Source organism: Crinia signifera, chromosome 3 (assembly GCF_055691185.1).
Source record: "Crinia signifera chromosome 3, ASM5569118v1, whole genome shotgun sequence".
In the NCBI taxonomy this organism is placed as follows: Eukaryota; Metazoa; Chordata; class Amphibia; order Anura; family Myobatrachidae; genus Crinia; species Crinia signifera.
The window spans coordinates 49902323-50027820 of NC_139219.1; the positions used below are offsets into that span (position 1 = coordinate 49902323).

The following is a 125498-nucleotide window of genomic DNA, read 5'->3' on the forward strand; positions in this document are numbered from 1 at the left end:
GACATTTAGACTCTGCTGCCCCCTAGCGTCCAAAAAAAATAAAGGCGGTTTAAATAATGATTTAAAAATAAAGAATAGATATGGTCTTTGTTAGTTATTAACTATTTTGAGTGATATGATTATTTGTCTCACAAGCAGAAAATGGAACATTTTGCAAATAGCAAAATGTTCCATTTTTTCACGACACTTTGGTATTTTCCCCCCCCCAAAAAAAACTGTATCGACCAAATTTCACCACTAATTTGAAGTACAATGTGTCACAGGAAAACAATCTCAAAATCACTGGGATAAGTACAAGCAAAAAAAAGTTATACCCACTTAAGTGATACATGTCAGAAAAAAATGGCTCTGTCAGGAAGGCAAAAACTGGCTGCATCAGGAAGGGGTTAAAATACCTGGGCATGCCTTCCTTTTCCCTGACACTCCCAGAGAACGTCCTACTACCACCCACAAATGCCGACTTCCTGTCAGTCACAATGCCAGCGGATTGCGATTAGATCCTTTTGCTATTTTCCTTCACTATTTTGGCTGGCACATGTGTGCTATGATCTGTACACATGTGCAGTCATTCGATTCGAATCAAACAGATTGCAAATTTGCACAACAGCCATCAACTCTTAATTTGACAAGCATGGCAGACATAGATGTAGATATATTATTATTATTATTATTTATATATTTTATTTTATACATTTTTTTATAAACACAACATTATGGGGGTCATTCTGGTCAAGCTCCGAAATTTGAGGGTCATCTAAACGCCGCCCACATGAAGGTCCACCTGCCGCCCACATGCAGATTGCACCCACAGGCATGCGAATGGTTCTTTGGATAAACATCCATTCCCAGCTTGGGAACGCCCAACTTTTTCATAGGAACGCTCAGGAAACACTAGGGGCGGTATTCAATGTCCTGAATCGCTGGTTACAGTGATTCAGATTTAACATTCGCCTGCCAATCGCCGGTTTTTAGCAGTGAATCGCCATGCATGGGGATTCGTGGGGAGTCGCCAAGTCACCCTATTCAACGTGGCTGAGAATCGCCGGCCCTAACGGCGATTCTCAGCCATACCGGCGTTTCCCTACACAGCCTCATTAATGTAGTCAGTTGTTTAAAAAATCGCAGATAAATGCTAGAAACAAGCAAATTACCCTGGACAAACGCTTCCCATACAGCAGACGGCAAACGCTGGGAAATCTGGTCAAAGGGCAAACGAAGGAGTGAGGTGGGGAGGAGAATCATGGGTAAGTGAGGTGCACCATGGGTAAGAACAGTGCTTTGTGGGAGAAAAAAAAAATACCTGAAAAAATTAAATATATATTTGTATAGCACTTCTACGACCATGACATCACACAAGGGCAGCAAATAATAATACATTAGACTTGCATAGTTAAATAGAGCACTTAAAACCAATTATTTGACATGTTCCTATAAAAGTTCACCATAAAAAGATGACGAGGGACACTCGGAGAGGAACGGCGATATGAAAGTAGAAAAAGGAATCGCCAACTTCACATTGAATACACTTTTGGCGATTCCCCTCAACTACCGTCGATTCCCCATGAAAAATCCTATACACAAAAAACGGCGATTTGTACAGGAAAACATTTGGCGATTGCAGCTTCATTCACCGGTCGTCAACGGCGATTCTAGCTCATTGAATACGGTGATTCGCATTTGGAGCTCCAAAAATCACCGTCAGCCACGAAAAAACCCCGGAATCGCCATAAAACTTGGCGATTCCGGCTCATTGAATACCGCCCTAGGTGTTCCCATGGGAGTGACGCCACCCGCCGCCCCCACCCGCATTGCTGTGTGTGAACGGCCAACGAATAATCAGGGATCCAAACCGAAGCTCTCCGATGTTGATACATCGGGCAGCTTCGCATCCCCCATAGTAACCGGTATCAGTGCAGCAGGGATCGGAGAATCCTGCTGCGGGTGATACTTCGTATTTGCGGCTAACCCCCAGTGTGTTTTCGAAGTATTCGAACACTCTCAATATATAAGAAACTGTAATGTCAGCTTTGAGGCATGGGATTGGTTGGATGTTGCATCATTCCTTCCATGATTATTGCATCATTAGTAGAGCTTTCCATGAGGTTCTTTCATGTGACATCAGGACTAGTAACGCTACATATTCCTTCCTTCATTTTCAGCTCCAAGGTCAGCAGGTGTCTATTCCCACTAGGCCTGACAAAATTTATGTTAATTCTTTATAAATTTAAAACTTCATGAGACTAACGGCCAGATGTCTCAAGCTTCAAAAGTAATAAAACGGAGAGTGTTAAACAACCAGCCAATCAACTGCCATGTAACAGGCTGGGTTTGAAAAATGGCCTGAGTACCACCACGTCTAATAGTAGGGGGAACGCCATAGTCCTGCACAGTAATTTCAACTGAAAACCCTGTTCCAGCTGCTTCCTTTTCCGTAGATTAACATGAATAAAGGGCACTTATGAGTGATGTGAATAAGGGGCACTACGGTATGTCTGATAACGTAGCTTAGGCTGCCGCCGTGAAACTACACAAGTAAGGCAGCCGTTGGGCTACGCTAATAGCATAGTATCAAACATAGCGTAAGCTGCCGCCGTGAAACTACATAAGTACCGATCTTTGTTGCACACTGTTCCCGCATCCAACTAATGTTGTACATTGTGGTGCATTACAAATCACCAGTAAGCAAATTCCTTCAGGTTGCACAGAGCAGCTGAAACAGTCACTGTTCCACGGAGCATCAGAAAATAAGGAACTATTTATCATCTGACCATTGGACCAACTTGGCTATAAAGTCACTGAAGAATAAACTGGATTTGTGATATATCATCTCAGTTTCTGACATGTGGTCTTTAAAATACTATTTAGCCTTCCTACATAGTAATAATACCATGCCCACACCGACGGTGCCTGTGTTCAGAAAATGTACATTAGGGAGCAATCATATAAATACATCATACCACAAATAGGTACTTGTGTAGTAGCACGGCGCCCACGATAATTAGTCGCCCGATTTTTTATCACATCGCATCGCATGCCATACACCCAATGGCATGCGATGCGATGCAATGCGATTTTGACCTATATACGTTATTAAATTGTATAAGCACCCTAATGGGTGCTTACAATGCTTAAATGCACCCCCACGCCACCCCCCCCCCCCTGTATAAACGTGAACCCGAAGCGTGGCGAGCGCAGCGAGCCCCGGGAGGGGCGGCGGTACGTGTCCTCCGACCTTTTCATACCCCCACTATCCACGCCGGCGTGGAGTTGATTTTATAAAGTGTGGAGAGCGCAGCGAGCCACCGAGCCCGAAGCGTGGCAAGCGCAGCGAGCCCCGCGAGGGGACGCAGATACCTGTGAAGCCCGCGAGGGGACGCGGATACCTGTGAAGCCCGCGAGGGGACGCGGATACCTGTGAAGGTATCCGCGTCCCCTCACGGGGCTCGCTGCGCTCGCCACACTTCCAGCTCGGCACTTTAGTAAATCAACTCCACGCCGTCGTGGATAGTGGGGGTATGAAAAGATCTTAGGACGCGTACCGCCGCCCTTCGCGGGCTCGCTGCGCGCGCCACGCTTCGGGTTCACGTTTATACTTGCGGGGTGGCGTGGGGGTGCATTTAAGCATTGTAAGCACCCATTAGGGTGCTTATACAATTTATAATCGCATCCCATCGCATTGTATGGCATTGTATGCCATATACAATACCATACAATTTCAAAATTGTATGACATTGTAGAACATCGGCCGATATTGCATCGCATGCGATATGGTCTGCGATGCGATGGGCGCCGTGCTAGTACACAAGTACCCACAAATATTCTAGTTTGATGCCACAGCACCAGATGGTTAGAATTACATTGCAGAAAGCACTCATCAAATGAAAACGGTTAAATGAAAACAGTTATAAAGCGTTACTGTGTCCTTCATCACTGTGAATTAACACTGTAATACGATCAGAGAACTTGCATCAGTTCTCTTTGTGTCCTAAATGCATTAACCAGAGATTGTTCCATGCCAACAGGCCTTGACATGACAATCTGTGACTATGATAGAATGTAGGGAACAAGCAGGTAGCTGGGATTGGAACCAGAGTATACAGACCTGCCTATATCAGCCAGGGTAACAGATGCAACGGTTCACATAGAGTCTTTCTTAAGGAGCATTTTCACCTACTTTCCATTCCTATAAAGGTAACGCATATGAGATTTCAGGGACTAGCCCAGATCTGACCAGCTGTTACCATATACTGTATACTAATATAAGAAATATAAGAAATCGGGTGCAAATATTTATATAAAAGTTACTTCGTAGCAACATAATAATCACTGAAATATTTACAGGAGCAGCTCCCATATGGTTTCCTGGCCACCGCTATACAGCAAAAATTGTGTAGAGAGCAGTAGCAGCTGGTTACTGCTCCAGCTCCACACACCTGGTATGTAGTTTTATATACTCGTTGGCAGATTGCTCTGCCTCCTGAACTCTGATCCCCTAGTCCCCAATACCATTTTGTAGGTGGGATTCTCTAGTTTTTAATTCCATTAAAATCTAATAAATCTATTTCCGGGAACTGGAGATATCTGCAGTCAAGCAAGCTGTCCTCCCACCAGAAAATTATGAATAATAAGCCCACTCCACTATACAGCCCTCCTCTGCATATTAAACATCCTCTACCACCCTGGAAGTTATGTATCAGGGCCCCTTCATTCAGCCCAATGCCCCCTTCTCCCACCTCATCTCCCACCATCTGTGCAGTAAAGGGGTAATTAGTGGAAATTACTGATCCAGGCCCTACATGCTGAGTGGTTGATATAATACCCCCTACCACCCGAGGGACATCAAAGCTTCCCCCACCCCTATCGCTGGAGGATCGGTAGGGGCCCCAATACATTGCTATGCCCAGGGGTCTACACTGCTGTTGACGCCCCTGTATGTATGTATATATATATATATATATGTATGTATATGTATGTATATATATTATTATTATTTATATACATTTGGTCTATCTATAATAATACTTTAACTTAAACGGCATATACTGGGTCACCTAAGTGTCCATCTCTGTGCTTTGCTCCGCCCCTCTGGAAACCCCCTTCTGAAAATCCTGCGTTTGCCCCTGGAGAGTGCTTAAAATAAGGAAAATGAATTTTAATTTATTCATAAATTTTAAGGCATAAGTGGCAAATAAAGCACATATAATATAAAAAGTAAAAAAAACTTTTCTAAAAAATAACTTTTAAAAAAATAAAACCACATATTGGTCAATGATACAACTCCGGTGTAAATATGAATATAAAGTCTGTACTTAGGTCCTTATTCTGGTTCACTTGCAAAATTCCTTCTCAAATGGACAAAACCATGTGCACTGCAGGTGGGGCAGATGTAACTTGTGCAGAGAGAAATGAGAGATGTTTTATAAATGCGCATTCGCATTTCTGCATATGTGTATGCACTTTGTGCGTTCATCCATGGCGAACAGAAACCCAACATTGCGGTGGGGGGGGCATGTGGCAGCGGGCCTGGGGACCCGCCCTTGGAAATGCCCAGTGTTTCATGGGTGTTTCCATGAAAATTGCCCGGTGACGTGAGCATCAGGGGCGGGTAGCTGACATCACCAGAGAAACCTTAGATGTGCGTATTTCCCTCCACATTATTCGATGGTCGGCTGCTGTGTCTCAGGCTGAGAGATATGGATGTCAGCGGGCTCCTGCTGCAGTGAGTATCAGGTTCCCAGCCGCCAACTGACTGCTCACTTGGGCAGTACCGATGGTATAATGGTTAGCATTACTGCCTCACAGCACTGAGGTCATGGGTTCCATTCCCACCATGGCCCTAACTGCGGAGTTTGTATATTCTCCCCGTGTTTGTGTGGGTTTCCTCCGTGTACTCCGGTTTCCTCCCACAATCCAAAATATACTGGTAGGTTAAATGGCTCCCAATAAATTAACCCTAGAATGTCTGTGTGCGTGAACATGTGGTAGGGAATATAGATTGTAAGCTCCAAATTCCCTCTCTTATGGACAAACCCATATGCACTGCAGGTGGGGCTGATGTAACATGTGCAGAGAGTTAGATTTGGGTGGGGTTTGCACTCCAAACTGATATTTATATTGCAGTGTAAAAATAAAGCAGCCAATATTTACCCTGCACAGAAACAAAATAACACCCAAATGTAACTCTCTCTGTTCCTTACATCTGCCCCACCCACAGTGCACATGGTTTTGTCCATTAAAGAGTGAATTTGCATGTGAAACAGAATAACTTTAAGTATCCGGACTCATGATACATGATAGATTGACATGGAAAAGGTCGACATGCATTTTGAGCCGACGTGCCGACAGACAGTATTTCATACCCTACCATCCACTATGGCATGGAGGGAGAATATAATAATGTGCCGGGCACACCGAGGCACCGAACCCAAAGCATGGCGAGAGTAGCGAGCCATGCGAAGGGACACGGTACACTTAGACAGTGTCCATGTCCACCTATGTCGACATAGACACAAAAAATCATGCTGACCTTTTGAATGTCGACCTTTCACTGTCGACCTTTGGACCCTGTCGACCTTTTGACTGTCAAACTTTTCACCGTCGACCTTTTTGATTGTCAAAGTAAGACTCGGCAGTGTAATGTTATACACCAAAGTTTCACCCCAATTCAACTTTGCTCAGGTGGTTCCATTGCAGCTACTTGCAGGGAGTTGGATATCAATTGCAAATGCAAGTATCAATTGCATATGCAGGTTCAATAGAAGTCTATGGGGTTCAATAAAAGTCTATGGGGACTGTAAAAATACTGAGTTTGTGTTAGCCAGTATAGCGAGGAGTGAGGGCCTGCGGGAGAAGGCAGCGGTGGAGGAAGGCAGTGGAGAAAGACAGCGAAGGAGTGCGGGGGAAGGCGGCGGCAACAGGCAGACGAGCGGAGAGCAGTGGTCGAGCCACCCGGATTTCTCAGACACAAGCTGTCGTTAGACACTGAATTATAGCATACATGTGCAAAGCGAAACTGTCAAAAAGTGCATGGATCGTCATTGCAATCCCCTCACAATTTGACTTATAGGAAGCCAGTGTTTGGGGTTGGAAGCTGGACATTTTCAGGGAAGGACCGACAAAAACGCAGGTGTGCTCCATTGTTTTCAGGGAGGTCTGTGACTTAAATGCCGGCCTGTCTCAATTGCAGATGACTGGTAGGGTCAGACTTAGGGGTAGATGTATGAAGCAGTGATAAGGGAGGATAAGTGATAAAGTGCCTGGTACTTTATCACCAGCCAATCAGCTACTAACTGTCCCTTCTTAAACCCAGCTTGTAACTTAACATTCAGGAGCTGATTGGCCGGTGATAAAGTACCAGGCAGTTTATCACTTCTCCTCCCTTATCACTGCTCCATACATCTGCCCCTCACTCCCTTATGCACAGACTGGAAAAAAAAAAAAAAACATTTGATGGTTCGTGAATTGAGCATTGATGTGCGGGTGGGTTGCGAATATCGATATTTTCACAATTGACTTGCAGATTTACACAGGGAGGGTTTTCTTTCTGTCTGGGAGGTGGCTATCTACTCACAGTCATCTGCAACTATGCCATACTTGCCTACTTTTGAAAACTAGTTTCAGGGACATTATAGCTGGTAGTAGAATTTTACACAGTGCCCCATTGAGGGCTTGTGTCATGCTCCACCCAAAGGGTGTGTCTAGTTCCATTTATGGAGAGATAGTGAAAAGAGATTGTGAACGTGGCACCTAGAAGCGTGGGGTGTGTACTGCTACATCTGAGAGGAATCTTTTAAAATTACTTATATCCAAATGTAGACAAGCCCCAAAGCCGTTAGTAAAAGCTACTATACTTGGTAAAGTGCTGGGAAGTGGTGCTGATGATTCAATGTAAAGGTATATATATCTTATTCCTTTTCTCCCAAAAACTGTAACAGTGTAATGTGGGATAGGGGAAATGAGGGAGATTTCTAGACTAATGAGGGAGAGAGGGAGATTGCTGCTATTTCAGGGAGTCTCCTGCAGAATGCAGGAGGGTAGGCAACTATGAACTATGCCTATGAGTAATCAGATGTGAATCAGGCCCATGATATGGCAAAATATAGCAACGGCAAGAGCAGAACACCCGCACCTGAATTAACAACTCACGCATGCAAGTCAAGGATCTTTTACCACTGGGTGGTAGAAGGGGTTGTGCAACTGAGGGATCTAATGCCAATAGGCAGATAGGAAGCTAAAGATAATATGATTATTAGCTCAGCAAAATGCCCAATCTCTGTAATTAGCGTTGAGTAATTTGAAGTCAATATGACAATAATATCTGTCTTTATTAATGTTTCCATATTTCAGAAAGACCTCATATAATGCCTTTGTATGATAAGATCAGGACATACTGTAGACCCCAGTGATTGTAGTTTATATTCTCACAATGGGAATAGAAGTTTGCATTCAGTGACCATATGTTTGCAAAAGAAAACGCACTTTGCTCCAAAACAAGTGTCAGTGAGGAGGCTGAGAGCCAGACAGTGACCGGAGGTATGGATGGGCTGACGGGGAGCCTGGGCGCAGGGGGGCAGGAGGGAGGGAGGAATATTTCGGCACTGTCGTGGTGGGCGGGGGAGAAGGAGGCTCTGTTGCATCAGCTGCAGCACATAGTGGCTGTGCAGAGCGTGAGAGCACAACAAAGCGCCGAGACAGAGCAGCTCTCAGCCACCCGTGCACCCAGCTGGACCTGCTGCAGCCACTCCTCATCCCAGCCACGCACAGATCATGGAGAAACCCTGCGAAACCAACGGCCACATTGACAAATACCCGGAGTACACCGCCTGCCAGCTGGAGGAGGATGGCAAGGCTGCCAAGCAGCGTGCAGGGCAGAGATGTGCCCAGTTCCTGAGGAAGAATGCCATAGTAATCCTGACAGTGTCCGGGGTGATTGTAGGGGTTGGCATGGGCACAGTAGTCAGGCGCATGAACCTGACCAAGGCTCAGATGACCTATTTCGCCTTCCCTGGAGAGATGCTCCTGAGGATGCTGAAGATGATCATCCTCCCCCTGGTGGTGTGCAGCTTGGTCTCGGGCGCTGCCAGCCTAGACACCAGGTCACTGGGCAAGCTGGGTGCTATAGCTGTTGCCTACTTTTTGGTGACCACCCTGATGGCCTCAGGTTTAGCCATTGCCCTGGGCTTCATCATTAAACCAGGGGCTGGGGCAGGTGCCCTGAACTCCAACGCTTTGGGCATAGAAGACACCATCACATCCAACAAGGAGACAGTGGACTCTTTCCTGGACCTGGCCAGGTAATGTCCTTCTCTTTGGTCCTGCCAGGGCACACTCATGTACTAAACTCACTTGCTGCCTTTATCAACTTTAAGTTTCCCCATGTAGTCAGCATCCTTTGTGGTGCAAGAAGGGCTATATAAAGACATATAGGGCGTGTGTAATAGGGTGTGAGAATCAAGAGATTTTGGGAGAGTTTTCCCTTTTTTTTTTTTTTTTTTTTTTAAAGCAGCAATCATTTACACCGGAAAACCAGGTGGATTTTGCCATGTAAATGATTGCTGCTTTAAAAAAAAAGGGAAAAACTCCCAAAATCTCTCACTTTTTGATTCTCACACCCTATTACATTTGGCTCATAAAGTGTTATATTCAGTCTAATATAGATATATTAGCAATATTCTTATATTGCCACCAGTTTGGCTGATAATCCCTTACTGGCACATGGCATTTAATTGTGTCAGGTAAAATAATGAGTCATTGTTTCTATATGCTTCACAACTTATATATATATAGATATATTGCCTTATACAGCAAAATTTCATTGGATGCTAAGCTGCAGGCTGCTTCTTTTAGTGCTGCTATATAAAGAGCATTATCTTAGCTGGCATATGATGCAATCCCACCCTAGATTTGCATGCCACTTGTGTGGGCACAGTCTGTGTTGCTATTAGTGTCATATATAGAGAGTTGTATCTCCACCAGCCGTATGTTATAAAGCTATTTAGCGTTCTTCTCCTATGGGCTACGCTTATATTCCAAATATATATTACATCACCAAGACAGCTATAATTGCAAAGAATGAGTATTTCCTCTAGACAATGTCTATACTGGTCCAAATCTCTTCAGGAAAAAACTATTTCATATTTATTTTACGATTAAAAAAAGACATTTAAAATAGTTTTAGAATTTTTAAACATTTTAACCCTCTGAGTGCCAATGAGTGTTGCTGCGAGCGATCCTGAAAATATCCACTAAAAATGCCAGCGTCGCTCCCAGCAACTGTTCTTTTAGTATAAATAAGTACAAATGCAGCCGTCGATTGATTGAAGTTTAGTTAAATATTGCACCCCCCCAAAAAAAAAAACAGTCGCTGTGAGCGGCGATGGCATTTTTAGCGGAAATTTTGGGGATCGCAGCAATGTTGGCACTCATAGGTATAATAATTTTTTTTTTTAAAAAGTTTTCTTGCCAATTTAATAGCTATTTTGACAAATTCCCTTGACACTCGAAGGTTAGAGGCAAAATGGTAAAATTTGTATTTATTTTTAACATTTGGAATTGTTGTTATTAGTATTTGCTCCAAAATGACATTTGAAATATATCATTTGTTCAGCATTTCTGTATGTTGTTATTTTTGTTGGGATCAGCGATTCCCCTATATCGTGTGTGGCAAAACGCCTACTAAACCTACAGGAGTGGGTCTGATTACTTCAGAACTTAAGTTCAGATACCTAATAATCGCAAAAGACTTCAAAGCTGGAAAGGCCTGGGCAGAGCTGCCATATGGTAGAGTATGAGCTTCAAACCACTGTATCCATCTCCAAGTTGCAAGCGGATAACTTAGATGAGAGTTCAGATTGATTGTCAGATTGGGCTGGTTGGAACAAAACCCTGGTATTGGATAAAAGCAAATGACAGTTGACCATTTGCTTTGAAATGCTGGAAATCTGGTAAAAACTGTCACTCAGATATTACCAGGTTTTCGTTCCAACCAGCCCAATCTGACAATCGGGTGACATTTAATGGAATGCAATTTTTTCACACTTTTTAAAATCGCACCGTATTGCCGAACATCGCACTTTTTCAATTCACATTTTGTCCTTCAAAACCGCATATATAATGAGATGTGAATTCGCGGCAATAAGCGAGTGAAAAAAAAGTGGGAAAAAAAACGGCGTGGGGTCCACCCTCCTGAGCATAACCAGCCCTGGGCTCAAAGAGCTGGTCCTGGTTTCATAAAATCACAGGGCAAAACAAATAGGGGGTCCCAGGATTTCATAAAACCAGCACCAGGCTCAAGGGCCGGTCCTGGTTCCCAAAATACGGCGGACAAAATGAGTTGGGGTCCCCCGTATTTCAAGAAGCAGCACTGGGCCCAAAGCATTTATCCCTCTGACCTGTCAGCATGGGCAGGGGTCTTGGGGAAGTGGGGACCCCCCAAAGAAGGGGTCCCCCCCTCCAGAAGTTACCTGCCCATGCTGAAGCCCGGGCTGTCCTCAATGCCTCTGGGCGGGGGCATCGATAATTGTGTAAAAAAATTAAAATAAAACGATTGTGTATTGCTGTGGAACTATGAGTCCCAGCAAGCCTGCACCGCATGCAGTAACTTGAAGAACCGGATGTCTTCAGGGCTTCTCCGGGACCCCTGCATTGCTGAAACCAAGCTCCGGTCTTCTGTTTAATTCTGGGACTCCGCCCCCCGACCGGGACTTAGGCCCACCCTCCAGCTAATCATGGTCCGGCATCGGGAAATCCTGGACCATGATTGGCTGGTGGGCGGGCCTTATGTGGGGTACGCACCAGGACGACCCGCTCACGATGCACATCGTGAGTGGGTCGTCAGTGTCTCGTCCGACCCGCTCACGATGACGCGGGGGGGCACGACCCGCTCACGATGTGCACCGTGAGCGGGTCCGATCCGATGCCGACCCGCACCCGGCTGTATGGTCGTCATTGAGATCCTACCTGCAGCAGGTAGGATCTCAATAACGACCGACCGACCCGCGGGACCTCGCATCGGATCGGTATCGGTCCACACCAGGTCAGAAAAGGGCCCGATCAGCACACAATCTACATCCAATTGGTCGGAATTGGATCTAGATTGATGGGATCGGGCCCTAGTCGTCCTGGTGTGTACCCAGCATAAGTCCCGGTCGGGGGGTGGAGCCCCAGAAGTAAACAGAAGACTGGAGCTTGGTTTCAGCAGTGCAGGGGTCCCGGAGAAGCCCTGAAGATGTCCGGTGGTACTTGCCATAAGGCATGCGATGGTATGCGATGCGATGTTCCGCGATGTCCCCCGATGTCATACAATGTTAAAACCCCCACTATGAACGTGAACCCGAAGCGTCCTTACATTAAAACTTTATTGGACACAGAGCCCATTCATGCAATACTCACCTATGTTGCCATGAAGCGTCAGTCGCCTTGTCCAGTAGTATCGATGTGGGTACCTGTGGAGAGAAAACATACTCACCGGACGGGTACTTGTGTATTATCACGGCGCCCCCGATATTAAGTCGCACGAGTTTTAATCGCATCGCATGCCATACACCGGATGCACAGCGATGCGATTAAAAATTGTATAAGCCCCCTATACGATTTTAAATTGTATAAGCACCCTAATGGGTGCTTAGAATGTTAAATGCTCCCCCACGCCACCCCCAGTATGAACGCCAACCCGAAGCGTGGCGAGCGGCGGTGGTACGCGTCCTCCGACCTTTTCATACCCCCACTATCCACGTCGGCGTGGAGTTGATTTTATATAGTGCGGCGAGCGCACTATTGTTTTCAAAAGTAGGCAAGTATGCATAGCCCTGCTGTGCTTCCTAAACCAGTAACCTCCTCCTTCCTGCACCTCTTCCGGGTGCAGGGAGGAGGAGGCGGAGCCTGGCAGCCACTGCAGATGTCTGAGCATGGGGCTCCCGAGCACAGCAGGAGGTGGGAGAGCCACAGAGACCTGCTCACCACCCGCAAGACCTGCCCTTTGCGATACTAATCGCATATGTTAATACATATACGATTAGTATGATTGCAGTGTGTGTCGGAATGTACTGTACCACAACTGCTTGGTAAATCCCTCCCTATGCCATGCTTGCCTACTTTTGGAAACTAGTTTCAGGGAGATTAATGTTGGCAGTAGAATTTTAAGGTTGTGTGTCATGCTCCACTAAGGGGCATGGTTAGCTCCATACATGGGCGTATATGTTCTTAAAGGCTTGTTGCGAGATATTTCTAGATAACATTAGTAACTATATACTTTGGGAAATGTAGCAAGTAGTGATAATAACAGGGCTGCCTGCAATATATTTGATTTGGATTATTTGTTTGATATTTGCTGTGATATCTAGTTTGTTCTCTCTCAGCACAACATACGTGATAATAAATGTGATGAAATAAATTCCAAGTGCAAATCCCATTTGATTGTATATATCTCTGATTTATTTTTCCCCCCAAAAAGTAACTATTGCATAAGGTGGGTTAGCTGAAATGAGGGAGATTTCTAGACTCTGCAGGGAGAGAGGGAGATTGCTGCTATTTCAGGGAGTCTCCTGCAGAATGCAGGAGGGTAAGCAACTATGCCCTATACATGCCTCTGTATCAATGACGCAACAGTGTCACCAGCACTAGAGGCCACATAAATAAGTTTATTTACATACTGGCAAGAAATTGTGGGGCTGGTACTAAAAAAAAAAAAAGCAGGGTCCTCTTGCCCCTTCTAGAACCCCTGGCTTGCCTGGTCAGACCTCTGATGTACGCAGCACTGGTCACACTACTCAACCTGTACATTGCTTCAAGGGAAATGTGACCCTTCTTTACTCTTGTTTATGACAAAGTATACTTGATAGACTCCAGCCCAGGGTCCCCTTTCTGTCTGGGCCCGGGAATGGAACCCCCTATGACTTCCCTGCATACTGGCTGTACGATCATCAGATATTATGCATGACATGTCTCAGACCTTGTAGATTCTAGTATATAAAATATAGAATGCTAAGCTCCACAAACACATAGGAGGAGATGTATTAATCCAAAACGAGTGAGCGATAAAGTAGAGAGAGATAAAGTACCAACTAATCAGCTCCTCGTCATTTTTTCAATACAGCCACTGAGAAGCTGATTGGCTGTTGCCAAAGTAGACACACACACACACGGGGTTGTATACCAATAAGAGTGTAATCGCACAGGAATAAGTGGCAAATACTGGAATTTACAACTGTTCACGGTTGTTATATATTTTTCAGATTAAATTGTTATGAGATTGAAAGATACCAATTATTTTATTATTAAAATCTGTTACAGTTTGAGGCGCTTTCACATAAGAACTAGCTGGGCTGGTCACTGTAATGGAATGGAATTGTATTCAGTGACAGAACTCAGCGTACAGCACTGTGCAGTAATTGATGTGCTCTGTGATGCAGAACGAGGCTATTGGACTGGAGGCAGGAATCCCAGCAAGAGAGTCACATTCAATAGTATTACATTATTCATCTGCTTCCTGCAGTCCTGGCCATCTATCCCATGAAGCAGTGCTCACATCAGTATTGCACTTTCTTATTTCTCAGCTGAGTGCAGGGGTATCCTTTCTGGTTTGGCACATTATACTAAGGCACTGGTGCCTCTTGCCTAGTTTCCAGGTATGATATCCTCGGGCACAGGATCTCAAACTCGGTCCTCAGGACCCCACACAGTGCATGTCTTGCAGGTCTCCTCACAGAATCAAGTGAAATAATTAGCTCCACCTGTGGATCTTTTACAATGTGTCAGTGAGCAATGAGTGTCCAGGAAAACGTGAATTGTGTGGGGTCCTGAGGAACAAATTTATGAACCACTGTCCTAGTGTAACCGCTTCTTCTATCCTGTCCTGGGTACTTGTGCAGCAATCTGGGTATGTATATGAATCGCTGGTCTATTGCACCATAGTGAAGTGATAAGGGTGCATTATTTATTTTCCACTTCACTGGTAATTAGAACAGTGGTTCTCAACCTCGGTGCTCGGGACCCCCACACAGTTCACATTTTCCAGGTCTCCACGCAGAATCACAGGTGACATAATTAGCTCCACCTGTGATCTTTTAAAATGCCAGTGAATAAGGAGTGCACCTGTGCACCTGCCGGGTGACCTGGAAAACGTGAACTGTGTGGGGGTCCTGAGGACCGATGTTGAGAACCACTGTAATAGAGGAATGGCATAGCTGGCCCAGTATAATTACCATAGCATAATCACCATAGCCACTGCTGGAGTAGGACGGAAAGGGCCCAAATTCAAGGTGCACTATTTTGTTCAGATGATTGTCGAAAAAATGAGTGAGGCCGTCTGCTTTGCATTTGATTTAGAAATGAATTAGACAGCATGAATCATGAAAATGATTAACAACATGGGTCTATTTCAGTGGTTCCCAATCTTTTTCTAATCACGGCACCCTAGAGTATCAGAATTTTGTTCACGGCACCCTAGGCCCCAAAAAATATATATCAAATTAAGTAGATTGTGTTTAGTTCTGTGGTAAAGGGCAGGATTTGGTTCTGATTGTACACATATTATGATTGGCAGCCACCAGCACTGGTTTTGTCCTGAAATAATTGATCATAAATCATTTGAATTGGTCCTGGACGACTAACCCAAGGCACCCCTGCAAGTGTCCCAAGGCACCCCAGGGAGCCTAGGCGCACAGTTTGGGAACCACTGGTCTATTTAATGAAGTACTTCTATTGTCTTTACACACTGGTAACTTGTGGTATGGGATTTCATTTTTCATCATTGTAAAAGATCTACATGAATTTGCATAGTTAGCTTGCTGCCACACAGCACTGAGGTCTTGGGTTCGATTCCCACCAAGAATGAGTGAGTGATTGAAAGTAGGAAAGCAAAGGCTCAGACGAGGATAAAGGGACAGGGGGATTAAAACGAAAAATTCTCTGTGATGTGACTATTTCATTTATTATTGTGTAAATGTATTTTATGTAAAATGCTTGCAATATATAAATATATATATATATATAAATATAATATATATATTAATTTATCTCCTATATATTTGGCTACATCTGTCACTCAAAGTGGGTGTCTGTGTCTATAACGCTCTGTTCCTGGACTTTCCTCTTAATGTGTGATTGCCTTCATCTGTGCTGAACACCTTTCTGAGAAATTAACCTGTTTAAAACAGGTGATGGCAATCATTCATTAAGGGGAAGTCTAGAAACAGAGCATTGTGTCCCTCCTGGAGAGGGTCATGTTGGGAGGTATGTGACAGAGAACCAGCCCAGTGAGCCCACAGACAGTGCCAGACACCCACTGCCTTCCCATGTTGCCCAGCACTGCTACTCCACAGCCACCAGGTGAGCGCCCCCCTCCCGCGATTTGCGGCAAAACCTCCCCCCCGCGCGCCCCCCCTCCCGCGATTCGCGGCAAAAACACCTGCTCCCCGCGACCCCCCTACCGCGATTCGCAGCAAAAACACCCCCGCGACCCCCCCTCCCGCGATTCACTGCAAAAAGAACCCCCCCACGACCCCTCCCGCAATTCGCGGCATAACCACCACCCCGCGACCCCCCCTCCCGCGAATCGCGGCAAACCCTCCCCCGTGACCCCCCCCCCCCCGATTCGTGGAAAAAACACCCCCCCCCCCGCGACCTCCCTCCCGCGATTCGCGGCAAAAAGAACCCCCCCGCGACCCCTCCTTGCACGATTGGCGGCACACCCCCCCCCGCAATTCGCAGCAGCCCCAGGATTAAATGGCACATGCAAAACACTGACATGGCTATGGTCGACAATGAAAAAGGTTGACATGAGTTTTTGAAGATTTATTTTTAATTTTTTCATATTCATTGTCATGTGTCGACATGGACACCAATGAAGTGGCACACTTATGTCAACATTTACATGTGTTGACCTTTCTGTGTTGATTTTTTCTTGTGGCGATTCGCGTCACACCCCCCCGCAACCCCCCCTCCGCGATTCGCGGCACCCCCCGTGACCCCCCACCTCCCGCAATTCGCGGCAACCCCCACCGGAACCCCTGTGAACCCCGCCCTCACGCGATTCGCGGCACCCACCCCCGCGACCCCCCCTCCCGCAATTCGCGGCACCCCCCCGTGATTCGCGGCAGCTCCAGAATTAAATTGCACATGGAAAACACTGACATGGCTATGGTCGACAATGAAAAAGGTTGACATGAGTTTTTGAAGTTTTTTTGTAATTTTTTGAATATTTTCATATTCATTCTCATGTGTCGACATGGACACCAATGAAGTGCCACACTTATGTCAACATTTACATGTGTTGACCTTTCTGTGTTGATTTTTTTCTTGTGGCGATTCGCGTCACATCCCCCGCAACCCCCCCTCCGGCGATTCGCGGCACCCCCCCCTCCCGCAATTCGCGGCAACCTCCCACCGGAACCCCCATGAACCGCGCTCTCCCGCGATTCGCGGCACCCACCCCCCGCAACCCCCCCTCCCGCAAATCGCGGCACCCCCCGCGATTCGCGGCAGCCCCAGGATTAAATGGCACATGCAAAACACTGGCACGGCTATGGTCGACAATGAAAAAGGTTGACATGAGTTTTTGAAGATTTATTTCATTTTTTGAATGTTTTCATATTCATTGTCATGTGTCAACATGGACACCAATGAAGTGGCACACTTATGTCAACATTTACATGTGTTGACCTTTCTGTGTTGATTTTTTGTTGTGGCGATTCGCGTCACACCCCCCCGCAACCCCCCCTCCCGCGATTTGCGGCACCCCCCTTGACCCCCCACCTCCCGCAATTCGCGGCAACCCCCCCACCGGAACCCCTGTGAACCCCGCCCTCCCGCGATTCGCGGCACCCAACCCCGCGACCCCCCCCTCCCGCAATTCGCGGCACCCCCCGTGATTCGCGGCAGCTCCAGAATTAAATTGCACATGGAAAACACTGACATGGCTATGGTCGACAATGAAAAAGGTTGACATGAGTTTTTGAAGTTTTTTTTTCATTTTTTGAATATTTTCATATTCATTCTCATGTGTCGACATGGACACCAATGAAGTGCCACACTTATGTCAACATTTACATGTGTTGACCTTTCTGTGTTGATTTTTTCTTGTGGCGATTTGCGTCACCCCCCCCCCCCACAACCCCCACTCCCGCGATTCACGGCACACACACACACACCTCCCCCGCGATTCTCGGCACCCCACCCCGTGACCCCCCCTCCCGTGATTCACGGCACACACCCGCGACCCCCCCTCCCATGATTCGCCGCAACCCCCGCCCCGTAACCCCCCCTCCCGCGATTCGCGGCACCCACCCCTGCGACCCCCCCTCCCGCAATTCGCGGAACCCCCCCGCGATTCGCGGCAGCTCCAGAATTAAATTGCACATGGAAAACACTGACATGGCTATGGTCGACAATGAAAAAGGTTGACATGAGTTTTTTGAAGTTTTTTTTTTTCATTTTTTGAATGTTTTCATATTCATTCTCATGTGTCGACATGGACACCAATGAAGTGCCACACTTATGTCAACATTTACATGTGTTGACCTTTCTGTCTTGATTTTTTCTTGTGGCGATTCGTGTCACACCCCCCCACCCCCCCCCCGCAACCCCCACTCCCGCGATTCACGGCACACACACACACCCCCGCGATTCTCGGCACCCCACCCCGTGACCCCCCCTCCTGTGATTCACGGCACACCCCCCGTGACCCCCCCTACCATGATTCGCCGCAACCCCCGCCCCCGTAACCCCCCTCCCGCGATTTGCAGCAACCCACCCCGCGACCCCCCTCCCGCGATTCTCTGCAATCCCTCCCCTCCCGCGATTCGCAGCATCCACCCCCCCACAACCCCCCCTCCTGCAATTCGCGGCACCCCCCGCGACCCCCCCTCCTGCAATTCGCGGCACCCTCCACGACCCCCCCTCCCGCGATTCGCGGACACCTAAGTTGCAATACAGGGCATCTTTCATACAATTCTAACCATATTTCTCATATACAAACGTTCACAAATTAAGGGGGCGCAGCCCCTTACGACGGTGTGAAGAGCGCCCGTAGGGGGCGATGAATCACCTAGTTTAATATAATAGCAAGGCACACGTGTAGACAGCTAAGGTTTGTTTTGAGACAATGGGGAAGGGGGAGACGATGGACCAATAGCGCACTAGCGTTAGGTTTATGATGTTGTGCCGCCTCCCCGGTTATGATGTGCTCACATGTTCTCATGGGCAAAACGGTTATTATTTATACATGTTTCAAAAGAACAAATGGCAGCCAACAAGTACTGGGTATCAAAAGAGAAAAGAAAAGGGCTGCGCTGTGAGCATAGAGATCAACACACTCTATTTTAACTGGGCATCGGTGTCAGTGTGGATGATGACATAAGTTCTGCTTCCCAAACTTCACTATAGGGGCCCAAAATACCTGGAAGCCTAGGGGCCCGGCCATGGGTTAATAAGGCCCTGCTTAGGAAAGATACTGTATCCACTTGCTGAAACACTTTTTGTATTGCAAGGCAAGGGAATTGAGTGTACTTGTGAGTGAGAAATGACCATTTAGAGCTAATTTTACCCCAAAAAATGGCTTATAAACGCTTGGCACTTGACACTGCCCCCCCCCCCCCCCCGCCTGCACTGGTAGGTACGAACGGGATGGCAAACAAGTAGTTCGCTGCGCCCACTCGCACCGAGCGGCTACACATGTGCATAAAACTTTATGGGCATGCGCAATTGCTCAATATCGCTCCACTGCGCGAACATGCAGGGGAGTGTATCAACTAGAATAACCCCCATAATGCCCACAGCTTAAGTACCCCTTTATTCACATAAAGTGCCCTTTATTCGCATATTCCTCATATTCCTCTCCTTCACTTCAGTAGTAGTGACAAGATGACATCACATATGCAGTGCCAGAAAAGGCAGCAGCTAAAACAGGGTTTTCTGTTGGAATTACTGTGCAGGGCTATGGTGGAGGCACTATCATAACAGGTGGTGGAATTCAGTTTCGCGCCGTTCCCCCCAAACAACCAAAGTACTTTATTTTTTTCATTTGCAAGATGCCGGGACATGGAGCATAGTCTGACCCCAACACCCACGAAGCCCAGCCCTCAGGCTGTTATTGGTCCATGGGCCATTCACTGAAAGAACAGGTTTGGCCATTGGTGGGAGAAACCATCATATGATATGTCATAGTTTGTGGCCACGATGGTCACTCACAATTTCAATGGGAACTGTTATTCGTGATCACATGAATGGTCATCCGTAACTTGTACTGCACTCTAGAAATACTCTTAGTTCATGCCCTTCAAGATGACATGAAAATGTCACTGATGGAATAAACTTTAAGAAGCAAGCAATCTTTTCTAGTGCACATGTTAATGTCCACTCACTTACATCTTATTTATTAAATGGACATACTGAGTATGAGACCTGTGCAATGTCATGGTCCAACTTTCTTCTACTAAATTCCCAAAAAACTGATGTCAATAAGCTTCCAGAACAACATCACATCATTGGCCATATTTTTATATTATATATAGTGCTTTAATATGTGACACTAGCCAGTGCGGCAGCAGGACAATACTGTGGCCGGCCCTGCCCCCCAACATGTGACACCTAGGGGGAGTGGCAACACTGGCACTAGGAAGTACAGCATTGCTTTAGGACGCTTCTCTTCTGTGCAGAAAGAAAATTAGGTGCTGTAAGTGCCAATACAATATGGGTAGCTGTAGTCTGTCTTGAGGTTCTAGATTGGGATGACCAAACCGGCCATTGAGATCTAGCACCAGATCATGTTTTCCAGACCACCTGTGTATTTGTAGAATGTGTCTGTTAGGAATGAATGCAGCACATGAAAATGTAAGGTAGTTGTAATGACTGCACCTGTGCACCAGCTAGGTCAGGGGTGAGCAATAAGCATCCTTCCAGCTGTTGATACTTCACATCCCAGCATGCTTTGCCTTTATTTTGCTATTTGACCATGCTGAAACTGATGCAAGGCATGCTGGGATGTATAGTCCATCAACAGCTGGAGGGCCACTTATTACGCACCCCTGAGCTAAGTGGTCTGGTAAAAAGGACAGGTTTTGCCAGCCAAGTTCTAGATCATAATGACCTACTTTGTAGGGTGCTCAGAGAGGAGATGCTACAGGCACATGCTAATGGTCGACATTGTAGTTGTTGACACATATAAAAAGGTTGACGTGATTAATTAGATTGAGTCATGTCAATATAATGGGCAAACGCAACCTTTTGTCACGTCGACCTTTTGTATGCTGACCTTTTTGTCAATGCGGACCTTGTCATGTTGACCTATTGGCTGTCTACACTGTGGACCCTTTAATCCGGAACCACTACAACTGATACAAGCGGCTTTGGTTTCACTTCCCCTTTTAAGATAATCCTTTTTTAAACACTTTAAAATAATAATTCCTTTTACTAAAAAGGGACTTGGGAGGCAATTTACTTTTTTGGCATGCTCCCATGCAAATCTGTTTTAAGAAGCATGAAATATCTTTTATTGCCTGCAAGAGTCAGTGCTGTCAGTGCTGCTGTCTGAAAAGTTCCAATTCGGTGTCTAGCCTGAATATAAAATATAGAAGGATACTGTCTAATAAACAAGTGCGTGCACACAGTTCTGTATTCTATAGTGATATACGTTTTTGTAAGCTGTCTTTATGTTATGACAGTTAAAATCTAACTATAAGAAAGCAAAGGCAGGTGCGGTTTTGAAAGTAAAAATATGTTTAACAGAGCACTACGAGGAAAACGACCCCACAGAACCACCAGCGGTTCCACGCTACAATTCGGCAAGGGCCAGGCAAATTCTAAAAGGCCTTTCAAAGAATGGGATAGGTGCCAGATTTCTCCCAGGCTTCAGGTCTTTGTTCACTAGAAAGCAGACTGCTACTGTATGAATAGACTTCCAGATCCTGCGAAGAGAATGGTGAGAGCTTTACTTAACCAAGGGAAAATTAATTCACGTGGATCAGAATGGATGGTAAATTTAGAATAAAACATTTTGTACGGCAGATATGCAGCTATCAGAACAGTGTTTGTCCAACCACTAAAAGAATACAAATGGGTGCAATGAAAGATGATCTGTGACTGATTAGCGCTGTCTGAATGTGTTTACATGCAATATAGGACACCTTTAGGTGACAAAATACAAGATATACATATCTTAGATGATAAGAGGATTTTCCATCGATTAAGTGATAATGACGCACTTCCGGTCATCGTTTGAGGATACTTCGGGTAACCATGGTAACCTGGCGGCCATCTTTTACACAGATGTTACCATTTGTCCATATGCTTTATTGTCATTATTTGGGGGATAAAAGGAGATTGCCCACATCTACCACACTTCTGAAGAAGGAGCAGTGTGTCCGAAATGCATTAAGTGGTGGTACTTACCTGCATAGCTCCAGACTTCACTGGCGACTGTGCTGGTTCCACGTGCCTGAGGAGGAGTCCCCTTGTCCTGTTGATGTCATCAAGGAGGCCTGGATCCAGTGAAAGTCCACTTTGTTGCAGTTTTGCCATTTAGAGTTTGATGCATGCAATTTTATATTTATACGGCTGCCAAATTGTGAGTTTGATGTGTAAATTAAAAATAGTTTTTATACTATAAATACTACCCTTTCATGGCTTTTTGTTTCTCACCCCTCTTGTGATACCCAACATTGGTTGAGGGGTGTGCTATTCTTTTGTCTTTCCAGATCAATTTGTTCCCTAATCGATGGAAAAACCTCTTATCATCTAAGATATGTATATCTTGTGTTTTGTCACGGTGTCATACTGTATATTGCTTGTAAACACATTCAGACAGCGCTAATCAGTCACAGATCTTCTTTCTTTTCATCTTCCTACTCTGCCCAGATGCTCACTTTAGAATTTTGGCTCCCTCTGCAGATTTTGTTATTTTGACATGGATTTCCGTGTACTTTTCAATCAATCGCACTTCTGAAAATGTGTGTTTTTTGAGGTTTGGCCTCATATGCACCAGGCTCTGGAATGTAATGCAATCTGTTGCTTGCACCCGGTGTGTAACAGAGATAAACGTCCAGCCAATCACCTCCCAACTGCCATGTTACAGGCTGTGTTTGAAAAAAAATCCGTAAGGAGCTGATTGGCTGGACGTTTATCTCTCCTTATCACCCTTGCATTTATCTCTTGTTAAGGCTTAATACATCTGGCCCACCGTCTCCAGATGGTTTCATACAACAGAAAACAATGGGCATCTCACATGAATCCTCCTTAGAGGGATCCAATCAGATCCCTCCCAGCACCCCTGCCGTGCGTGTGTCACAAGACGCAAGCCCTGACAGACTCTCTGCACTCAAACACAGAAGTCCACATACCTCCAAAGGTAGCTCTGTTCTTATTTGCAAATGCCTGATATGCATGCGGGGGAGTGACGGGATGCATCATATTGAAAATGCAATGTGTCATGCATGCTGATCTGGGTTACAAAATGGCATAAATACTGCAGAGGCGTATTTGTGCATGTTCTTAAATGACCTGTACTGTGTCTTAGGCAATGTAGTTTTATATTAAAATCAAGGTTACAAGTAAATGATAAACCAGGAGTTTCTACAAAACACATGTCAGTCCCCATAGTTTGGGTGAAGCACTGTGCATGTGTTGTAGTTCCCATAAGGCGTCTATACATTTATTTGGCTTGAAACTCTTATGCCCCTTTCAGACCGCACTTTTAAAACGGTAAATTGCCGTTTTTTTACCGTTTTAAAACGGTAATGTGTGCGGTCTGAAAGGTCCAGTCCCACTTAACCGGTTAGAAAATGCAGTTTTTTCTAACCGGTTAAAATGCAGGGTCCTACCCGTTTCTGAACCGGTATTTTAGCCAAAAAATCGGCTCAGAAACGGTATTTAGGACCCAGCCAATGAGCTGGGTCCTAAATTCAGCACAGTGAATACTTAATGAGCGCTCATTAAGTATTCACAGCACTGGAGCCCCCCCCCCGCGCGTGTCGACACCCCCCGCGCGCGTGTCGACGCCCCCCCGCGCGTGTCGACGCCCCCCGCGTGTCGACCCCCCCCCGCGCGTGTCGACGGCCCCCCCTGTCGACTTACCCCGTGCCGGTATCTCCGTTGTGGTTCCCGGCACTGCAGCTCAGTATGCTCGGAAAGCACTTATGAAAAAAGTGTCTTTCAGAAAATGGCTGCCCCCATACGGAAGACAGTTTTTTTAAACTGGGTTTCCTATGGGGCAGCCATTTTCTGGAAGACACTTTTTTCATAAGTGCTTTCCGAGCATACTGAGCTGCAGTCCACAACGGAGGTACCGGCACGGGGTAAGTCGACACGGGGGGGGGGGCGCCGACATGCGGGGGGGTGGGGGGGGCGTCGACACGCGCGGGGGGCGTCGACACGCGCGGGGGCGTCGACATGCGCGGGGGGGCGTCGACATGCGCTCGGTCGACACGCGAGGGGGGGGGGGAGCTGCACGGAGGGGAGTGCTGAAGGCTGCACTGGCTTTAACCCTGTATTTGGAAAGTTTCCAAAAACGGGTCTGCCAGTGTCAAAAAATCGGCACTTAAACGGTAATATACCGTTTAAGTGCTGCGGTCTGAAAGGGGTTTTATCTGGCAGACCCGTTTTTGGAAACGTTTCCAAATACAGGGTCAAAGCCAGTTATGCGGTCTGAAAGCAGCATAACACACCCTTTAAGCTAGCTTAACTAAAAATAACTCACGCTGAGACAATAAAGACACGGACACCGTAACAATTAGATTTAAAGGCCATAGTATATTTATTAACGTGGTATGACCCTCTCGTAAAGGGCTGGCAATAAGGCGCCACGGAATGCCCAGCTCTAGTCACATCTCAAAATGGCGGCGACTTAAAACGCCCCAACTGATTATATTAAATATGGGACGACTGAGACGGCCCATCTGTCTAAGGCACAACCTAACGCTGGGAAGTCTCACCACCCCCGCTCTGGCCGGTGTGGACACTCCGCTGACGGAGTGCCCACCGCGCCCCCCCGCAAAGGCAGGACACCCTGCCGTCTTTCCAGGGGGCAGTGCCTCCCAGCGCCCTCTCATGCCACAAGTGACCGCTGGACCGTGACGCCCTACCGCCTTAGCTGAGAAAATGGTAAATGTACCAATGATTTGACTATAAATTGAAATGCCGAAGGCAAGGGAGGGTGGGTGGGGCTGAAGAAAATCTGCAAGAGGAAGTACCCCGGTAAGGACCTGCCTATATATACCCCTCTCCCTAAGCTCACGCCCCCCCCTCCAGTTCACCCAAAGGCTACTTCAACAAAACTGAAACCAACTTTAAACACACTAGCAGTCATTAACCCTTTCCTGCCAAACCAAAAAATGTAAGTCTCTTAAGTACGCTCTGGCTTAGGCAGCCCTTGCTTAATCTAAGGCGTCTATACATTTATTTGGCTTGAAACTCTAACACACCCTTTAAGCTAGCTTAACTAAAAATAACTCACGCTGAGACAATAAAGACACGGACACCGTAACAATTAGATTTAAAGGCCATAGTATATTTATTAACGTGGTATGACCCTCTCGTAAAGGGCTGGCAATAAGGCGCCACGGAATGCCCAGCTCTAGTCACATCTCAAAATGGCGGCGACTTAAAACGCCCCAACTGATTATATTAAATATGGGACGACTGAGACGGCCCATCTGTCTAAGGCACAACCTAACGCTGGGAAGTCTCACCACCCCCGCTCTGGCCGGTGTGGACACTCCGCTGACGGAGTGCCCACCGCGCCCCCCCGCAAAGGCAGGACACCCTGCCGTCTTTCCAGGGGGCAGTGCCTCCCAGCGCCCTCTCATGCCACAAGTGACCGCTGGATCGTGACGCCCTACCGCCACCGCCAGGCTCTAAGAGCCAAACTCAAAATAGGCTCGAAGGGCCGCCGCATGCCACCCGAACGAAAACTGACCTAGGTGTCCGCTAACTTAATTTAAACAGGAAAAAATATCCCCCAACAATACCCCTAAACCCAAGTTAGATAGGTGGACCCCATCGCTGGCAAAGTACTGGGCATTAGATCTTACGAGCAAGGGGTGGCGAACTGCTGATCCCCCCTTACTTAAGACAAATTTCGACACCGCGAAGTTCACCTTCTTCCTAGCTTTGTCAACTGCGGAGACATTAATGGAACCACGCCAAACTGTACGGGGGACGATATCGGACCAAACTATGTGGACCGACGGCCAAAGGCGCATCACCTCGAGGAGGTCCGCCTTGATTGCTAATATGACGGCCATGCCCTTCGTCTGGCACAAATCATTCCCACCCAGGTGAATAGCTATTATGGCGGGGCGCCCCCAAGCCCTCTCTTCACTCAGCAATAAGGGCAATAGACCGGACCACTTAAGACCCCTGACCCCGAACCATCTCACTAGCCGTCCACCGGACAATTCAGAAGCTCTCCTAGCTAAAGGGTGCCGTTCGGCCCAGAATACAAAAGAATGTCCCACTACCCACATCTGTCCTGGGGGTATTTAAGGGGAAGCTGAAAGAAAAAGGTCCTAGCATCAGAAATTATACATTACAACGATTAGTACAGCATGTAAGTTAGTAACAATGGACCCAAGTGAAGTCGAAAACTTGATAAAAACCTCTCGTGTGTCCCGGAAGGGGGAGGTGGGCCGAATTGAAATTACTGAGGACCCACGGAGGTAAAAAAAGCAAGAAAGTCCTTCACACCCCTGATTCCGGAACACTAGCTGTTCCAAAACCAGCGAGTAAACAACGTTTTTGGGTCAGCGCGTAAGGCGCAATACAACTAAACCTTATCTAACCTAATGTAAGTCTTAAATGCAGCGGATTTCCATCGACCCATTGCTTGAATGGAAGAGTCAGGAAGCCCGCTGGCCGCTGCGCATGTGGCTGCCCCAATGCGGAAGGAGTGCGTACCATATTCGCCCTCCTTCAGACCTAGATGGTGCAAGCAACGCTTAAATACCGCTCCAAACTGAAACTTGGAAAGCGGAGTCCCGTCACTATGCAGCAGCCATTGGGGCCCGCCCTGAGGTCTAGCAGCCGCGTAAATGGTGGCCAAAGCCACGGGGCACAACCTTGGCTCCGGGTGAGCCTGCATGGTGACCCACTTCCCTCGGCCTAGCTGATCGGTCTTAGACCGAGGAATTTTGCACTTAAGAGCACCCTCAGACAATACTACATCCGTGAACAGTATTCCTGTGCTCGCAGAAGCCCTACTGGCTGCAACCAGCTCGCTGATCCTGAAAGCGCCAAAGAAGGCCACGGAGAAGGCTAACCCAAATAGACTAGACTCAAATGGGGAGTCAGCGATTTCTGCTAATGCCCCTATCAAGCTACCCAATAAGTGTAGATCTATGGGCCTGCGCGTATCAGCCTTGGGGGGGCGCTCTTTAGCCCAACCTCGCAAGGCCTTACTAAGCACGAAGGATCTAGTAGGATCTTGCATTCCCCGCAAACGTGCATGAAACGCAATTCCCGCCAAAGCGGCACCCATGGCTGCCCTGGACCTACCCCGGCAGAAATGATCCCAAACAAACGCCAGCAAGCAGTCCTCCTCAGACTTACCCTGAAACGCAAACCTAAGGCGATGTGCTTCCCAGTCTTGCCAGGCAGCAAAGTAGGCCCGACGGGTAGAAGGGGCCAAGGATTGCCGGGCTAAGTCCGTCATCCCTGTTCTATAATCTGCCAGACAGAATGCAGGCATGTAAGACCTACCGAAGACGCTGCTGGCGCTAGCTCCCGAAAGCGCGGGAAGTCAAAACGGGAAAGGGCATCGGCAATACAATTATCCACGCCTGGCACGTGGGATGCAGAAAAATCAATCTGGGCACGCAAGCATGTAAGTACTAGATAACGCAGCAGCCGCAAAGCCTGCGGCGAGGACGCCCGCTGATTATTAATCGCCTGAACTACCCCCATGTTGTCGCACCAAAAAACAATCGTCCTGCCGGACAATTGCGTTGCCCACAATTCCACTGCAACAATAATGGGAAACAGCTCGAGAAGAAGCAGATTCCTGGTAAAACCCCGAGAGACCCACGAAGGGGGCCAAGACCCAACGCACCATTCGCCTTGGAAGTATGCACCAAAGCCGGCTGAACCGGCTGCGTCCGTGTGCAGCTGCAACCGTAAGCTGGACACCGGCCGTGAAGGCCACAACAACTCTCGATTGAAATCCTCCAAAAAGGAGGACCACACTCGGAGGTCGCCCTTAATCTCGCCAGACAAGCGAATGGTGTGGTGAGGGTTGGAAATCCCCGCCGTGGCCCTCTCAAGTTTCCTACAAAAAACCCGCCCCATGGGGATAACCCGGCAAGCAAAGTTCAGGGACCCCAGCAGGGACTGCGCTTGGCGGAGCCTAATTCTAGCTGACCGAAGACATTCGCTTAACTGTCCCTGAAGACGAGAGACCTTGTCAGCCGGAAGACGGCAGCAACCAGCAGCCGTATCAACCTCAATCCCCAAGTAGGACAGACAGGTGGAGGGGCCCTCCGTCTTGTCGTCCGCCACGGGTACTCCCAGGTCTTGAAATAGCGCCCCCGCGAAGGCGAGCAACTCCTGGCAAGCCGAACCATCTCGTGTGCCTACAAAAAGAAAATCGTCCAAGTAATGGGCGATGCCCCTGTGGCCGGAGCCCTCCTGAATACACCAGTGGAGAAAAGTACTAAATTTCTCGAAGTAGGCACACGAGATGGCACAACCCATGGGCAGGCAACGGTCAATATAGAAACGACCCTCCAACCGGAAACCCATGAATCGAAATGACGTGGGATGGAGGGGCAAGAGGCGGAAAGCGGATTCCACATCAAGTTTGGCCAAAAGGGCTTCTGGGCCGAAACCCCGGATTACGTCCAGGGCCTCATCGAAGAGCTGGTAACGAACCCGGCAAAGCTCGGCAGGAATGGCGTCATTAACGGACCGCCCGTGTGGGTAGGACAGGTGCTGGATTAACCGGTACTTACCGGGCACCCTCTTGGGCACCACCCCTACTGGGGAGATGCACAAGTCGGTTAAAGGCTGAGAGACGAATGGGCCGCACATGCGCCCTAATGCGATATCCGCGTCCACCTTCTGTCTCACCACACGGGGCAACTCCGTAGCCGAACGCAAATTCCTGTGAGAGATAACCGTCACTCCCTCCCCTATGGGCAAACGAAAACCCGAAGTGAAACCCTCTAGGAGGAATTCCGCGTCCGGCCTGTTGGGGTACCGTGCCAGCCAAAGAGCCAACGCGGGCACCCGGACAGGTGAATGGGCCTTACTTAGCGACTGCAGCGGGCTCACTGCGGGACGCTGCGGCCGCGGCGGACTTACAATCCTTAGAGGGGTGGCCTCCATCACACACTCGGCAGGCGTGTCTAAAACGACAACTGGCGCCGCGTGTGCATTTGGAATCATTGAACGCGAAGCACTTTCCCTTGTTGGAAGGGGGCGTGGCCCCCTTCTTCCCTGGAAAGGGCTTCTTGACCGATGATTCGGACGTGGTGATCTGGCCGGTGACTTCCAGCCAGATCTCCACGTCCTTGAACCCGAGGGGTAAGGTGGTGTTACCGTCTTGGTTGCGACGGAACTTGTTGTCGTAATCCCTCCAGGCATACCCCTTGTACTTCAGATACATATCATTTATCATGAAGATGTATCTGACCATGTTGGGATGTTCCTCTGGCTTTTCGTCCAAATAACAGGAGGAGAAAACCATGAAACCTTTTAGCCAGTGGTTGAAGCTGCGATACGCATGCTCGCCAACCCCCCCGGGCTTCTTAGCCTCGTCCAGCCCCTCCTTTAGCTCTTCGGTAATTGCAAAGACGTCTACAAATTTACCCTCCTTGATCTTATCGCGCACCCTTTTGCGCAGGCCCCTGGTAACCGCAGTGTTGGAGCAATGAACCATCTCCGCGTGCAAGGGCGGTTCCTTCGGAACCGCCGCCTTCTTAGGCGCGCTGGCCTTCCCTAATTTCTTTGCCACCGCCCGCGCGATCAACTTTCTAATTTTACGCGGGCGCCCTTCTAGGCCTGACTCGTCGCTGCTAGCTGAGCTGTCAGTACCCGATGACCCCGATGTGGATGTGCGTGCAGCAGTAATCTCACCTGATCCCGACGGGAGCACTTCTGCCGCCGGCAAAGCGGAAGTCCCGGCCTCAACCGCATCGGCGGTTCCCGACCTCACAGGGGAAGGAAGGACGGTGGGTGTAACGGATGTCTGGACTTCGGCAGACGGAACTGCTGACCCGACATCTTCGACAGCCGCCTCCGGGATTACGGGAGGCAAAGGCAAGAGGGCCGGCTGGGCCCCGGGGAGGATCGCGGGTATAGGTGGCGCAACATTCCCGCTCGGATCCATGTTGGATGGTAAAGAGGTAGTGGTGGCTGGAGCCGGCCACCTGGGAGAAACTTCTGAGGAAACAAAAGATGAAAAGTTAAACGATGAATTAGCCGCGCTATCGAAAGGCCGCAGCGGCGGCCCTGCCATGGACTGCAGCATGGGGGGTATGGGGGGGGCGGAAGCTGAAGCGGATCCGATTCCTACATGCGCATTGAACGACGGGGCCCAAGGGGGGTATGAAGGGGCAGGAGGGGGCCCGAAGGGTTGGGACTGCTGCCAATAATTCTGATGTTGCCAGGCGCCAGGGGGACCGTACCAGGGGTAACCCGGGGTTGCCTGCGAATGCGCGGACCCCGGATGGGAGTTGAAGGACCACGTGGGCTGGGAACCGTAATGGGGGGGGGAAACGCGGGTAATGGGACGGAGCAAAAGATGGTGTCATTGACACCGGGAGAGACTGCTGCTGGGAGGAGTAGGTCTGCCAGGCAGCCATGCTAGGTTGGGGCCACTCCCCCTGCCCGTATCCCTGCGCAGGTGAAGGACGGAGGGGGATGGCGAAGGTGGCGGACACGGAGGACTGGGCAGACACCAGCTGGACCACGCCAGAGGCTGGCGCAGCTGAGGCCACGGCATTCCACCCCGGGCCCGCTGGGGCACGTTGTGGCGCGGGTGGCGGACCCCCGGCTCCCCAGCTGGGGATGAGGGAGCCAGGGGGGGGGAGGGCAGGAATGTTCGGCGCCCCCTGGGCCGCGGTGGTGGAATTCACCGATGCCTGCATTCCCCCTGGGGCAGGGACGGGCGCTGATGGTGCCTGCGGCCCCCTTAGTGGGGTGGACGGGTAGGGGTACCCGTCCCCAGGCCCTGGGGGGGCCTGCAACGCTGGGTTTACAAAGGTGGTTGGGCCAGGCTGCTGTGTGGCAGTCCCTGTGCTGCTGGGGCCAGCCCCGGCTGGGAGCTGAATGAGGCCCCTTATCTGGTAGGCAGGGGACAGGGGTGGGGGCGGGGCCTGGCGTGCGGGGGCGCCCCCGGGTGACCATGCACCCGGGAGCCGGGGGCCGCCATCCTGCATGGTGGCGCTGGCTCCCCCGCACCTGTTGGTGCTGTAAAGTGCGGTGGACGGGGCGCTCGAGGGATGCGCTCCCTGCTCGAGCGCTGACTGAAAGCCCGTCCCGGAGAAGCCGGGATCAGGCAAAGGCGCGCGGACGGTGCCGTCCGCCGCGTCATAGGCCTGCGCCCCCCAGCGTGCAGTGGCGTCATCAGCCGGAGTCTCCGGCCTAGACGGCGGGGGACCAAACAGCAAGGCAGCGGGCGCCGAGGGCGCGCCCGCTGCGGTGACCAGGGGGGGGGGGGAGGGGGGGCCGGGGCAACCGCACAGCCAGCCGCGACCGGGCCAGATCCGAGTGAGTCCGGATCAGGCCCCAGGGACATCAAGACGGGTGTAGAAACCCCGGTGGGGGGGGGGAGCAGGCTGGGAGCACCGGTGGCGGGCGGGGGTATTGGCGCCAAAGCCGGGGCAGCCACTGAGTTTGGAGGCAGGGGGGTGGGCATATTGGGAGCCTGGATGGGCAAATAATCATCCAGGAAGCGCCGGGGAGGGGGAGCTGAGCGGCGGGGACGGGACATGCTTGCTGAAAGCACAAAGGACTAGACCCAAAAGGTGTACAGACAGGCACTTAGCTGATTCAAACGCTGCTTGGGCTGTGACTGGCACGACTGCTGAAGCTGAAGAAAATCTGCAAGAGGAAGTACCCCGGTAAGGACCTGCCTATATATACCCCTCTCCCTAAGCTCACGCCCCCCCCTCCAGTTCACCCAAAGGCTACTTCAACAAAACTGAAACCAACTTTAAACACACTAGCAGTCATTAACCCTTTCCTGCCAAACCAAAAAATGTAAGTCTCTTAAGTACGCTCTGGCTTAGGCAGCCCTTGCTTAATCTAATGATATTTGTAATATGAGGTGTGTGTGTGTGTGTGTGTGTGTGTGTGGGGGGGGGGGGGTGGTGGTGGGGGGGCTGTGGTAAGAGTCACTGCCTCTAGCAATATTTTGCTCGCTTATGCCTATGTAACATGCAGAGAGAGTTAGGGGTAAATGTACTAATATGGGAGTTCTATTGAATATGGGATGTTGCTCATAGCAACCAATCAGATGCTATTGATTATCTTCTAGAAGGTGCTAAATAGGAAGTAGTCTCTGGTTGGTTGCTTTGGGCAACATCCTATCTTCAGTAGAACTCCCATCTTAGTAAATGTACCCGTTAGCGGGGCGTGGCTTGGACGGGCTAGAAGAAGGCAGCAGCTTCCAGGAGCTCCTGCTACATATCCTTTTAAATATCCTATTTTACCCCCGCTGACGGATCTGGCACTTGCCTTGCCTGTGGGACCACATACCTGACTACCCGGTGCCCCGGCTGGTGTGCTGCGACGTAGTCTCTGCGCCACCTAGGCTGATTTCTCATTTGCGGCCTGCTGATCCACTGTACCCCGGAAGCTGGGGATCTGCAGGCCGAGTTTCCCAGCGCCGGACACACTCTCCTGTTGAATAACCCCCTGCTTACGGTGACCCGGCGGGCTGGGGGGAGTGTGGGCTGGCAACCTCTCCGGCAAGTTTAGCGGAGGTAGCGGGAAGTGGTCTCGGCTGGGACGCACTGTCGCTGACCGCACCGGAGGGACCGGCGCCATCTTGCCCTGATCGTCGGTGCACAGAGCTGGGGGGCTCAATACAGACCGCCTAAGATCCAGTGGATGGCAACCGTGGTGGGTTTCGGAGCCATTTGGTATACTCCCGCTTTTGTCCTGTGCAGCCGCCGGGTGATCCAGCGCCTTAATGTATAATTGGTGAACTGACGCCGTTCTCTTGGCTTAGATATTGACCTACGACACTGCTGAATGTGACCCATTTTTGGCGGACCACTATACATATTCACTCGAGTCACTTGTTCTTTTGCTAAAAATGTAATCCTCTGCTACGCAAATCCTACATGCTATATACGCTTCATCTGCCAGAATCTCTCGCTGCTTGGATGATGTACGAAGAGGTGTCTCCTATACTCCTGATGCCCCTGATTGCTGTGATTTGGGAAATGCAGACGACATTCACAAGCTTATTGCCTATCCGGATTATCCTCTGGCAGACCTGACCACTACACCGGACATTTATTCTTATATGGACCTTTATGCAGCTGAGCCCATCTGGTACGCTTATCCTGAGGAAGGCTCTGGTGAATTATTTCGTTTTTATCCTCTGCTTCTGCTAAAATCGAGTGCACAGTGCTCCTGGATTTTGACTTTCTTATGTCCCAGATATTCCTCGAATGATTCTCATGAGAAAGACAATCCACATGTGATGATGGTATTGTTTCATCAGGGAACTAAAAATTGGCCAGATTAGGGATTTGTTTCCATTCATAGTGAGGATCATGTACACCTATGAATATATTATTCCTCCTCATGCTCCCTAATGTGTTCCCGTGACATATATAGTATGCTTTATTTTGCTGTGTTTTATTTTTATTTTTTATTGTTTCTCTTTTATATTGTCTTGCTACGAGTGGCTCTGCTAAAATATTTTGTTTATTGTGGTTTCCAAATTACTAGAGATGGAGTGATGGTACCAATAAGTCTTAGGTCTGTCCTACTGAGGGCTTATTCCTCCTGCTCCTTTTCAAGAATGTTTTAGGCTGTATATTTCTCAATTAATCAATATATCCTTATACCTAGCTTTCTAATTATGGGCCTTATCTAAAGCGGGAAGGCTGGCCTTGTACTAGTTATGAATACTTTATTTTATGCCCCTGTTTATTATCCGTGTAATATCCTTTACTTAAGGTGGGGAGCGGGGGGGGGGTCATAGAATTAGATAAGATAGTATAGATAGTTGAGTAGGGCTAAGGTGTTTATCGGGATCCAGGTATACCACAGTTGGGGTTAGGTCATACAGGGTGGGGGGTTATGGGTGGGTTTGCTTTAGGGCTTTTGGGAATTTATTTGTTATTGGTAGGGGGGGTTATTTTGGGGTTGTCGAATCTCCGGATTCTATATTTTGATGCTGCTGCGATATGTCAATATATATAATTTTTTTCACTTTATTATTTTTATTTATCCTTTGAAACGTTCTGCTTGTGTAATTTGTACGAGGGAATATGGGTGACTCAGTAATGTATGCTCTCTCCTGCTCTACTTTTATAAATCTACCCGAATGGCGCCTTCGGGTATGGGTCTTGAACTTATCCTGAGGGGGGAGTGTTTCACCTGGTTGATGTCTCACCAAAGACTGTATGTACACCCTTGTATTATGTGCTTCCTTATATAATCACATATAACGCTGTATAATTTTTTTTTTTTTTATTACACTGTTGTATATCTTCCCTGCATTCATGTATCGCAGTACTGAATACACCCCTATCTAAGGGTCTGTTTATTGTTCAAAAAATTTCAATAAAAAATTACACAATTAAAAAAAAAATGTACCCGTTAGCAATGGTGTAACTACCATATGTGCAGGGGGTGCAGTTGCTATGGGGCCCAGCAGCTGGAGGGCGGTAGTGAGCTGGAAAGCTCTACGGCCGCTTCAGCAGCAGCAGAGGAGCAGGAGAGAGAGCCGGAGGAAGGAGCAGGAGCAGGTGTTCGGTGAGTGAACACTCCCTCCCCCCCGGCGGCTGGGGGGACATGTCGCGCACCCCCCCCCCAGCAGTTGAGTGCCGGGGCACCCCTCCCGCTTGAGGCACTCCGGTGCCTAGCACCGGCCCTGGGGCCCAGAGCTGGGGCCCAGAGCTGACAGGGGCCCACTGTGCGTATACATTTTTCAGCATTAGGTGATAAATAGGGGCCCTTACAAACTTTTGCTATGGGGCCCACATGTATCTAGTTACGCCACTGCCCGTTAGCTTCCTAATGGGCTAACCATCATTTGACCAACCATCATTTGACATTGCATGTGGCTCTCTCCAGCTGGAAAGCCGATCCATGAAGCTCTCAATGAGCCATGTGCTGATGTCTGGGACTGGGCGATGGGTGTCCAAACAGAGGTCAGATTTTTTTTTAGGCACTATGGACTTTAGCACTTGGTGGCCTCATACTGTAAGTTGTTGTGTGGCCAACCTGAGCATTTATGTGTATAGTGCTAGCACATTCAGTTGCACTATAATACTTTGAGACTGACAGATGTGATGGCGAACACAATGTGGAATTATTCGCAAAGTGTTTGACAAAGAGTTTGTGGGAAGTTCCAGGGGAGTGGTGACGCAGGCGCGTCGTTACCATTTCTGAGGGAGTAGCGCCTAAATGGTCTTCTTCTACCCCGTAAAACTAGCTCCAGCATGATCAGACGTTTGGAGATCTAGCGATATGCATCCAAGGGCTGGGACTTCATGCACAAGCCATGCATCTATGTAAGGCGCCGCCAGTGGACCTCTCAATACAAATCCCAGTGTCGGAGATATTTGCATATGTTTGCCCGACCACTGTGTACAACACCGCAGCTGCAATGGCATTTGTCACCATCTCTGAATCAGTGCCCATAGTGATGTCATACATGAGGATAAGTGCTACGTACGCCATACTGATCCAGCCAGATTTCAATAGCAAAACTTGTCTGTGGGCTGTATGATCCAGTCACTCAGCAAAGCTCGCCTGGGGCCAGGGGGATGTTTGGGTATGAAAGGAGAACACATGTAAATCTTGTGTGAACTTTGTAGCGTATGTATTTACAGTATGTGCGTAATGTGTATGAATAGGTATGGATCAAAGGCTTGCCAGCCTGTAGAACAGGGTGTGACGTGGTGACGTCATCCAGTGTCCACCTGAGTATCCAGCGATCTTCCATCAGGCTTTGACCACGGCGGGTAGAGTGTCAGGTCCTGCATGCGGGTTGCTGAGCGGTGTTGGCTTTCCCTTCTCCATTGATTGTGTCATGATTCCCTGTATGCTGTGACTCTATATATCTACAGGCTGGCCTAACCTTGATGTATGTGGCATCTGCGGCACTTACAGTACTTGTGAATCATCTTTTGGCTAAGATCAAGTGTAGTATCTGTTCTTATCAGTTGGTCTGGACCGCCCCCTGGCAGAGAATAGAAAAAGGCTGGACCAAACCACCTTGCTACTGAGCTGAGGCGTAGTGAACCTCATGTTCTGGGCGAGTGCAAGGTCTGGCTGAGTATCTACACCCTGCCGTGGGGGGGAGGAAGACTCTCCCACTGGTAGGGAGGGGAGAAGCATCGGGCTGAGTAGTTGAGGATCTTGTTCGGGGGTCTATAGCCTCTGAGGGAGAGTCACTCGAAAAGCCCGGTGGAGTATCCATTTCCATGCCAGGGGCCGGAATGGGCCTGCTGGTGGAATAGAAAAACACTTGGTCGGACGTTGACTGGCTGGCTGCCTGGAGCCCGAGGCTGCACTGTGCCCCCGGGGAAACTCGGGGGTGCCGAACATGCAAGGGTGATCCACTTTGCAGCAAGGCAGTTTCAATTTTGCTCTCTTTATAGAGCTGTAATGCATTGTTTACTTTACTTTGGACTTTGAGGTCATATTGTCCCGATAGACTGTTTTAAACATGTTCCAAAATAAATACAATCAACTGTGTATCGTAACGGTACACTAAAAAGATCTTTATGTAATTTCTTTTCTCACAGGTGGCACTTGTGTAAGTGCACATCTGCGTTTCATTGTTTGCAGGCATCTGTAATGATGCACCTACATTTCCCTCAGTGTACCTTTATATGGAGTATATATATATATATATATATATATATATATATATATATATATATATATATACGTAGATAGGAGAAATGGCGGCACTGGCAGACTTGTTGAAAAAATCAAAGTATTTTATTTCACATCACAGCAAAAACTCGTGCGTGGGTGTCCGATGTTTCGGGGTAGTGTCCCCGTTTTCAAGGTGCAGAAAAACAACAACTTAATGGTGCTAAGACTCTTACCTTTATGGTGTAAGAGATCTAAAGGCGGGAGCCCGTTCACTGCGGCGGCGTCCGGCGTATGACCGGAAGTGGTCAGTGCTCATCTTCCGGCTCTTCCGCCGGGATCGCTTGTCGCAGGTAACCAAGGCAACCTGTGTAAACAAATACAATACAGGATGTTTATATGCCAGTGCCGCCATTTCTCCTATCTACGTGTACATTTGTATCGGAAGGCACAACAGCACATACCTGCAAGTGAAGAGTGCCGGTCCGTTACCACTTTCTATATATATATATATATATATACACACAGTTCACAGTAACTATGGCCTTAAGCATGGGTCTTAGGGTGTGATAACTTTCTAGATGCACTAAAAGTATTATATTTACACACAAAGGGGGTGATTCAACAACGCTCGGTAGGCAGCAAATGGCTTAACGCCGCCCCTCCGAACAAACGCCACCCACAACCCCCCCCTGCCGACTATGCGCTAACAAATCCCCTTGCATGCATTCGCTACCAGGAGAAATCCTCCGGTGGTCGCACGACCATCAAATTGTTTCTCCTGCCTTCGGAAATAAAAGTCAATAGAAACTGACTTATATTTCCTTCAAAAATCACCGAAGATGGGGCGGGTGATGATGTCCGGTGACATCAGCTGCCCATGTCCGACAGGCATCGGCCCGCCGGAGTTTTCATGGGGATGCCTATAAAATGTTCCCATGGTCCAGCGGAGTCTCTGCTCCCATTCGCCCATGGCCCTCCCTCCCCACAACAATGTCTAGGTCAACAGTCAATAGGTTGATACCATATTGTCAATAAATATGGTCAACATGGTCAAAAAGTTGACATAGGCAAAAGGTTGACATGGCTCTTGTTGACACTTGAAACGGCTGACGAGTTTTGGGGATTTTTTAAATAATTTTAGCACACACACTTAACAATTGTCGCCCATCTAAGCAAATGCCCTGGGGGTGGACGACTTTCCGTAGCAGTACACTATGGAAAGCTGTCCACCCCGTTGCTCATCTGCTGGAAATACCAGCAGATAAGTGGCGGCCGCCGGGAATGATGCGGGAGTGCGCACCAGCGATCACCACTCATCGCTGGCCCGTACACACTGGGCGGCTTTTGAACTGAAAGCAGCTCAAACGACAAAGCGGAGCTACTTTCAGCAAAAAAATCACCCAGTGTGTATGGACATTTAGACATATAAACATTGTGGAATTTCTTGGAGACTCTCTAATATAGTGGAGCCCTTCCACTTAACATTGACTTCTTAAGTGAAAAGAGTAGGTGCTAAGATAAAGCAATTGGTTGCACCATGCCTCAGCCCCTCACACACGGACTTCCCCCATACATCTCCAAGTATAGATATAAAAGCAGGGAAATATGAATATGATGACGTGCATTCTCATGTGCATTGTATCTGCATGTAGAAATGCTGCATCCATTGTGTGTAGGCACACTTGCCTACTTTTGAAAACTAGTTTCAGGGAGATTACAGTTGGTAGTAGAATTTTGCACAGTGCCCCATTAAGGTGTCATGCTCCACCCAAAGGGTGTGTCTAGTTCCATATATGGAAAGATTGTGAATAGAGATTGTGAGCATGGCACCTAGAAGTGTGGGTGTGTACCGCTACATCTGAGAGGAATCTTTTAAAATGACTTAGATCCAAATGTAGATGAGCTCCAAAGCAGTTAGTAAGAGATACTATACTTGGTAAAGTGCTGGGAAATGGTGCTGATGTTTCAGTGTAAATGTATCTTTCTCTCATTCCTTTTGTCCCCAAAAATTTAACAGTATGATCTGGGCTAGGTGACATGAGGGAGATTGCTAGACTAATGAGGGAGAGAGGGAGATTGCTGTTATTTCAGGGAGTCTCCTGCAGAATGCAGGAGGGTAGGCAACTATGTGTGTAGGAGATGGCTACATTTCAGTTTCTTCTTCTATATTACAGTTCATCTTAATGTTATTAGACAAGTGACTGGAATATTCTACGTAATGTAGTGTTCACTCTAGGTTTTTGTGCGGGCAGGGCGCCGGACCGGGCCCGCCGACATCACAGCTGGGGGTGGTCCCAGGCCGCTGACGTCACAAAAGGGGCATGCCTGGGCCGCGACGTCATTAAAGGAGGCAGGCCCGGCCACCACCGTCACCAAAGGGGGCGGGCCCGCCGAAGTCACTGTGCTGCCGAGAAGCGCCGGGCATCGCCGTCTATGGCGGCGATGGGCTTCCTCATGCGGTGTGTCGGGGCAGACACCAGGCTGTTTTAGCGGGGCACTGCTAGAAGGGCAGGGCACATTTTGCCCTTTAAAAATCGTGCAAGTGTAGCACCCCGCTAAAACAGCCTAGAGGGAACACTAAAATGCTAATTTTGAATCTATGTTTTGAAGCTTACAGGAAAACCCCAGTCAGCTCAGTGATCTACAGATGTTTGTATTGGCTGAATTATCTTCCTGTAGTAACAAAATGTTCCTGCTTTTATTTACAGAAACTTGATGCCTTCAAACCTTGTGGCTGCAGCCTTTCGCTCGGTAAGAAACATACATGGAAAAATGAGTTGCAGTTGCAGTGTATTCATTAAAGTACGCCCAACTACATACCTCCCAACTTCTGTCCGTATGAAATAGGGCGAGCGACCGAAAAGGGGCGGGGCGTATGCAAATGAGGGCGCGGCTTATGCTAATTAGCCGCAACCTCATTTTCATACGAGAATAGACGCTGTGCGCATGCGCACATGTCTATTCTACTAGATTGGGGGTCTCCCAACTGCCACCCCCCCGCAGCGGGACAATGCCTGCCGCGGGTGGGACAGCAGGACAGGACCCGAAAATCGGGACTGTCCCTCTAAAATCGTGACAGTTGGGAGGTATGCAACTATGGCATTGTGGGTCAGCCTAGCTATACTGGGGTCACTTCATCTAGTGTCAGTTGGTGTGGAAGGTTTCATGTCAGTTTGTACAGAGATATGTGGTTTGAATATTGAAACGTCAGGAAGTTACATCACTGCGATACAGATACAGATTATAGATAGGATCTGTGTTGAGTACTGTAAAACATAAGCAAAAAAAAAACTTTATTTCCATAATAATTACCCATCCAATTATTACTAAGGAGTTTTTCTTGCACCTTTTTTGACAGACATATAAATAAACAATTGATATATATGACATTGATAATAAATGAGATTACACAGGTAAATGTAAGGTCCAGTTTCACTGTAGACCTAGTATTCCACACCCAAAAGGTTGACACACACAAGGAACCCTCTCCCGGTGATTTCAGTGAGTTAGTAACTCATAGGCTGGTGTAGGGTAATGCCAGGGGCGAATTTATATCAGGGCCAAGATACAGAATGCTTCACATTCCAGTGCTTGGTAAATCTTGCAGCCCCCGATTGAAATTTATGGGGCTGCGGCTACTGTCGGAAATGAAGGAACCACAGCATATATTGGAGATATGGGACATTTGGAGGAGTCTTTAAATGTACAGGTTTTCAGGGAATAACCTGCATTTTATTATTTGAAAAATAGGCCCATAAATCATAATAATATATGTTCCCTAAAGGGTCAGACTTTTAAAAAAGAGATACCATTGGCTTCGCGCTGACAATAGCGCTCTGCTATTCAGCCAACACAGCCAAAAAGGGCTGGTTTCACAGACAGGGGGTGCGGCCTAGCTGGAAACCACAATGTGCTTCACTCAGTGATAGAGCTGGCATTTTGGTGTCAAACCCTTGATGGGTTACACCTGTGTGCAACTGAATCTGCAACCACCCCCCCGCCCCCTGTCCCCGTACCCAGTACCGCCCTTGTTATACCTCTCACCAGTAGCAGTACAAAATCACAGTTCAGAAACATTGGAGTAACCAGCTAAGGTCAAACAGAGAGTAAGGGATCAAATAAATTGTAGTAAATAAAAACATACCAGGTGCTACTGTATATGACAAATCTAAAAAATTATTGCTACATCAAACATCCCTGAACAGACCCTGTAGGGCAGGGATGGGGAACCTCCGTCCCTCCAGCTTTTGTTGAACTACACATCCCAGCATGCCCTGCTACAGTTTTGCTATTTGGCCAATGTAAAACTGTTGCAGGGCATGCTGGGATGTGTAGTTCCACAACAGCTGGAGGGCCGAAGGTTTCCCATCCCTGCTGTAGGGACACTGGGGGTTATTCTAGTTCACTCTTTCTGACAAAATCCTTCTTAGATGGACAAAACCATGTGCACTGCAGGTGGGGCAGATGTAACATGTGCAGAGAGAATTAGATTTACTGTAGGTGGGGTTTTACTTCAAAGTGAGATCTATATTGCAGTGCAAAAATAAAGCAGCCAGTATTTACCCTGCACAGAAACAAAATAACTCACCCAAATCTAATTCTCTCTGCACATTTTACATCTGCCCCCCTGCAGTGCACATGGTTTTGTCCATCTAAGAAGGATTTTGTCAGAAAGAGTAAACTAGAATAAGGCCCACTGTGACATTACAGATCAGGCATTTTCCAGATTATAAAAAAAAAAGTATATATAGGCATTAGCAAAATAACAGTGCATACAGTCTCGGTTGGTATTTTTGTTTGAAGATATTATTCTGTTTAATGAAGGTAAGCATAAGATCTGCCCTTTAATCAGTATGACATTTCCAGGTACAATACAGCCACTCAAATATAAAGATAATGTTTGTTCAACACTATTATCACTCTGCTGCCCAGGTTAGTGACAGCTTAATGAAAGGATTGCTCTCATCCCAAAAGCAGGGTTGCAGGTTTCTCCACAAAATATTTTTACAGACAATTCTATAAAATTGATTCCTGAGAACTTAGTCTATGTAATTGTAAAGTGTATCAAAAAGTGAAAATAGTAGAATCTTGATGAGAACGATATCTAGTCATAAAAAATGGCTGAAACCTCTGTGCAGAATATTAGGGGCAAATGTCATTATTAGAAGTGGCTGCGGGTTCTTTCACCATTTCCTGCAGCAATTTGCAGTAAAAACATTGCAAAACAAAGTTGCACATTGTCGACCCAAGGTCCACATACCCTGTGCAGTAACCTCCATTCGCTCACCCACTGCCCATCCAGTACTGCCACATTTCGCATACATCACTGAGAATGAAATTGCTCCCTTACTATGGGGAATAATATGTGATGTGTCAGAGGTTTTTGAAATTAATGAAAAAAAGATTACACTTTTTGGGCCATTCAGTTGTTGCCGATGCTTCCTGCTGGGTGTCTATGCTGATGTGCATTTATCAGAGTTATTCAATTATTGCTGTGATCAGAGACACATCTCAGTCTGGAATGTTAGATAGGCAGGTGCTGAATGGGGTCCCGACAGTAGGGATCCCGACAGTCATTTACCCTATGTCGGGATCCCAACTGTTAAACCGCTACCGGCTATTCTCACTCGTGGGGGTCCACGACCCCCATAGAGGGAAAATAGAATAGGTGGCGAGCATATCGAGCCACTCTCCCCGCAGCATGGCGAGTGCAGCGAGCCTGCAAGGGGCTTTGTTGAGCTCGCCATGCTGTCTGGGTCCAGCTGGTCGGGATCCCGATGTCGGGCTAATGACTGTCGGGATCCCAATGTCGGAACCCTATTCCACACCCAGATAGGCACCATGCCATCAGTGTACATAGGCTGTACTGTGTGTGGGCTTCTGTGCTTAATGCTATTGCAAATGTCAAAACCTGTAATGATGATTGGGTGGTGCGTTATTACCTTCCACTTTATCACCTCCACTGCTTTATCACCAGGCTTAATACATCTGCCCATCAGCCTCACTTAAAAATACAGGTGAGCCTAGTATCTATAATAAATGGTAAGGTTGTATATGAATAAACATTAGCACTGAAAATATGTAATAACCTTAAATAAGCGGGTACTTGTGTAGTTTCACGGCGCTCGACATATCGGATGCGATATCGGCCGATATATCGGATACAATATCGGCCGATATATCGGTGCGATCTGAGGCGATTTTTTTACCTGTTCATAACCCCACTATCCACTACACATGGAGATGATTTCATATAGTGTGGCAAGCGCAGCGAGCCACCGAGCCCGAAGTGTAGCAAGCACAGCGAGCCCCGCGAGGGGACGCGGATTACTGCGCTCGCCACACTATATATAGTGGGGTTATGAACAGGTAAAAAATCGCCTCGGATCGCACCGATATATCGCCCAATATCGCATCCGATGTATCGGGCGTCGTGAAACTACACAATACCAAAGTTTCTTTATGGGATGTTTTACAGATATAAAAACTCCTTTATAATAACTATCAAATAGCATTTGTTATTGTACTCTTCTGTAATCACTACTGACATCTTGCACTTGTCTGAAGAAACCTGTCCAGCCAGGGGGATGGAATAGTGAAAGTGTCCGCGGTACTTGTGTATATACTGCAGGAGGCGGTTACTGTCTGTGTGGCTTGCCAGCTAGGGCAGAGAGGGTACTTGTGTATTTTGGCGGCGCCCCCGATGTCCATCGCGCAATGTTTTTATCGCATTGCATGCCATGCACCCGATGGCATGCAATGCGATGCAACGCGATTTTTGCCCCCTATGCGATGAAACATTGGATAAGCGCTTTAAGCACCCAAATGGGTGCTTACAATGTTAAATGCACCCCCACGCCACCCCCCCACTATAAACGTGAACCCAAAGCGTGGCGAGCACATCGAGCCCGCGAGGGGCGGCGGTACGCATCCTCCGACCTTTTCATACCTCGCGGGGCTCGCCACGCTTCGGGCTCGGTGGCTCGCTGCGCTCGCCACACTTTCTATTCTCAACTCCACGCCGACGTGGATAGTGGGGGTATGAAAAGGTCACAGGACGCGTACCGCCGCCCCTCGCCACGCTTCGGGTTCTTGTTTATAGTGGGGGGGGGGTGGCGTGGGGGTGCATTTAACATTGTATAAGCACCCATTAGGGTGCTTATACAATGTTTAATCGCATCGCATCGCATTGTATGGCATTGTATGCCATATACAATGTCATACAATTTAAAAATTGTATGACATTGCGCGATATCGCGCGATATCGCATACCATCGCATGCCTTATGGTATGCGATGGGCGCCGCCAAAATACACAAGTACCGCAGAGAGTGCTGTGTCTACTCTGCTTGCTGCGAATGCACGATACCTTTTGGCTTTCACAGGTCTCATCTGCTATTCTCCCTAGGATGTAAGTGCTGTGTTACGGGTCTGTTGGCATTGTGCCAGCAATTTGGGCATACCTCCCAACTTTCTCAGTACAGGATGCGGGACGTTGCCGAAATTTTCGGGGGCGTGGCCTAATTTTGGGGCGTGGCCTATACTTGCGGCTCCCGCGAGGCCACGCCCCCATTTTGCCGCTATGGGGGCATGACCCAGAGGCTCTGTGAGCCTCTAGCCATGCCCCCAGCCCCCTGGCTGCGGGAATAGACGCTGTGCGCATACGCACAGCGTTTATTCCCCGCTGTTTAGCAGCTGACGGGGGGACTCCCAACAGCCCCCCCACACCGCGGGACACTGCCGCCCGCGGGTGGGACATCGGGACAGGCCCTGACAATCGGGACTGTCCCGATAAAATCGGGACTGTTGGGAGGTATGATTTGGGTCACTATTACGCCCATCTTTGCATTAGCCCGACATACAAGTCACCAGTAGTAGTGGGGGTTTTGACACCAACCAAATGATTAAAGCATTGTTATTAGGCATTTAAAATCACAGTGGTGTACACATAGGCCCGTATTCTGGTTCACTCGCAAAGGCAAATTCCTTCTCAAAGTACAAAACCATGTGCACTGTAGGCCGGGCAGATGCAACATGTGCATAGAGAATTATATTTCCCTGCACAGAAACAAAATAACACCCAAATCTAATTTGCCTTTGCGAGTCAACCAGTATAAGGGCCATAACCATGACAGATTTAGCATTTCACTAATAATCATTATAGATTTTGACATTTGCAATAGCATTAAGCACAGAAGCCCACAGTGCAGCCTATGTAAACAGATGGCATGGTGCCTATCTAACATTCCAGACTGACATTGCCCTCTTCAGACAGTAACCTCCTCCTGCAGTATATATACAAGTACCGCAAACACTTTCACTATTCCATCCCCCTGGCTGGACAGGTTTTTTTCAGACAAGTGCAAGATGTCAGACATTATTACAGAAGAGTGCAATAACAAATGCTATTTCATAGTTATTATAAAGGACTTTTTATATCTGTAAAACATCCCATAAAGAAACTTTTTATAATTGGTGCGGTGAGATATATTTATCCAGCTTTTGTGTCTTTGCAATAGGATGGTGTGCTAACTCCAGATTACTTTCTACAGTACGCCCTTATACTGTATATATCAATAACGTTTATTTATGGTTATTAAAAATTTTCAATTCTAATGTTTATTCATATACAACCTTACCACCTAACATTATGCCATTATTCTTAATGTTATTGCCCATTTATTATATATACTAGGCTCACCTGTATTTTTAAGTGAGGCTGATGGGCAGATGTATTAAGCCTGGTGATAAAGCAGTGGAGGTGATAAAGTGGAAGGTAATAATGCACCAGCCAATCAGCTGTGTTTGAAAAATTACAATTAGGAGTTGATTGGTTGGTGCGTTATCACCTTCTATTTTATCACCGCTTTATCACGGTGGTGTACACATAATCATAATAGATTTAGCATTTCACCAATAATCATTACAGGTTTTGACGTTTGCAATAGCATTAAGCACAGAAGCCCACACACAGTACAGCCTATGTACACTGATGGCATAGTGCCTATCTAACATTCCAGACTGAGATTGCCCTCCTTCCCCTTTCATGACATGATGTTGGGGTTTCCCACCCACACACACCTGGTGCCCAGAGGCAATCGCTTCCATTTTCTCTGGGAGTAATATCACTGCCCCTATGGGCATTCAGTGAAGTTCATGAAGATATTTTCTCTGTGGGACACACAGGGATTTTACTTATTTTAGTCTTTTTTTATTTTAGTTCTGCATTTACAATGCCGATCAGCGTCATCAAGTTGATGATGTTGATGATGCCAGTTGTCTCCTATATGCCGCTGTATCCTGATTCACTTTATCACTTTACCAGGCTTAATACATCTGCCCCGGAGTGAGAATTGATCGCCCACAGTCTCAAGATGACAAGTACTTTTAAAGGAGTTGCGTTATTTTAATATAACTATCCCAAATAAGCATTATTGCATATTATTATTCTTATGTTCAAAATTGTCTTTTAATGTATAACTATCTGGTGTTACCCTAATATGCATTGCTTCATTTGTTTTTTCCCCAGCATGTTACAGAGTATATAACCTACACAAGGAACACAACCAATGGAACCATCGTCACTGAACGGGTGAGTGAGCAAATACAAAACTATTAAGGTGTACAAAAAAATCTAAAATAGTTTTTCTATAAAAATGAAACGCAGAATATGTACAGTACATGCAATACCTGCTTAGTCCTATAAAATACATGTTTCATCAAGCTTAGAAAACTGGCCATGTATGTTTGGAAGGTCAGAGCTTTTATTAATCCTTAATTTTGTCCCAGTATAAAGGGGGGAAGCACAATTGTCTCTCAACAGTCTCATTATTTCATGTTCTGGATTCCCGGGAAGTTATTAATACCCCATTCACATCGCAAAAATAACCCGGGACTCTGTGTCAAAAGGCCTTTTTCAATTTCCCATGAGCAGCAAACCGGCATACCGACCCGGGTTGAAAGAAAGGGTAATACCGGGTCAGACCCAGGTTGCTGTGAAGTGTGAATGGGTAACCTGTGTCAAGGGATTCGGCATGAAAAGCCGGCGGTCGGGATCCCGGTGTTCAAAATCCCGACGCCGGAATCCCGAACGCCGAAATTCCGTCAAGTTGGGGACGTGGATCGCCCCCCTTGTGGGCTCGCTGCGCTCGCCACGCAGCGGGCCCGGTGCCTCGCTACGCTCGGCACGCTAATTTATTCTCCCTCCAAGGGTGTCGTGGACACCCACGGGGGGAGAAAGTGTCGGGATTTCGGCATTCGGGATTTCGGCGTTCGGGATTCCGGCATCGGGATTTTGAACGCCGGGATCCCGACCGCCGGGATTTAAACTGCATTCCGTGTCAAGCTTGACCCGGGTCCCATACACACCATGGAGAGAAAATGGTTATTAGGCCCACCCTAGTTAGACACCTGAAATAGGTGGACAGGTTTGGAAGGTGGACACAAGGTGGACACAAGCATTAGGTTGACAAAGGCAATGGCAACAGTCAAAAGGTTGACAAGAGTGTTTTGCGGTTTTGTTTGAGCCCACATGCGACAACATGCATGTTTCATGCCCCTACCATCCACTATGAGCGCAGCGAGGCACCAAGCCCAAAGCGCGGCGAGCCCAAAAACAAGAAAACTCATGTCGACATTTTGACTGTCGACCTTGCCATTGTTTACCTAATGCTTGTGTCGACCTTCAGTGGTTGACTGAAAGCATGTCAACCTGAATTGGATCAGACACAGCCATGCTGTGCCTTATGTGCGCACATGTCTAGGGTAAATAAGTGCCCCCTGCGTGGCACTTGCAGAATTCACCTCTCGCAGTGTAGTCGGCAGCAAGTTTAAGGAGCATAGATCTCCTTAGCTGTAGATTACTGCAGATCTGCACTTGGACTTTGTCTAAAGGCCCCCATACATTAGTCTGACTTGTCCTAAGGACAAGTCGGACCTGATTTCCCCGGCAGCTCTCCGGTAGGGATCACACAGGATTAGGCGATTGATGTGTTGATGTTTTGTATATGATATATCGCATGTGATTTATCATATGCAGCTCCCGGGGAGCTGTAGGTGGAGGAAGCAGGGGGGCGGCGGACATAGAGGTGGAGGGCAGGGGGAGGCCGGTGAGCCAGCGAGGGTAACGGAGAGCCGGGCACGGGGAGCAGGGAGCTGTCAGTGCTGCAAGAAAAATAAAAAAAAGCCCATACAAATGAATGGGCAGCCAGTGATTGGATGATAGAGCGCTCAGCCAATCACTGGCTGCCCGTTCCTTTATATGGGCTTTTTTTTCTTGCTGCTCCTCCTGCTCGGCCCTCCGTTCCCCTCACTGGCGTCCGACACCACTGTGTCCCCCACCAGCCACCTAGCAGGATCTGTCGTCCCTGCAGCATCCCCCACCCGGAGGCTGCACATAAGATATAGCAAATCTTATGTGCAGCCGGTCCGACCTCCCAACTGGATCCGATGCGCACGGGACTGCGCATCAGGTCAGACGGGGTGTCTAGACATGCGTTTTGGCCCGATTTCACTGCCCGATCCATCCGAATTGGGTGAAATCGGGCCCAAATCGCATAGTGGGGAGATTCTCTAAACAAGAAATGCGGTAAAAACCCCGTTATCTGGGTTTTTACCGAATTTTGGGATGCTCTAAGCATCCCCCGCCGGGTTAACGCGGCGGGGGGCATCGCCAGAAAAATCTGGCGATGCCCCATAGAAGCCAATCGGCTTCTACCGCATCCCACCGCCGCCCCGCATCGCCCCCTCCCCCCTCACCTGTGTCCGGGCAGCACAGAGCTGTGCTGCCCGGACCTGTGACCTCCTCCCTGCACTGATCCTCTTCCGGGTGCAGGGGAGAGGAGAGCCCGGCGCAGCAGCAGCAGCGCCGGGTGTGTGAGGGAGGGGGGACCTGCTGGGACCCGGCGACTCTCACCGCAAAGGACAGCTCTTAATGCAAAAGATGTCCTTTGCCTTAATTATTGCATATGTTAGAACATATGCGATAATTATAAATGCGATGGGCGGCGAAGGGGGGAGGAGATTCTTAGAGAATCTCCCCCAGTGTATGGAGGCCTTAACCCTAAATGAAGCCTTTTGCATGCCTAATAGATGCAGTGGACGACAATGAAATAATGACACTTTCCCGACATGTACAAGATGATTCATAACATAATATAATACATTATTACTTTTGGAAAACAAGTGGGTTCAAATGAATATTGAACATTGCATTCACTTAATCCCTTTATAATTTATAGGAAATCATATTCATTAATTTAGAGAACATAATGTATATGTTTTTCAGCTTTGAAGTAATTTCCTATAAAAGTTTATTTAAAATGATGCGTCCCTTGACTCACCCCTTAATCTCAGCCGGTTCCTCGTATCTGCATACTAATGAATACTTTAGAGTGCAGACAGACATCACAATTATTTCATTAGACTCTCTCTGCTGTGGCTAATGAACCAATGTCTGGCGCGTTACAGGAAGCTGGGAATTAGTGTTCCTCTATTACCATCCTTGCTGGATATCCTTAGAGATTACAATGTAACTTTATATTAAAGATAATAATGCAGGATAAGCAAGAGGCAAAGCTGATCAGTAAGAAAGACAACTTGTACCAGTGGTAACTACAGTATACAGGGGCATAACTAGATATTCGTAGGCCACATAGCAAAGGTTTTTAAGGGCCACCTATTTAGCAACTGATGGTGATAAATGTGTGTAAAACCTTACTTAAACAGTAAAGATCGGCCCCCTTCAGCTCTGGGCCCTATAGCAGCTGCACCCCTTACACCTATGGTAGTTACATTCTTGACAGTATACAAACTGTTTATTAATTATATAGTCCTGTGGTTCCCAAACTGTGTGCCTAGGCAGCCTGGGGTGCCTTGAGACTCTTGCACGGTTGCCTCAGGTTGGTGGTCAAGGACCAAATCAAATTTGTTATGGTCAATATGATTGGCTGCCAACCATAAATCATGTAGACAATCAGAAGAACAATTGAACTTCACCACAAATAACACTTAAGTTTATTGAATTTTTTTTTTCATTATTAAATTATCTTTGTGGTGCTGAGAAAAGGATGCTGATACTCTAGGGTGCCATGATTCAAAAAAGTTTGGGAACCACTGATATAGTCAATAGAATCAAAAAAGTATTCATCCTGATTCATTAAGCTTACACACATTATATTTGCATTGATCTACTGACTGATTGCCGTGTCCTTATGAAGTTGCATTAGTGACTTTAAAAGTAAAAAATAAAATTACTATCTTCCTTTGTCTTAACCCCTTCAGTGGCAATCCCGGAAAATTCTCGGGATTGCCACTGTTTACAGCTGGGCAGCGCTGCTGAGTTCAATCACTGAACTCAGGCAGCTTCAGCGCTGCCCGGCTCCCTCCCCTCTGCGGCGCCGCCTCCTCCCTCCTCCTCCCCCCTCCTCTCCGGGTTTTGTATTGAAGTCCCCGGCGCCAGCTTGTCATCAAGTAAAGAGCCTAAAGATGTGATGCATTTGAATGAGAGGTGCCATCTGATTAGTCATATACCATGTCAATCGTGTCAGGTGTCAGCGTACATGTGCGGTACAAGAACTTCAGACTGATGAGTAACTACCGCTCCTGGTAATATGGTGCAGGGTGAGATTTATCCTGCAAATTTACTTTTATGGAGCTAGGGGAACTGCAGTAATATCAGACTTTTGCAATACTCAAATATTAGCAAAGCTAAGGTCAGCTCAGATTAACAGTTATTCCAGATATACTTAATCCAACTAGTTTATCATTATAAATATTGTACAAATCCGGGTTTCTTTCTGTGTAGAGCGTTTTTGAGCATTTGAAACCCAGCACCGTTCACATTGCAATGTGATATAGTTATATAGCTGAGGGATCTCTACTTGATTGATGCTGTTACATACTCTGCTGGAGTTGGGTATGATATCCCGGAGGTCACATCCCTATGTTTTCCATAGCAACCAATCAGATCTTCTAGAAGGTCAATAAATAAGAAGTAAAATCTGATTGGCAGCTTTGGGCAACATCCCCATCTTCAGTAGAACATCCATCTTGGTATATTTACCTTGTATCTTCCACATTGCTCCTATTATTTTATTATTGCCCGACCTTCTGTTCCCAAAACTAAGAAACACTTATTACAAGTGAAATGATGATGAATGTTTTGGATGCTGTAATAAATGTTTGTACTATCTATAAAGCAAATACAAGCACCTACATAGCTAACATTATTCCAGAGACACAGATACCTGCTTGTAGCATCACTGCTCTGCTTTTATTTCTGGGGACTTGGCAGAGGGCACTAGGGAGAATCACACATGAGTGGCATTAAGCAATACAAGTGGAAGACTGCTAGGGAAACCATTAAGGAATTGAAGGTGCTGTGAACAAGTGTCATATAGTTTACAGATAACATCTAAAGTATGACACTGATAAAACGTCGACATGTTTAAAGTGTTGCTAAACTGTACCAGAGGTGCAGCGATAACTTACCCGCTATAAGAACTCCAGTGGTGTATCCTCACACTCACATACAGGGCCATCTCTAATTCCATTGCTCCATATATCTCTAACCTCATCTCCATTCATACACCCTCCCGCCCTCTACGGTCAGCTGACGACTGTCGTCTCTCCTCCACCCTGATCACTGCTTCCCATGCTAGAGTACAGGACTTTGCCCGTGCTGCACCCCTTCAGTGGAACGCACTCCCTCGCTCCATTAGACTCTCCCCGACCTTGCAAAGCTTCAAACGGGCACTGAAAACTCACCTATTCATCAAAGCGTACCCTTCCACTGCATAAACCAGCTGGTTCTCCGACCCCTTGCCTGTTTCCTGTTTACATCCAGCTATCTAACCACCACCCCCTCGCTTGCACCTCTTGTAATCTGTCTGTCTCCCCTTCCTACTAGATTGTAAACTCCTCCGAGTAGGGCCCTCTTCCCTCCTGTTGTCAAAGCCCACTTCTCTTCACATTTCACTCACAGCTCTCCTTTACTCCAACACTCAGTGACCATCTTCATACTCATCTCCATCATTGGCCTCAAGCCTCTAGTTGTATGTTGATTGGGTCCTCACTACTTACATTTAAGCTGTAATGTGTATTGAACTGTGGTGCTCTTTATTTGTACTGTATTTTTGTTATTTTTTCAATGTTATGCCAAGTTTTGTCTCCCTGTATTGTTCCTTTGTACGGCGCTGCGAAACACTTGTGGCGCCTTATAAATAAAATTATAATAATAATAATAATAATAATCCTGGGTGCCACGGACAGTTAATGAATGACTTGCGGGTGCGGCTGTCACCCAGAAGAAATAATGCCCATAAAACTAAGGGCCCCATACATCAGCAATTAATTGTGACAATTTTCAGATATGGAGATGATTGCCACAATTAATTTTAGATGTGTGGGCTCCCCCTTTTGGCAATCCCAATCACAATCGCCAATCGATTGCTTAATCAGGTTTTTAAACATGTTTAATAATCTGCTATTATCTGCAGATCTTTTTTAGATGTGTGGGCATTCCCAATTAGTTTTCTTCATCTATTTACATTATGAACAGCTGAAATGACAATCGATTGGGGCAATTTCCAGATATGAAGATGCAATCTTTAGATGGAAAAATCTGCCGATCACTGAAAAAATCTGTAATGTGTGGGCAAAGTCGGATAGATCTGAAAATCCATTTATCTGGCCAAAATATCCCAATATCTGAAAATCCATAAATTGTGATTGCTGATGTATGGGGCCCATAATACTGAAGATCCTCCTATTGCTAGTACCTAATCCTCCATTCTCACAGCTGAACTCAAACCCTAATGGGCCCCATACATCAGCAATCACAATTAATGGATTTCCAGATTCAGGGATTTTTTGGCCAGATAAATGGATTTTACAATTTATCTGACTTTGCCCACACATTACAGATTTATTTCAGTGATCGGCAGATTTTTCCATCTAAAGATTGCATCTTCATATCTGGAAATTGCCCAATCAATTGTCATTTCAGCTGTTCATAATGTAAATAGATGAAGAAGACGAATTGGGAATGCCCACACATATAAAAAAGATCTGCAGATAATACCAGATTATTAAGCATGTTTAAAAATCTGATTAAGCAATCGATTGGCGATTTTGATTGGGATTGCCAAAAGGGGGAGCCCACACATCTAAAATTAATTGAGGCAATCATCTCCATATCTGAAAACTGTCACAATTAATTGCTGATGTATGGGGCCCTTAACCCTCCCCTTAGCGCCTCACCTTCTGTTCTTACAGCTGAACTCTGACCCTCACCTCCCACAGCTGTACCCTAATGGGCCCCATACATCAGCAATCACAATTTATGGATTTTCAGATATTGAGATATTTTGGCCAGATAAATGGATTTTCAGATCTATCCGACTTTGCCCACACATTACAGATTTTTTCAGTGATCGGCAGATTTTTACATCTAAAGATTGCATCTTCATATCTGGAAATTGCCCCAATCGATTGTCATTTCAGCTGTTCATAATGTAAATAGATGAAGAAAACGAATTGGGAATGCCCACACATCTAAAAAAGATCTGCAGATAATACCAGATTATTAAACATGTTTAAAAACCTGATTAAGCAATCGATTGGCGATTGTGATTGGGATTGCCAAAAGGGGGAGCCCACACATCTAAAATTAATTGTGGCAATCATCTCTATATCTGAAAATTGTCACAATTAATTGCTGATGTATGGGGCCCTTAACTCTGTTGCCCTGCAACCTAACTCCACCCTCAACCTTAAGACCCTCCCCCTAGTGCTTAACGCTAATCCCGAACTTTGATATTATGACTGATATTGTGATTGTCGACATGGAGACTGCATCCCCTTTGAAATACATATATTATGAACAATACATTTACTTTATTCAGTGCTTTCTTACATGTCATTCTTGTAGATACTGTAGGTTTTATTTCATTTTTGTTTTTATCTATCTTTTTCTTGAAGGACTTTGATGTACTGTAGCTGGAAATGTTCTAAAATAGTTGTGCTGTTATTTACTAAGCTATGCAAACGGGAAGTGGGGCATAGTAACCAATCAGAACATTTCTGGAGTGCCGCCGCATCACAGCATAAACAAGATTGATAGAAAATACATGATAAAAACTGGCTACCATGCCTATTATCACAGGGACTGACACTCAAAACATTGTGGCCTGACAACCTTGTGGCATTTGTGGCGAGGGTTTCCCATGCCTGGGTTAGATAGAAATTGATGCCAGTGTTTGAAAGAAGTCACCTTCCAGCTGCACTAATAGACTGCATTATAGTTGGAAATGATCGAGCCTTTGTGGCCAAAGTGAGCGATGATCCTGCTAATGGGCTCTGTGGTGACCAATAGTTGAATAGAGAGGCAGTTGGATAGAGTTGTCAAGGTTCTAATGCTTTGTATACTGTATGAGGACTTTTACAAACCATGCAAACAGAAAACACTGTTCGCATCTATATTATAGTCGTCTTCGGTAGAACCATATAAATGTAACCCATATAACACAAATGATATCCCTTCACAGGTGCCTATAGGTACAGAGGTTGAAGGGATGAACATTCTGGGGCTGGTCCTCTTCGCACTTGTTTTAGGAGTAGCCTTGAAAAAGCTGGGACCAGAAGGGGAAGAACTGATCAGATTCTTCAACGCTTTTAATGAGGCCACGATGGTCCTTGTGTCCTGGATTATGTGGTAGGTCACCAGCTGCTTACATCCTCCTTTCACAACTAGGTATAAAAAAATCATATATTTTGAAAATGTTTTTATATAAAAATTTCAAATGGAAAAAAATACATACACTGTACACTGTAGTTCACATGTGCCCTGATATACTTAGCACCTTATTCTGATGCGAAATTCTCAGCCTTGCGAGTCCAGCACACACTGCCCACAGTGACGGCTGTGCCCCCCTGCACGAGCAACCATATGGTGTCTCTAAACTGCGGTGCCCTGTGCCCTGGGGATCCGGTGATGTCAGCTGCTTGCCCCCCGTGTCATGGCGTCATTACCATGAGAATGCCCAGTGTTCTCATGGGAACTCCCATGAAACGCTGGGCGTTCCCATATGGTAATCTGGCTGCCCGGCACCCGCAGCCCGCCGTGTAGGGTGCATGCACATGTGAATCAGCTCCTAACTGTCATGTTACAGGTTGTTTAAAAAAAATGAAAGGACCTTATTGACCGGTACTTTATTTTTCTCCAAGGCTTAGTACATGGGTGTGGTATGACTGCCCAACAATCGGGATCCTGACAGTATACCGACATCGGAATCCCGTCTGCCGGTATTCGGACAGGTCGGCGTGCCCAAAGAAGCCCCTTGCGGGCTCGCTTCCCTCGCCACAGGTTCTGATCTCCCTATATGGAGGTCGTAGACCCCAACAAGGGAGTATAGTCCCTGTCAGTTGGGATGCCCCCTGTCAGAGCATCGACAGTCGGGATTCTGATGTCGGTATATTGACTATTGGCATCTCGATTGTCGGGCAGTCATCTGGCACCCTTAGTACATAGACCCCTTATTCTTTATGAATGCTTCCATTGTTCAATGACATTTTCAAACTATTACGGTGATTTAATAAATAGGGATTTTACCCTTTTCTGCGCTGTGTTGTAAAATCTTCCGATGAACTGCAATTCAAAAAAATGACATAGTGCAAACGCTAAATATAGTATATACACCAGGGAAAAGTAAGAAATTACTATGGGCTGAGTTCTTTTAGTTAAAAGGTGTACGAACACCAAGTTCCCAAATGTCACACCATTGTTGTTAGTGAAGTCTCTTATTTCAAAAACAGAATATTGTCGCTTTTCTATGCAATACAGATAATGTCTCCTCTTCAGATGAGGTCGGTTTAAAAAATAAACGTAAAAAATAGTGCAGCTTAATAAGACTTTGTATTGTGTTAATAACAATGCTCATAACACCTTCAGTGACCTTTGTTGTTCATCAGGTACGTCCCTATTGGAATTATGTTTCTTGTCGGGAGTAAGATCGTTGAGATGGGAAACCTCGTGCTCTTGGTGACCAGCCTCGGGAAGTACATCATGGCATCTATTTTGGGCCACATTATCCATGGAGGGATCGTTCTTCCACTTATTTATTTTGCTTTCACACGAAAAAATCCATTCTCATTCCTACTGGGACTGATTACACCTTTTGCAACAGCGTTTGCAACATGCTCAAGGTAAGTCCTTGCTCACCGTTCAGTACTGCGCTGGTTATGGGGATGGCAAAGGCGCTCACAGTTTCTGCTGCTGCCTGCGGTAACTGGGCTCTTACATGTTGGTCAGGTTACCGTTACTTGCATACACAGCACAATAGTAAGAACAAAGTAGTTAAATGCTAGCTCTACACATCCCCCCCCTTTACTGTTAAAAAAAGAAAAAGAAAAACACCAATGGTTAAAGTTATATATGTCGGATCTTTAATTTTCTGACTTTACATACAGAAATGCATCGGTTTTATACTTTTTTATTATGTCAGCATACAGATGGAGCGGCCTTCTTCTTTGCTCGGCGCCCGCCAGATCCCCTCCTCTGGCGAGCGTCAGCGATAGAGACTGGGATGCGCGTGCGTCTCACACGCAAGCGCGTCCCAGTCTCTCGACGGTGGCGATGCGTGTCCCTGCCCGTCTCCACTACAGGGAGACGGGCAGGCGAGGGGCACCGGGGGAGACGGCAGGGGAGGCAGCGGGGACCCGGACAAGGTCCATTGCCACGGGACACACGAGCGTCCCGTGCGCACGCGCCCCTGGTGGGAGTCGGCCGCTGGCGGGGGCTGGCAATAGAACCACCAGCCCCTGCAAAGTTAAGGCCGGCTCCACCTGTATATGCATATTGTATTGCAATGTTTTTGATGCCAAACTTTTCTACGGTGTATATAAATAAAGAGATGGGAGTTCCCATGGGCGAGTAACCCTGGCAGCCAACTCATACCCCCCCCTTCCCCCCCGGCCGCAAGGTTGGGTGCGTGCACCCAGCGGATTTAGGAGGGACATTTGCTATAGAGACTTGTGCCCTTTGTGGGGCATAATATGGTACAATGTTCATTACTAGGTGGGGCATAATATTGTACAAGGGACATTACCGTGTGGGGCATAATATGTTTTTTTTCAGTGGTGGCCAATGTATATGGTGCAAGGTCAAAAACTGGGGTGTATGGTAGTCCTTTCCTGACAGGCCAAACCTATTGCATAAAGACCAAGGGCCAGATGCACTAAGCTTCAAAATTTAATAAAATGGAGAGTGACAACCAACCAATCAGCTCCTGCCCGGCAATTTTCAAACCCAGCCTGTGACATGCCTGTTAGGAGCTCATTGGCTGGTGATTTATAACTTTATGCATCTGGTCCCACGCCCATTGCATTGAGGTCATGCCCCCTAGTGCGCAAATACTTACTTTACAGGAAGTCTGGGGGGGTGTATCCTTTTCTGTATGTTCTGCAAGCCAAATGGTTTGAAACAGACCTAAATGATTATTTGGATACAGAGCGGTTGGCAGTTGGTATGGGTTTATGGGAAGTCGCAGGGGGTGGCTGTCTAAATGCAGGGTTTATATGGGTGTAATGCAGCCAGTGATTGCAGTTTGGCTTAGTTGCGACGGACATTCATAGGGGTTCTGAGAAGTTTGATGCTGCTTTCTTTGTATGAAAGCGGTGGATTAGAGAGGCAGTCTGTGGATGTCTGTACAAATTACAGTAACCACCGCATTAGCATAATTTCTCAGTTCCGCTGTTTACAAAGACACAGTCACGGTGGGATTTTCCTTTGAATCAATAAACTTTATTGAAACTATAACAGCCTATCATGACATTTACACATCATAAAAATAATTCCGCTTATTCTCTATTTAGCTCTGCAACTCTCCCGACCATGATCAAGTGCATTGAAGAAAACAATGGCGTGGACAAAAGAATTAGCAGGTTCATACTTCCCATAGGGGCCACAGTGAATATGGACGGTGCAGCCATTTTCCAGTGCATGGCGGCAGTATTCATCGCCCAGATGAATAACTACGATCTAAACGCCGGACAGATCTTCACTATTCTGTAAGATAACAAGTCAGTCATTGTCTTTGTCATCTCCATTTCCATCTCCTGGAACTTATTCACAGCGCTTCACTTTTTCCACATTTTGTTATGTTACAGCCTTATTCCAAAATTAAATAAATTCATTTTCCCCCTCAAATTCTACACATAATGCCCCATAATGGCATTTTTGCAAATTTACTAAATATACAACTAAGAAATCACACGTACAAAAGTATTCAGCATTTGCTCAAAACTTTGTTGATGCACGTTTGGCAGCAATTACAACCTTTGAATATGGTGCCACAAGCTTTGCCCATTCCTCTTTGCAGCACCGCTCAAGCGCCAACACTCAGATCCCTGCAGGCTTCTCTTTGTAAAAAAGAAGAAAAATAAATACAGGTTGAGTATCCCTTATCCGAAATGCTCGGAACCACGAGCATTCCGAATAAGGGATTTTTACGGTTTTTGGAATATTTTTTTTTACATACTTACCTGTCCCCTGGTGGGTCCGCGATGGTCCCTCGGCATCCATGGAGTCCTCCGGCGTCCATGGCAGGCCTTCAGCTTCATCTCTGGTGTCTCCAGTGGTCCCAGGAGTGCATTGCGCGAGTTTCCTGGGACAATGCACTCCTGGGACCACTGAAGACGCCGGAGATGCAGCTGAAGGCCTGCCGTGGACGCCAGGGGACTAGGTAAAAAAAATTTGAACTATTCAAAAAAACCACGGTTTTTGGAATAATTTGAATAACGGATATCCGGATACGGTATACTCATCCTGTAGTAATAAAAAAAAGACGGAGTTCCCCACCTCCCACCCCCCCTAGCTCCAGCCAACCGAGGAGCTGCAAGTGTGTTGACACTTGAGCTTGCTGTATATAAATACGGAAAATCAGCTAAATTCTGCTGTTAGTAAATAGCAGATACTAGAACCGGCATCTTATTTATTTAGCGCCTACTAGAATATAATAGAGAGAATCTGATTAGTTGCCCATAGCAACATCCAATCTTCAATAGAACTCCCGTCTTAGTAAACAAAGCCCCAATGAACATGGTAGGCAGACAGTCTGTCGGTAATAATGCTCTGTGCATGGGTCTTTCGAAAATGACCTTTATAATCTGTACTAACGGAGGATTCTAAAAAAACCTTAAATGCAAGGGCGTAACTACCATAGATGCAAGGGTGTAACTACCATAGATGTAAGGGGTGCAGCTGCTATGGGGCCCAGAGCTGCAGGGGGCCTATTTATACTGTGTAAGTAATATGTTTTACACACATTTATCACCATCAGTTGCTAAATAGGGGGACCTTACAAACTTTTGCTATGGGGCCTATAAAAATCTAGTTACGCCCCTGTGTAAATGGTTGTAGGTTATAGGTCAATATTTGCATATGTATATAATATTTATGAATCCATTCTGGTAACCATTATGAATGTATCCTTCTCAGTGTCACGGCTACAGCTTCAAGTGTCGGCGCAGCTGGAATACCGGCGGGCGGAGTGCTCACTATAGCAATTATTCTAGAGGCTATCGGTCTTCCCACAAACGACTTGTCACTGATACTGGCAGTGGACTGGATAGTGTGAGTATATATAATAAGCTGTCATACTTATTCTGTTATTAACAGCACAGTGTTCCATTAATCAGGGGCTCCTGCAGCATACCATAAGCAGAATATTAGAATGAGAGCCATAATTTAGGAGGACGATTCCAAAACATCAATCCAATCTGTTGAACAATGATAGAAAATACATATAAAACGGAAGTGATCTGTTGGGGAAATGGCAAAATTCAGCGTCTCCTTAAATGAAGTGACCTCACATTTATCTAATGACTCGTTGATCACTTTTTGTTGAAAATTGGGAAATCCTGAATTTCCAACATGTTGACTTTCTGTGATATTCCAGACCCAGGCATAGAGGAGAACAGAGATTTGCCCCAATTTTAGAACAGGTCATGATTTTACACCTTCAATAATTATAAAGTATATTTACCTACTTAAGGAATGTTTATTGAAGAGAAGAAGAGATAGATGAGTTATACAGAGACATGGGGTGAAGGGGACAGAACAGAACAGAGACGAAAGACAGATGAGAGACAAGAATAGGTGGAACAAGGTTAAGTGACTGGGTCATGGGAATGAGAGGCAGGTAGAAGCGAAAGGCAAGGGGACAGAGAAGAGAGACCAGGAGTTGAGGGGGACTGAGATGAGATACAAGAAAATGGAAGCGAGGGGGACTGAAAAAGATACACAGGGTGATGGGAGTCAGAGAAAGGGAGCCACAGAGATAGACATGAGAACTGAGGTGTGTGTGGGGGGGGGGGGGGGGGGGGGGGAACTAGTGAGACAGATGTGATGTAGAGACATAGGGGTGAGAGCAACAGAAATGAGAAATAAGAGGAGGCATGGAGGCAGAAAGATGAGAGAAGAGGTGATATCTGGAAGTGCAGGATTCTGAGGGCGGGATGTATCAACATACATCTCCGCCCTTCGCACGGCAGCCGCCGCGATGCTACCGCATATGTACTAACATATGCGGCCAGCATCGGGCTGCGGTAACGGAGACCCCCGCAATACCTGTGATGTGGGCTGCGGGGGTCTCCGTCACCTCCCGGCGGCTGCCAGCGTCCCCCTGTGTCTCCTCCTCCCCCCTGAAGCCGGATGTCCTGCCGGCTGTGACACCAGGGGGAGGAGGAGGTTAAAGGAGGACGGGAGGGGGTGGGCGCGCGGACGGCGAAAGAAGCCCATAGGCTTCTATAGGGTATCGACACCCAGAGGGTGGCGATACCCTCCCTTGCGAAAACGGGGCGGACGGGTATTGATACATAGGAAAATGCGGTAAAACGGGTGTTTTACCGCATTTTCCCGTTAGTACATCCCGCCCAGTGTGAGAATACTCATATTTGTAAAGCTACAATTCTTTACAAGATTAAAGGGATATGGTCACTAGGTGTACAAGCATGAAGGTCGGCACGACTGAAGGTCGACATGGGTTAGGTCGACATGGGGATGGACGAAAGTCAAAAGGTCGACATGGGTTTTTTTCCCCTTTTTTATTTGAGCCGACATGTGCCAACAGGCAGTATTTCATGCCCTACCATCCACTAGGGCGTGGTGGGAGAATAAAATAGTGTGGCAAGCGTAGCAAAGCTCCGTGCCCAAAGCATGGTGAGCACAGCTACGTTTCAGTGTCCATGTCGACATTCGGGACAAAAAAAGTGAAAAACCCCATGTCCACCTTTTGACTGCCAACATTCCCCATGTGGACCAAATGCATGTCGACCTAAAGACCCTGTCGACCTTCATGCTTGTCGACCTAGTTGCTGTCTGTCCAATAATCTGTACCCAGATAAAACCAACCGAGCTTCCAGAACCCAATTCAATTGACTCCAAAGATTTAAGAGCGAAAGAGATGAGATACAGGGTCTTCCTGAGGCAGGAAATAGACAAAGATATACCAGGTGGTGGCACTAGGCAGGCGAGCAGGTCCAGGCATTACATAAGATATACCAGGTGGTGGCACTAGGCAGGCGAGCAGGTCCAGGCATTACATAAGATATACCAGGTGGTGGCACTAGGCAGGCGAGCAGGTCCAGGTATTACGTAACCACCCGCCTAATCTCGCACAGTCCACAATATTCTCCATACCAACACCCCGATTCAATAACCCATTATTTCATCCCCACTTATAAGACTTGCTGCAGAACCCTGCGGGACGCCTCTCCGTGCACAGAACATATTGAGCTTTATCTAGAAACACTCATTTCATCTCCATCACCAGCCTGGTCCACACTATTAACTAACTGTGGGATAATACCACTCATTAACGTATGAATCAATGCCATTACCGGCAACTCATTACTACCTCATTAATTCTTAATTAAGGACTATTTATATGTTCACATGATTTTTATGTATGTTTTTTTGTGCTTTTTATATGCTTCTTTATGTGCTTTTTAAATTATTTTATGAATTTACCCATAAAGTGTATACTTTTAAAATCACAGTGATTATCCACTTATTTATAGAGAGCGCAAGGTAATCTATTACTTACTGTACCATTATTTTAGGAGGTTGGACACCTCTTATACCTTGGCAGCACAAGAGTTTCTGAGCGCAGGGACTATACCCTTGTGTTTAGATTGTAAGCTTGCAGCAGGGCCCTCCTACCTCCAAGTCTGTCTGTTGTTGCCCAGTTTGTCTTATCACTTTCTACTATTGTAAAGCGCAGCGGAATCTGCTGCGCTATATAAGAAACTGTAAATAAATAATACCCCTTTTACACCGCCGAAAAATCCGGGTCAGCGGCGGGTCAGACCCGGATCTTCGGCGGTGTAAATCCCTAACGCCGTGTCCCTTTACACGGGACTTCTTCCCAGGTCCTGACCTGGGTAGAACACGGCTAGGACCTGGGTAGAGGGCGGTGTAAATGGGAACGCCGGGTCGGATGACCCGGCACCCATTTACATAAATGGGGAACGTCCAACCGGCGGACCGCAGCGTCCGCAGGTTGGACGGGTTGTCAGCCTGACAGTCACTGACAGCCGGCGCTGCTGTCTGCTATACCCTGCAGACAGCAGCAGCAGCGGCGGGGGAGGGAGGAAGGTGAACGGATGCCTGTGTGCGGCATCCATTCACCTCCTGTGCGATGGCGGGGGGAGTGTGCGCGGGGACTGGGGGCAGCCTAGCAGCTTACCTTAGTGCTGGGCTGCCCCCAGCAGCGTTCCGGTCCGGCGGCGGCACGCGGCGGTGATTGGCGCTTGGAGATGACATCGCGCTGTCATCTCCAAGCTCCGGGGGGGGGCGCTGGTGCGGGTCGGGCTGTCCACCCGGTGTAAATGGCACTAGAAGGCCGGGTCGCACCCGGCTTGAACTTGGGTCTAAAAAAGCACCCGGCGTTTTGGTGTAAAAGGGGTATAATATACCCCCATACAAAGATATACCAGGCACAGAGATCAAAGATAAGAAGTTTAGGGGAGTGATAAAGGAGTAGTATCCCTGAGTTGGGGAAAACAGAGATGAGGGAGGGACTGGAGGGGGACAGAGGGGATTGGGATCATTAGGTCTACAGCATGATGGTCAACAGTCATTAGGTCGACACCATTAGGTCAACATGGGAAAAAGTCGACATGGGTCTAGGTCGACATGCGAAAATGTCGACATGGTTCTAGGTCGAAAGGTCATTAGTTCGACAAGTCATTAGTTCGACAATGTCTATGTCGACAGTCAAAAGGTCGACATGGGGTTTTTCACATTTTTTTTACCTGAATGTCAACACAGTCAACATGGACACAGTTTCAAGTGCACCGCATCCCCTCGCATCGCTCGCTGCACTCGCGATGCGTCGGGCACTATTTTATTCTCCCACCCTGCCCTTGTGGATGGTGGGGCATGAAATACCACCTGTTGGCACATGTCGGCTCAAAAAAACAGTGGAAAACCCCATGTCGACCTTTTGACTGTCCACCTAGACATTTTCGAACTAATGACCTTTCGACCTAGAACCATGGAGACCTTTTCCCATGTCGACCTTTTCCCATGCATGTCAACCTAATGGTGTCGACCTAATGACTGTCAACCATCATGCTGTAGACCAAATGACCACATCCCGACAGAGGAAACGGAGAAAAGGAGTGAGGGGGATAAAGATAAGAGACTGGTAATAAGTGAGTCGGGAGGGGGGACAGAAATGAGGCAGGGAGACAGGAGACAGAAATGAGAGACAATAATTGTATTTCCTCGTTTTTTTTTTATTAGATTTGGCAAATCCAAAACTTAAATAAAATGGTATGGTAACTCACTATAATTTGTTGCAGTAGAGTCAGTAATGCGCTGAAATCAATGTATCTGAGCATTTCTTTTTTTCTTCCATTCCGATAAAGGGATCGGACCACTACGGTGGTAAATGTTGAAGGAGATGCTCTTGGTGCAGGAATTCTTCATCATCTCAACCAAAAGGAAGCAGAAAAGAACCAGCAGGAACTAAATGATATTTATGTTGAGGCTGTTCCCAACTGCAAGTCAGAAGAGGAAACCTCTCCCCTTGTCATGCACAGGGACCAAATCACAAAGCCCTCGAACATAGCCATGCCAGAATCTAAGGAATCCGTCCTGTGATGTGCCCAGAACGCCGCGCTACATTCTTTGGTTAGGCTGCTGGTCGGTCCTTAAGGCCAGACACTGCTCACTGCCAGGATGAGCTGCTAGAGTCTAGATTAGTGACTCCTTAATATTTCCTCCGAATCCTCCAACAACTAATCCGTGCTGACAACCAACTAAAATACAATAGCAGGATAATGCCCGTATAGGGTTTTAGTTCAATGCCCAATCCCTGTACTGTTGTGCAATGCTGAGATCAGAGTCACACCTAGTACATAAGCACTTGCTTGTCAGGAACCCTGAAGACAGTGAACTGGTGCCAAAGTCATCGATAGAAAATTGTTGGGTCATCTGGAAGCTAATAATTAATCTATATTAAAATATAGAGAATATAGAGAACATAAATGGTAAAAACACTGAAGATATACGGTTTATAATGAATGGAATGGACTATGAGAACTGAATTAAGGAATAGTTGTTTGTCTTACTGTATGTTTATCTGTTAAATGTTCTACAGGTCTGTGCCAGTCTCCTGTTGTCATGGTGTATGTTTATATTTAAAAAAAAGCCTGTGCCCAACACCTAGCTGGTATTTTGGTGGCAGATTTAATATTCAGCCAGGCAGCTGTTATGTCCCATGTGCTTTTTAAAGGGACACCCGGATGTTCATATTTACATTTAATTTGTGTGTGACTCACATTTCTTAACAACCCTGTGCAGACACTTTTCTATCCTATGTACAATACATTTAGATATTGTGTACAAATTGTGTAATGTTGCTTTCCCATCTACCAGGGCCAGACTGGCCATCTGGCCCTTCTGGCTAATGCCAGAAGGGCCAGATGGCCTTGTGGGCCGAATTTGTGCAGAAAGTTCTGAGAACTTCAGAACTTTCTGCATTATCGCTGAGCCCGCTGCCACGCCGCTCCCCCCCCCTCCTTGCGTCATTTACATATAGATGCCATGAAGCTGCAGCATCATGGCGTCATGATGCGGCCATTGCTGAGTCCGATGCAGTGTCCCACATCCTGTGGTGTAGCCGGCGCAGATACGGATGTCCCGGCTGCACACTCGCATCGGGCTCCGTTCACAGTATTAAAGATGGCGGAGCGGAAAATTCAGGGGCCTGACCTCGGGCGGCGGGCAGAAGGGAGAGATAGGTGAGGTAGAATGATGTCCGGGTGGCAGACTGGCACACACTCACTGGAATGTTGGTATGGAGGAGGTATGTACTATATGGGAGAGGGCCCTGTATCAGTCCGGCTGCTGTGTTTTTGCTCTGGCCTGTGGGTTACATGTTTGTAGTATTTTCTTAGTACTGTGCTTATGTTATGTACTCTGAGTATTTCTCCTGGCTGATCTGGAGGTTCCCTGCTGCCCATACAGCACCTGTGTAATGTTCCTATGTCTGCCAGTATATCCTAACAACTAATGTCCACAAGGAATGTGTAAGGGGCATAATGGTGTGTTCCATAATGTGTAATGGGCATTATGGTGTGGTCCATAATGTGTAATGCTTCCTTTTTGTGATGCCAAGCCTCCTCTCCACGAGGCCATGCAAGGGTCCCGCCTACTTCAGGTGCGCCTGTGTGCTGAAAAATGCCAGTGCTGATTTCTGGTCCCAGTCCGGCCCTGCCATCTACTACTAACATTGTCAGGCCTATGCTACTGGTTATGCCTGGTGTAGGCCTGCTGTAGAGTTGGACACATATGGAGATGCATTCAGCAAAGCATATGCATACATAATTTGGGGGGGGGGGGCTTTATCATATATTGAAGAGAGATAAAGTGGAGAATTAGCACCAATCAGCTTTTGCCATTTTTCTAGCACCATCTGTACCATGGGGTAAAAGCTGACTGTGTACTTTGGGCCTGATTCAGACCTTCATGCTGGGATACGAGTGTTTGGAGCCCAGCGAGCAGGTAGCTGCCGCCCTGCCAAACACACGCCCTCCGCCCCTGTGAATGTGCAAGCATCCATACAAACAGGGGGAAAATCATTCTCCATCTAATGCTTTTCCCCTTACTCGCAGCACTGAGTGAGCCAGAACTCACTCGGCGCTGCGAAGGCCGTAGGGAGAAGAAGTCCGCTGTTGACATCAGCAGGCACTCCCAGAAAAGGCAATGGGCATGCCCCCAAATGTCCGCATGGTGTCAGTCAGCAGGTGAAGGCTAGCCATCGCTCGCTGCCTTTGGGTGGACGGCTCTCGCACGCACACTGTATACAGTGCGCATGTGCAGGCTTTTGATAATCAATCGGGCTGCAAATTCACAGCCCAGAAAATGGGTCTGAATGACCCCCTTTATCTCTCTCCGAGATTTGATCAATCTCCCCATCAGTCTTATTTTCGACTGCATTTTATACCTGTATTTTTTAAGTAAAAATTGTCCAACTCCGCATGTGCCCCTCTGTTCTTGCTGAGCTTTAGGTTAGATATTGACCATGAGGTGGATTGTTGGATGTTATTGGTACAGGCTATAAAGTGTCCTTGACTGTAATTAATCACATAATGCCTTATAGTACTTAAATAAAAATAAAAAAAACTTTTGTAAGGTGTTAAATAAAGCGTATTATGTAAACAATTAACAAATATGTTGGAAATGTTGAATTTGTATTGAAAAAAAATGAAGCCAGGATGTACTATTATACCCCTTTCACACTGGCAGAGCCGGGTCATACCCGGGAATGTGTTTCCGGATGCTACCCGGGAAATGTATCCTTTCACACTGCACTCAGACCTGGGATCGACCCAGGACAGCCCCATTTACACTGATCCCAGGAAATCCCTGCAAATACATATGCATGTCATTAGAAATGGACTCCAGGGCTCTGAAAGACGACATTGGCATTTGTGAGCCCAAGAAAGCTCCAAACAGCAGCTTTTTTTAAAGTCCCGTGTACCCAATCCTGGGTACTGACCGCATCCTGGGTCGATTCCGGAATTTACCCAGGTCAGGACCTGGGTAGCGATATTCTTTCAAGACTCTTTCACACTGAGCTAAATCCCAGGTTGATGCACGGTCATGTGCGAAAACCCGGGATATTTTTGCAAGTGTGAAAGGGGTATATGTGAGCCTGAGACGTGCTGATCAATGCTGAACAGGAGTATTCTCCTTAGGTAGACATGAATGCAAAGTATTCACTATACAGTATATGGTGGAATGTCATAAGCAAAGCTTAGTCCCCGAAGCGGTTATTTATATGGTGTCCAGTGTTCATGTTCTCCTGGGTTCCCTATTGCATGCTCCCTCTGTTGCCCTTCTCAGTACATTCCCAAATACAATTGTGTGGTTGATGGTTGTCTGCAGGGGTACACGTGGTACCAGAAGGTGCTTGTGAGAAGCCAGGAGACACAGTGGGGAATCTGAATGCTGGACCTCAGTAAAATAATCTTTGGGAACCAAGATTCACTGAGGATTTTTCACCCAAAATGGGATATTCATTTGTAGGTGAATTTTTTTTATTTTTTAGGTGGTCTTTAATTGCTCCTAAATGTCCTATGATAATGTTGTGCAATGCATGTTTTATTGTATTTCGCTGTCCAAGAAACATTTGTCCATTATGTATGAACAATGTAGCAATATGTAGTACAATGTAGCAATGTAGTAAAATGTGGGAATGTTTAGTACAATGTAGCAATGTAAGACAATGTAGCAATGTAGGAATGTGTAGTTCAATGTAGTAATAAAGAATTAAACTTTATTGCCTTTAATAAATGTAAACATTTTTCTTATGGCTCTAGTGTTTTATTTACTCATTGAAGTAAAGTTACAGTATACATTTTAGGTTTTGCATCAACATAGAGGATTCGGTATGGAATCCCGGCGGTCGGATTTCCGGCGGTCAAAATCCCGACAGCCGAAATCCCGACAAGGGGGGGACGTGGATCACCCCCCCCTTGTGGGCTCGCTGCGCTAATTTATTCTCCCTCTATGGGTGTCGTGGACACCCACGGAGGGAGAAAGTTTCGGGATTCCGGCGTTGGGATTTTGACCGCCGGGACTCCGACCGCCGGGAAATTGACCGCATCCCAACATAGATACTATAGGGGGTATTCAATATGAGATTCAGACTGATGGAACATCCCGACAGTTGGAATCCCAGGCCACTTTAGTTTGATCCGACAGTAATGTGAAATTCGGAATTCAATGTTCCTGCTGTCAAGTGTCGGAAAGCCCGTGGATCAACGAAAATGGCCACGTATTGTAAAAAAAAGGGCCATGAATTCGACAATACACAGCGAGACAGTTGTTGTTCGTGGGATGCAAAAGGCCGTTGCTATGCCTGGGCAGAAGACCAAAAAATCTGCCTCTTTGGTCTGGAATTATTTTTATCCAGATCCAGACAACAATTGTCTCACCAAATGAAGCTTATGTAATGCTGCAATAAGCAGGGGTAAGGCCGTTGGCCACCTTGGGACATCCTCACTTATGCGTCACCTGAAGTTCGTTCAGAAGTCACTGTTTAGTTCAGAAACTGTGGCTAGGACCATAAGCAGTCCAAGTACACCTAAATACCTTGATCCTGTTGTATCCAAGCGCCTGAAAACCACACCAGCAAGTCACTCCTCATCAATTTCCTCCTCAATCTGGATTGGAGGTAGTCCTATAGGCCATGTCACCGGCATGACTGACTCCTCTTCTATCCGGAATTCTTCCAGAGGGTCCTGCAGCGCTATGCCTACTGCTGCCACTGTTGCTACTGGGAGTCGTTCTTCATCCCAGAGGGAAAGTTGGAACACTGCTGCATCTTTCACTAAGCAATTGACCATCCAACAGTCATTTGCGATGAGGACGTCATATGACAGTGGTCATCCTATGGCATAGCAGATAACTGCGGGATTGACAGCTATGCTGGTGACCGCCATCGGTGGAGTAGGATTTAGACGATTGATGGAGGTATTGTGTGCCCAGTACCAAATCCCATCTTAATTCCACTTCTCTAGACGGGTGATACCCAGGATGTACAGAAACATCCAAAAAAGTCCCCAGTGCCCTGAAAAACCTGGTTGTACCCACTGTCCACTTAACCAATGACATTTGGACAAGTGGTTCAGGACAAACTAAGGACTATATGACTGTGACAGCCCACTGAGTAGATGCATTGCCTTCTACAGCAGCATCTCTGAAACACAAGATCCTTCCAAGGCAGGTTACGCTGTGTATCACCGGTTTCAGTAAGAGGCACAATGCCGACAACCTCTTGGTTGGTTGGTTGAAACTGAGGGAATTCATCTCGCAGTGGCTTACCCTACTTAGACTCTCTTGGGGATTTGTGGTATTGGACAATGCCAGTAACATTGTGCGGGCATTACTTATGGGCAATTTCCAACATGTGTCATGTTTTACTCGCACAATAAATTTGGTGGTGCAGCATTTCCTAAAAAGTGACAGGAATGCTTGTGTTGACCCGCAAAATTATGGGACACTTTCGCCATTCTGCCACTGCCTGCTGAAGGCTGGAGCAACATCAAATACTCCTGGACCTGCCCTGCAATCACCTCAAACAAGAGGTTGTGACGCACTGGAACTCCACCCTCTATATGCTGCAGAGGATGGAGGAGCAGCAAAAGGCCATTCAAGCCTACACAGCCACCTATGACATAGTCAAAGGAGCAGGGATGCACCTGACTCAAGCGCAGTGGAGACTGATTTCCGTGTTGTGAAAGGTTCTCCAGCCATTTGAACCTGCCACAGTTGAAGTCAGTTTCGACACTGCCAGCTTGAGTCAGGTCGTTCCCTTGATCAGGCTGTTGCAGAGGCAGCTGGAGAAAGTGAAGGAGGAGCTAAAGCGTTGTGATTCCTCAAAGCATATAGCTCTCGAGGGTGGTCAGTCTGTTAAAATCAGAGGAATACATTCTGGCCACCGTGCTTGATCCTCGGTTTAAAGCGTATGTTGTGTCTCCAGCGCACACAAGTCTACAGCGGTGCAAAGACCTGCTGGTCAGAAGATTGTCATCTGAAGCGAACTGTGACATGGCAACAGCTCCTCCTTCATTTTCTCCCACACATGTGGCTGCAAGGAAACAGCTCAAATTTCTTACCCAAACCACTGGCGGTGATGCAGGGCAGGCAGGAGCGAGTTTGGACATCTGGTCCAGACTGAAGGACCTGCCAACGATTGCTTAAATGTCTACTGTCACTGCATACAATGCTGTCATCATTGAAAAAATGGTGGAGGATTACTTTGGTGACAGCATCCAAGTAGACATGTCAGACCTGTGTTGGTAGGGAAAAAAGGCAGTTTGGAGGCCCCTGTACAAACTGTCTCTATTTTACCTGAGTGGTCCCCCCTCCATTGTGTACCGGTTTATACAGGGAGATATGAATTGCTTCTCTTTTTGTGGGGCCCAAACAAACCAATTATTTCAGCCACAGTCGTGTGACAGACCCTGTCGCTGAAATGATTGGTTTGTTAAAGACAGTGTGCATGTCCTATTTATGCAACATAAGGGTGGGTGGGAGGGCTCAAGGACAATTCCATCTTTCACCTATTTTTTTGGCATTATGTGCTCTTTGGGGTCTAGTCTTTCAAACTGCCATCCTGTCTGCCACTGCAGTGCCACTCCTAGATGAGCCACGTGTTTGTGCCGCACACTTGTGTAGCTTAGCATAGTCATCCAGCTACCTCTGTGTAAACTTTTGCCCTAAAAACAACATTGGGCCTTATTCTGGTCTGTGCATACTTTCCCGAATTCTTACGGATGGCGTTTTTTAGCCGTCTGCGCATGCGTGGGGAACGCTATGCGCATGTGCCACGCATGGTCTCCGTACTTGTACTCACTAATACCGTACAGAAATGTGCACCGCAATCATTCGGGAAATATGGGCGTATTATGGGCGTCATTCGGAACTACACAGGGGCGTAGTTTCAAAGTGGGCTAAACTGGGCGTAAACATGGGCGTGCACGAGGGAGTGCACTCATTCTGGTAGGCGTGCATTCGGACAGCACACCGAATGCACGCGAACAAAAAGGCAGGAAATATGCGGTGTTCATAAGCAAGTATTGCTTTGCGGACACCGCTCGGTCATGCGCTAGGCAATCGGAAAGCCCAATAACTACAACCAATGTCAGCTGAACACAATACAATCACCTCCTTTACTCATTACTCATTAATTACACGCTTCTCATTGCTTCAATTGGAACCATTGCAGCTTAAATGGACCATTACTAAACACACACATATATGCTTCAGTTTTCACACACATTTACACTGCAACCAATGGACAGAACTTACTATCACTAATATAAATATACATGTCACTTCTACATGTAACAATTAAACCACACATTTGGGGATAAAAATATAAATTTATTACAAGAACTTCAAAAATAAAATGGAAAGCATGTTATTTCACACATGTAACAAATTAAAAGGTACCATGGCAGGAATGTACAATGACAGGTGTTCTGATAATAGTGGTGATTTGTGCGTAAATACACTGCATCGGTGCGTACGGCCAGGTTCCCGTCCGTTCTGACGCGGTAAGATCTTGCTTACGCTGTAAGACCGTGCAGAATCTGTGTGTGTCCACCGCACACGCAAGGTTTGGATGTCGTCCGTAAACACGCCCTCTTCTTAAACAGTGAGTCCGTCCGAATGCAGAGGCTCGGTGGGCGTTTCTATGGACGATGTCCGCACAGCGTGGCGTGCGGACCGCTACGTAAGAATTTGGGAAAGTACGCACCGATCAGAATAAGGGCCATTGTGAGGTGTGAGGTATTAAGGATAGCCTGGAAATTAATGTTATTGTGGTTAATAATAGAGTAAGAGCAAAAAAAAAAAAAAAAACAAATTCTGCGATTTTTGCGATTTTTATGTTTTTAAAAAAAATACAGATCCAAAACACAAAACACTTAAGGGTGGTGTATTGGAACGGATCCAGATCCAAAACACTGCTGGAGATACAGCTCCAAAACACGTTTCACGAAACACTAAAGTGGCCACTCCACATGCCTAACAAACATTAGTAAATAATATTACTAAATTCTAAGTCTCACTATGCTGTGCTTCACAATGCTTTCCCAGCTGTCAATCACTGCCACTACAACTCCTCGGGTTATTGGTCAGAGAGTCACCGCCCACTTTTTTGTGGTGTAGTGTATTTTCTGCATCGGCTGAGAGGTGAGAATGAATGACCGGGTCACTGAGGGGGTTATTCTAGTTCACTCTTTCTGACAAAATCCTTCTTAGATGGACAAAACCATGTGCACTGCAGGTGGGGCAGATGTAACATGTGCAGAGAGAATTAGATTTGGGTGGGGTTTTACTTCAAAGTGAGATCTATATTGCAGTGTAAAAATAAAGCAGCCAGTATTTACCCTGCACAGAAACAAAATAACTCACCCAAATCTAATTCACTCTGCACATTTTACATCTGCCCCCCTGCAGTGCACATGGTTTTGTCCATCTAAGAAGGATTTTGTCAGAAAGAGTGAACTAGAATAAGGCCCTCAGTGACCAATCTCTGCCTCAGTGTTAAGGGGTGTACACACAGAGCAAATTTGTGCTATTTTCTAAGCAATCTGACTAGATTGCTTAGAAAGTAAGCACAGATCTCTTTGTGTGTATGCTCCAAGAGATTAAATATCTCTTGCTAACTAAAGGGGCATACACATCTAGAGATCTGTGCTAAGCAATTTTGCTAACCAATTTTGGTAACCAATTTAGCTGGTGTCAAGATCTCCATGGAGAGCACATGCACACATACAGAGATTTGTGCTAAGCAATTTTGCTTAAACAAAAGAAGGCCGGGTAGTTGTTCAGAATGAGAGATTGCAATCAGTATCTCTCATTCTGTACACACAGAGAGATTTGCAGTCATTTGCTAAGCAATCTGACTAGATTTTGACTGCATGCACTGATTTAGTTAGCAAGAGCTATTTAATCTCTCGGAGCATACACACTTAGAGATCTGTGCTTACTTTCTAAGCAATCTAGTCAGATTACTTAGAAAATAGCACAAATTTGCTCCGTGTGTACACCCCTTAATTCAGTGCATGCAGTCACAGTCTAGTCAAATTGCTTAGCAAATGACTGCAAATTTGTCTGTGTGTACAGAATGAGAGATACTGATCGCAATCTCTCATTCTGAACCACTACCCGGCCTTTTTTTGCTTAAGCAAAATTGCTTATCAAAATTGCTTAGGACAAATCTCTGCGTGTGTATGCCCCTTAGAGGCAGTTAATGACAGGAGAGTAGAGAATTAAAGGTGGCAGATCAACCCACATTCATTTATTACTTGTGATGTCTGTACTATAGGTGTACAGGGAGTGACAGGAGGGGTAGGTCAGGAATGGCCTCGTTCACAACCTTATTATTATAATTATTACTGACATTTGCAGATCGGTAATAAAAACAGAAATGTCTCTCAGCCCATTACCATTAAAGCAGTGTCTGTAATAAATTATCTTTCTAGTTCAAGGTTAAAGCTAGTAACCAAAACATAGAGAGTCACACAGTCTTGTTCCCAAAACAAATGTTACTCACTGATAACTTCCCAGAAGCATACAGGGCTACAGGACATTACAGTATATGGGAACTGAATGGGGGATGCAGGTCACCAAGAGCTGGAAATGTAAACCTTACACAGGTCTCTGAAACATATTTGCTGAAGGACACTTCGCAGAGGGATAATTATTTTACAGAGATTGTTGTAGAAATGAGATCATCTATGGGCAAGACTAGTGATTGCTCCTTTCTGCCCCCTCCTTGTATGCATACTTTCCAACATTTTTGAATGTTGGAATGGGATCTTAGAGGCAAATTTACTAAAGATTTGAAAAATAAGGAGGTGATGTTTCCCATAGCAACCAATCGGATTCTGTCTATCATTTTCTAGGAGATATATTAGAATCAAATTAGTTGCTATGCAGAATGCATTGAAGTGTTTGGTTGTGGAGCAGTGACCAGTCTGTCCATCGGTGTTGGGCTGGGTCAAGGACATACGTATCATAGGTGATGGGAGTGATGCTGCTATGGGGTCCAGAGCTGAGAGGGGCCACCTTCCCTGTCACAGTTACATGTGTTACAGTATATACATGGGTGTAGCCAGGGCTATTTTTCAGCAGGCTCCAGCAGGAACTGAGGCCCTTATTCTAGTTCACTCTTTCTGACAAAATCTTTCTTAGATTGACAAAATCATGTAACCTGCAGGTGAGGCAGGTGTTACTTGTGCAGAGATAATTAGATTTGGGTGGGGTTTTACTTCAAAGTAAGATCTATATTGCAGTGTAAAAATAAAGCAGCCACTATTTACCCTGCACAGAAACAAAATGAATCACCCAAATCTAATTCTCTCTGCACATTTTAAATCTGCCCCCTGCAGTGCACATGGTTTTGTCCATCTAAGAAAGATTGTGTAAGAAAGAGTGAACTAGAATAATGGCCTCAGTTCCTGCTGGAGCCTGCTGAAAAATAGCCCTCGGTGTAGCTACCACAGGTTCAGGTAGTGCTGCTGCTATGGGGTCCAGAGCTGAGAGGGGCCACCTTCCCTGTCACAGTTCCATGTGTTATACACAAGGATGTAGCTACCATAGGTGCAGGGAGTGCAGAAGCTATGGGGCCTAGAGCTATGAAGGTCCACCTTCTCTGTCACAGTTACATGTGTTATACACAAGAGTGTAGCTACCATAGGTGCAGGGAGTGCAGAAGCTATGGGGCCCAGAGCTATGAAGGTCCACCTTCTCTGTCACAGTTACATGTGTTATACACAAGAGTGTAGCTACCATAGGTGCAGGGAGTGCAGCTTCTAAGAGGCCCTAAACCAAGAGGGGACCACCTTCCCTGTCACAGTTACATGTGTTATACACAAGGGTGCACCACAGGTGCATGGAGTGCAGCTTCTATGGTGTCCAGAGCGGAGAGGGGACCCTTTCCCTGTCAAAGTAACATGTGCTATATACATTTTTCACCATTGGGTTGTACAAAGGAGCCATTATAAACCTTTGCTATGGGGTCTACACACAGGGGCATAGCGAGGGCAGAGCCGGCTGAGCACGAGCTCCGGGCGCCGTAAAATACCAGGGCGCCGGAGCCGTGCCTGCACCGTCAGCTCGCCCGCACCCCTGTCTGCTCCTGGCTCCCCGTTGTGTCCGGGAGATGTGCTGCTATTTTCAATTCACATCTCCCGCTGGACCGCTAGCCAATAGGCGCTTGCGGTCCAGCATCCAATCAACTGGTGGCTGCTGGACTGCGAGTGCCTATTGGCTAGCGGTCCAGCGGGAGACGTGAATTGAAAATAGCAGCACGTCTCCCGAACACAATGGGGAGCCGGGAGAGGGCAGGGGAGAGGGCAGGGGAGCTGGCGGTGCATTGAATTGAAAATAGCGGCGGGGAGTGGGGAGCTGGAAGCGGGCTGCTACACAGTTCTGTCCCCCTTGGCAATGAGCAATTTTAGTCCCCCTTGGCAATGAGCAATTTCAGTCTCCCTTGGCAACGAGCAATTTCAGTCCCCTTTGCAACGAGCAATTTTAGCCCACCTTGGCAACGGGCAATTTCAGTTCCTCTTGGCAACAAGCAATTTCAGTTCCCCTTGGCATCGAGCATGAAGCCCCTTGGCATTGAGCATGAAGCCCCTGGAATCGATCATGTAGGTAAGTGGCACTTATGTGTCAAATGTGTAATGGGCATTACGGTTTGTTATATAGTATGTAATGGGCATTATGGTGTGTTATATAGTATGCAATGGGCATCATGTGTGGCCTTATGTGTAATTGGCATTACGACATTTATGATTTATTTATTTACAGTTGCTTATATAGCGCAGCAGATTCCGTTGCGCTTTACAATAGTAGACAGTGATACAACAAACAGGGTAACAACAGACAGACTTGGAGGTAGGAGAGCCCTGCTGCAAGCTTACAATCTATAGACATGTGGCTTTATGTATAATTAGTATTACAAAGTTCGCTAAAATGTGCAATGGGCATTACGGTGTGTGGTATAATGTTGGGCCACGCCCACTTTTCACTGCGCAGGAGCCTCACCTACTACAAATTGGGGGGCGCAAAACATGCCCTTGCTCTGGGCGCCGCGGCACCTAGCCACACCACTGCCTACACACAGATCTAAAAAGAGTCTTGGGCAGCAAATCTGACACATAAAATCAACAGAGGCGGTTCAATTGCATATGACACATATGTATTTTTACTTGTTTGGGCATGAAATACGCTGGCAAATTGGGCACATACATCATAATTTACCATTCTGAATAAGTAGTTGCAGTTTTTGCGAGGGTTGGCGAGTCTTGGGCAAAAAAATTGACACATAAATTCAACAGAGGGGGGTCGATTGCAATTGACACACATGTATATTGCCTTTCCCATACTGGTTTGTGCATGAAATATGCTGGCAAATTGGGCACATTCATCATATTATGATTTACTATTTTGAATAAGTAGCTGTAGTTTTGCAAGGGTTAACGAGTCATGGGCAACAAATATGATACCTTAAATCAACAGTGGGGAGTCATTTACATATGACCCATATGTACTTTTCCTTGCCCAACACTGGTTTGGGCATGAAATACACTGTCCAAGTTGGCACCTTCACATCTTAATTTACTATTTTGAATAAGTAGCTGCAGTTTTGCAAGGGTTAATGAGTCCTGGGCAACAAATTTGACACCTGAAATCAACAGAGGGGGGTCACTTGCATATAATTCACATGTATTTTGCCTTGGGCATGAAACATACTATGATTTACATTCACCATATTATGATTTACTTTTATGAATAAGCAGCTGCAGTTTTTAAAAAAGTTTACAAGTGTTTGGCAACAAATTTGGAACCTGAATTCAACAGAGGGGTGATTTTCATATGACTCACATGCATTTTTCCTTGCCCAGCACTGGTTTGGGTATGAAGTACGCTGGCAAAGTGGGCACCTTCACACCATTATTTACTATTTTGAATAAGAAGCTGCAGTTTTGCAAGGGTTATCGAGTCTTGGGCAACAAGTTTGACACCTGCGCGCTCATCATTAGTGATGCTGACTGTACAAACATGGCACATCTGGGGGATCCTTAAATATTCATTGAACGGACAAAATAAACTTACCGTTGTGGCTGCTGAAAACGTAGTAGTAGCAAAGCATGTGGCACCACCTAGTGGCAACCACATACAAATACTATATTTTCCTGAGCTCATGTGCGCTCAGGATTTCCCTTTTGTGGCTAGCAGTGTGTATTGTTGGCATGGTTACATCTTCCTTATATTTTTATGCTTGCGGTACTGGATGGCATGTTATTGTGTTGTATTCAAGCCCTGCTACACCTTGAAAATGCTGTCCACACCATACTTGCCTACTTTTGAAAACTAGTTTCAGGAACATTATAGTTGGTAGTAGAATTTTGCAATGCACCCCATTGAGGGGGCGTGTCATGCTCCAACCAAGGGGTAGATGTGGCACCTAGAAGCGTGGGTGTGTACTGCTACATCTGAGATGAATCTTTTAAAATTATTTATATCCAAATGTAGATGAGCCCCAAATCAGTTAGTAAGAGCTACTATACTTGGTAAAGTGCTGGGAAATGGTGCTGATGATTCAATGTAACTGTATCTATCTCTCATTCTTTTTTTCCCAGAAAATGTAAGTGTAATGTGGGCTACGTGACATGAGGGAGATTGCTAGACTAATGAGGGAGAGACGGAGATTGCTGCTATTTCAGGGAGTCTCCTGCAGAATGCAGGAGGGGAGGTAACTATGGTTTACACCTTACACCTTACTTGTCTACCTGACCCTCTCCTTCAGGGAGAAAATGCTGTGTTCCTGGACTTCCCTGGTAATGTATGATTGCCATCACCTGTGGTGATCTAGGAAATTGATAAGAAAGGTGTTGGCAATCATACATCATACTTCCCAACTTCTGAAGATCTGGAGGAGGGACACTCCGTGCACCGGAGGTACACAACCTGAATTTGGGGGGCGTGGCCTATCGGGAAGGGTGGGTGGTCTATAATTGCGACCCTTCCGTGAGGCCACACCCCCATTTTCGCCACAGTGGGGACATGGCTAGCGGCTCTGTGAGCTACTGACCATGCCCCCAGCCCCTCAGGCTGCAGGAACAGAAGCTTTGCGCATGTGCACAGCATCTATTCACGAGTGACAGGGGGGACTCCCAACTCAGGATGCTGGAACGTTCCAGACAGTTGGGAGGTATGTTACATTACCAGGGAAGTCCAGGAACAGGGCATTTTCTCCCTCATGGAGAGGGTCAGGTAGGTAAGTATGTTTTGGAAATATGGAAATGTCTGTCTCTCTAATTGGCTAAAGTCCCATTGACTTTAAACTAGACGTGTGGGTTTTACATATCCGTGTACTTGGCGGGCTCAGATTCCAAAAATGAGGCAAAACATTTCCTCGGCATTGGGTCTCATGGTTCAGGGACCATTTCACACAGGACACTGGTGGGTTAGGGTGGACTATGGGCTGCAGCAATAAGTCCTGGTATGCGAATGGCTGTGGTGAAAATTACTAACTTAAAATGAGCATTACGAATTTACTGTCCGGTACTGTATATAATATTATATTTTAATTATCCAAGGTAAAACACTCCCAAGTTGTTAAACGTAATATTCACAAATTTGACACTACCTACTATTGTCATTTAAAAAAAAAATTATAATCATCATAGCCCAAAAGAAAGTTATATTTCTTTTTTTTGATGCTTGATGATGGGGGTTATTCAGATCTGATTGCCGTTGTGCGAAATTTCAGATTGCCGCCCTGTGCAAGGCCGCAAAAGACTTTTTGAAGGACCTACGATGCCTGTGCGGTAGAATAGGGCTGATGGAGGCCGGCACTGATTACATACCCTCTCTGAAATGCTTGGGCACGCCTGTGTTTTCCCTGACACTCCCAGAAAATATCTGGTTACCACCCCCCAAAATGCTGTCTTCCTTTCTGTCTCCTTGTGAACGGCTTGCAATCAGGAAATACACAGAATTGTTTCACAGAGTGGACTAGCGCTATGATCCACCTACATGTGTCATTAGATAATCGTTATGCCCCAGTCCTTTCTACAACACCAAAGGAGGACGGGTTGAGTGCACCAAACAAATTCCAATTTTGTATATTTATTTGTGTATTATTTATTACCAGTTATTTATATAACCTACCAGGATTTTTTTGGATTGTGGGAGGAAACTGGAGTACCCGGAGTAAACCCACGCAAGTACGGGGAGAACATACAAACTCCACACAGTTACAGCCATGGTGGGAATCGAACCCATGACCTCAGTGCTGTGAGGCAGTAATGCTAACCATTACACCGTCCGTGCAATCCTAGTTATGGCTTTAAAATTTAGCAAATACTACATTTTTTGGTTGGGTTGACCAGCAAAAAAAATAAAAATATATATATATTTTCCACAAGAGGGCGGTGTCGTATAAATTTTTTCTTATTATATTTTTTCTAAAGTGAGAACATAAGGTTCATTTAAGAACCTAGAAAAATAGAGTTGAGCATATGTGCCACTAAGCACATTATTTCGGAGCCAATCATAACAGAACTAGCAAGTAACACTTTTACCTAGCCACATGCTGGAAACAGAAACACTCAGTTTATTAACTAAGTTTTCAATTTTATCCCTAGTTTAACCTCACGGCTTGGTTGTGGCCAGTGGCCATCTCGATTACCTTTATTATCACATCTGGTTTGTTTTTAAATTATGTTATTATATTGTTTCAAGTTCCTGGAAATGTGATCTTCAGTAACACTGCATTTGAAAGGTATAAAATGCATCTCCAGTAGGGATCCTCAGCAGGGCAAGTTTTACTGATCTCCTCAGTGAAATACTTAGCCCCAATTATGGATCTTTTAAAATGTGTCAGCCAGTCACATACCTCCCAACATTGAGCTGGAGGGACGAGGGATGCTTTGCGCGCACAAGATTTTGGGGGTATGACCTTGCAACAAGGGGCGGGGCAAGGCCGTGCCCCATTTTCTGAACTCTGGGGGTGTGGCTAGCGGCTCTGGGAGCTGCTGGCTATGTCCCCAGCCCCTCAGGTTGCAGGAATAGAAGCTGTGCGCATGCGCACAGTGTCTATTCACGGGGGGCTTCCAAAAATTGGACTTTCCCACGGAAAGCGGGACAGTTGGTAGGTGTGAGGTCATAAATACACGTGTGCACCAAGACCTGCAAAACATGCTCTGTGAGGCTGGGTGCACACTTATAGACATGTCACCTTTACACACAGCACAGTTTGCTGCTCCGGCTTATCTATAGATACATTGAAACAGAATTTGACAAGAGGTAAGAACCACTTGGTCCATTTAGTCTTGGCCCATCTAGCTGCACAGCCAACGTGATGTGTATGCTAACTACATATGACCCAATTCAGACCTGATCACTGTGTGCTGCATATCTTCAGAGCCCAGTAATCAGGTAAACACCGCCCTGCCAGTCGTTGTGACCTGTTTCCCCCACCACCACCACCACTGTGCATGGCTGCGAATACGTTTGCAGCTGTACACACAGGGAAACCATTTGCAATCACTCTCTGTCAAATGATTTCCATCCTGTTTGCAGCCACGGCGTAAGCCAAGACTGACTTGGCACTGCAATGACTGTGGGGAGATGCGGGCCGTTGCTGATGTCAGCGACCCTCCCCCACACACGAGGTGCCACCTACAAATGTACCCCGGCTGTCAATCACCTTGCGAACAGCCAGGGGTTGCTAGGTTCTTTCGCAAGGGAGACCCCGCGTATGCGAATAGCATATCATGCGCATGCTCGATCATTCGATAATTGGCGAACGGGTATGAATCAGGCCCAAAGTTCACAAACATATTTCTTTTTTCACACTGGGCGACAGACCAGCGGATAACTGCCAGTGTGTACCATTTAATAACCACTTAGCCATTAATGTAATTTATGGTCAGACAAATGGGGGGGGGGGGTTAATGATAACATCAGTAATGATATTGAGCATACACATGAGTGATCACTTCGTCTAGTTTGTATAAGGCTTAAGGGTACCCTGAGGGTAGAGGGTAGAGTTAGGAAACTATTGGTGTAAGCATAGGTGCCGATTCTGCGGGTGCTCAAGGGCCCGAGCACCCACGGAAATTGATGAGCACCCACGGGCCCAAATCCCGCTGGTGGGCCGCTGTATTGACTTGCTAATTTGCGGCTGCAGCACCCACATCGCCGGACCCGCCACCTGGGAAACCGTATGCCGGCAGGAAGAGTGTATTCTGTCCACGGAGTACCTGCACTGTGGGGGCATTTATGTACCTGCACTTTGGGGGGAATTTATGTAGCTGCACTGTGAGGGCATTTATGTACCTGCACTGTGAGGGCATTTATGTACCTGCACTTTGGGGGAAATTTATGTACCTGCACTGTGGGGGCATTTATGTATGTGGAACTCTGTTGCCGTAATTTAATTATTGGAAACATCTGTGCTCCATAATATAAATTGGTATTATTTTGTGGCCACGCCCCTTCCCCATGAAGCCACTCCTCTATATTTTTGGCTTGAGCACCCACCAGCAGTTGAATACTGACCGTATGAGCGGTGTCACCACTCACCCCTGGCATTGAATACTACCCTAAATGCCAATGCAAGTTTCTGCAAGACTTATGCGAGGATCCAAGTGCCATCAAGCGAGAAGACATTTCGCTCACAGTTTTTCCATCCACAGCCGCCCCAATAATTTTGATACATATAACAGCCCCATGCTAGGGGCAGAAGAACCAGATGAAACAGGATTTCCCTCCCGATTTGCATGGCAAGGAACATGCGAGAGACGTCCTGAGGGTAGAGACTCCTCCTGCATGTAGCTGCGATCCCAGCACTGCCATGGCATCCAACATTGCAGGCGGCCAGCTGAGAAAGCTTCAGCTGCCTGGTGGATGCAGGGGCTGAGAGGCCAGGAAATCTGTGTGGTGACACGCAGACCAGTGTCCCTCCCCTCCCAGAAACTGTGCTGAAATGCCCCCTGGTTCCAAAATAGTAGGCCTCTCCCCTCCCCCCTACTCACCCCTTCAATGCCACTGCCTGTCTATAATTCAAAGGGAAACTGTGTGCAACATTGCAGGGCCCATTGTACACATGCTCTGGATGGACCTTACTCAGCAGCAGATTCCTGAATGCCGGTATCCGGAGGGGTTTCCCACCTTTCTGTGGGCGCTGGGAGGGGATTTTTGGAGCCATCCAGCCATTCCGGGAGGGTGGGCAAACCTGCTATACAAATAGAAATGATTTTCTTCTAATGGTAAAAGCACATTGTGAAGAAGGATTGTTACGTCAAGATAAACAATCTGAGCTGTATAGCTAGTAAAATAATTATATAACAGAATAAGGGCGAGATGTACTAAAGGGAAAATGCGGTAAAACCCCCGTTTTACCGCATTTTCCTATGTACTATTACCCGGCCGCACCGTTATCGCAGGGCAGGGTATCGCCACCTTTGGGTGGCAATACCCTATAGAAGCCTATGGGCTTCTTTTCGCCGACCCCCCTCTCCTCCTCCCTTAGGCTTACCTTCTTGCAGGTCCTCCTGGACCCCGGAAGGTAAGCCCTTCCTCCCCCTATCAACGCAGCCGGACGTCCTTCCGGCTGCAGGGGGGAGGAGGAGGCGCCGGGGACAGCCTGCTTATCTGTCCCCGGTGTGGGAGGTGACGGAGACCCCCCGCAGACCAGAGTACAGGTATCGCGGAGGGCTCCGTTACCGCACCGCGATGCCAGCCGCATATGTTAGTACATATGCGCTGGCATTGCGGCGGGGGGTGCGAAGGGTGGCGATGTATTTTAATTCATCTCACCCTAATATACATATATTTGCTGACGTAGTTATCACTGGAAAAACCATTATTCCAATGTTACATAATAGCTGTAACAGATGCTTGGAAACATCACAAAGAAAAAATCCTGTTACTATTTTTAGCATTGATGGTTACGACATCCTACATGGTTGTCAGAGAATAGGTGAAATCAATATACTTCCAGTGCTAAAGGGATCCAAAAGCCCCCTCTTTGCAGGCGGAGAAGCACACTAAAGGGAAAGCGTGCTTTAAAAACCCTGTCTCCAGATTCCAATACCAGGGCCCTGCACCTCTCCTGGGGCCCATTTTATGTCACGTTAGAGTTTATGAGCTCTGGAAAATGCAGTGAGTGTTCAGAAGCTACAGACTACTGTATGGGAAACACTTTCCCTGGAACACCAGAGCAAATGAGCTGTGAGAACTATAGATTTAACCAAAACAGCGAGCTGCTCTTTTGTTCTGATCTGTAGGTGACTTAGTAAGAGAATTTGGAGCTGAAATGGCCATTAAAGGGCCTGTGTGAATTGAGCTTAACCAGCCATGTTATGACTTTTCTTTCTGCTATCAGGGTGTGTTGAGGCTTCTAATTGGCTAAGAAACATATTTTGCTGCTATCCATCATCAATTGTTCATGCAGGGAGTTCACTTAACTAAAAGTTTATACAGGAATAAGTACAGTATGGAGCAGTGGCGTAACTAGAGAAGGTGGGGGTGCAGCTGCTATGGGGCCCCAGAGGCTTGGTGGCCCCAAGGCAATCCCCTGCACCCTCTTGATTCCGGGAGACAGGGAAAGGATACCGCTGACGCGGTGCCATGCTTCACCTTTCCTTCCCGGCAGACATTGCCTTGTCTGACAGCCCAGACTGATTTCTTCTACTGCTGAGCCGGCAGCGGCTGCCATGCCATACCTCCCAACAGTCCCGATTTCATCGGGACAGTCCCGATTGTCAGGGCCTGTCCCGCTGTCCCACCCGCGGGCGGCAGTGTCCCGCGGTGTGGGGGGGCTGTTGGGAGTCCCCCCTGTCAGCTGCTAAGCAGCGGGGAATAAACGCTGTGCGCATGCCAGGGGGCTGGGGGCATGGCTAGAGGCTCACAGAGCCTCTGGGTCATGCCCCCATAGCGGCAAAATGGGGGCGTGGCCTCGTGGAAGAGTCGCAAGTATAGGCCACACCCCCAAATTAGGCCACGCCCCACCTGAAAATTTCAACGCGCCTCCGGCGCGCAGCAGCAGCATCCCGGCTACTAAACTGCCGAAGTTGGGAGGTATGCCATGCTTCTGGGATTTTCGTACCACTAAGCGGAACGAAGGTCGGAAGCTGTACTTGTCACCCAGGAGCTGCTCTGTGTGTTTGTGTGTCGCATACAGGAGAAGGATTGTAGAAACATAGAAACATAGAATTTGACGGCAGATAAGAACCACTTGGCCCATCTAGTCTGCCCCTTTTTTTTTTAAACATATTGGGGGGAATTTACTAATATGAAAAACCGAGTTTTTCGTATTAGTATTTCCCCTACGACTGCATACGACTGTTTGAGTCCTATGCAAAGTCGTGTTCCAGAGGGGGATTTACAAAGCAGTCATATACGACTGCTTTGTAGCCCTCCGATGTCGTAGGAATTCGTATTAGCAGCTGTATATACGGCTGCTAATACGAATTATTTGTAGGCAGTCTGCACGGATCAGTATAAAAAATATAAAAAAAATAAAAATAAATTAAATAAATAAAAAAATGTATAAAAAAATTAAAAAAAAAAAAAAAAAAAAAAAAAACGGCTGGTTTTGCCTGGGGCTGGTTCTTAAAATACGGGGGACCCCTAGTCATTTTGTCCCCCGTATTTTGGGAACCAGCCCCAGAGCAGGAGCCTGGGGCTGGTTGTTAAAAATCAGGGAACCCCTATTTGTCGGGTTCCCTGATTTTTAATTACCGGCTCCAGGCTCTGTCAGCCTGGTGCTGGTTTCGGCTGTGGGGGGGACCCCACGCCGGGTTTTTTTTTTATTTATTTAATTTTTCTATTTTTTTACACTGAAGCCTGCACGGATTTGACTGATCCGTGCAGGCTAAAACGCAAATAGAACAGGAAAATGGTGTTCTATTTTCCTGTCGTATTTGCGTGGGTGTTTTACACCACTAAGCAGCCGTATTATCAGTACGGCTGCTTAGTAAATCAGAAACCACCATTCTTTTGAATGGTGATTTCTGTCGTATCCTATCGATGGTGTAGACATTCGTATTTGTAAATACAAATACGAATGTTCCATCTTTAGGACTACGAATTGTTGTATTTTTGGGATTGTAAATCCCGAAAATACAAATTCGTAAAAAAAAGGTGTATTTCTCCCTACGAATACACCTTTTTTCTACGAATCTATTTTGGTAAATGTCCCCCCTTATGTCTAATGTCCTGTGCTTATATTTAATATACCTTTACCGAATCATACCCATCCCCATTTGCTATTCTGACCTCCACCCCCTAACCGCCATCATTTTGGTGAAGTGCTGGGGGGCCTTTTCAAAATTTTGCTATGGGGCCCACAAAGGTGTAGTTACGCCCCTGACTGTGTGTATCAGTGTTCTGGGGGCTCAGTGGTAAAGTACTATTTGTGTATCAGTGTGTAGCGGAATGGTTGGAAGGAGAGTATGTCCTTGATGGCAGCTATAGATGCAATGCCCTATGGGGAGCCGCCACCCTTGGTGGACCCCACTACCTCAGCAGAGGGGGGGGGGGGGCTTTCAAAATGTTGCCATGGGGCCCACAAAGTTCTAGTTATGCCCCTGGTATAGAGCAACAACGTTTGGTGAGTTTAATCCCAGAGGCGTTGGGCCATGAGCGTAACGGGCGTAACCAGTGATGTAACTGCTTCCCAAATGCTGTAATAAAGAAATCACATATTTGGTCACAGCTTGCTTTATAAACAAACATGTTTTGCCCATTTTGGGTACATTTATTTGGTGTGCCAGTAGGTATAAGCTCGCTAACACAATTTCATGAAAATGCAAAGTCTTCTGGGAAAAAAAACAAAAAAAACTAGAATTAGTGCAGGTAGTGAATAAATTATTGATACTGCAAATGAGTCTGAAAGTGTCAAAATAAGTTCATCCCGGGCTGACAACTGTCCAGATTACCGTGGGACAGTCCAGCTATTTGGAGACTGTCCCGCTGTCCCTCCTGCAGGTGGCAATGTCTGGCGGGGGCAGTTTGGGTGGAACCGGAGATCACAGTTGATCGCTGAAGAGATATTCATCAGGAGGGAGGCAGCCAGCTGCATTTTTACCATGAATATGATGGAAAACAGGGGTCGTGACCCTAGGCCAACCCCTCTACCCGAAGCCACATCCATCCAACTGGTAGCCCTGCCCCCTTTCTGGTCCTGATTGCAGAGTTTCAAATGTTGATAGATATGTAATGGTTCCGAGTTTGCCAGGGGTTCAAGATGCCGGACGATTTCAAACATATTTTTAAAGTGGCAATCATTTACAAGCCTTGGCTTTTTTATTTTATTTTTATTTGTTGAAGCAATAGCACCAAATAGTACACATACATAGTATACATATAAAAAGAAATGAGCATTTCAATAGTTACATACAGTATGAACTCAATAAAGTATTGCTAAAAAAAAACTGTCACAATAACATGTCTTGTCTTCACTTATTTAAATATGTCAATGACATATCAGGGTTGCCAACCCTCCCGGAATGGCAGGGAGGATCCCGAAAATCGGGTCCCCCTCCTGGCCCCCCGGAAAGGTGGGCCACCCTCCCGGATTCCGGCGTACCCCCTTCCACCCTTAACTTACCTGACACTCACCCACCAGGCAGCTCAGTAGGGGGATCACCCATTAAGATGCGGTTCTCCTACCATTGAGTTAGAGTGATGCATGGGGGGAAATTTACTAAAGGAAATTTGTAAAAAAATAGGTGTATTTATATCCAGAAATACACTCATTTTTGACATTTACTATCCCGAAAATACGGCAATTCGTATTCGTATTGATGTGCTATCAATACGAATACGAATTGCAGTATTTTCGGGATAGTAAATGTCAAAAATAAGTGTATTGCTGGATACAAATACACCTATTTTTTACAAATTTCCTTTAGTAAATTTCCCCCATGGTATTATGGATCTGGGATTGTGTTGAATTAGGTAGGGTAGCGATAAAGCTTTTCCACATGTTAAAAAAGGAAGCAGCTTTCTTTTCCTAGTCAAAAATGGTTTCAATCCAATCCATAGTAAGTTTTTCTTTATATAGTTGAAAGTTAACAGGGGTTGGTTTAATCCAATCTTGTAAAATAGTTTTTTTTAGCTGCTGCACTTATTGCGAGAAGTATTTTTCCACATCCTGGGGCGAATCTTTGTCCTTCCCGAAGGATACCGAGAACAGGCCATTCTGGAGTAAAGGGTATGAAGTTAAGCCTTGGCTTTTAAATGATTGCTGCTTTAAAAGAAGTCCAGGATCGGCTGGCCAGGCCGCTTTAATAGAGGAGGAGGCCCGTTTGCATCCTCCGTTCGAGCTCCTGCTCTCTGCTGCCCAAATCGCTCTGCCACCCAACGTAATAGAGTCTGAGGGGTAGTTTTATGAAGCAGTGATAAGGGAGGAGAAGTAATAAAGTGTCTGGTACTTTATAACTCACCAATCAGCTCCTGACTGTTAAGTTACAGGCTGGATTTAAATAGGAGCTGATTGGCCGGTGATAAAATACCAGGCACTGTTTCACTTCTCCTCCCTTATCACTGCTTCATAAATCTACCCCTCAGATGGATCAGACTATTTCGCAAGCGCAGAACTCCGGAAAAATTGTAGCGTTGCTGCCTTCAATGCAGGAATCCGGGGGGAAAGTATTAAATATGTAAATATGTATGCGGTTCGCTAGGATGGCTGATATAAAGCTAGTGTGATTGTGTAGCCAGCTTATGGGAGTGTACCCGTACGTATTGCACACGCATGGGTATACTGAGAAGCATTTACATTGTATCAATTTTGACACAGCCCGCAGTGCTCAGCAGCATGCATGCTGCATAAAAGACAATGGACCTCTGTGGGATTAATCATTAGTTACTCAGTACATTATGCAGCCAGGGAGATTTCATACAGTAAGTCATAGGCTCCGATTCAGCACCCATGTGTATGAGACCTAAGGGGTTGTTAAATAATTGTCGCTAGAAGTTTCTCTGTTGACATTAATTAGTAGAAACATTTTCGGCAACAATTACATAATTAAACCCAAATGAATGCTGCTTGGAAATAACAAAGCTGATTAATTCATGATACCATTGTAGGGAACCCTTCTGAAGCTACTGATCATATCTGTGATACTTCTTTTGTGTTTTGATATATACCAGAGAGAATCAGTCCTCTACATTTTGTTCAGTATAATGAGGTGCCCTAAACCAATTAAGGAACAAATCTTCGAAGCCTACTGCCGCTTCTATTAGACAGATCAGCCACTATTATCATTGTAAGGGTAAACAATGTAAGTTTGCAGTATCTTACATTGACATTAGAAATATTCCACCTAGCGTGAAGTACGCTGGTTCACAAATTGGTTACCGTGGCACCCTAGGGTAGTTTATTACAGTTGTCTTGGATTGGTGGTCCAGGGCCGATTCAAATTATTTATAGGAGTTTAATTAACTGACTGATAAAAATAAATAAATAATTATTGGTGCTAGGTTAATTTAGGAAAGCAGTTTCTGCAAATAGAGTATATACCCTCTCCTGGGCTAATTCAGGGGCAGATGCTATTTCAATTAATTTACAGTTGGCTGATGAGTTTGGATTCTCTTGTTCAGGAGCTTGAGCAGATCTGGGGATGCAATGTTGGTGACTGATATCCTGGTTATGCATTGGGGTGGTTACGGTGCCGGGACTGTAAGTGTCCTGGGAATTGAACCAAGTACTTGAGCACCTTGGCCAAACCATGTTACACTACAGGTGGGTCAGATTTGAAATGTTCAGAGAGATTTAAATTTGCAAGGTTGTGCCCATGCTGAAATCAAACTTCATACCTCCAAACATTTTAAAAAAATCTGCCCCGGCGAAAGGGGTTGTGGTTTTGTGGCTGCAAGGTCACATGCTCTGCTGTATGACATTTGGGTGTATTTGGATGTGCTATTATCATGTAGACATACAGTAGGCAATTATATGGCCCAGAGTGGGTACTGTTATGGAGTGTGGGTACTGTTATGGAGTGTAGAGACCGCCAGTATCAGAGAAGGCTTGATGTTGGCCTGGAGGCTAACCATATTTTGCAAATATATGTAACTAAGATCTTGGAATTACCTATTACTCTGTGTATGTGAGTGAAATGCTGGTGTACTGGGAGGGGGGCATGTAAATTTGAAGCTGGGGGCAGGTCGGTCTGTCAGGGGAAAACTGGTGAGTATGAGAATCATGTGAAAGAAATACTTGTGTGCAGGTGAGTATGTAGAGTAAAAACTGATGGCCAAGGGGTAAGTCAAACGCTGATGATGATTTTCATGATTTCATCAGTATTATATTTTTTATATACAGTAGACACTAGGGGCAATTCATTTAGGTGTGTTGCCAGCATTCAGGTGGCTTTTCTGGCAGCTTGTGGGCACCAACATCACCTCATCAACATGCTTTTTGCCTCACATAATCATGACTTTCACCGTGGTTGTTAATGTATTGTGCAGGTATATTCGCCTTGTATTGTGTCTTTGAATAATACATTGACAAAAGATTGAATCATTCCCAAAAATATTTGTTGCTTGCTGGCAAAATTTGGTTTCATTTCTTTCTTCTAACAACTGGAAATCCTCCTCACCACTAGAAATCCTAGTAGCAGGTAAGAAGCATCTCGTAATATAGCATTGTTATATATTTATCAATGTGAAGTAATACAAATCCTGCTACCAGAAACCAAAACTCATATAGTGTATCTAAAATCAGTGTAGGACATTCCAAATCATGCCAGCAGGAACTACTTGTTCCGATAAACACAATTATCATTGAATGGCCACCAAAGGTTTATAAGGGGCATAAAAGCCAGAGGAGTAGCTGTAAAATGGGGCAGATATACAAAAGAGGTTGGCTGCAGAGTTACGAATAGACTGAATAAGCACAAGACATAAATAAGGAAGGAGCAGATTACAGTTATCTAACTGAGAAATGATGAGGGTATACTGTGAATGAGAGTTCTAGAAGAGGAGGACATGAAGTTCATGCTCAGAGTTTGGGTAGAAGGAGGATAAACTTAAGTGTCCCAGCCAAGGCAAGATGATGTAGGTGACTCCTAAAAGGATAAGTTCTCTTGACAAATGGAGATGAAATATGTTTATAGTAGCTGTTCCAAGATAACACTAAATGATGCAAACATCATGAGTGCAGTAAAGAGAGGACATGGTGGACTAAAAGAAGATAGGGGTCAAGAGTTGGCGTGTTTAGTGATGGCATTTGAAATGTCCAAGGGTGAAGTAGGAACATCCAGGGTCTGAAAAAAGTCCAGAAAAAAGTAATGATGTTGTATCCAGGGATCCCAGGCGGAGGCCAGAAGGAGCACAGTTCAAAACAGTTCAAATATATACAAAAATCTACCTAAATTGAGAGCCAATTTTCCTGGAGTCACCCCATGACCATCCAAATGGCAGTACAAGAACCAGCATGCCCTCCAAATGCTAATCCCATCTATGTCCCTTAAGAGGAAGAGCTGAACCAGCAAGGCGGGAGGGGGGGATAGTACTTATGGGATGTAGGTCTTGGTGGAGCGTTAAAGCTATACAATCAATTCATTATTTAACTGATTTATCTTCTTAAACCTTATCTGTTAACTATAAAACACATACTGTATGTTACTGTTATTAGTAACTACCTGAGGTACCCAGTGTTGCACAGATTTGGTTGTGCTATTAACATTACTTGAACTTTATCCTTCTCCTCTTTTAAGCTTGACAGGTCTTTCAACAGACCTAGGGATTGGCTGCCTAGTGTCATTTTTGTTGGTGGGGTGTTACCTCTAGCCATAATACTCAGACTTCTATGACCATCAATTTTTTTAATGTTTTTTTTTTTTTGAGGGGGGGGGGTGCATTTGCCTTTTTTCTGTATCTGTAGCATTTTGTACATTTTTGGGGGGTATTTTTGGAACTTTGTAATTTTTTTGTATTTTTGTAATTTTTCATTTTGGGGGGTATTTGTTGTGAGTCTTAGCTCCTCTTGCGGCTGAATCAGAGGACAATCTGCCCAAAGATTTATTTAGTTTAGCAGGCTTTGTAGCTCACCTGAACTCCCAACCCTTTCAATTTTGCTTCACAAACCAAATGTCACCCCATCATCTGTGAAGTTTTCATTTAAAACTGCCCAAAACAGGCTCCCTGGTCAATTTTTTCTATGGCTTCCACCAACAGGAAGTTACACTAGGAACCCAAACCCTCAGTTGGGCATCCCAGACCTTTTGTCGTCCGTCCCTGATATCCATCTAGTGGATGGCCCAGAACACACTCCCCGGGTAAAAGGTCTGCCTGACATATACCAAGTTGACAAGGGACAGAGGTCCTGGCCTCTCCAATAGGCATCCCAGGTGATTTGCCATCCCTCTCTGAAGTTCTCAATCAAATCCATCCAGCGGAAGGTCCTGAACATGCTCCCAATGCCCACGGTGTGTCCAGCATACACCTCTCTGTGGTCTACTCCCAGATCTGGACACATTTTTTTCTTAAACCTCATGTCCTTGCCCCCTCTATGTTATAAAACTTTTTCATATCTTGCTTCCTTGAACTGCTTTGTGTAGTTGCCGGATCCCCTTTTTTTCACCCCTCGGGACCTCCATGGGGTCTGGATTGGGGGATGTAGTGGCTGCGAATCTTATCTGGACCCAATCTTTTTTCATAAACCCCCCTCTATGTTATGCAACTTTGCCATAACTTCCTTCTCTGACCTTTGTGTAGTGGACGGACTCCATTTTGGGCACCCCATGGGGTCGGGATTAGGGGTTTTAATGGCTGTAGACCTAATCTGGACCCAATCAAGCCACCTCACATTGGTTTCCAACAGTGGACAGACAAATAACAGACGACAAATACTCTACTTGGTGATAGACAAGAAAGTGGACAATGCTAATGAAATTACATTCTATACTTGTGACTGTTGTAACACGTACATCTGGTTTTACCATCACAAATGTTAAAAGCTTTGAATGATGGAAATTATGTAATACAATATACCTATATTAGTTATGCCATTGAAATTCTTAAATTGTTCCAGTTTTATTTCCTATTCTACAGTGGATGAAGAAGGAATATAAATTCTGGAATTTGGATTGATTTAGGGGACGTAACTTTTTTCTTGAATGTAAAACATTTCCAAAGCAGAATACTTAATCTGGGTGCATGCCTAAAACATTACCATACAAATCAAACATGAGAAACGTAAAAACAAAAAATCTGTTCAGCTATTTAACATTTCGCCTTATTATATTATTTACGTCCATCCTCTAAGTATTCTGAAGGTATTAAATTGTAAATTTAATTTCATCCGTACAGTAGGTCCAAAAAAAGAGTTTGACCTTTTCTTCTGAATGAGACAATAAAGGTCATTACTACTGTATCATAGAAAATATAAAAAAATACACATTATACAGATGGAGCCGGGCTCCCTCTTGCTGGCGAATCGCCAGATTGTCTCCGCTGGAGATCCGCCAGTGGCGAGGTGCTCCATTTGACTTAGACGCACGTGTGTCTCACACGTACGTGCGTCTCAGTTTCCGGGTGGCGGGGTGACGGGAACCCTGTCCGTCTCCGCTTCAGGGTGACGGACAGGGTTAGGTGGGAGAGTGAGGAGGTGGTGGGGACCCACGGGTGACCGCCGGCAAACCCGCAGGGACCCGGGGGAAGCGCCGTTGGAAGGGGACGAGCGTGCATCTCGTGCGCGCGCGTCCCCTTTCGCAGATCAGATGGCGGCTGGCGATTCTTCTGCCATCCCCTGCAAAAGCTGGGACCAGCTCCATCTGTATATTTATATCAAATGCATATTTGCCTACCTTTCAATTCTCCAAGAGAAACCTGGAGGGGAGAAGCTGCTGGCACCTTGGAGGGAAGGGCCTGACTTTGAGTCACTAGGCCCCACCCCTCAAAATGTTGTGATTCATAGGTCTGCAAGAATGAGGTAGAGATGGCCATTGGTGCAGTCACCATCGATTGTACAAAACTATATGATGGATGACCATCGATAGTTTTACCTATCGATGGTCATCTATTTTCTTTGACTGATTAGCCTGTGGGCCAGTCAGAACATGGGGGTGGGGCTTCACAGGCGTTGGGGGGCAAAGCTACTGTATGCTCCATGTCCCGGAACTTTGAAAAAACATCTGAGGAAATACATTGGTTTTGCTCTGCCATCGATGGAAGGAAACCATCTGGTTCTCACAGACGCCAAAAGTATTCGACATTGGCCATAAACCCTCAATGATTTTGAATCATCGATGGTCAATGGCCATCCCTAGGATGGGGTAAGAAAAGAGAAAATGCTGGCAATAAGGAAAAATACTTCAGGATGAAGGTAGAAGAAGCAGTGCTGTCAAGAAGAGACTAGTGCTCAGGTGACCTTCGCTGCTTAGGTGCAGACTGGTGAGGGGGTCAAGAAAAGATTACAAAGTTCTTAGGAGAAAGACAATGCTCCTGGAGCCATGACTGTCACATTCTGTGTTGTGCTTTGCAGTGTACAGTATATTACATTCTTTGGGAGATTGGCTGTAAACGCGAAGCTCCCAGCACCTATGTTTATAGATTTTTCACGTGCTGCTCCCTTATTCTGGAATTCTCTACCTCTACCCCTCAGACTCTCTACTTCTCTACAGAACGTCAAACCCACTTCTTCACCAAACCCAGCAAACTGTCTCTGTAATTTGGCGCCATGGAACCCTTGTGGCGCCATAAAAATAAAGGATAACAATAATAATATTAAAGTGCACATATCAAGAATTAGTAATCCCTATACTGATTGATTTCAGTATGGCTTCTGCCTTTATAGGGTGGACTAATCTAGCACTATAGGCAAGTTGAGTATAGTCCTGACTGTATGACTCTTGTATTTGACTTTTGTCTCCATGATAGATCTGATAACCTGTGTACTAATTGTGTTCTTGACTTTGAGAGATCTTATAACCAGTTTCCTGAATCAATTTATATCCGGCAATTTAAGAGATCTAAAACTCAGCTTGTGGGCTTGCTTTCCCTAAATTCTGATTGGCTACATGCTGATGTGATACAGCCAATCAGGAATAAGGGAAAGCAAGCCCACAAGCTGGGTGGGTAAACAGAATGTTAGATCTCTCAAATTGGTAAAGTCCAGAAAAAGAAGCAAAGGTATTGTATCCAGGGGTCCCAGGTGACGGCCCTGCTAGAAAGCACAGCTTTGGACCTCCTTCATGAACCTGAGACCAGCAATCATCCGGAGGTCAGGTCATTCCAAGCACCCGGGCCCGGACTATACATTCGTATACCTGTGAGTGTGCCTGCACCTCAGCGTCCTGCTGCTACTGTACTTACAATTCATTGAATGCTGCTGGTCGGTATTAACTATTACTGGGTGTTAACCATCTAATTTACTAACCCAACTGAGGCTGTGACATTACATCTAACCAAACTGGAGTTATATATATATATCTAGACATTTACTATTTAGCTGGGATGCCAGCTTTTCAGTATCTGCTTATTAGAAGATATGTATATATATATATATATATATATATATATGTATATATATATATATATATATATGTCCAGGAGAGATCCGGCACTCCCACTGTAGACCAATACTTGCTCCGGTGCCTTCCCAGGGGGGATACCCCAAATATACAGCACAGCAGCTCACCAAGAAGCAGGGGCGTCACTCGGAGACTTCAGAAGTGATTTCTTTATTCAGCAAAGCATGAACAATCCAACAATTGTTTCGAGCCTACAAGCTCGTCCTCAGGGATAGCACACAAGTGTACAATGAAGGGTATATATACCTATACCTATAGTGACTCCTCCTCCACAATTAATCATACCATAAAAAAATCTCACCTGTGTATGAAGGTGCGCCAGCTCGTCCACTCTCCGTCTCAGCATGCACGCGGGCTTGGAGCTGGGACTTCATTTGTGTGTGGACATCTTGTCTGGACTGGGTGGATTCTGTGCCTGCTTTTGTCGTTTTGGCAGTGAAAATCCCGGGTTCACTGCCATCCCCAATTGCCATCTTTGAGGACTGGATCGTTATCCACGTTCTCCACTACATCGGTAACAGGCCATCTTACCATTCATTTGTCCCATTTTTTATCTGTCTCACCTGTGTATTTGTTATATTGTACATTAAATGGTATTACACTATTTTTGCCATTTTCTGTATTCCTTTTTGGGAGAGCTTGATTGACCACCCATCTATCAGAGGGGACCTTAATCCTGGTGACATAGATTGCTATTTACAGAGGCGGAGAAGAGGAGCGTTACTGTACTTTGAGGGATGTACGGTATTTATTAATACACCTTGCTATCACTTTTATTGGGAGAAGAGGACCGTACCTCTAACTTAAGGGAGGTACCATCCTATTAGAGCGCCAGTGGAGAAGACAATCTACCTTCTTTTGTCTTCTACATATAGATCCGCGGCCCGACGCATTTCGTCCCTTAGGACTTCATCAGGGGCGATGAACCAATCTATATAAGTGGTAGAGCATGCCGTTACACACACATAGTAAAACATTTGTATATACATATAATGGACATTATAAACAACATGTGCAAAAAATAAAAAAATTACATTTAGCAATTTCATACATAAACACATATATATAAATATGATATAGAAAATATATATAAAAAATATGTAAAAAATATGTTTAAAAAAAATATATATATATATGTCAGGAGGAGGACATAGACTTTCCAAGATGGAGACATGATTTTTGTTTACCCCTTATTCAAGGGGGAGATGGAGGAAAGGAAGGCGATATATATATATATTTATAATTTGGAGATTCCGCACTCACCTCACGGCAATCATTGGAAATTATAGGGGGTGCTCCTTTAAGGCGACACTAAATGTCCCAGTCATATAGCAAGGTAGGATATGGTTAATCCAATAAGGACACTCACCAAAGGTCTCGTCATGAAGCTTTAATATTAGTACATTACCAGTCAAATCACATGTAGGTCTACGTTTTGGCCACTAGGTGGCCTTTCTTAAGACAGGTCAACAGTAGACATTGTTGTTGTTGACTGTGTCATTTATGTGAAGTGTAATATCTGTTTTTGCAATTTTACAAAAATATATTCCTTTTTTTATCAATAAAAAATGATTGCAATCCTGTTTGGTAAGAAGTATTATTGACTTGAGTTTAGTAATAACAGCACTGTGAATCCCCACTTTTTTTCTTTTGATTTTAAACATGTTCTAAACCACCTCTTTTCTTATGCAATCAGTTGGATCCTCAAATCCAAAACAAAATCCTCTCCGCCCATCTACACCTTTCTCATGCGACAGTGCAGAAATGTCTCCCCCAGTCCCACTTTTTTCATGGGCAAAATTTTCAAGAGGCCATTTAATTTCCCCTAATATGTTATGCCAAAACCACAGATAATGTCCCATTAGCCCAATGCTTTAGAACAATAGGGTTAAATTTCACTGTGACTGTTACCATTCTTTTATTAGCTAGTGATTATTAAAATCTGTTTTGGGGATATTTTGTATGTCTGAAGACAAATAACATAAGTTTACATACTGTACTATTAGATTAAAAAAACAAAACTGTGGGTTCCCCCTTCTCTGCATAACCTGCTGAGTCTCTGGCTTGCTGTTTCTAAAAATCCAGGGAATACAATTGTGAAGAATAAACCAGCATCGGGAACATGTTTATAATGGGTCCTGCAGCCGTAGCATTCCCTTTCAACTAATGAGCCCTGGCCAGAGTCCCTGGGGGAGTGCGGGACCCCAATAAAAGGGTTACCACCTAAAGGGCACCCAAGGACCAGGGCTGAAGCCCAGGGCTATCCCTGGCAACCCTGGGTGGCAGGTGCTAAATTGATAGCTTTCAGTGTAAAAATAGAAGAAATATTGTGTTTTGCTGTGGAACTAAAAGTCACAGCAAGTCTGATACAAATGACAGTAAAGTCTTGCAGCGTTGAGCGGATGGTCTATTGATTGGTACATGTGTGATATTCTGCAATCTTCATTCGTATTTCAGTAAACTCTGATGATTTTTGTGCTTAGTAAATTTCCGAAATGGTATTCCCTGCCGAGATTGCCTCATTCGTAGCCATTCAATTTTAGTAAATTTACCCCTAGGTCTTGGATGACTTGATCTACTCAGTACAGGGAGGGAGGGATGGATAGCAGGGAGGGAGAGGGGGCATGCCCAGATGCTAGGGGAGTGCTGGGCATGGTACCACGCCCACACTGTAGCTCCACCTCCTGTTCGGGATGGCCACGCCTTAGGCACATCAGGGCCCAATTTGTAATTCATAAAAATTGGGATGTATGCTTATGTATGCACACATATACAACAACAATATACTGTAGCTTGCATGGGCATTAGCTCTTCCTTTACACATTTACACACAGGCCTGTGAAAGGGTAGACCAGCTCTTTATGCAATCCACTGATACCATTATATACTAGGGTCAGTCTGCACAATTCACACATAGGCCCTTATTCTGATCGGTGCGTACTTTCCCGAATTATTTCGGTGCGGTCCGCACGCCACGCTGTGCGGTGGCGTACGGCACACGTCCGTAGAAACGCCCACGTGTCCTCCGCATTCGGACGGACTCCATCTTTAAGAACAGGGCGTGTTTACGGACGACATACAAACCATGCGTGTGCGGGGGAAACACTCAGATTCTGCACGGTCTGACCGCGTATGCACGGCCTTCCCGTGTCAGAACGCATGCGAGCCGGCCACTACGCACAGATGCTGTGTACTTACGCACAAAACCAGACTACTCTTATCTGAGTTCCCAAATAGATCACATGACACACTTAGGCAATTAACAAACCACTTTAAAAACAGATTGTTGCTCCTGGTCATCTGTTATTTAGCTAATTGATCCTTAAACACTTACAAGCACTATACATTAACCCTAACATTCCCTATGGGGATAAAAATGTGATCTACCCTTTTGCTGCGTACATAACTAAACATCAACATGTTTTTGTTTAATATGCTATTTATACTTTTAATGTAAAATACTAATATAACACACAGACAACTTCTTAATTAAACGCTAACTTTTATTAACAAAAACAAAACCAAAATAAAAAAAATTAATCCAGGAGCAGGTCGCATAGGTCCTGGACATGGGCAGTCATCCTCATGAGGTTCTCCCGCAACCTCATGAGGGCCCCTCGAACACCCTGAGCTGCCTCCTGGTAATCTGTGTGCATGAGAAAGGGGGTACAACATTAATTATGCTACTCACGTAGACCTTGTACAGTCAATCCTAAGTACCTACACCATGAGAAATCATACATACAAACAAATACTTAGGCAATCTTGTATGTAATGGCAGCAAATATATGATCATGATGCTGCCACCACACACACACACACACACACATACACACTTGTGTGACATATACATTTCACAATCTATATATCAAAAACACAACCACACTTGAGGATCACTCACAGTTGTCCTGGCCAAAGACTCCTCACTCAACTCAAAACATACACCCACTACAACATGCCACATTTACCCATACATATATACCTGCATGTCACTGCTTAATAGCTAAACTGCATGATAGATAGATAGATAGATAGAGAGAGAGAGAGATAGAGAGAGAGATAGAGAGAGAGATAGATAGATAGAGAGAGAGATAGAATAGATACCACATTAAAATGCTAGCCTAGTCCCTCTACCCATTACTTCATGATTCCTTGTCACATTGCCAGATAGGTGAAAGTGCAGCACTAATCCGCTTCCATACACCAAACAATTTCTAAGGTCAATCCATCCTACATAATACCTTTCAAAAATACATGGCAACAACACGGGCCCACTGGCTAGAGGGGGGCCCAGGCGAACTGGCCACTTGGGACTCCAGTATAAATCAGGCCTGCCCATATTCCATTGATGTTTTATTGTTGCTTCTATACAAAGACCCTCCATAAATAAACACTCATCACCTACATGAGCATCCAGATTGCACGTTTGCAGCATGGCCCTATAAGGCCAAAGTGTGTCTGTTGTTTCCCATTTTTTTGGACTACTCTTTACTATATTATAGCAAAATGTAATCAGCTGTGCGACATAACAAACTGTACCTAACTCAGTAATGATGCATTATGTCTACTTACCCCTGCCAGGCAGCTCCACCATCTCTTCTTCCTCCACATTGGGAGGTGGTGGCAAATCGGGGAGGGGTAGGGTCACCTCGTCCTCCTCCACCTCGCCCTTCACTTCGACCTCCTGGCCGACCTCCTGGGCCTCCTCTGTGGCCTCCTCCTGGGCCTCCTCTGTGGCCTCCTCTGTGGCCTCCTCCTGGGCCTCCTCTGTGGCCACCTCCTGGGCCTCCTCTGTGGCCTCCTCCTGGGCCTCCTCTGTGGCCTCCTCTGTGGCCTCCTCACGGGCCTGTCTGGCTCTCTCCCGCGCTGTGGGTTAAACAAACAAAATGGTTGAGTGTCATTTGACATTCAAAACACTCTAACAAGTACATATCATAACCACATTATATATGTGTTATATATCACACATATAGTATATGGCATTTCTATGTCATCAACACCCAATTGACCTCATGTAATATTAATATTAAATAATGTGAAAATGCAAACACTCACTGGCCTAGATGCACTAGGCTTCAAAAGTGATACAATGTAGAGTGATAAACACGCAGCCAATCAGCTCCTTCCTGTCATGTCACAGACTGTAGTTGAAAAATGACAGGTAGGAGCTGATTGGCTGCCTGTTTATTACTCTCCATTTTATCACTTTTGAAGCAGAGCGAATCAGGGCCACTGTCAATTATATGTATTTTGCGAAAATACTTACAGCGTTGAAGACACCGCCTCAGAGCCTGCAGCCGCTCCGGCTCCCGCCTCCGCAGGTCGGACCATCGCCTCTCCAGTTGGGCGATGGTCCTTCGCACATGAGTGCGGGCGAATATGCGGCGCCGGGCCGCAACATATGCCCGGCGCTTGTCCCTATTTGTAATGAAGGGGCCTGCCTGCCCCAGTCTCCTCTCCATGACTGCCACCAGCGACAGCAGCTCCGCAGTGGAGAAGGGTTGTGCTCGCTGGTAGGCAGCCATTTTAGCAATGGCACATGAAAATACATCCTGTCGTGTGATTGGTTGGTAACTTCACTATTTGGTATTAACTTTATTATCCATATTGACATGGACGTTGTGTATGCGCCCAAACATCGGCGATAACATCGCACCGCCAAGCAACGCGTGCTATAGCTTGGCATCGCTTAGCTGTACTTCGCATTACTTACTGTATGCATTTATGTGTATGCATACATTTATGAAAAAACAACACATACACATACTAGCACTTGCCCATTACATTGGACACCTGCCTGGTTGCCTGGCTGCCTGCCTGCCTCCTACTGCTTATATATTTTTAACTAACCACCCAAAATCAACATATATATATATATATGTGATCATCAAAAATACATCACAACCAAAAATATTCACATCCACATCCCACACATACATGGTGTAAAAAGTAAGAAATTCAATGTACTCACCAGACTCGGATGATAAGCTCAACTAAAAAAATGAATACATAAAATATTATTTCAAATCTATGGACAATACGTGCAATATTGGCCTTAAACCAATACACCTCAAACACAATACGTAGTGCTATTGCTATTGCCATTAAGAGGCCATGCTGGCTAATGTTTAAATGGGAGGACACAAAATTGAAGTCATTGTCAACCTTGATGGGGATAATAGATCAAATACATGTTTGGTCTGGACAACATTCAGAAATGTACCTGAAGTATCTCAGGGCCACAGAGTCCCGCAGCTGGTATCCTCTTCTGCTTTCCGGGGAGCGGGATGGGCGCATGGGCGGGTCTTGCGGCTCAGATGGAACCTCCCACTCATCAAAGGGTATCTCACGCCGCACAGCTATGTTGTGAAAAAAACCACACAGGCCCACAATCCTCGACACCATTTCAGGCGCATACTGTAAGTCACCACCAGTGCGGTGGAGCACTCTAAATCGACCCTTCAACAGGCCAATTGAGCGCTCCACCACTTGCCTGGTGGCAACATGCGCCCTATTGAATGCCTCCTGTGGACCTGGTTCTGGGGAGCTGTACGGCGTAAGTAGCCAGGGCGTACATGGGTAACCGGAGTCACCCAGAACCCACGCATCACGGCCTTCAAGCTCTTGTAGTCTTTGCCAAATCCCGGTTTGTCGGATAACATGCGAGTCATGGGCACTTCCAGGAAACTTCGAGTTGAAGGAGAGAATTTCCATGGATGGGCCACATACCACCATCACGTTCAGTGAGTGGAACAATTTTCGGTTCCTATATATCTTCTCACTTCGAGATGGAGGCACAAATGGTACATGGGTGCCATCCACAGCCCCTATCACATTAGGGAAGCCAGCAATTTGATGGAATGCCTGCTGGCTTCCGTGAAGGGTTTCTTGGGCAAAAGACATGGCCACGAAGTGCCCCTTGCGTCTATACATGGCTGACATCACACGCCTCAGGATTCGGCAGAAAGCCGGCTGAGATATTCCAGCAAGTACTGCCACTACTTGTTGGAAAGATCCTGAGGCGCAGAAATGCAACACCGCCAGCAGCTGTGTGTGAGGCGTAATTGCTGTCGTGATCCCATGAAGAGATTCTAGATCACTCTCAATTAAAGAGAGTATATCTAGAATAACATGTGGGGGTAACCTGTACCTAGTAAGTACCTCATCATCGGGCATCCCAAAGAGTGTCACCCGTGTGCGGAAGATTCTAGCACGTCCTGGCCTCCTTGGGCGACGAGTGGGGTGAGCCGCAAGTGACCTTAGCCTCTCAGCCATGTAGCGCATTACTGCTTCAGCAAGCTACAACAAAAGGTTAAAAAATAAGGATACACCTATGCCAAGATTGGTGATACTTCAAAATTTGACACATTTGATGCAACTATACGTACAATACAGGGACGCCCAGTGTAGTCCCACAGATCCATAGTAATCTAGAAAGAAGTTTCAATAATATTACCACACCACACACCTTGTTAAAGACACATTTATTGTAAACATGTAACAACTAAACACAAAGTAAGTATTACAGGTGTGCTCACCTGCTCAATAACTAAATACAAACAAATCCAATAATGCTGGGACATGTAGTTCACCATTATATGGTGCCACACACGTTTAACATCTGTCAGTTAAATGGTGGCCAGGTAACATGTTTCTGTAATGCTAACAAGACTTTGCTGTTCCAACAATCTGGAGCAGCATAATGCTTACCTTAGAACCTGGCCCAATACAGCTCTGGAGACAAATGCACCTAGCTGCTATGCACTATTTATAGGCCTAGCACATGTGTTGTGCATGACATCAGTGATCAGTATTGCATGACTTCTGGCCCGGATTTGAACATGGATTGTGGAAATTCCTTTTTATGGTCAATCTCCACACAAACACAGTACTACTGAACATTTGACAGATAGCATTTAGGATTGCATAACGTTACATGTGTCATGACAAAAAATCTTTAAACAGGTCACCTACATATTAGTTTGATGTTTCTCCATGTTTTGTACAAGCGACTTACAGCTACTATGGGCGTGGCCTATGCGCCGCACACACACCACGGCGTACGCTGCCGTGCGTGACGCTGCCGCACGGAACGCAGCTTGTAGCTGATTTACGCCAATTACACCAAAATTATTTAAAGTTGGGCTACAAAGGCACACAGTTGTTGCTAACATGGCTGGCTCAGAGTCAGAGGAAGAACAGGTGGTGCTGAACCTCTTGTCCCGCATGGAGGCCAACACCACCTATGTCCCCCTCAACCCAGAGCAGCCAGATGGGCCATCAACATCAGGCCAATCGGCAGCTGGCCCATCCTCAGCATCAGCAGAATCATTGGGAACACAGCAGGTGGCTTCCCAACAGAGTAGCCAGGCCAGCACTTCAAGTACAGCAACCGGTGGCCGTGCCCATGGCCGTGGCAGTGCCAGTGGTCGTGCCCGTGGCCGCAATCGGGCAACAGAGGAACCAACCACCCGAAACATGGCATATGAACCGCAGGAGCTTGACATCCTGGTGACCCGGGCACGGGATTTGATAGAGTGCCCACCGGTAAAGTTGACACACACAAGGAGATGGAAGATCTGGGAGGAGATAACGGCGGAGATTAATGCGGTGGCTCCACAAGTTCGTGAGGCGGAGCACGTTAAGAAGAGGCAAGTACATGTGTGTTACATTTGAGCAGTACAAGTCCAGTAATGTTTACATTCAATATTAGATGGAGTTGGTCAATGGGTGGTCACGTTGCTTGGAGGCACAGACATGTTTGCCATGTCATTGAATTGATAGTTATTGGAGGGTGACTGTGATTGTATCTTCTAAGGGTTGTGTTTCAAAATGAATATAATCTAAGTTTGGTGTCAGGAGGCACATGTTGTATTATGTTTCATATTGCAATGGGTGGTACAGCAAACATGAGGAGTGACATGTATTAATATGTACACTTTGATTGCAGGTGGCACGACTTCAAAGGCAACCTCAAGAAGAAATTGACCCAGCGGTGGGAACACAGCCACACCTCTGGGGCTGGCCCCATGCCTTCAAAGCTGCAGCTCACCCCCCTGGAACAGATGGCCGAGTGCTGCATTGCAGTGGAGGAGGTCCGGGGGGTGAGCACCATAGACAGCGAGTCCCCAGCGGAAGTGATGGCTTCTACGCTTGAAGGTAATTATTTGCCAGGCCATAAGTAGATGTTTTGAATTTTGCATGGAATGTGTGGTAATTGGTATTTTCTCCTTCAACAGCATCCCCACCGCTTGGTCAACAATCTCTTGAGGAGGTTGTGGAGTCTGTGCCACCTGGCCCCAGTAGCAGGCCCGTGCAGCAGCAGCCGGCAATGTCCGCGGCTGAATTGGCCACGTGGGGGCATGTGCTTGAAAGTATTGTGCAGCAGAGCGGGTGCGTAGGGCCGAGGAGGTGCTGCAGGGTTTGACCACCAGCCAGCAGAGTATTGCTGCGAGCCTGCAGGCTATGAGTGCCAGCCAGCAATCTATTGCTGCTAGCCTGCAGGTGCTGGCTGATCAAGCCCTGCGGCAAAATGAACTCCTCCTCCGCCATAATGAACTTATGGTGGAGCTAGTTACCACCAATAGGGTCCTAATGTCACCCGTTTCTGGTGCATTACCACCATCATCACTCCCTGCTGCCAGAGGGGGAAGAAGATCCACCCCCTCCCCAGCATGTGCTCCACGTGACCCACCATCTGACTGTGGCCGTGGGCGAGGCCGAAGAGCTGCTGCACGTGGCAAGGAGCCTGCCAGGGGCAAACGTGCCCGCAAATGAACTTGTGTCCCCATTAATCTCCACCGTTATGTCTTCCCAAATCTTCCATTGAGCTGTGTGTGTCAGCATCCTGTGTCAAATTCCGTGCCGAGGGTCACCACATTTGCCCGCGGTTCAAATGTCATGTTTGGTTCCCCTGTTGCCCTGTTTCGGCTAGCATTACTGTGTGCTGTACTTGAAGTGTTGGTGCTCTACTTTTGTTGTGAAGCCACCTGATGTGTTCCTAATGATTCTGCTGTGGCTATTTATTATATATTATTTACTTTTAGTCCTGTTATGGTACCATTTATGTTGTGATGGTTTCGAAATTATTTTCTAAGTTTCTTTAATAAATGTTATTTTGGCCCCCCAAATGTCTGTATTAATTGATACATGCAGAAGTGACATGTGTATTAGTATTATTAATATTAAGTTGTGTTCATTATTTGCAGTGTAAAAGTGTGTGACAAGTGCAGCATGTAATGTTCCCTTTAAGCTGCAATGGTTCCAATTGCAGCAGTGAGAAGCGTGTAATTAACAAGTAATGAGTAAAGAAGGTGATTGTATTGTGTTCAGCTAACATTGGTTGAGGTGCGTCCGTCCTGATTAGGCGTTCCGATTGCCTAGCGCATGACCGAGTGGTGTCCGCTAAGCAATACTAGCCTTTTGGACACCGCACACGTTGTGTATGCGCCCAAACATCGGCGATAACATCGCACCGCCAAGCAACGCGTGCTATAGCTTGGCATCGCTTAGCTGTACTTCGCATTACTTACTGTATGCATTTATGTGTATGCATTTATGTGTATGTGTGTGTGCATTTATGTGTATGCATACATTTATGAAAAAACAACACATACACATACTAGCACTTGCCCATTACATTGGACACCTGCCTGGTTGCCTGGCTGCCTGCCTGCCTCCTACTGCTTATATATTTTTAACTAACCACCCAAAATCAACATATATATATATATATGTGATCATCAAAAATACATCACAACCAAAAATATTCACATCCACATCCCACACATACATGGTGTAAAAAGTAAGAAATTCAATGTACTCACCAGACTCGGATGATAAGCTCAACTAAAAAAATGAATACATAAAATATTATTTCAAATCTATGGACAATACGTGCAATATTGGCCTTAAACCAATACACCTCAAACACAATACGTAGTGCTATTGCTATTGCCATTAAGAGGCCATGCTGGCTAATGTTTAAATGGGAGGACACAAAATTGAAGTCATTGTCAACCTTGATGGGGATAATAGATCAAATACATGTTTGGTCTGGACAACATTCAGAAATGTACCTGAAGTATCTCAGGGCCACAGAGTCCCGCAGCTGGTATCCTCTTCTGCTTTCCGGGGAGCGGGATGGGCGCATGGGCGGGTCTTGCGGCTCAGATGGAACCTCCCACTCATCAAAGGGTATCTCACGCCGCACAGCTATGTTGTGAAAAAAACCACACAGGCCCACAATCCTCGACACCATTTCAGGCGCATACTGTAAGTCACCACCAGTGCGGTGGAGCACTCTAAATCGACCCTTCAACAGGCCAATTGAGCGCTCCACCACTTGCCTGGTGGCAACATGCGCCCTATTGAATGCCTCCTGTGGACCTGGTTCTGGGGAGCTGTACGGCGTAAGTAGCCAGGGCGTACATGGGTAACCGGAGTCACCAGCCAGCAGAGTATTGCTGCGAGCCTGCAGGCTATGAGTGCCAGCCAGCAATCTATTGCTGCTAGCCTGCAGGTGCTGGCTGATCAAGCCCTGCGGCAAAATGAACTCCTCCTCCGCCATAATGAACTTATGGTGGAGCTAGTTACCACCAATAGGGTCCTAATGTCACCCGTTTCTGGTGCATTACCACCATCATCACTCCCTGCTGCCAGAGGGGGAAGAAGATCCACCCCCTCCCCAGCATGTGCTCCACGTGACCCACCATCTGACTGTGGCCGTGGGCGAGGCCGAAGAGCTGCTGCACGTGGCAAGGAGCCTGCCAGGGGCAAACGTGCCCGCAAATGAACTTGTGTCCCCATTAATCTCCACCGTTATGTCTTCCCAAATCTTCCATTGAGCTGTGTGTGTCAGCATCCTGTGTCAAATTCCGTGCCGAGGGTCACCACATTTGCCCGCGGTTCAAATGTCATGTTTGGTTCCCCTGTTGCCCTGTTTCGGCTAGCATTACTGTGTGCTGTACTTGAAGTGTTGGTGCTCTACTTTTGTTGTGAAGCCACCTGATGTGTTCCTAATGATTCTGCTGTGGCTATTTATTATATATTATTTACTTTTAGTCCTGTTATGGTACCATTTATGTTGTGATGGTTTCGAAATTATTTTCTAAGTTTCTTTAATAAATGTTATTTTGGCCCCCCAAATGTCTGTATTAATTGATACATGCAGAAGTGACATGTGTATTAGTATTATTAATATTAAGTTGTGTTCATTATTTGCAGTGTAAAAGTGTGTGACAAGTGCAGCATGTAATGTTCCCTTTAAGCTGCAATGGTTCCAATTGCAGCAGTGAGAAGCGTGTAATTAACAAGTAATGAGTAAAGAAGGTGATTGTATTGTGTTCAGCTAACATTGGTTGAGGTGCGTCCGTCCTGATTAGGCGTTCCGATTGCCTAGCGCATGACCGAGTGGTGTCCGCTAAGCAATACTAGCCTTTTGGACACCGCACATTTCTTCCCTTTTTGTTCGCATGCATTCGGCGTGCTGTCCGAATGCATGCCTACCAAAATATGTGTACTCCCCCATGTCCGCCCATGTTTCCGCCCAGTTTAGCCCACTTTGAAACTACGCCCCTGTGTCATTCCGCATGACGCCCATAACACGCCCATATTGCCCGAGTGATTGCGGTGCACATTTCTGTACGGTATTAGTGAGAACAAGTACGGAGGCCATGCGTGGCACATGCGCATGGCGTTCCCCACGCATGCGCAGACGGCTAAAAAACGCGATCCGAAATAATTCGGGAAAGTATGCACCGATCAGAATAAGGGCCATAGTGAAGTGGCTGGAGATTGTCATCCCTCCGTACACAGAAGAGTGTGACACAACCTATTCAATGAGACATGTTTAAATAAATCCAATTTATTAAAGTTGAATGAATGAAGTGTGAACGGAATTCGCATTAAAGACACATCCCTAAAACACATAGAAAAACACAAGTGTAACCCATTTTATCAGCTTATATGCGTGATGGGGATAAATACGGTATCCAGGCGCTCATGATGCCAACGGTCATAAGACGGACCCTGGCATGCTGATAGTGGAAATCCTGACAACCCTCTCTCCTACCCCCCTAACCCTCCCCCTCAGCAGCATGACCATAACTCACCCTTCTTGGTGCCTATCCCTAACCTGGACTACCCGCAGCCTAACTCTAACCTTCACCTCCCCACAGCCTAACCCACAGCCTCCCTCAATAGTGCTTAAACCTAACCCTCCCCCCATTCCCTGGGTGCCCGCTCTCCGCATACTTACTGATTGGGATCCCAACTATTGGTATTCTGGCCCCGGGAGTTGGATCTATTTGAGGAACCAGACGTAGGTCATCTGAAGACAGTCGGAATGCCGGCGTTGTTATACTGAACGCCATCATCCTGACTGCTGGGATGCTGACTGCATCGTGTGTGATGGAGTCCAGAGTGCATAAAGAATCCATGCACCCCAAAGCATTCACCCTCCTGGATTATATATATATATATATATATCGGTGCTGTGAGCTGGCACTCCTGAATAAATGTGCAACTGCCCTGGTGCCTTCACATGAATGAATGTAGATGGCAGATGGTCCCAGCTGGGGAGACCAATGAGCGGCATTGAATACTACTGAACGGGACTATTAACCCCCTTGGGTGTGGGTGATCACACCAATTTATGGTCATAAAGGTTTTTGTTTGCGCACTTATTTCCCCTTTATATATATATATATATATATATATAGAGAGAGAGAGAGAGAGAGAGAGAGAGAGGTGCACCTTGATAAAGAGGCTGCACCAGCCTTGAAACGTTGGTCACGATCCAGTTGTCTGGTCTGCTTTTTTGAAACGAGTGCCGCCGCCACCCAGAATCTATTTAACCCGGAGACCTTCCGGGCAAACCACGGGGGGCACCGTATCATTGCTTTATTGTATCTGCAACTACAGCGGAGTGCCGCAACACCCAGTCTCTCTCTCTCTCTCTCTCTCTCTCTCTCTCTCTATATATATATAAAGGGGAAATAAGTGCGCAAACAAAAACCTTTATGACCATAAATTGGTGTGATCATCCACACCCAAGGGGGTTAATAGTCCCGTTCAGTAGTATTCAATGCACTAAGGGTTCCTTTATATTGGCCCGGCAGCTCTCAATCACCTGGATTCCACAGATGTACAGATACTAGAAAAACAAACAAGAGCGCTCCATAGTGCAATATAAAAAGTGATACTTTATTCTTAAAAAGATTCTTCTACAATAAAGGCAGGTATAAAATAACGTACCACAGTGAGCGGTTTTAACCACCGCAGGACAACAGCGTGAACACTTGTGTCTCAGACACAGTATACGTCGGAGCGGTTACACTCAGGCTTTCAGACACATCAGATGGGCAGACTGCAATGCCAGGTCATGCCGCAACGCGTTTCGTAATCACGTACTTCGTCAGAGGGCTGGCCTGGCGTTGTTCAAATTCCTCTCTTATAGCCCGTATCTGTTAACAGCTGAAATGCATCTTAAATGTTGTATATTGTTTTTTCGTATTGCAAGCAATTGTTGCTAGAGTATGGACTTTTAAAATAATATCTCCGTTGCTGTTATGTCAAGACTGCCACTGTGCATGATAATTAACTGATGGATTTCAGCTGTTAACAGATACGGGCTATAAGAGAGGAATCTGACCAACGCCAGGCCAGCCCTCTGACGAAGTATGTGATTACGAAACGCGTTGGAACATGACCTGGCATTGCAGTCTGCCCATCTGATGTGTCTGGAAGCCTGAGTGTAACCGCTACGACGTATACTGTGTCTGAGACACAAGTGTTCACGCTGTTGTCCTGCGGTGGTTAAAACCGCCCACTGTGGTACGTTATTTTATACCTGCCTTTATTGGAGAAGAATCTTTATATATATATATACTGAACGAATTGATCCGGCACAGCCACACTCTCATGAATTTCCAGTGGGTGCCCGCATACCGCTTACCGTGTAATACAACCAGGAAATAAAGCAGCACTCCAGCTTAAGTGAAAAAGATTCTTTTAAATGGTGAGCAACAAGCAACGTTTCAACAACAACCGTGTTTTCGTCAGGTTGACAAAAACACAGTTGTTGAAACGTTGCTTGTTGAAAAAGTTCTTCAAAAAGAGTATAAGGTTAAGGCTGATGTTTTACATGCCTTTTGCAGATGATGCAGTGATGTAATAGTTGGCAGTTAGACTGTTTAAACCTGATCATTACACGTGCCAGCACTTCTCAGCACACAAAACATACACACAATTCTGGCCTGCAAACCTGTCCTGCACTTGCGTTCTCTCTGTGTTCATTATAATTGCATGTAATTCTGGGCTTCCCGTCTTATGGTGGCCTTTTCTGTGTTCCTTCATTTCCTCTGTTCCGTGGATTCTGCAGCAGGATTTTGAGTCAATAGATCCCTTTAACTTTACAACCAGTACGTTCTGTGGTGACTTGGCAGCAGCAGAGGCAGCTTGCTCCTTTCCCTCTCTCTCTTCTGCCCCTCCCTTTTATGACTTGGCTGGGCTGCCTCCCTCCTCCCTTCTGCGGGTAATTTGAGGATAACATCTCAGCTCCCTTTCCAGCTATATCTTGCATATCGGTGAAAACAGAGATTTGAATATGAACATAGAATACAAATATCTGTTATTGTAAAGACTATTTTTGTAGAACCCTAAATAAAATAACACATATTTTAAAAAAGCCAAGATGGTATTGTAAGGTTGATCATATTTTGGAGGGATATTTTTTTTACATCTAATTGGCCTTTGATTTTTATTTTTTCTTGCCCAAGTGATTTTTAGATGTATATGCTTGGGGTTGTTTTTAATGGGAGCAAGAGCGACAGACCTGGCATCATTGACAGGAGGGGGGGAATACTAAGCAGAACCCTGGTAATGCCATGTGGCAGCATTCTGGGGTGGGGTGTGTGGTTTAACATACATAAAGGGTAATAATGTGTGGCATAATGTGTATAAGGGGCTCTATGTTGTAGCATAAAATGTATAAAGGGCCCTATTGTGTGGTGTAATGTGAATAATGGACACTACTGTGTATTGTAATGTGAATAAAGCAGGGGCGGATTGGGTTGGAAAACCAGCCCGGGAAATTTTTGGAAGCAGCCCTAATAGGGGGCGGGGTCTGCTGAGAGGCGGGGTCTGCTGATAGGGAAGGATGCTCTTTTCTCAGAGCTTTATCAAAAGGGAAACTTTGTTTTCCCGAAATTTTACAGTGCATAATCAGTGCTTACATAAATACCACATCCATCCAGTGGCGTAACTACTGTAAGGCAGCCCCAGCAGCTGCTTGGGGGAGCAAGAGGCAGCGGGGTCTGTGTGGGCGCCAGCACCCGCTCAACGCACTGACATGCTGCTGCCTGCTGGCTGAGCACCGGAGGGGAGTCAGCCATGACAGAGACGACAAATCCACCCACTGATTTAATTGACTGTACACAGAGCTGGCTATTGGCTACTATGTAAAGGATGGGTGTGCGAATGGGCATGCTAGGGCGGCCTCTCCCACGTCTGAGCCAAGGGAAGCAGATGTGTCTGCTGGTCTCTCTGCCTCTCTACTGTTTCAGCTTCTCCGCTGGGGAAACACGCTGGAGAGGAGCCCAGGGGGCGCCACAAACTTTTTGGCAGGGGGGAGCAAAATATATAGTTACGCCACTGCATCCATCACAGCTATCAGAGGCCCTTTAGGACACAGAACTTCCCACTCTCAGCAGTCACGTTCATTCGGTGACGTCATCAGACCTCACCAAAAGTAGACAGCAACACAGACTCTGTTGCTTGCCAATGACCAGATACACGGACATGACAGAATAAGGGCCAGATTCTCTAAGCTTCAAAAGTGATAAAATGGAGAGTGATAAAGGGCCAGCCAATCAGCTCCTGACTGACATTTTTCAAACACAGCCTGTGACATGTCAGGTAGGAGTTGATTGGCTGTCTGTTTATCACTCACCATTTTATCACTTTTGAAGCTTAGAGAATCTGGCCCTAAACAACTACATTGCACTAATACAGTGGTATCCAACCCTAATTGAGCGTGAGCTACTCGAGACAAAAAAAAAAACATTATGCCAAACACCACAATGCCTATGATACTGATACTATAGTATGCTGCAGACTGTAATGCCCCTGACACATTATGCCTCACATTGCAATGCAATTTTCTTCGAGGATCGGAGAACACAAGCCATCTTCGCCGTCTAACTCCCTCACCGGCTGCTTGCTGTATTCAATGTTCCAGGGAAATCCTCGCCGTCAGAGCACAGCGATGATTCCCCAGAATGGCGAGGTTCGCTGCAAATGCAGCAAGCCCATTGCATTTTGTAGCGAGCTCCGCCGTTTTGATGGCTTCACTCACTGTTTCCACCTCACTGAAAAGAACCAGCGAGGTGGGAACGGCGAGTGAAGGGCTGTTGGTTGAATACTGAGGGCAAGCCTGAGCCATGATGGTGAGCTATCAGCACTGCTCTCTGTCATAGTTCGCCCTCAGGGCATTGAATACACTTCATAAGAACACTTGCTGTAAAGCACACATATAATCCTGACCCGCGACACGGCCTCATTACCATGAAAACGCACAGCAACATGAAACATTGGGTGTTCGCATATGGTAATGGGGCTGCCTGGCACTCTCCGCCCTTCTCCACCCCCCGCTTGCTGTCCTGGATGTGTGCACCCAGCGAGCAGAATGTTTGTCGTGGGTGCACGCACCCTGCGTATGCACATGTGCAGACGCACACAATCAGTCCCAAGTGTGAACATGCGGTGGACCAAATCAATCAAAAAAAGGTCCTTTATCAAAGGCATAATGTAAATATATATATAAAAAGATAGATTAGATAGATCGATCGATCGATCTAAAAATATATATATCTATATAAATATAGAATTGGTAGGGGCTGGCATTCAGATCCAGCCAATGTAATAGTTTTGGGGTGCCTTCCAGAATGGTTAATATAGAAGCATAGTGTTTTCCAATGAAAGAAAACAGGAGACGGCACTCTCCAAATAGAAATTAGTGTATTAAAACGTCAAAGCATTGTGCAAAAAAAGTCAGTGCATACAGTATGTCAACATTTTTGGAGACGTAGCTCCTTCCTCAGGACGACTGACGGCATACTAGAACATAAGTCTATAAATTGTAAACTTGCAGCAGGGCTCTCCTACCTCCAAGTCTGTCTGTTACCCAGTTTGTTTTGTCACTGTCTACTATTGTAACGCGCAACGGAATCTGCTGCGCTATAGAAGACACTGTAACGGAATCTGCTGTGCTATATAAGACGCTGTAACGGAATCTGCTGCGCTATATAAGACACTGAAACGGAATCTCCTGCGCTATATAAGACGCTGTAACGGAATCTTCTGCGCTATATAAGAAACTGTAACAGAATCTGCTGCGCTATATAAGACACTGTAACAGAATCTGCTGCGCTATATAAGAAACTGTAACAGAATCTGCTGCGCTATATAAGACACTAACGGAATCTGCTGCGCTATATAAGACACTGTAACGGAATCTGCTGCGCTATATAAGACACTGTAACGGAATCTGCTGCGCTATATACAGTAAGGCACTGTAACGGAATCTGCTGCGCTATATACAGTAAGGCACTGTAACGGAATCTGCTGCGCTATATAAGACACTGTAACGGAATCTGCTGCGCTATATAAGACTCTGTAAGGGAATCCGCTGCGCTATATAAGACGCTGTAACGGAATCTGCTGCGCTATATAAGACACTGTAACGGAATCTGCTGCGCTATATAAGACTCTGTAAGGGAATCCGCTGCGCTATATAAGACGCTGTAACGGAATCTGCTGCGCTATATAAGACACTGTAACGGAATCTGCTGCTCTATATAAGACACTGTAACGGAATCTGCTGCTCTATATAAGACGCTGTAACGGAATCTGCTGCGCTATATAAGACACTGTAACGGAATCTGCTGCTCTATATAAGACGCTGTAACGGAATCTGCTGCGCTATATAAGACACTGTAACGAAATCTGCTGCGCTATATAAGACGCTGTTAATAAATAATAAATAAGTGAAGTGCAGAACAAAACACAGAATAAACTACATTCAAATAGAAAAGCACACTTATGTGACTTGTGCAGGGAAACCGCTGGACGTCCGTCGGCTCATACGCGCACGTGACCGCTGACGTCAGTCAGTTGTCCGGGTAACCCGCTGGCGTCTGACCCAGCGTCCATACGGAAAGCAGTGAAGGACATTAGAGTGTGCAGAATGCTGTGAATGCAAAGTGCATAATTATGTACGTTAATCTTATATTGCACTTAACGTTACACCATGCACAGTACCATATAGTATTCCATAATGTGTGCACTTTGCATTCACAGCATTCTGCACAATCTAGTGTCCTTCTCTGTTTTCTGTATGGACGCTGGGTCAGACAACAGCAGGTTACCCGGACAACTGACTGTCGTCAGAGGTCACGTGCGCCTATGTGCTGATGAACGTCCAGCCCGGTGTTCAGCGGTCAGACCTGCTTAGGTGCTGCTGCCTGCTGCTATACATACATATACATACATATAGCCTGCATCTGTAGTTTGGAGTGCCGTACCACTGTCGTACATACATATATATGTATATACATACATATATACATACATATATATATATACACATACATACATATGTATATACATATATATATATATATATATATATATATATGTATATACATATATATACATACAAATATATGTATATACATATACATACATATATATGTATATACATACATACATATATATGTACATACACATGTATATACATACACATATATGTATATATATATATATATATATATATATATATATATACACACATATATATATACACTTCCCTGAGGCCAGAAATGTTTATAATTTCGTCCAGTGCCATTTACCTGCTTATGCTGCCCTCAGAGTCAGATGGAGACCTTTTTATGAGCTGGGCTGGCTCAACCTGGTGCTGCTGCCGCCGCCCATGGGATCCGACTCCCCAGCGCAGCGCGCAAAACATCACTGCACGCCGCTGCTGCTGCCAGCTGGGGTGGATCAAGTTTGCAGCCCAGCCATCGGACCGCGGGAGCGGCTGTGTGCGCTCGCGCATGCGCACCAGCCCTCCCGCAGCCATTTTAATTTAAGGAATAGAAGAGGCTGGCCGCGGCCATCTTTAGTTAGGGCACTGTGCCACTTCAGCACGAAAGTGTCCGTGCGGCGGGCCGCGGCCGAGTTGGAGAGGGTGGGCGGCCGTTTTTACTGTAAAATGTGCCGGCCCACCGGGAAACAGCCCGGTTTCCCGCCAGGCCAATCCGCCCCTGGAATAAAGGACATTACTGTGCGGTGTAATGTGAATTGGCACTATTCCGTGCCCATGCCTCTTCCTTTGTATGCCATGCACCTATATTTTAGCAGCGTAGCTTCGGTGTGCCCTGTCCCTATTTTAATTATGGAGAGGCATATATTCTCTTTCTGGCATAGGGCATCAAAATGTCTAGTTGCAACACTGCTAAGAAGTTACGGTACTTGTGTAGTACTTGTGTAGTTACGCAATGTTGTCAGCGTAGGCCAATGGCAGCCCAGTGTAGTCAGCGTAGTGTCCCCGACAGGCAGCGCAGTCACCGTACTGTCCCAGCGAGCTGCAGCTCTGTCCCTGGCATCCCTGGCAAGCCTATTGAGCGCCTATCATACAGCGCCGGTAACCGCAACATCCCCTGCACTGGTGGACGCAGGCGGAGAGGCACTGGCGCTCCATCTGCCTGGGACCCACAAGCGTCTCATACGCAAGTGCGTCTCAGTAATTTGTGCGGCAGGGTACGGCAACCTAGCCTGTGCCCGCTTCAGGGAGACGGTCAGGGTTAGGGGTTTGGTTGCGTGTGCGTCTCATGCACAAAGGATGGGGGGGGGGTGCGGGCGCTAAGCGTCCTCCCGACCTGTTCATAACCCCACTATCCACGTCGGCGTGGAGTTAATTTTATAAAGTGTGATGAGCGCAGTGAAAGGGTAAGCGGAATACACGTAAAGTAATCCACAGCCCCTAGCGGGGCACGCTGCGCATGCCACGCTTCGGGCTCATTTTCCGCGTCCCCATGCGGGTCTCGCAGCACTCGCCACACTTTATAAAATCAACTCCACGCCGGCGTGGATAGTGGGGGTATGAACAGGTCAGGAGGACGTGTACCACGTCCCCTCATGGGGCTTGCAACGCTTCGGGCTGACGTGGATAGTGGGGGCGTTTCAGAAACACAGTCACACCTGTCATGACATCCGCTGCTTGCGGTGACACAACGCTGACTGACTATGCTAACTGCATATCGCTGACTGACTATGCTAACTGCATAATGCTGACTGACTACACTAACTGCGTAAGCTCCGGTCAGCCGTGAATGTACACTCAGTTGAAGATACAAGCTGACTACGCTGGCTGCGGGAACAGGACACTGATGCTGACAGGGACACTACACTGACTACGTAAGTGGCGCAGTGAAATTAGACAAGTACCAATGTTACTATTGGCAAGTTGTCAAAATGTGGGAATTCCATTTCAAGCAACTGCATGAAATGTGTTCATCCCTCCCGGGTTACCGGCCGCTCCCCCGCTGCAGCATTAATTTCCCGCGATTCATGGCTTTTGGGGGGAGAGGCGGGGCTAAAGATGCAAATTGCTTCATTTAGCCCCACACCCTCCTCAAAGACCCACGAAATGCAGGATTTGTAGTCCTGGGGGCAGGGCTTGATGACTCAAGCCCCCGAAGTGCTGCTGACAATCTCCTCTCCGGGCTTCTCCAGGAGAGGACACTTTTATTAGTAGGCAACCCTGCCCTAGACTAAGAACATGCTAATCTGATACCTCCCAACTGTCCCCATTTTTGCAGGACCATCCTGTTTTTTAGGACAGTCTTGCGTCTCAGCGTCTATTCACTGAGGGCAGAGGGACATGGGGAATGGCCAGCAGCTCACACATTGCCGGCCATGCTCAACAGCGGCAAAAACTGGGAGTGGCTTTGCATGACTGAGGCCACTCCTCTTCTTGCTTGGCCTTGCCCCCAATTTTCATGTAGAAGTAGAAGTCGCGACCTGCACATTTAAAAAGTTGGGAGCCTGCACTGAAACTGTCACCCACTCAGCACGTCCTGCAGAGGTCTTCCTGAGACATTCAACTAACCAGTCCTTGCTGGAGGTGTAGATTATCAGGGATTTTCCAATAACAGCTGAATACTAAGGTTTATGCACATGATCACCATTGTGCTACACTACTCTACACTGTTCCGCTGTGTTGGTTGTACAATGTACATGTATACTGGTTTGTGTTGTGTCTGTTTAGCTGATGGAAATCATGCACAGACATGGACGCATTCTAGATAAAGAAGTTTTTACAATTTAAATAGTGGTAGCTATCTATTACATATACTGTAAGCTAATATCTGCATTCAGTTGCCATTCAAGTGGAATCTGACATATTAATCTTAAGATAATCAATTCTATTGGATGAAAGTTTGTAAAAGACATGGCAGCATGTCTTTCCACATGGTGGAAATAGGCCCACAGGAGAAACACGAGATTCAATTAGAAATAGAAATTTGCCAGAGCCAGGGCTGATTTTTTTTCTGCAAAAAGCAAACTGGCACAATTGCTTGAAAAAAAGGGGGGGAACCATTCTGAACCTCCCAAAAAAAGTGGCAACTAAGATATTAGGACTTAATAGAAAGCTGGTAGTGGCTCAGAAAAGTTTTGTTGTCACATGGTTGATGTTTTTTATTGTCAAAATGATGAAAGTATTTACAGGATTTTGGGTACATTATCTTTCATGTGATTTTTCAGTGTTAATTTTTATTCAGCTAATTGGACACTGTCCCACCTGTGGTTTGCAGTGTCTTGTGGGTTGGGGGGGGGACACAGGTTAGGATAATCATCGCTCCCTGAACAGCTGGGCAGGGGCACTCACCAAACCACAAAAATGCCCTCAAAGTGTTGAAAACAGAAGTTCCCGGGGCTAGGCCATATCCCTCTACCTGAGGTCATGCCCATCCTTCCCATGGCTCAGCTCTCTTTTCGGCTTGGCCAAGCTTACAATGCAAAAGGTCCTGGTTCAATGGAACTTAGAAATCTTATGGAGGCATTTGATAAATGACACTGCTTTATACATCTACAGTAGACCAAAGCTCTCCAGATCTCAGGGGTCAAGCAGCAGTCACACAGATAACATGTCACATTAAAGGTATGTTTGCATGTTTTAAACCACCCACCCCATGCTATGTGTGATCTGCAATGCAGCCCAGGGCCACCAGCTGCCACTGATTAATGATTGCATGATGCAGTAATTATTTAGCTATGACAAAACACGTAGACCTAAGGGTTTATAGGAGCCATATACAGTAGGTCATTCAGAGTTTGCCAGGGGCCTCCAAGCCTCGTTACACCACTGACTGACATGTCTAAATTATATTCTCAAACCCCTACAAGTGCACTGCACCCACTTCATTATACTCACCGCTCTTTTGGCCTGGGACTGGCTGATTTGCGCATGGAACGCAGCGCAGGCCTCATGTTCCTGTGCAGGCGCAGGAGACTCTACCTGTGCAATGCCAGAGTCTACTGCACGGCTGGAGAGGAGGGGGCACAATCGGACCAGAGTAAAGAGTACCTTCCCCCCTCTTGGCATCACTGATCACTAAGGCATAGTAATTCACATGTGAAAAATGTAACCGTTGCACCGCCGAATGCACTCCCCCGCACCTAAATTCCCGCTCTACCATGCGAGCCGATGTGTACACTTACACACCCGCTCGCATGTGTCCGCACATGTCGGGTGCCCTGAGCAGGCATGGGCAGGTGAGGGAGCCCAATCACTAAGACACACTTTTAGACTTCTATGGGTGCACTCACCGTTTTCATGGGCACGCTAATGAAACACTGGACAGACTATAGCGATCACCTGCCAATCATTCAGCGAACACCCCGGCGAGTGTAAAACAAAATGTTCATGAGCAACTATCTGCCATCATGGATGGGTCCGAATTCGGACCTTTGCAAAAAAATTATAAATCAGCCACTATATTCATTCCAAGTACTCGCACATTTATTTATTCTAGGGTTAATTTTATGGGGGAGCCGATTAATCTACCAGTATCTTTTGGGATTGTGGAAGGGGTACTTGTTTCCTAGCACGGCGCCCATCGCATACCATGGCATACCGTATGCGATGCGATGCGATATTCGGGTAAATGACCCAGAATGTACAATTAAATATCGCATAGCATCGCATGCCAGCAAATGTCATGTGATGCGATTTTTAATTGTACTAGCACCCTGATGGGTGCTTACAATGTTAAATGCACCCCCATTGTCAACGCCACTCCCACTATCAACGCCAACCCGAAGCATGGCAAGCGCAGCGAGCCCGCGAGGGGCGGCGGTACGCGTCCTCCGACCTGTTCATACCACCACTATCCACGTCGGCGTGGAGTTGATTTTAGATAGTGTGGCGAGCGCAGCGAGCCACCGAGACCCAAGTGTGGTGAGCGCAGCGAGCCCCATGAGGGGACGCGGATTGTTAAGCAATCTGTGTCCCCTCGCGGGGCTCGCTGCGCCCGCCACGCTTTGGGCTCGATGGCTCGCTGCGCTCGCCACACTATCTAAAATCAACTCCACGCCGATGTGGATAGTGGGGGTATGAAAAGGTTGGAGGACACGTACCGCCGCCCCTCGCGGACTCGCTGCGCTCCCCATGCTTCGGGTTGGCATTGATAGTGGGGGTGGCTTTGACAATGGGGGTGCATTTAACATTGTAAGCACCCATCAGGGTGCTTGTACAATTAAAAATCGCATTGAATAGCATGCATAGCATGCCGCTATATTGCATGCGATGTGATGGAAATCGTGGGCGCCGTGCTAGGAAACAGGTACCGTGGAAGGAAACCGGAGTAAACCCTTGTAAGGGGAGAATATACAAACTCTGCACAGTTAGGGACAATGTGGGAATTGAACCCATGACCTTAGTGCTGTGAGGCAGTAATGCTAACCATTACACCAGCCATACTACCGTACTAGACTGAATTAATGGATTTCAGTACAGATTGAGTATACCTTATGCGAAATGCTCGGGACCACGAGCATTTTGCATAAGGGATTTTTTTTTTGGACTTTGGAATACAACTTTTTTTCATACTTACCTGGTCTACTGGTTGTGCCCGATGGTCCCCCGGCGTCCACGTCTGCCTTCAGGATCCTGCCTTCAGGATCCCCTGAGACCAGAGATGCTGCTGAACAGGATCCCGGAGGCCGCTGTGGACATCGGGGGACGAGATAAGTATGAAAAAAAAAGGGGCGGGAGGAAACAAAAAAGAGATATTCTGAAAAACCACAGTTTTCTTAATTTTTCGGTTTTTGGAAATTTTCTATTTTTTACTATATTTCTGCCCGATGGCTCTTTACATCTTATTACTGTATTGCAATATGAATATAGCGGACACCTACATTTCTTGTGATCTTCAACTTGTATTACACAGAGGAGAACATCACTCACCGTAACTCCCATGCTGTAGGTGTGTATCATTATCTGCAACAGTCAAAGATATAGATATATAGATATGCCCCATTTCAGAAGACAATTTCTCAGCAGTAACATCAGCAGAGAACATCTGGCGCCTCAGAAAAGCCAGCATGCAGCTATATTGACAACCGTGGAGTCGCATCTGCCGGTTCCTTTCATGAGAGTGCTGCCTCACTGCTACCTCGGATGTCTTGACCTTTCAGATAATGCTGACCTTGATTTACATTCTCATCCGTTTGCAGGAATTATCTGAGTTGATTGTATTACCTTACAGTATTTATCCATCTTCTCTATAGATCAAATTGCTTTCCTGAATTCACTTTATATTCACATATCTCATTAAGTTTATGCAAAAAAGGAGAAACAATTAAAGGGACAGTAACATTGTGGACAGACGGATAGACAATCGCCGCATTTGTAGTAATGAGGAATAACCCATACCAGTGCAGCCTAGCTGGGAAGGCAGTCGCACCGCCGCCATTTTTTGCATCGCATTAGATGCGTGTGACCCGGGTAATCGCTATGCCGGGATACAATGTATTTAGGAACTAGCTGGAGTACCCGGCATTGCCCAGGATTTTAAGAATGTTTGTTAACAAAAATCAATTTAAATATTAAACAAACAGTATAAATAACATTAGTTATACCCAGTTTGTTTTATCACTGTTTACTATTGTAAATCGCAACGGAATCTGCTTTATAAGAAACTGTAAATAAATAAATAAATAAATAATTAGTTGTTTTGTTAATTTAAGTTAAAGCACAGCACATTATGCATCTCCTGATATACTCTGTGCTGCCGGGGACCCTGCTACTGCAAATATATAACTCTCAGTGTATGGGTTTGTGCTACCTCCATCCTAACATCATCTCACTGTGCCTGTAACATGCAGCCCTGTCATCACTGACATACTGTATCAGTGACACTGCTGTCACTGTGATTGTGGAGTAGGGTGATATACGATTGCAGCAGCAGGGGTAGGACACCAAACACATCTGACTGTGGCAGCCGGCACCTCCTCACTGCAGCAGACAGCAAGGTAAAGGCGTGCTCGACAGGGGCCCCACCTTTAGTGTCCTGTGCTTCCCGCTGGAGGCTGCGGGCCGCTTGAAATGACAGCAAGGGCCGCAATTGGCCCCGGGCCAGGCTTTGGACATGCCTGTTCTAGAGGATAATAAATCTGATTGGTTGCCCAACTCCCAGTAAATTTTCCCCTATAAATTCCTATAATAGCAATCAGCTGTCTTGTTGTTTTAAAAATGGCTATTTAGCTTTACTAATCGGACAGATTTTCTTTTATTAACCATTTGTGGGGGAAAAAACAGAAACTGGATATATAAATCTACTAACCCCTGACAAGCTGCTTATTAACTCTATAGTAACCTCTGCGGTTGTACGCATTTGCATGTTAATAAGTTACCTGGATTTGTGATGTACAAATCAGTGTGATTTTAGAATCACCGGCCGGTGTGTATTTATATATTCATATATTATCATTTATTTTATCTTCTTTTTTTCTTCATTTTAATAATAGATATATTTTATATATATATATAATTTATGGCACTGTTGTGATTGGGTATCTTTATACGGTATATATATACTGTATAAATCTGATTCTGTCCTATGCACTACTACTCCTGGCGATGTTGGATAGGATTTAAATCTATGTAGTTTTAGGATATGTACAATTAAAAACTGCTGCAAGAGATCCGTAGGATATTTGTCTGTCTATAGATTTTTATTTATATTTTATATGTATACTTATTTTACTTTTCTGTGTATTCTTTACTATATGTTACAGTATGTTACACCAGTCACAGTGATCTTATCCCCCATTCCAGAAACCAAAGTACAGTACGTTTACCAGATCCAGCTCCAGGTAGTTCACATTTCTATTATTATAAACAGAAGTTAATCATTATGCATACCAATTAAAGCGTAATCCAATTAAAAGGTTTCATATTAATTTACTATAGTGAGTTTTGATTTAATAAAAAAATATAGGAATATAAAACTAATCTTCACTTAAAGATGAAATATTAAACTTTTCAGGTCTCTTTGCCATTTAACATTGACATATTGTTTTGTTACACTGACTTTTGTACCTCTTACTAGCCCAGTGTACATCTGACATTACTAATTTAACCTGCAGTTGCAGTATAAGTATACACTACATATAAGTTGCTTTACGTATTATGCTAGAACTCATACATTGCTGTTTGCATGTTTTCCGCAGTCATTTTACATTTTCACAACCAAACTTCCTGTTCTTACTGTGAAGACTCGACAGAGGCCTGGACTTTCCTATAACTCACCCTCTGGCCATACAGGAAAGTACCGAGATTACTTACAGATATGGAGAAAATCACTTACTGTTTTAAAAATTAATAACATCAGAGACACATAATCTTTCATAATCTTTCATTATTAATATAACAATTGTGTTCTATTTTATATCATTAATGTCTTGCTGATGTCACATTTTTTTCAATGATAAAAGCCACCAGGGGAGATGTGATCTGAGTGATCTGAGTGCTAAGTGACGAAGGGGGGGATGTTCTAACATCCGCGTCCCCTTACCGCCCCCCTATCGCCGGCTACCGCATTCATAATTATCGCATATGCACTAACATATGTGATAATTATGATAAAGGACAGCTCTTGCGTTAAGAGCTGTCTTTGCGGTGAGAGTCAGCGGGTCCCAGTGGGTCCCAGCGGCTCCCCCCTCCCTCCCTCCCTCCCAGCTGCTGCACCTGGCTTTCCTCCTCCCTGCACCCGGAAGAGGATTATAGTGCAGGGAGGAGGAGGTCACAGGTCCGGGCAGCACAGCTCTGTGCTGCCCGGACACAGGTAAGGGGGGGTCGGTGCGGGGCGGTGGTGGGTTTGCGTTAGAAGCCCATAGGTAACCCGGCGGGGGATGCTTAGAGCATCCCAAAATGCATTTTTAAATTAGAGAATCTCCCCCGAAAGCACCGGAGAGAGATAAGATGGGGATGTTACCTCAAGTAGCCAATCAGCTTATAAGGTATTCTTTCTGATTTTCTGGCTGACCTATGCGCAAAAGTACAGCCAGGTCTAGTAGGTTGCATGGCCTCAACATAGGTGGGTGAGTGGGGGAGTGGATGCCTGGTCGCATCATTGTAACTCCACCCCCCACACCCCCAACACACACTATTCCAGTGATGGCTAACCTTGACACTCCAGCTGTTGTTGAACTACACATCCCAGCGTGCCCTGCATCAATTTTAGCATAGCCAAATAGTAAACTGATGCAGGGCTATTCAGTGCCTAGATCAACAGCATTAAATCGCAGGGGGCGGGGTTACAAAGATGCGATTCATCGTGAGCTGAGAGAAGTTACAAAGGTATCACTTAGCTTGCGCTGATTCAAATATACATCGATCCAGAGGTATATGAGTCTCCGGGATAAAAAATGAAGAAGAAGATATATAGTGAAGTATTTAATCACAACATCTAAAAACATCCATTAAAAACATCAACACAAATAAAAATTCATCACATCAAATATGGCAGTGGATAGGATAGCTTTACAGGGAAATTACCTGGTGTCCTGGAAACGGTACATAGATGACGTCTTTTTTTATTTGGAGAGGGGAGAGGAGTCTTTTAAATGATTTTTGTGTATTTTTAAATAGTAATTCCAAAAACATAGAACTCACTTTTGAAATAAGTGCAGAAACCACTAATTTCTTGGATATTACAGTGTTCGTTGCAAATAATACTATTCAAACAAAAAACTTTAAAAAACTGACGGACTCTGGTACTTACCTGAGGGCTGATAGTTGTCATCACCACAACTGGCTGCAATCGATCCCAGGCAGCCAGTTTAGAAGAATTAGGAGAAATTGTTCTGATGTGGGACTATACTCAGAACAAGCAAAAGAAATGACTAATAAATTTGTAGCCTCAGGGTATTGTAAAAACGTAGTGGACGCCACCAATGACATGGTATCCGCTATGTCAAGAAATGACCTTTTAGAAGAAAAACAAAAAGGGAAAAAAACAAAAAGTGGTTTTGAATGGTCTTTCATTACCACTTACAATTGTCAGTATAAGAAAATTGAAGCATCACTGAAGAAACACTGGGAAGTGTTAAAAAAAGACCCCATTATAGGGAACCTTTTACCTCCCCGTCCTAAATGTATATATAGAAAAGCATCCAATTTACAGAATAGACTAGTGAGTAGTGCATTGCCTCCAAAAATGCTCACCACTAGGATTAAAACACAAGGGTTCCATAGGTGCGGCCAATGTGTGGGATGCAGAAATATTAAGGGAGAGGGGTCAAAAACTACTGAAATAAATGTAAATGGAAATATAGTGAAAATTGTAAATTTCATTACTTGTAACACAACCAGTGTTATTTATGCAATAGAGTGCACGTGCAACCTTGTGTATATAGGCCGCACATCACGAGCTTTAAAAACTAGGATCGGCGAACATGTGCGAAATATACACAAGGGCACAAATACGCATGCACTATCAGATCATTTCTCTAAAGTCCATAATAAATCCACAGCAGGGATCAAAAAATTCTGTGGAATCAAATGGGTCAAAGGCCATTGGCGAAGGCAAGACCTAGCAAAACAACTAGCCAAAGAGGAAATGAGAACCATTTACGAACTTAACAACTTACAACCAGGAGGCCTTAATGCAGATTTTGAGGTGAAATGGTTCTTGTGAATGATCTGAGCACTGTCACTTTAAAAGAGCACTGTCACTTTAAAACTGTATTTTGCATGATGCGATTTGAATTATAACGAAACTGTACTACAGACCATTGTCTCTTCAGACTATATGCATGATTTTAAAGTGGATTCTATTGTTACAGATAAAAATAATACGAAAGCACTGTTTATAAAACGAATCTTTAACAGCAAAGACGCGATTCCGGAAGTGACATCATAGCAGGCAATGGACACTGGGAGAGAGAGTCCCAGGAGTATCACAAAGGACTACAAACCGGAAATGACGCGACGGCCGGCTGCCGCACCGCAAGGAATCATGGACAATGTAGGCACACTGTGTATAGGATTCAGCTGTGTGCGGCAGCGCGGCGCGGGAATATGGACACTATTTAAAGCCAGAAGCTTGTCACATCATCTGAGCAGCATCAGGACCTTGAAAAAGACCCTTGTAACGGGTTAAAATGCGTTGGTTGATGAGGCGGTGGACGGACGGCAGATCCAGCTGATTTTGCACAGAGCACGGGCACTTTACACCAGGAGCAAGGAGAAGCAGTTATCACCCGGGGTATTCTGCAGATCAT

At 46.0% G+C, this 125498-nt stretch overlaps 1 protein-coding gene across 1 annotated transcript; it reads left to right on the forward strand.

The window, feature by feature from the left end:
* Positions 1-8627: 8627 nt before the first annotated feature.
* On the forward strand, positions 8628-67877 carry SLC1A4 (solute carrier family 1 member 4). Its single transcript, XM_083175761.1, has 8 exons — positions 8628-9293; positions 39705-39747; positions 46525-46587; positions 54542-54708; positions 55965-56198; positions 57867-58061; positions 59491-59625; positions 63927-67877. The coding sequence occupies exons 1-8, from the start codon at positions 8767-8769 to the stop codon at positions 64159-64161; spliced, it is 1599 nt and encodes a 532-aa protein (XP_083031887.1). The 5' UTR covers positions 8628-8766; the 3' UTR covers positions 64162-67877.
* Positions 67878-125498: the final 57621 nt, after the last annotated feature.

Excerpts from the sequence above, each read along its gene's own strand:
- SLC1A4 (XM_083175761.1), top strand. The coding sequence starts at position 8,767 with ATGGAGAAACCCTGCGAAACCAACGGCCACATTGACAAATACCCGGAG. Across the intron at positions 39,748-46,524 it reads TGGCTGCAGCCTTTCGCTCG|CATGTTACAGAGTATATAAC; the intron begins GTAAGAAACATA and ends TTTTTTCCCCAG. Across the intron at positions 56,199-57,866 it reads GCGTTTGCAACATGCTCAAG|CTCTGCAACTCTCCCGACCA; the intron begins GTAAGTCCTTGC and ends TTCTCTATTTAG.